We start from the raw sequence: 137169 nt of genomic DNA, 5'->3' as shown, positions 1-137169 counted from the left end.
TGCCAGTCCTGTATAATATATCTACTAGTTCAGGGGTCTTCAACGTTTTCAGCCCAAGGACCCCCTACTGTCAGCTGGCTTCGTCCACACGTACACGGGTATTTTCATAAACGTAGCTTTTTATATGCGTTTTGGGGGGTTCGTCCACACGCAAACGCGTTTTTGCTCCATGTAAACGCATCTTTTGGAAAACTCCTGCCACAGTGTAGATTTTTAAAAACTCCGGCTATGTGTTCCCGTGTGGACACGGTAAACGGAGTTTTTGCATGGGTCGTGTAACGTTTAGCCGTTGTCGTGTGGACAGAGAGATTTTTTTAAACAGGGCCGTGTAGACGCGGAGGTTTTCAAAAACGAAAACGAAATATCTGCGTTTATGAAAATACCCGTGTACGTGTGGACGAAGAGTCAGATGAAGCAGGGACCCCCTCTATATTGTATAAAATTGTGTTTCAGATTAAACTTTTTTTGTTTACTTGGTCTGCTCTTTTTTCCCCTCCACACCTGCAAGGCGTTGTGAGCTTGTAGATCTGCTATTTTAGGCTAAAGTCCTCCTCAGAAAAGGGATGTTAGGGTTCAAGTGGTTAAGGTAAAAAAAAAAATCATATCACACAAAAATGTGGCGGACCCCCTGTAGTAACTCTGAGGACCCCCTAGGGGTCCCGGGCCCCCTGTTGAAGACCCCTGTACTAGTTCTTTCTTACCCGGTGAAGTGCGCAGGCAAAATAATTACTGGTCCACCTTAAGTCAGTCCACCTTAAGGCTAGGAGCTGATTTCATTAGCTAGTTTACTCCGTGACATCATATCTAATGGTGGCGAGATTCATTGGCGTTATTACTTGCGCCTGTGAAGCAGCGCAAGTACTGTATTCAGGGTCGTCATGTCGAAAGGAGTACACAACATATACACAACGTATATTAGTTATATAGTATTATATTAGTTATATAGTAGTATATTAGTTATATAGTAGTATATTAGTTATATAGTATTATATTAGTTATATAGTAGTATATTAGTTATATAGTAGTGTATTAGTTATATACTAGTGTATTAGTTATATACTAGTATATTAGTTATATAGTAGTATATTAGTTATATAGTAGTATATTAGTTATATAGTAGTGTATTAGTTATATAGTAGTGTATTAGTTATATAGTAAGTATATTAGTTATATAGTAGTATATTAGTTATATACTAGTATATTAGTTATATAGTAGTATAGTAGTTATATAGTAGTATATTAGTTATATAGTAGTATATTAGTTATATAGTAGTGTATTAGTTATATAGTAGTGTATTAGTTATATAGTAGTATAGTAGTTATATACTAGTATATTAGTTATATAGTAGTATATTAGTTATATAGTAGTATATTAGTTATAGTATATTAGTTATATAGTAGTATATTAGTTATATAGTAGTGTATTAGTTATATAGTAGTGTATTAGTTATATACTAGTATATTAGTTATATAGTAGTGTATTAGTTATATAGTAGTGTATTAGTTATATAGTAGTGTATTAGTTATATACTAGTGTATTAGTTATATAGTAGTATATTAGTTATATAGTAGTATATTAGTTATATACTAGTATATTAGTTATATAGTAGTATATTAGTTATATAGTAGTATAGTAGTTATATAGTAGTATATTAGTTATATAGTAGTTATAGTAGTTATATAGTAGTATAGTAGTTATATAGTAGTATATTAGTTATATAGTAGTATAGTAGTTATATAGTAGTATATTAGTTATATAGTAGTATAGTAGTTATATAGTAGTATATTAGTTATATAGTAGTATAGTAGTTATATAGTAGTATAGTAGTTATATAGTAGTATATTAGTTATATAGTAGTATATTAGTTATATAGTAGTATAGTAGTTATATAGTAGTATAGTAGTTATATAGTAGTATATTAGTTATATGTATATATATATATACACAAAGATATAATTATTATATATATATAGTCTCATCCGCCGTCGTCCTAGTATTTTATAGGCACTATGCACATATGTCACGTGAAGTCCAACCAATCAAATTAAGCTTCGGCACTGGCATGAACAAATAGGCATAGGATTGATGACATCACTATTATGTCATGAATACAAAGAAAGATGATATATATACATTGTAAAATATATTAATTCACATTGATGACCAACGTTTAATGCAGATAAGGTCAGATGCTTATACATCTGAGGGACAAAGAAGGGCATTTAAAATGCTGAATTATTTTGATGATCACTGCTTTTATGATGCTAATTAATCTGAAGTAACTGGTCAAGGACCTCTTCAAATCACCTTTCGCCTCATAATGAGTGTGTAGTGACAACAACTTCTTTTCAGGGGCAAAACAGTGCCTTTTTAAGGGCAGAACAGGGAGGAAAAATGCCTTTTCAGGGCACTTTCAGGGAAACAACAGTTCAGTAACTACTACAGTTCAGTAACTACTACAGATGGTCACACTGGACATCTGGGCACACGAGTTTCTAGACATCAGAGCACACCGGATAAGTGGGCATACGAACATGTGGGCACACGAGATGAATCGACACAAGGACATATGTCACACAAGATGAATGGGCACACGGCCAAGAGTTCACAAGAGTTCACAATACCACAGGGCAGGAGACCACCAGACTCGATGTAGTCCTCCGATGAGTAAAGGTATTTACTTGCGCCTGTGTGTCTATTTGTGTCAGACCACCGTCCACATCCCACAGTAGAATCATACCCAAGTAGGCTGCAGCACTCAACATGCCATGGTCCTTGGCATGTCCATGTCCTTGGCATGTCCATTTCAAATTCACATGTCCTGCCATCGCCAAGACAGTACATTTTCAGGGGATTCCCAGGCAATAAGAGGGACAAAGAAGGGCATTTAAAATGCTGAATTATTTTGATGATCACTGCTTTTATGATGCTAATTAATCTGAGTAACTGGTCAAGGACCTCTTCAAATCACCTTTCGCCTTATAATGAGTGTGTAGTGACAACAACTTCTTTTCAGGGGCAAAACAGTGCCTTTTTAAGGGCAGAACAGGGAGGAAAAAATGCCTTTTCAGGGCACTTTAAGGGAAAGAACAGTTCAGTAACTACTACAGATGGTCACACTGGACATCTGGGCACACGAGTTTCTAGACATCAGACTGTATAACAGAAATAGAACGACCAATGGAACAACAAGACTTGGATGACAATGCACAACTTCTAATGAGAAGGCCTACACAAACAACAAACAACCTTTACACTGCTGAGATAAAGAAATTTCACATGCTTCACCATGATTATTGTAAAATGATGAGATCTCTAAACATTGAACAAAGGGAAATGATAGACTATCATCGTAAGTGGTGTAAGAAGACAATATTAGATTTAAAGGGAGGAAAGGTACCTACTCCCTATCAAGTCTTTTAGATCATGTGTACTACAACAATGATCAAGAAAATAATATAACTATTGAAGTCAAAGACACATATTATTCAGATCATGACTTAATTACAATAAATGTATCTACAAACCAAGAAAATGTTGTACTTGATATTAACTGAACTATTTTTTTTTGATAATTACTACATTACCATACTATACTTGAAACACTGTTTTTTCTTTTTTTTTTATATATATTTTTTTTGTACTAGCACTGCATTTTTTTTATTTAAGTTTTGACTATATTTTAAAAATAACATTTGTTTGTTTACTATCTTTATTTACGTTTTTTTCTCAAGGCGCAAGTTAGCAATTGACAGATTGCAGTCTTGTTGTTATTATTATGACCGCCCCCCCCCCACCACGTAGGTCGAAGCACGTTCTGTGTGTGCAACAGTGTACTTCGTCCTAGCTGTAGTATACAACGTAAATACGTCTACGACAGACGCGTCGCTAGGTCTTTACTAGGTCGGGGGCTTAGCCCCGCAGGCAACGGGCACATGCACGCGCGCGCAGCGCGCGTGCATGTGCCCCTGCGGATTTCGGATTTCGCGGATTAGGGTGCTTTTTTCCCCGTTTTTTGTTACTTTATTTCGGTTTTAGGGTTAGGGGTAGGGTTAGGTTAGGGTGATAGATATATAATTCAAAAAAAAAAAAAAAACTTTTAATTTTTTAATTTTTAATTTTTTTTTATTGGTGGCTTTGGACAAAACATTGGTGGCTATAGCCACCGAAGCCCACCCCTAACGACGCCACTGGTCTACGAGGGTTGTATACTACAGATAACTTCGTCCCATAGCTCGGGGGGCATCCCAGTGCTGGCCTGGGCAGCCATAACCATGGCGACATTGTTTGACACAAAAACGCTAATAAACAGCTGAGATTTGGCTTCGCAGTTGCGTTCAGATGGTAATGGTCAATGGCTGTGTGCAAATTCAGATCAATAGCTCCAGCCACTCAGGAGAACCGGTCACACAGTTTTGCTCTCACCACCGTCGACCAACCCTCGACCCACCACAGAGGTTTGTCAAATTATAGGAGGATTCAATATGTGCTTTTTAAACATGACTCCTTTAACTCTAATACAGTGGTGTTTTGCCTTAGTCCTCACTAACTGAACATACAGATTTCTCTCAAAACATGTTTAAGCTATCTCATTAGAAACAACATTTGGATACTGTTGGGTAACACTTGACGTTTTGCTTTGTACATGAAGTCCACTAGCCCCTACGGAACCTCTCCCTCCGCTGTACGCTGTATAGCTCCGAGATGAGGTCCCTCGTTAGTTACTGCCGTCTGTTTTCGAAATGGTCGCACGTCGTCCACTTTACATGTTTCTTACCCCTTTCTGCACATCGTATCCAAAAAGTAAAGCATTTCCGCCACTCTCTCAGATGTTTGAAGTTTTAACGCGCCATAAAAGCTATCCAACGGGTTGAAGAAAGTATTTAATTTGCCTCGGTTTTCATCCGGTTCCATAATATTTTGCATTAGAAGATGCAATTCAACATTTGACCAGTAGGGTAATCAGTAATGTTATCTCTACGGGCGCAACTCTTGCGCAATGTCTTAAAAACCATGTAACCGGATGAAAACCGAGGCAAATTAAATACTTACTCAACCCGTTGGATGGCTTTTATGGCGCGTTAAAACTTCAAACATCTGAGAGATTGGCGGAAATGCTTTACTTTTTGGATACGATGTGCAGAAAGGGGTAAGAAACATGTAAAGTGGACGACGTGCGACCATTTCGAAAACAGACGGCAGTAACTAACGAGGAACCTCATCTCGGAGCTATACAGCGGAGGGAGAGGTTCCGTCGGAGCTAGAAGTCCACCAATCTTTGAATTTTAGTGCTTTTAATTTGATAAAGAGTGTTGGTGCTCTGCAAGTACTTTGTTTACAATTCGTATGGTACTTTTTTGAAGGACGAATAATAAGTAAGTAATATATCGAAAGGACTTCAGTTCTTACCACACACAACATACAGTAATGTGTAATCATTCTATATTTCCCAACACCAACACACATATCCTCCAGAGGGCGCAGTAATACAACTCAATTTTATTGGTGCTTAGCCCAGAAATGTCTTCTATCTCCTATGGAAGAGGTTAATAAACCAACAGAGAGACACAATACTGATATGTGTAATTGTGGATCCCTCTGGGAACAGAAAGGTTGTAGGAGAGCATGGACTTTATTTCCATGACTTAAGTGTCTAGACCTTCAATGTTCCAAAATAAAAATGATGAATGTCTATTTATGTCTAGCCACACAGATTAATCAGTGTTATAATTTGATGTTGAAATCATCTTTGTCTCATTCAAATGTTAGTCTTGAATTGAATTAACCCACTATCATATCTGGCCATTCCACTTGGCTATGTTCCTCAACCCAAAAGTGGATTGAATGTGAGGTGTATTGTACTACATAGGGTCACACTCACAGACAGAAGAATACCTTTAATAATAGTAGACTTATGACTTTATGTTATTTCATGTATTGATTCCTGGATATTTTGTCAATGCAAAATTAGGTTGAAACCAACCTATGAAACCAGTTGAGAGCATAGACTGTATAAATGAGAGGTTGAGAGCCACTCCAAATGCTTGGTGCACATTGAAATTGTACTGTTTTTGCCATTATGCTGCCCCAGACACAATAGGAATCCTGAAAGAATGTTTTTATGTATACACTCGAACCCTAGCGTTGCCATGTTCTGGGAGGAAATGGGAATTTGTATCGGGCAACATCAAGTATAAGATTTTAGTTGTACATTTTCTAACATACTCTGACATATATTATGGCAGTGGTGATTATATTCATTGTAACTTTATTTTATTTTATGTGACCTTTACTAAACCAGGCAGACAAGATTAAGAACAAATTATGGTAACACTGTATGTTAAAGTCGGGTCTATAATGCATTATAGGTACATTTATAATGCATTATAATGTGCTTATAAGGCAAGTGCTCGTCATAATGCATTATAAGCTCTGTGGAACAGTATGCAAACATTTATAATGAGTGTTCTGAAGCCTTATAAGTGCATAATAAGGCATTATAATTGTGATTATAAATAATGCTACCTGGTAGTTATAATAAAATAATTATTAATCATTGACAATTTTGTATGCAGTACCGGTATTGTGCATAATGTTTTATCCAGTATGAAATACAAGTTATGGAATGTTGAATGTTCGACACATTTCCTATGGGACGATACAGTTGATCTTATCTTATCCTATTGTATCGTGCTGCCTGCCACAGCATTTTGGCAGAGATCTTTTTGGGATCACATCATACAATAACTTAAATTAAAACAGCTGATGTTGCACATGGCGCATCGCACTTAAGGCCTCGTGCCTCGTCCACTAAGCCCTGGAAGGCCCAGTTTGAGGCGTCATTTCAGAAAAAAATGGTGGTGGCAAAAATGAGTTACCACTTAAGCCCCATTTCCAAACTAGTGAAAATAGAGGGTCTACAGTTTAAAAGTGCATGATAAATGTATGGTTGCGAACGAGAAAATGCAGATCTATAACATGTCCCATGTCACAAGAAGATGGACGGGCAGGGCTAGAGATGCACCCAGCGTTGATCTGAAATCAGATTAATATGCAAAAAATAAATTCTGATTTGGGGAAAATATGCATAAAACAATTGAATTTGAGGTTGAATATGAACACTAGAGCGTGGCAATTGCCATCCCCTGAGATCCCAAATGACGCCCCTGGGGACACTGCTCTGTGATCAAAAGATCACAGGTTCATCGTAATATTTCTGTTCATATCATGGTCCTGTCCTACATTTCTCTGTGCATCAGTGAACCAGCTGTGGTGGTATTATGGCAGTTAGTAACCACTTAACTTAGTTGACCGGATTCCTAAGGGCCCTACAGTATAATATATGCTTGAAAAATAGGAGATATGATTGTAAAAATCGAATGATTATAAAAATTCACCTACTGTTTCCAGATCTTGGCCAAATATCTACTAATCACACATAATGTTTGTTTTACAACAGTGAGGAGTACCAGATGAGTGGGATTTCATGCATCAGGACAATCCAATTAGCCGCAGGTAAGCTGGAAATCACTTTAATTAACTTTCAAAATCCTTTCCTGTGGTTTTCTGCAGTTACTGGCAGTCATTGTATTGTTCGGCAAAATCCGCCCACCTGGGACTCCAAGCAGAAAAAAAAAATCATATATTTTTTAAGTACTACTACTATTTTATTGCATTATATTTGGTCTTTGTAATTCATCTGTGGTAGGATTGGGAACTTTGTTTTTGTATTCGTCTTTCAAAGCATGTCTTGTGTGCCTCTGACAAACACTATGAAGAATGAATGACGGTCAAAATAGGAACAGTTTTTTTGTGACTTGTGTTATGCACAACAGACCACCTTGTAAAGTCCTCACATCAAGATGGCCCCTCCTCCTCCCCCCAGCAGATCCCCAACTAAAGCTAATTCACTCCATCCTTTCCGTATCATGCTAGAGTTGCTCATTTGCAAGAGGCTGAACAAAAAAAAAAAAGAAGTGCAACGGACAGGCCAATCTTTACTTTATGCACACACACACACACACACACACACACACACACACACACACACACACACACACACACACACACACACACACACACGCGCGCACACAACGATAAGGTCCCAAATCTGTGGTCCAGATGCGCTCAGTACATACCACAGCTGTACTAACACCACTTTATGCAACACGACGGCCTGTCATTAACAGCAAAAAAAGTGCTGCGCCGGATGCGCTCTGTCAAGCCGCACAACCCCTATACCCCCTTACCCCCCCCCCCCCCATTTGTCCTCCAGCCCCCGTACCGCCACCACCCCTGCTACCCCCCCCCTCTCTCCCTCCCTCCCTCACGCCATATAACCCCCAGCAGCGTCTGCATCCCATCATCTCCCTTCTCTTTTTTAAACATCCTCGCACTCATCAGCCCGAGGTTATGAGGCTTGTGGCACGCGCACCGCATTCCTGGGAGGTGATGCGAAACAGAAATGCATTAAATTCCCGAGATCTGCAATCCATCGCAGGGGGGCGGGAGGCAGGGGGTGGGGGTTTGTTAGGAAAGAAGAAGGGAGGAGGGGAGGGGAAGGGAAGGAGGTGGGGGGGGGGGTCTTGGTGTAGAGGCCAGCCGGGGTCGGTGTCTCGCAGACACACACACACACACACACACACACACACACTCGCTTAAAATCCTTTCCTCCTTCCACTCTATATCGTGGTATCGAGTGCTTCAGAGATACCAAAATGTGTGTAAGGCACCTCTAAGGAATCCAAAATATATAGGGTTCAAAACTTGGGAGGAATTTGTGGTATTTATAGAAGAGGATGGTGAAGTTGGGGGGGGGGCTTTTCGTGAGCCCTGAGGTCCACAGGGACCACAGAGGTTTGTAGAGCATGCATGCAGAGGAGTGTGTGTGTGTGTGTGTGTGTGTGTGTGTGTGTGTGTGTGTGTGTGTGTGTGTGTGTGTGTGTGTGTGTGCACGCGCGCAAATGCGTTTGTGTGTGCGTAAAATAAAACGTCTGCAGATCGTTTGCCTTCCTTTGCTGTATCGCACATGACAATTCATGGACCCCTTGGGGGGCCGTACTGGGGGCGCGTTACGAGTCGAATGACCACTCCATGAAGCATCTGGTATGGGGGCCAACCAAAAATAGCACACAACTGCATCTTCACATTATATATCTCTATGGAAGATTGAGGGGTCTCGGGAGGATCCTTCTGTAAGGGTCAACGATGCAAACAGATGTCCTCCTTCGCCTCATAAAAATGAAAAACACCGAGCACAGGCTCCGAGAGGACGTTGAATTAAGAACGGCATACTGTTTTGCAGGGGATATTGGTATTAAGTGAGAGGCCCTCACCTGTCAGAGGAATTTCACCTTTGACCTCATTTCACCTGTGTATCAACCTTAATTTGCATTAGTTTTCGGAGCATTTCACAACACATTAGAGTTGGTAGAGTAGAACTTAATGGAAAAGCAATGGCAACTGGTGGTGCTAACAGTATCATCCACAATTGCTCTTTCATGTTTAAAAGATATTTTTTCGGGCGCATGTGGTTTACTTTACGAGGAAGAGGAGAGTCGAGGGGGGTTCATACGGGTCATAAGGACCTGGGCCAGATTTGAACCCAGGACCTCACAATTATGTGGACAGTGCAACAAGTTGACTCACCAGACTGTCCCAGACAGTATCTATCAACAATCCTTCTGTAATGTGTAATTAATGTCCTTGCAGGATATTTCACAACATCATATTACAAGCAGTGATAAAGCATACCTAACGTAACAGGCTATTTATATTAGAGTCTGTGGAATAGAATTCCAAGTACATAATGTTGTGTAAGTCTAAATAAAATAAAATGCAGTGGTGTAAAGTAACTACGTACATTTACTTAAGTTACAATTTTGAGGTATTTGTACTTTACTGGAGTATTTCAAATTTTCAGTACTTTTACTTCTACTCCACTACATCTCAGAGGCAAATATTGTACTTTTACTCCACTACAATTATTTGAAAACTTTAGTTACTAGTTACTTTTTAGTTTTTGATTATTATTACAAAACATACATTAACCCTATATACATTTCGGGTACAGGGCTGTGAGCATTGTGAGCTTGTAGATCTGCTATTTTCTTTTTTTAAAAGATTTGTATACATTTTATACATTTGAAAACTTGTGAAACGGTACTTTAAGAATATTTTGATACTGATGTATTTTGTACTTTTACATTTTTTGAATTCCGGACTTTTAATTGTAGCAGAGTATTTCTACATTGCCGTATTGATACTTTTACTATACTTTTTCCACCACTGATAAAATGGATCAAATATTGGGTGACTAGTGGCACTTAATCAGCACTATTGCTTAGTGCTTACAACTCTTTCCAGCCAACACTGTACCAACACAGTATTATTAACTTCCTTGAATACATTTCTATTTCCATTTCCATTGGCGAACGGTTTTATTCTCTAACGTAACAGGCTATTTATATTAGAGTCTGTGGAATAGAATTCCAAGTACATAATGTTGTGTAAGTCTAAATAAAATAAAATGCAGTGGTGTAAAGTAACTACGTACATTTACTTAAGTTACAATTTTGAGGTATTTGTACTTTACTGGAGTATTTCAAATTTTCAGTACTTTTACTTCTACTCCACTACATCTCAGAGGCAAATATTGTACTTTTACTCCACTACAATTATTTGAAAACTTTAGTTACTAGTTACTTTTTAGTTTTTGATTATTATTACAAAACATACATTAACCCTATATACATTTCGGGTACAGGGCTGTGAGCATTGTGAGCTTGTAGATCTGCTATTTTCTTTTTTTAAAAGATTTGTATAAATTTTATACATTTGAAAACTTGTGAAACGGTACTTTAAGAATATTTTGATACTGACATATTTTGTACTTTTAAATTTTTTGAATTCCGGACTTTTACTTGTAGCAGAGTATTTCTACATTGCCGTATTGATACTTTTACTATACTTTTTCCACCACTGATAAAATGGATCAAATATTGGGTGACTAGTGGCACTTAATCAGCACTATTGCTTAGTGCTTACAACTCTTTCCAGCCAACACTGTACCAACACAGTATTATTAACTTCCTTGAATACATTTCTATTTCCATTTCCATTGGCGAACGGTTTTATTCTCTAGAGAGTAAGTCTATTGTGAAGTCATGTGTTACTGAGTCAACCTTTATGCAACGTGGGATTTGCCACTATGCTTGCAGGTTCCACTTTAGGGATTGTGTGAGGTTCAAGGGTGCAAGGAGAGGGAATTTGGGACAAAGGATCTGGCTCTAATCAGCTCCTCTGACTCGGGCTGACTCTGCATCCACAGGAAGGCCGAGCCCCAGGCCACGGTGGGGAAATCAAACCCATCTTTTTCAATTGTTCATTCCAGATATAAATACCTTCTGACAATGAGACCGACCAAGCTCAAGGTGAGCAGGGTGCTCACCCCCCCCCCCCCCCCGCCCCCCCCCCATGCCATTTGTGTATCGGCGCTGTCGGGCAGAAACCTCGTATCTTTTTTTGTTTTTTGTCACTTAATGCCCTACTTCGACGTACAAGAGCGTACAAAAACAGTAGTGAAAATAGCCGATCTACAAGCTCACAACACATGCATCGCATTGCGTTGTGATCTTGTTGATAGGCTATTTTCACTGTTTCTGGTGATTGCTGCTCCCCAGGTCGGAGGTTACCTAGCTCTGGTCCATAGCGTTAAAGAGTTCTCCTTCTAACGCTATGGACCAGAACTAGAGGTTACCAATGGACATAAGAAAGCACACACACTAACCTCCTATGTGCCCACCATACATAGACAGTAAAATATGGTGCACACTTAACTAAAGGCACACTCACACCGTGGCATAGACACAAGGACAAACGTATCACACCTGATAGTCTACACATACACATCCTCTATATGCAGACACATTTTTGCATGTCAAATCACATAAATATCAACACACACACACACACACACACACACACACACACACACACACACACATCAACTTTATTATCACATCACAGGTTCACAGGTGTAAAACAGTGGGTGAAATTTGTTTTGTGCAAGCTCCATCGTTTTCTGTTATTTCCATAAGAGAAAGGGGGAGAAGAAGAAGAAGGGGAGAGAGAGAGAGATCAACAAATGATCTACATATTTACACATGGTCTAGCCGTAGCGTGGCCCGGGTGAGGAGCGTGCGGAGAGGTGGCAGAAGGGGGGGTTTGATCTGAGTCTGTGTGGAATGCTGTACGTGACAAGACACAAGGACTTCAGAAGTCAGAGTGCTCCTCGTCCTCCTCTCCCCCACGAACACTGAAAGAATGTGTGGCGAGGCGCAAATATAAAACACAAGTGTTTTGTCGGAAAAAAGGAAAAAGAAAAAAAACCTTTACAACCCCCATGGACTGCACTGTGTGCTCCTGCCAGCGCATGAAGTGTACTCCTTTTCCCCTTGAAGAACATCTGACTTAATGTGATCAAGCCAAGTTCAGAGCTGGCCTCCTCCCAACACATTGTTTACCCGCATCCTTCTTAATTGCGAGGAATATATGAACTCATGCTAAAAATACTTCTGCCTCAGCGTGAGTCAAGGAAGAGACAGACTGAGAAGAAGTCGTGTCGTGTGTGACAGTTTAGCGGGGTTTTCCGCAAGCGGGATTGTTTTCCGCAACCGGGGTGAAAGGCCACAGCACTTGATGAGATGGGGGGGCCTTAAGAATTACCTGTACTTACGCTACTGTATCATCAGCAGCACACTCCATTACAAACGTCTCAAAAAAACATGCAGACGCTCACGTACAGCTGCAGTTTATTACATCTCAGATAAAAGTGGAGTTTCTTTGTTCTATTGTCAAAAGAGGGGGATGACTCGGAGATGGGGAATATCACACCTAATTTAAGCCATTTTGATTGAATGCTCAGTGTACATTGGATTGGCTAGTGTGTGGATTTCAAGGGTCTATGGCTGACCTCAGTACAGACATTTTAGCAATTTTATTGTTTAATACTATACAAATATTGCCATGGGGCCCAGAATTCCAACCGGCTACCCGGTTGGTACTGTGATAAGATAAGATAAGATAAGATCAACCTTTATTGATCCCCAAAGGAAAATGCTGGTGTCATAGCAGCAACAGCAGCCATGTTGAAACAAAAAGGCACAGGTACCCGGTAGTATAAGTTAAAAACAAGACAAAATAAACAAGAGCAACATCGGACACTGTGTTCTCCTTTAAAAACAAAACAAAAGAAAGATATGACTCATACAGGAGGAATCACATCTCATATTAAGTGCCAGCTTCATCCTGTGACTTGGACAAGAGGACAGCCCCTGGCCCCTGTACCCCTCCCCAACCCCCAATGCAAAGTCAAATCACCTTGATTTATCACGCACTGTTCTTCGATTCAACACGATAACGATATTCACGTTCACGTGGAAGACATGAGGTCTTCAGTGATAACTCACACGCAAACTGACTGAGTGCCAAAAGGATCCCAGAGAGCTTGTAAAAATAGCAAAAAGGTGGACATTTTTTCAAAGAGCAACAACAAAGTAGACTAAATAAACTAGGCCTTATTATTTTTATCTGTTGCAACTTTGTAGTGATAAAACGGTCTTTTTTTCTTAACTTATAAACCCCTTAATGAGGACAATGTGACAGTAATCCTCTGGCTCCAGCCATTCTCATTCTAATGAAGTGTTTTACACAAGCATTTTGCTCACAGAGTGCCAGGGTCGCATTTCACGGGGTCTAAATCACTGGTCTCTGCAGGGAGGCCGTGGTGAGTGATGGCCAGTCACCAAAGGAGGGAATATTTTCTCGCCAGATTTATTTTTTTATGTGCCCCAACCGCTATCCACAGTGCACGGCCGAAGAATGCAGACCACGTGGCATGCAAATCGTCTGGTGTGACCACAGACAGCTCGCAGCTGATGATTGCAATTAGAGAGCTAACTATAGCAGCGTTAGATGTTTGAAATTAAAACAGAAAAAGTGATAGCTAGCATGCTATTTTCAAAACAGTTTTTATGGCCCACCGGGGGGACATCCATCATGTAGAATTGGAGGAGGGAACGTGGAATAAAACCCCAAAATATCTTGGATAAGTGATCTAAATTTGCGCCGCTCGTTGCCTTAGTACAAAAATACAAAAGATAAACAATTTAAGATGGTGAAAAAGATTTCATCCCACTCATGTTTGGGGTATGTTCCTCCCCACTGTTATGAATGCAAAATTGTGAATGATATAAAAAGTGACTCCCTAGAGATGACCCTATCCGCTGTGTCAGGGTATCTTAACCCAAGAGATAATTTTTGTGCAATTAAACTATGACGGTTATCATGGCATGTGCATGTGGTAGTGGTCAAGCAGTTGGTTTATTTGTCAGCATGACTCACACTATTGTAGTAGGAAACTGTGGAAAACATTACACACTCAAATGATTTGCTTCGGTATTTAACACAGCATTCATTGAGTATTTCATATCTATTTTTGCAGTCTTCATCATGTGGAGCAGTATGTCTCAACTGGCTTCACCCTGGGGTACACATTTTTGCATTGACCATGAATCTATTATCTAATATGTTAAGTAACATTACACAAAGTAGTAGCAATAAACCTCCTTTAATTTAAAGTTTCTGACCCTGCCACAAGTCACTTTTTGACCCGCACCCACTGAATGAGAAACTCTGGTGTGCCTTTGTTGTACAATTAAGAAGTGTGAAACCATATTTATTCACAAGAGGAAATACACAGCAAGCATGTAGCAAAATCAGTGTAGCCTAATGAGGACACTGCCCTGGATTTGGAATATCTGAAATTGTGACTATGCCATTTGCATTAGAAAGGTGAGAGATCTTACTAGACCGTCTGGGTTAGAAACGTAGGCTATAAGACAAAGATGTATTTTGGTATCATCGATTTATCATTGGAGAGACTGACAGAGACAGAGAGCCTATACTATTTTGGCACATAGTCAGTTACTCCACAGGCACAAATCAAGCCGTAAGTAAATGAAACAAAACTGAATCATGCAAACAAAAATGTGAAAAGGGAAAACTGTGTTCAAAGTAATAGGAAGCAATGCTTTATTGCCCATGCTTAATGCCCAGGAATTAGGTAGGAAGCCCCATATCAAGGGGTTTCCTGTTTACCAGTCTTGCCATGTCTACTTAATAAGCGACTTCGGGCTTGATTCTTAAGTGTGGTTGCTTATTTTGTCTTGCTTCCTAATGTCTTGTAAACCAGTGGTTCCTAAAAAAAAATCATGTCAAGGACCCCCAGATTTATATTTATTTGTCCGCGGACCCTCATCTGAAATACAAGAATCCCCCATTCAAGAATTTTGTTAAAATTTAGCCTAGTCGCTATTTTGGGGACTTGTTTTCATAGACCTGGACGCACGTTTCTCTTGCAAAATCTGGCAACACACAGATTACCTGCATTACACCTCTAGCCCAGAGTGTAGAAGAGAGAGTAACGTCACGCTTTGATCTCACCGCAAAGTGGGCTGCTATGGGCTATAGTTCCAAACATTGGCACTATCTCATTGAGATTGACAGAGCACTTCCGCATTCCATTCTTACAATTGGAGTCAACGCTAGTGTCATAACTCTCTTATACGGCTCTGCTCTAGCCTACTAGGCCAGCACCTATGCACAAAATGACCACTTGATTAGTCAATCACAGAACAGACTTGCTGAACAGAGGAGATTATGGTGTTAGCAGTCTATGTTAGCAGGTGGCTTGATTATGTCATTTCCTTTGTGTCATGTGACACACATTTCTTTTAAATACATCCATGGCATCGATTCAACCCAATGTAAACAACAGGTAGGAAGTTCCTTTATCAGTGACAATTGTCAAATCCCATATACTGTATAGCTGACACTAAACTGTTCAGTGATTAGGCAATGTGCGGTATAGGCTATAGAACAGGTCCATAGGAATGTGCACTGTCCTTGGTACTGGAGAGATGTATTGCAATCACAACCTTTTTGCATAGCCTACTGACATTTTGACAATGTGTTCATTGAATTTCAATACAGGCCATGGGACTGAATAGTGTGATAATATTACAGCTACATCTGTTTAGATTTGATGTATTTGTCGAGTGACATGAATTAAGCCATGGTTTCATATTTGTTAACAAAACTCGAGTGTTGCCAGAAGAAGAGCAGCTGCGTCTGTTCTCTCTTTGGGGTATTTTGCCACGCTTCAGCTAGGTTTTAAATCATGACCGTTTATGAGCCTGACAGTTTGTGTTAGACAGTATAATGCAAAACATGACCCACTTTCCACTATATTATGGCCCCCCCTCTACATTGTACACAGTGCTATGGGTCCAGAGTTCAAAATGAATTAATGAACACTGAGGACTTCACTGTGTATGGCATAATGTGCCCCATTTTCACTATCTGCCGTGTTAACAGACAGTCTGACCGAATTCAACGTAACCATGTCATGACACATATTTGCGAAGACATCATTTAGGGTATCGTTTTTTTTGGGGGGGGGGGTGACATGAATGCTCAGGTGTGACCATGAAGCCTTGAAGCATGACATGTCTCTGTCTGTCTGTGTCCCTTTTGTGCCCATATGTATCCCTCATGTCCTCAATCATATGGTATACTAGTCTATACCATCTATAGTACTAAGTACTAATGATACTTACTTACTTACTAAGTGCTCTGACAACGTGTACAACGGGTACTCTGACAAGTAGGTACAGTGGATACATTACCGGAGGTGCATGCGATCCCAATGGGCTTCACCCTATGACTATGATTTTGACTTTACACAGCAGTCAATGTGGAAATGCCGGCAAGGAACTTAAGAAAATACATTAACAATGGCATTGCATGAAAAATGACTGTATTATTTACACCCAGAGTCAGCAACCTGGGGTGCACGAACCATCAGTGGTGCTTGGGGCTATTGTAGAGGGATCCTGCAAAAGCAAACTAGAGATCTACTTCTCCTTCAGGGATCCTGGGGTCAAAATATGTTGAAGACCCCTGAATCACAAATATGTTGTCACTAATCAGCACTTCCCCAACAAAACATCACACACAGGGTTGTTTATATGGGTTATGGATGGAATGAGGAAGACCTTCCCAATTTGTTTGTCCAGAGAGGGTGTGAGTTCTAACTCCACTGACTGAGGTTTGGGCTCTTTGCATTTCTACAAGATTTACTTAATATCCTGAAAAACTCTTTCCTTTCTTTGCTTCTCGGCGCCTCAGCTTTGGGAGTTGCACTGGCCTCCCATGGGTCTGATATTGTTTACGTTCCTCAAACATCAGGTTCAGTGTTTATGCCCCAGAACCCCCATGGCAGACTTCTCAGGCCTTTTGCAAGTCCCTTTTGGTGTAAATCAGAAACTTTTGAGTTTATGAGCCACGGAGTCAGTCAATTTCAGCAGCAGAAATAGTAAGCAGCGTTTTGGTTGAAAAAGGCTCACGAATATCATAGGATTGACTGTGATCTCTGAACCAGAGTACTGATTAGGTCCCTTCGTTATGTTGACCCGGCTAACTGCTTGCGTACATAAAATATGCCAAGGGTTCCCAAACTTTTCAGGCCCCCCAAAATAATCATATTTGAACTGGGAACCCCCCACCCTGACAAGCACTTGGAATTGTAGGCATTACATATATAGTTTGACACGGTTCCACAGAAAATGGAAATGAAAATAGCTCACGTTGTGAGCTTGTACATCAGCTATTTTGCCTGTTTGCCTTTTTCTTACGTAATATTTGACAATTTGGCCGATTGCGTATACCCTGTATACACTTATTGGTTTGTTTACTGTTGAGTAAGAAAACAATGTTGCACATTAAGCTAATCATCTGGGGATCCCCCAAAATTATTTGGGGAGCCCCAGTTTGGGAACCATTGATCTATGCCACAACCTGTGGGAGGGAATCCATTCTGAAAATGTACAACAAAAACAAATATCGAGAGTTGTTAAAACTATTTATCTGCTTGGTTAATGCTTGGGAATGTGTCAAGTGTAGTCAAGTTGGGTGCTGTGTCCAGGAGAATGAATGAAAGAGTGGTTCTGTGGAGCCTGCACAATGTTTCGCATACCTATATGAAATGTATTCTACAGTAGTGTGTGTCGTCAGTTCTGAACCAGAAAATGTAACCCCTCATTCACAGAAGATCCCCCTGCCTGCACTGCCAAGCGTTGACATTTTCCCAATTCATTCTGTGACTTGAGACTGCCTGATGACATCACAGCTTTCAGCTTTGAGTCTTACAGAAGTTCTCTGGGCTCTTGCTGTGGGAGAAATTAGCTTTAAATGTTCCCAAATAGTGATTGCTTTCTCCTAGATCATGGTGGGAATAACACAGAGGAATTCCTAAACAGATATGAACACAAACATAGTGTACTGTATATGAAATTGTGCACACATGCTAACAACATAACTATCTTCCCCCTCTATGTTCTTGCATAAACTACAAACACACTGCTGGTATAGTGAAACGACAATGACTTGATTAAAAAAGCCCATTGTTTAAATAGTTCCTTGTCATTGCTTCACCAGCCAAACAGTCAACTGTAAACAGGATTACAATGACCGCCTCTTCTTCCCTTTGGGCTGATTGATATGCTCCACCTGGAAATGGAACAGCAAATTATCCAAAGCCGTGTTTTTCCAGCAAAGAAACAACACACTCTGTGATTTTCCATTGTTTGGAGTAGAGCAGAGAGGGAAGCTTGGGGGGCCTTCTGTGTCATGATGACAAGTGCATATCACTCGACACAGCCCTGGAGAATGGTGTCTTTCAAGACTGTGCAAAAGACAATTTTCTACTCCAATGTCACATACTACTAGCCAAACAAACTTAATGAATTCTCCTGATGTTCCTGCATATCAGCCTCAGCAGCAAAAAGTCTTCTAAGCCTCTCTGTAATAAATTCCCAATCCTGGGTTTCGAACACTATTCTGCCTGGCTGTCTGCATTTGGGTCCCCCGACCAGACTGGACCCAGCGGACAGCACCACACACCTTGGCCTTCCTCTGACCTGGAGACCAGCATGTGCCCTCTGCCCCGCGTTGAGCGTCCGAATGATGACCTGCGCCAGACCCCTTGCTGGTGCTCTCTGCTCCACTGTCCCAGAGCCCTGCTGCTCATCCACCCTGATGTCCTGATTGTCCTCCCTAACTGACCAGCATGTGCCCTCTGCTCCACGTTGAGCGTTGTCATGATGACCCGTGCCACAGCCCTTTGCTGGCCACTTTTCCCCTGTCCTTCGGATCCCGTTTCCCAGTGGCAGGGGAGGAAAGCTCCAGGGGGTTTTAGCCCCTTTCCCCTGCCGTTTGGACTCCGTTTCTATGTCCCATGGCCGGCGTTCCTGTTCGGCAGTGGAAGAACGCTCCGGGGGGTTTCAGCCCCTTTCCCTGCCTCGTCTCCTGTGTCAACCTGATGTTCCTGCACATCAGCCTCAGCAGCAACTGCAGAATGTCTTCCTCTATTCCTCTCTCTCTCTCTCACACACACACACACACACACACACACACACACACACACACACACACACACACACACACACACACACACAGACACACACACACACACACACACACACACACACACACACACACACACACACACACACACACACACACACACACACACACACACACACACACACACACACACACGCTTCAACATGGTCAACGTTCACTTTTTTATGGATGCATGCTAAATTGCCAATGTTTAACCTCCTATTTCCTCACTTCCACCTGCCAATTAATTAGTTGAACCCTATGGCAAAATGTGCATAATGACTATGCATTGTGAAACTATAAATAAATAGTGTTTTTTTCACACCGAATTTGCATAAGAACAACATCCCACAGTGTACATGAGCAAAACATTCAGTCAAAATCACATGAAGTGCAGAGTAAAAATTCATGTGAGCCCTCAAACAGCATGTGGTCTGATAGCAGAGCAATTGGATCGGACGCCAAGTCTAAACAGATCTTGGCTCTCCCACTGTATTTAGCCTGATTTAACATAGTTTACAATGTTTTTAACCACTTTCAAGCTATATAGCATCTCTATTTTGGCCATGTCAACGGTGAAAACTTTCAGAAATGTACAAATATATGCGAATAGCGAATTCGCGGCTGCGAATAGCGAATATGAAAGTAACAAATTATTGGAGATTTGCAATCAGAGCCACAGCGGATTACGGTCATGAATCTTAATCGGAGGTCTGCCAAACGTGAAGCAGGCGAAACTTCACACACATAACCAGAACAACTGGAAAGGTTGTTGAATCACTTTTACACAGAACACTGAATCACTTTTTGGCCAGCAAAAGGTTCGCCGTTGCTACAGTGTGTTTGCGTGCGTGCGTGCGTGCATGTTTGCGTGCGTGCGTGCCTGCGTGCGTCTGTCTGTCTGTCTGTTCTCAGTTGTGAATCCAAGGACCTGACTCATTGGCATCTATAGAACCAGCAAACCTTTACCTATTACCTTTACCCATTACCTTTGTAAGGCGATGTGTAGGTGATGTAAATTGTACTGGTAAAATGATGATAATTAGTGAGGATGATGGCAGAGTTTATATGGGCTGAACGGTTCACCCAGCGATCTTCTCAGTTTTGTGCAAGTTAATACAAGCTGAATGCAAAAGAAGATAGTTGAGGGAATAAGAGGGTCCACTGTTGTATTTTTTGATAGAATGCTCTATGTCAGCACAACACAACACACTATTCAGACGGTTTAGCCACATGAATGTAGACCACCACAAGTGCTTCCCTGCAATTTAAGCCAAAGAACAGTGTCTACATGAATTTAACAACTTTAAGGTTTATCTCCTTGTAAATGGATTTTACAGTATAATATATGGATTGGATAATAAGGCCTTTTTTTGCTGATTGGAAACGCAAACACTAATCACGAAGCTGACCTTGTGAACTCACAAAAAGTATAGTTAATACTGTATCTTAGTTTTTTTTTTAAACAATTCCTTTTGTATATCTCATTCTTTACACTAATCTGCCATCGACCCAATGCATTTCTCTCTATAGTTGCAAACATATTGTAGTGAATGTCACACAACATACAGTGTTTGCAGCTTGGACACAGACTGCTGTAGAATGCTGAATGTAAATACTGTACATAGGGTGATATGTACAGTCTGTTGTTTATACTACTACATCTTACAACGCTGTTTTGCACCATGCTATGCTTTATTTCTATGCAGCTTGAGGGCAACATTCAACGTTAAATTCCTTGTATGTGCAAGATAAGATAATGTATTGATTGATAAGTGTGATATGTATGTGTTACTAATAGAAATGAAACGATGTTTACAACACTTACGGTAGTTGGAAATGGTAATTGATTTGCTTCTATTCGACAGAAGAATCTACTACGATGACTAATACAAAACCATCAGCTTCAAACTTGCTTGATCTTCAGACTCCTCTGTCCTTCTTTAGATTAGAGTATTTTATTGGCATCAATTTAAAAGCAAACAGTGCACGTAACCACTTAAACCCCAGCATCCTTAAACCCCACTTAAACCCCAGCATCCTTAAACCCCACTTAAACCCCAGCAAGGCTTTCACTGAAATTAACAGATCGTCGATCTGCAATTTTCAGTGAAAACTTTCCCCACAATAACTGAAAACAGAAAATACACTAGTATAGAGCCCTGAGGGACTCCGGTTAACCATATGGGGTTTAAGTGGTTAAAAGCACCAACATGGATCAAGTCACAGAAAGGCTGAAGCTTGTTTCCATTATTGTGGTCCATTAAAACAATGAACAACACCCAACCAACAGACATAACAACAAAGCAAACAAAAGAAAAAACTAAACCTATAAACAGTTAACGCAAAATGCCCTTTTTGAAACAATTCTTGTCAACTTTAATCATAGACACTAACTACGTAGATACTATATACGTGTTGGTTACTTGTTCACATGTTTTTGCTATTTAGAAGTGTGTTGCTTGACCACAAATGTTAAGAATGTTATTTAGACGGCACTTGTTTTTGTCAGTTTAGACGTGTTGCGTGAAGGTGAAAAAAAAAAGAAAAGAACATTCAATCGTTGTGGTTAGTAATCAGGGAGGGGATAAGCTACTAAAAAGGGGGATAATTAATCTAAGAGACACAAATGTCCATTCTCTCAGTACAGACAGCTATACCAGAGCATAGCATAGGGCACCAGAGCAGTACAGAGCAGAGCATAGTATGGTTTAGTGTAGTTGTTTAATTCATCTTCCTCAGATGCCCTCTCCACTGAACAGCCGGACACAATCACCTGAGTGCTGTCACAGACACTGCCAATTGTGCTCATCGTGTTCATGTTCATTCACTCATGCCCAGATTTTCACAACCATTGGGAAAGTTCAAATTGACCATATCACAAGCAACCAGTAGCAATTGGGAGTTCAAAAGTCAAAGCCACTGGGCCAGACAATAGACAAGACAATCATTTGTGTGTCCACCAGCGAAGGAAATGCAACAGAAGTAAAACATAATATTAGAAAGCAGTAACAGCTTGCACCGAACTTGCTTCTGAGAGGGGATTTAGCTCTCGACTTCTCTGGCTCCATGATCAATTTTCAGACATCATAATAAAAGTATTGAGCGGTGACTCAACATTAAACTATTAGCGCAGAACCACTGTCAAATTTTCCTGAATAATTTTCATCATTCAACTTGGAAAACTGAAGTCTAAATTTACACCTGCAGTGTGCTCTCTCTTCAGCTGTTTGGAATGGCTCCACTACATAACTACTGGTGGTTGTATGTAGGAATAACAGCACTCTGAATTGATTAAACAAGTTGTCGTGTTTGGATGTGCACCAGTTTGGAACACGTGTTCCCTTCATTCAAGTAGTTAAGAACGTGCAGTTTCCATAACAACAGAGCACTGTTTTGGAGCAATTAAACCAGCCAATGACTAACTTTGACGTTAGCTGGACTATCCAGTAACACGTATCCTTAAGAATATTAGCATATTAGCATCATTTACACCCAAGCCACTGATTAATTATGCCCACTGCATGTTAAAACCCTCTTAAAAGTAAAAGAATGTATTAAAAATAATACATTGTCAAAATGTAAGGATTGTAAATAAACTATTATATTCAAATGAAAGCATATCCTTAGAGCAGAATCAGATTGCTTTGCATTAGTAAACAAAGTTGATTTGATTGAGCAGCATACAGTACAATGCTTTATGTGTTGTCAACATACAATTTTGGATCTATTATTATCTATTAGTATCCTTTTTCAGATGTGTAAATGTGGGCTAACATGAATTACTCACCACAACCATTTTGGATGTCTACGTTATAATTATTGCTGGTTATAATGATGTATATAACCGATTACATTCCATGCTGAAATTTAACCGATTACATTCCATGCTGATTATAGCTTCCATCAGTGTGGTTTTTGACTGAAATGGCTAGATATGCACTAATTTTTAAAGCAGCACTATAACTTTCATCTTGTACCCCGGATTTGAACCCGTTTTTCTTGCGTAAGTGCTGAAACCTTTACCATTGAGCTAATAGAGCATGCCTGCTTGCTCGGGGGATAAATTGAATCTTGACCATCAGGTCAAAATTCGTGTCAGATCCTGTGTCTAGGTGAGACATGACCTTTGACACGATCTTAATGTAGAAGAGCAGGGAGACAAAATATTATATATAAGTTATTATATATAAGTTATATTGTATTAACATACTCTACCATACAGATTGGACAACATTAAATGTTATTTGTTAAAACAAAGTTACATAGTGAGGCTTCAAATATGTAAATGATTATTATTATTAGAATATCATTTAGCTATAACCCTGATTGCATCCCTCAGTGATTATGGATTCTATCCGCTGTGTGGCTCAGGGTTTACTGGACCCCATGTGGAGGGGATGGGGTTAGACATGAACTGTCCCATAGTCCCTCCCACAGCGTGTGGCATTCAGGTGCAGTTCCCTCCCTCTGTGTATAAAAACCTCACATTAGCTGTGTAAACTTCACATCACATCTCATGGTAAAAAAAAACCTCCAGGGGCTTGAACAAGGCAACTTTAACAACACCAACAGCTACAGAACACGCTTGGATGCACACTATAACAAATTGATAGCTCGTGTATAAGGTGAGTAATGATTTTTTTTGTAATTGGACTTTTGTATCTGGTAGTTAGAGTACATTGGATTTGTAAGATGTTGTTTTTGTTTTTATGGTAACAATTGGCATGCTCATTCATAAACCTACTTGATAATGAACCTTATTTTACAATGACTATGAAAATGTATCTTAGTTTAAGTACTTATTCATTATAACCTTACTTTTATCAAATGTACCTTACATTAGTGAGTGCATACATTTTCTTTATTATTATTATTATTATTATTATGGGGTGGCCCTTTTATACATCACCACAGTTTATTTAAGGAAATAACTAGCCCTAATAAAGAAATATTGGCAGCTATCTAGTCAGATCTCACATAATGTGCCTTGGGATATAACCTGATAAGATACAGTATGTGCTGTGTGTGGTGATTGAATATGGTTTTTCATAAACATTTGTACTTTTATTTATTTTTTACGATTTCATTGTTTTAGTTTCTGTCCATAAAAACAAGTGTGCAAAACCAAATTTGCCTTATGGGGACAATAAAGGTTTGAACTGTGTTGTAATTGAAAAAACGCATGTGCTGAATGATTCCACTTGGCAGCTCCCAGCCACTATGAGGCTAGCCCAGCAGACAGTCATCTGTTGGTGTGTTTTCACCACTGTGCTGCCGCTAGTGAGAGGTGCAACAGTGGACCTCAACTCCAGCTTGAAAAAGAGGTGAGCTGGCTGAGAGCTGACAGTCTAACATGTCAAATGTCATGTCTGGTATTTGGTGTTAAAAGTTAATTAAAACAACAACAGATGACAATAGAATTTGAATTTGAACCACAATACTCTTGAATTAAGAGACCTTATTTTTAAATGATGCACAGACGTTACACTGTAAACAATAAGAATTTCATGAGTGTAGAAGGACATCCTTTACACTACACCATATTATCCGAATACAGCATCTTCTCCATGTGTCAGGTTTATTGTGTGGCTGCAGAACCGCATGAGAAGGGACCTCCGCAGTAATGGCATGGGGACAGCCAGCGATGGGGGACCTGAGATCCCTACTGGAACTCAGCAAGAAGGGAATACAGAAGCTTTTGATTTTCAGTCCAGGTAAGGTCCTTACCTGGTTTTCCTCCTTACCGTAAGGAGGAAAATGCTGTTTTAATTCAACATCAGAAATCTCAACATCGGGTCTGGGGACCACCGTGGGGTCCAAGTTGGACCCTTATGAGTCTGTAACTCTCAGACTTAAATTAACACTGAGGATTTTACTGTGTAGATTGGGGTTCCACAGATAAAAATGGCATCAAATGTGGTTCCGTGGCCTAATGCATTGCAGGGGTCCTTGAAATAAATATAAAGTTGAGAATCACCGCACTAGATGACTGAAAGTGTCAAAGATGATGTCATTAATCCCTCATGCTTTTCATCTCAACTGCATTTTATGAGCTGAGTTCCAGGATGAGATACCTGCCAAATGATTATAAAATAATTACATCTTTTTCTAAGGACACTGTGTAATTCATGTTGTTAGTTGACGTAACAATGATTGCTTACAGGCTCCAATTTAGAAATGTTACATGATTAACTTACACTGATCTTTTGCAAATACATGAATCACATTCTTCATTTGTGCCAAGTAAGCTCATTAATTTGTCTAAGCCCCCCCCCCCCCCCCCCCCCCCCATCACCTCAGCATGCTATAAATATCTTTCTCTCTCCCCCCCCCAGCTTTGGGCTGAACAGATCCAAAAGGTCTGGCTGCATCCTGGCTACGTGTGCTGTCCATGATCTCTATCATCGACTGCACCAGATCAGTGACAAGCTCAAACAGCCCAACGCTCCCGAACAGAAAATCAAACCCAATGGCTATGGCCGGCGTCGGCGCAGCTCCGTTACCCCCATACCAGAGCTGCATGCCAGGTCTGCCCTCCAGGTTGAGAGACAAGAGCCCTGCTGTAGCCATGGAGATGAGCACGGAGAACACACCGCTCTACCTTCCCTGGCCTGAGGCAATGCATGGAGAGGCACATTTTTTTGTTGTTGCAGCTGATGGAGTTAAGTCCCCTCAGAGTTTCTATTCTAGAACATTGCTTTAAGGCATGCATAGAGAAATGGCAGCTACACATAACGTATATCAGGGGGAAAAACCTGTGTTAAGGTCACTTTGGATGAATGCATGGAGATCATGATGGAGATCTGTATACTGGAATATGTGTGCACGCATGTGTGTGTGAATGCACGTGTGTTTTTGTGGTCTGGTTCCGTTCCAAGTTCCAGTGAGTGTGTGATATGTGGATGATTTCACTTCAGACCTCTGGGACTTGACAAGAATTTCTGTCTCTTCTTCAGCTTTAAACGGAGCAGCAAGACCTCATATACTTGGCAGTGTGGAAAAGAAGATAATCCCTGAAGATTTTTCTCCCAAATCACTCATACCCATGGACTGAGGACTGAGCGAGGGCCAAGCTAAGGGAAATTGTGAGAGCAATCGGGGGGAAATGACACCACATGCCATTTTATTGACTATTTTTTGAACGTTGAAAAAGTTGTCTGGACCTCTGATGTTCCCATTGCAGGCTCCCCGCAAACTTGAGCTGACTGCGGTGGACAGTGGCTGAAGTGCAATTTATACCATTTGTATCACAAGTACTCAAAAACAATCTAATTACAAGTTTGTACTGTATATATGGGAATGTATGAAGTTAGTATTGCTTAGTAGTGCCTATTTAAGCACATAACTCATGTAAACTATATTTTTATACCGCCAAAATACAAATGAAATGCAGTGATCTTTTTCTGAATTTAAACCTCAATGAAGTAAGTATTTAATGCAGGTTAAATGTGTGTTATTTGTTTTTCCAGTATACTCTGAGAATTATGCATCATGATGTGATCAACAGGAAGTGTTATCAGAACCAAACCTTTGTTTTTGAGTTATTTGTCATAGTAATTGCCTTGTCATCATTATAATTAGTTAATTATACCCAGTGGAGAATGTGTAACACATGTAATGCAATGGCAAAGATTGCTGCTCTGATACAATGCAGGTGACACTTTTGAAGTCATGTTTTTTTAATCTGGACATCTGCTTGGCTGATGAAAGTCATACACAGCAACTGAAAAGTCAGCTGTAGTGAAGAAGGGGTCACTTATTGTTTGGCTGCTGGCGGAGGAATTTTGGTTGAATGCCATGGAATGGAAGGACTGCTTCGTTTAGCTATGCAGCAGCAGCTTGCCAAGGTCTCGAGAGCCAATACAAGTGTTGTGCTGCCACCTACCTTCTGAGTAGGCTAAATCACATGTATGGAATACAGCAACCAATGCAATGTGTGAAGTTCTATGACCGAAAGCTTGCTATCTATATAGAGTATTAAAAAAAATAGATTTTGCACAGTTTTGAGTGTGCAGAGGCTCCCTTTATTTGGCTTTATTTTGACTCCAGCACCTCACCCAAGTCTACTGGCAGATGAGCGGTGTTTTTTTCCTACAATATTTTAGCAAACAATTCAATAAAACTGCTTGACAAAAACTTTTTTTCATTGATTGAATACTTTATTAGTCAGAAATGTAAACAATACAAGGTACAGTCAGACCTTAAGGCTAAACACAAAAAAGTCCTGGGGAATTGTTTCCATTGTGGTCTTATATATTATAATTCAATTCATCAACATGTTCATTGTTGCTGAGTGAACTAATTTTGGTGTGTGAAAGCTTAGTAGTCCTAGTTTTAACATCTTCTTTACATTATTCATTTCACTGTGCTCAGCAAATCACACCAACTGACGACACACCAACACCACATACAAGGTTTTCTCAACTTCCATCCCACAGAGCTCAGGATGTGTGTGCTTAATTTCCAACAGTTTTTGAGTTTGATGCTCTTAAAATTACCTAATTATAAACATTATCATAATGTCTGTGTTTATGTGATTGCGCACATAATAGTATTAAGGAGTTAATTAAACACAAAATGCAGGATCTCATCACTTTTTCATGACATATAGTGGACAGGCAGGATACAGTATTGGATATATATATATATATATATATATATATATATATATATATATATATATATATATATATATATATATATATATATATATATATATATATATATATATATATACACACACATACATACACACACACACACACACACACACACACACACACACACACACACACACACACACACACACACACACACACACACACACACACACACACACACACACACACAATTTGGTGTTTTACAATTTTTTTGTGTAAATGCCAAAGAGGATGGGATAATGTTTAGTTTTATGTGATGTTTTAAAAGCAACATGATAGTGAGTCAATAATGAGTCCTCTGTGGAGAATGCAAATAGGTCAAATGTTTATCATTATAATAATTAATCGGTTGCATTGTGTTGCAAACTGATTCTTATTTGGCAAGGATGAACGCACTGGGATGAAAGGAAAGGAACGGAACATGCTCTGCTTAAGGTCATGGCCAAGAACATTCTGGTGAAGATAATAATAGCCGTCATTTTACTTCCATTAACACGGTGCACAATGTCTATTTCATTGCACATCATGAGATTGTGGCTCTGACTATTTCACAGGAATTTGTTTCATATAACTCTCTGAGGCAAACACACAGAAACACGTGTGCCGCTCATCCATGAGGTCAGTGTGCAGGACCTCTCACGAACACACGCACGCGCACACACACACACACACACACACACACACACACACACACACACACACACACACACACACACACGCATGCTACAGATCCAGTGTTTTGCTCAAGGACACTTGAACACAGAACACACAAGTTTGGTCTGCCACAATCCAACCTGTAAGTCTCCAGTTGAAAGATGATCTGTTTTACCACTTAATTACCATGCTGACTTCTCAAATAAGATTATTTTGAAGTTTGACCTTTGGGTGTGCTTAGTATCTCAAATCAAAGACGTTGGCGTAAATGAAGAAACAAATTTTTTTTTACGACTTTTTTTTTTCTTCCATAATGTGCATCGTGCAACACATGTGAGTCAGCAACAACATGACATAGTGTCACACAGATAATCTATTTTTAACATCCACAGAGCGCAGTGACCCACAGCTGGCTATCAAATGAGGATGCATTTTCAAAACACCATCCTTTTAAAATCACAGACAGATCTTAATGCATGGATAATTTGGATAATTCCTTTTAACAGGCCGTTCATGAAAGTCCTTGCGGTCACAATAGATAGAGATGATTGACAGTATTTGGACATGTATCATGCCCAAGATCTACCAACATTGCTTTAAATTCAAGCTGCAGCTCCAGTTATCTGGGTAACAAAAACCCCAGCATAGCAACAGAATGTAGTGAATCAGTTTCATATTAGCTTATTCCAGTTGTCTGGGTGCCCCTACCACATAGCCAAGGACATTATGGTGAAGATAATAATACCTGTAATTTTACTTCCATTAACACAGTGCACGATGTCTATTTCATCTCCCTATCTGTTTTGACAGATAGAGAGATCATCTGTCAAGTTTGTAACAATCCTGGGCATAATGAAGTCTCAGTAGTATGAACTTGATTGAAGAAAGGAAGTTGAATAACCTGTTGCAGGAACAGGTTAAGTGGGTCCGGACGGCTGAGTGTGCAATGGCTTTGGACCAATCGCAGGCCATTTTGACATCTGAACATGTGTGAACATGTGTGCATTTTCTGCTAGGAGTGAAGAGTCCAGTGGAATCTGGTCAGGTTGTCCCAGTTAAACAAAAGTCATGCTGAGTGGTGCCTAAGAGAGAGAAAATATATAGAGCTGTTCAGAGACGCTGTATGAAGAAGGTAAGGCTTAATCAAATCCTTATTTCCTTGTTCAATGTCAGCGTTAGCCTATCATGGTTATCATTTCCTAATGCATGTGCTCAATCTGTAATTGGAAACTAGAATCAATATTATCTGCCTGGAAATATAGTGGAGATCAAGTGTGTGTGTGTGTGTGTGTGTGTGTGTGTGTGTGTGTGTGTGTTTGTGGTACTGTATATGTAACTTGCAAAAGGATTCACACAACAAACAACACCATGAAACTCAATGGAAAAGTTTGTCACGGGGAAAGGAAGAAGTGATTATTTTTTGGCACAGTTGGACAATGGGTGTGATGGTGGCATGAATTGTCATAAAATCATGTAACTTCTAAATGGATTCATGTATGTTACAACCCCAATAGACATGATTATTATGATGAAATCTAGGCTGGATGAACCAGAGAGAGAGAGGACAGAAATCCGACAACATGTGAAAGAAAATGTAGTGACAAAGTGGGGCATTTTAATCTCCAAATTGTTTCCACAAAGTTTAGCCACTATACTGTATGTGTGCAAGTGTACATTTTGGCCTGAGGGTGGAGCTAGAGCTAAGGCCACGAGAACACGTTTAAATGGTTAGAGTTCAAATAACCATGGTATGGGGTCAACAACAAACAAAAGCAGATTAAATGCAATCCTAAATTTAGCATGTCAGTTGTCCAAAGGAAATTGTGCTTGTGGTGGCGATTATTGCTTCTCACAAAAACACATTCAAACTTTCAACAGATTCATGAAACACCATTTACACATTTTCTGCTATCAGCAGCCAGAGCTATCAGGCAACACCCGATCAAACCTGACGTTATTGGAGAATGCTGATGAGCTAATTTCTGGCCACTGACCCAACATGTGGAAATGGCATGACAATTGCATAGCATTGGTCGAGGGTATACACTCTACTGGTGCAATGCAATCTTTATAGTTAGAGATGTTAACAATTAGGCTTGTGTTTTTCCTGGTCTGACTGTACTGATGAAAAAGGATGACAAAATTGAAGTGGTCGCTCTCTCTTTCATTAAAATAACTTCACAGATTTGTCAAGCAATATCTCTTCATTCATTTATTCTACAGTACGATGTGCACACAGATAACACCAGCTACACTTGTCCAACCTATCTGTAGCCCTCTGTATTTCTGCTAGTACTTTCCTGGCCCAAACAATGAACCCTTTACCAAGAATGTGTCACTCTAGATTCACAACATTGTCTGAATTTGAATAACTCTCTCTCTCTCTATGGGTCTGTCTGCCTACAGTGATCCAGATAATATGGACAATTGCTTGTATGCACTTCATACTTCATACAACAAATGGAGATAAAGTAAAACATACATTTAAAAAGACTAATTTAGGCGTTGCAATGTGATGTGTTGTGACTCCTGGGTCGTGAGTGAGCTTGTAGATCTGCTATCTTTGCTATTTTGTGTATTTTGTTTGCCAAAACATACCAAAATAGGGAGCTAGGTCGGTTTAAGTCTGTCTGTGCGTTTTACACAGAACACTGCTCTTTTTTCTATTTCCTGAGAAGTGACAGTGCTGTGGGTGGGGCGTGGCCTCCCCAGTTCCCAGTCCAAGGGGGCGTCGCCAAGTTCTCAGATGAGTTGAAGAGGGCTCGGTACGGTAGTCGGTAGTGTTTTGCATAGATACGAACGCAAGGTTTCTGCTGGACAGCAACGATATGTACAATCTTATATAGTTGATTCAGCTTAACTGAAATTGCTCACAGCTTTATGTAAAACTTACCCCATATGTGACTGTACAAAAGGTCAGTATAAATGGCCCTCATATTTGATCTTTTCAGACAGGCAAATGTGTTCTATTTAATGATTGTATAAGCAGTGGTGGAAAAAGTACCAACATTTTGTAATAATTATTTAAGTAAAAGTATCAATACTGCAGTGTAGAAACACTGTTACAGTTACAGAATTTTAGATTTACTTGAGTAAAAGTACCAGAGTATTGGCATAATTTACAGTACTTGAGTACACGTACTTTCCACCACTGGGTATAAGCAGCATTTTGAGTCAGGTAACTTCATATGCTACCCCTTTGGGTCCTTATGCAAATTGTTGCATAACTTAGCTAACTTATGCAATAATTTGCATAAACGTTAGGACATGACCTAAAGACTGTGGACTGTCTTATTGTCAGAAGAGTTTGTTCTTTTTTCTTAGACTGTTTTTGTTAGTGTACATGCAACTAAATGTAAGTACCTTGGTTTGTGATGCAATATCAAAATGTCTGTTTCTACTTATTTGTTGTACTGTTCAAAGAGCATTGCTGCTGGGTATCAGTGGTGGAAAGTAACTAAGTACATTTACTCAAGTACTGTACTTAAGTACAACTTTGAGGTATATTTTACTTTACTGGAGTATTCCCAATTTTCAATACTTTCACTTCTACTCCAATACATCTCAGAGGCAAATATTGCACTTTACTCCACTACAATTATTTGACAACTTTAGTTATCAGTTAATTTGCACATTTGGATTATTATTAGAAAACACACATTAACCACTTCAGCCCTATACTGTATATACTCTTGAACTCTTGATTAGACTGTCTCCAGGTTAACAACGATTACTGTTAAATATAATCTAATTTAAGTCTAGAAGCTTCTTTATCAATAGCTCCAGGACCCAGGGAGTCCTTTTAGACAATGGGGTCAAAGATTTAGGATAAGGTAAAGGAATGCACATAGTTGATTAGGTCGGCTCTGTGTCCAAACAGATATTCAACCTTAGTGAAGTGATCTTAATATTCTAATATTTGCTTTAGGTACAGCAAATACATTTGCTGTGCATCATTTGGGATTCTGCTGTGTGTTATGTTTTCTGTTATACAACAATCCCATGTTATTTGAATTGTGTTTTACACACCTTATACGTTTAGGCTAAGTAATGAATACAGCATTACCTTCATGCGCCCACACCGAATGTGCTTTAGATATAGAACAGAGAGACCAGGTTGTTTCAAATTGCCCAGGAGTGTTAGATGTGTGTGTATATTAGGTAGTTCAGATATTGTTGAGCAAGTTGGTTAAGAAAAGAATGATATTTGTCTACAGCATTGGTTCTCAAAGTGGGGTCTGGGGACCCCAAGGGGTCTTTGAGGGAGTTCCAGGGGGACCCCAGCCAAATTCATAGTTAGGAATTGACCCTTATGTGTCTGTAATTCTGAGAGTGTACAAATGGAACCAAATGGACCCGTTATTCCATTTGTACAGACTCAGAGTTAAATTAATGTTGATTTTACAATAAAAATTGGGATTCCAGAGATAGAAATGACATTAAAGGGGGGTCCGTCGCCTAATGCATGTCAAACTGGGGGTCCTTCAAATTTAAATGGTTGAGAATCACTGCTAGAGACGTAAAAATCTTCTCTTATGGGGGTCCCTGGCATAACTTTTCAAATGGGGGTCCGCGGGCTAATAAGTGTCAATTCGGGGGTCCTTGACATGAAGAAGTTTGAGAACCACTGGTTCTAAAGTAAACTAACAGACACTTATTAAATTTCATTATGTAACTAACTCTTCTGATGTTTGGGCCTGGTCTGTACAGCCCACTTATGCAATAGGATTACATATACTGTATTGACTCTGGGTGGCATGCATGAGCGCTATGACTAAATAAGGAAGTATGTAGTGTAAAAATAGTTCCCCTTAGAAGTTAGAACCGGGTTGAAAGGGAAGAAAAAACAGCAGTAAAATGGCATATTGTCCCATGCTTATTCAAGCAGCAGCAAACCAAAGCAACCAATGACAAGAAGACAGTTTTCAAGCAATTTCATTGGCTACTGTACATTCTTTACATGATAGGCATGCCTTTCTTTAGCTGGTGGTGAAAGAGTTAACCAGCTGTGTGTGTGTGTGTGTGTGTGTGTGTGTGTGTGTGTGTGTGTGTGTGTGTGTGTGTGTGTGTGTGTGTGTGTGTGTGTGTGTGTGTGTGTGTGTGTGTGTGTGTGTGTGTGTGTGTGTGTGTGTGTGTGTGTGTGTGTGTCTGTCTCTGCATACTAGCAGTAGCAGCCTCTTCCAGCGCTGCCCCTATAGACTTATCTCTTGTCAACTCAAGTGCCAACTGACAAGACTCTGCAATCCAGGAGGTGTTACTTTCCACTGGGCCAGGCCATACAGTAAGTACAATTCCCATGATCAGGCTTATTATGTACAACTTACCTTAAGGTACAACTTAAGGTCTTTTCTGCACTGTTAACATCGCTGTACAGACCTAATGTACCAGTTACCTGGCTTTCACGTCTTTCTTTCTCCCTTTGACGCCCACAGATCCATTAACCTTCTGATAGGAATGCATTAGTTGTGCTTACTGTATATGTTTTCTCTTTCCCCCGTTAGAATGTACAGTATATTGCCTCATCTAGTGAGGAAGAAGTCTAGTCTATTTGTTACTCAGTATGATGATCTGCTCTAACTCTTGTTTCCTCTGAAATGGAACTGGAATTTCTCTGTCAAAACAATGAAATGTAAACAGAAAAACAGCCTGGGAACAGTTGCCAACAAAACAAAATTGTGTGTGTGTGTGTGTGTGTGCGTGTGCGCGTGCGTGCGTGTGTGTGTATGTCTGTACAGTATGAGTAAAAGTAAAAAACCTGCACTTGCAGTGACATTGATGTTTGGTCATATATAACGGCACATTTCCGGGGGTACAATACAGTACATAGCCAACCGACACGTGATACGACGCATGATACAAGGAAAATAGAACTGTAAGGATAATGATGGTTAATAATACTTTACAAACAAAAGGCATGGACTGGATGGAGATTGTACAGAACATTATAAGACAGGATATATAGAAGAAAAGCTCTGCATATAATACATTTGTAGAATTGTCTGCTTAGTTTTCAGTATACACAATCCTCATTTGAACTTGTCTTGCATAAAGTCTAAACTGTGTTGTGAATACAGAATGCTGACACATTTCCACAGGGTGAGTGGTGCTATTTCACCAGGAAATGCAGGAAATAAAAAAACGGTTACTTATCAAACAGTTGCAACTTAGGGTTCTCTTTCCTGTACAAAACAAACACTGTGCCATTCAAAATGTGTAAAATACTCTTTGATTTTGCAATCTCTAGTCCTCATCTTATGGCTAGGGTGCACTGGTACAGTAACTGTTAAATTAATAACACAGCATTCTCAGTAAAATTTTGTCTGGAGAACTATGTTGCATGTTTTTTCCACTGTCTACCCCTAGCTTCCTGTCTCTCTACAGTTTACCACAGATTCTAAATAAAGCCATGTTAACCACTTGTCTTAAGCTGTAACAGATATGCATGGAGTGCCAGTTAGGACAATGCCTAACATGATTTTTGTATATATTGTAGTTTGTATAATTCTTACGCCTGGGTTAATGTGGTTAAAATGAACTAAAGAATATTGAAATGATGCAGAATATTTTGTCTCTTGCTGACTAATGTTAAGCATGGTATGTTTTACAGGCACAAAGAAAATATGAGAAGAAGAGATGTGCCCCTCCATAAGCAGCAGTCTACCCCTTGCTTGGGGAAAGGTGAGTTTCACCTACACACATGAGCACACATGAATACACAAATGAAACAAAACACAACAAGAATAGTGTGAGAAATATCACTAGGGTGCAGCAACAATGCCAATGACCCGCTTCAAGTAAAGCTGTACAACATGATGTAAGTGTAAATTAGACAAACTGTAACACTGTGCACTTGCTTTACCCTGCTGTCCCCAAAGCAATGTTAATGCCTCTGCATGCTTTGCATTCTGACCTGACACCCTGACATAAAGCACTCCTTTGGATGTGTTTCTGAAATAGATACAGGAGCACAATGACAGTACACCAACTCAAACTTTATTGTCCCATCACAGGTTTATAGATAAATCAAAGGTGTGCACTAGCATAATTCATAGATGGTCTGTAGACATTTTTACCACTTATGCCCTATTTTCAAGCTGTATAATCTAAAAAATGAGATAGTTTTATCTTCATTTTGTATTCACTCAATAAGATTCACCATAATAACATGCAACAAAATAGGGACTCCATGGGTTTAACACTTATGTGCTTGTAACACAGTACAACTACATTTTAATGAATTGCTTCCTGGCTACCCGGGATTCTTTGGTAACATAAACATCAGTGGTTACATAAAAACACCCCTTATTGATGAATTCCGATCCCCTATTTAATCTGTTAGAACAAGCTTGGGTGCTGATAGGGGACCAGTTGAGCTCCTAAGTCAAAGTGAAAATGAAGTTATAAACTGTGCTACACCCAAAAGGGGTGTACTGTAAAATGATACAAAACATACATAATGAGGTGGGATCAGATTATGATCTGTTTATTCTTGTTCAGAAGCACATAGAACACGCCTACATCCTTAAAAGGCACATTCCACTAAAACATTCTGCACATGATCACGCATACTATACTACATTGTATTGTACTATACTTTACTCTGCACTGTTCTGTAATTTAGCCTATACTTATACTACTGTAATATTCAAGCCAAGTGTTGTTATATTCAACTCAAAGTGCTTTACATAAACACATTAAACTTTAAGACAGAGCATTAAGACACTATATTCTACTGTACTGTACTATACTGTACAGTACTATACAACAATATTGTACTATTCTCTTCTCTTTTCGACTGTATTCCTCCATACTATACTAATGTATTGTACTGTTGAAGCTTGCTAACTCTCATACTTTGCTTAGATGATTTCACGCTCTGTTTCACGATAAAACCCTGTTTCCACGATAAAACCCACATCTAGACTAAACAAAACCCCACCCTGATAAATACCATTATCTGCTTTATCTCCCATAGCAACAGCAATGCATAAAAAACAATTTGCACATAATAGACTAACTTTATTCATCATTATGACAAATATTGCACTGCCCATGTGTGCTTGGTGTGTATCAGGTGTATGCTATCTGTGCATGTAGGGTCATAATCAATGGGATCTCAAAGAAGGGCCAGAAATAACCTTATCCCAATGCACATCTGTAGTACTGTACATTTGGGAGCTGCAGACATAATGATTAGTATAAATTAAATTTGATCGTGTAAGTTATTTAAGAACGTCTGTGATCTTATGGCCTGTTGCCCACCACTGATCGCTATATTCTATATATATATTATTTTACACATTATTTATTCAATAATTAGAGCTAAGGAGGGGTAGTGCACCAGTTACACAGTTGCAACAGCCCTTGCTCAATTCCAACTGCAGACCTGTGGTGCATGTCTTAACCCATCTCGGCCTTCACCTTCCTGTCTCCGCACTCTCTGTCTAAATTAAGCAATGAAGCACTCGCAGGCAGTGATGGAAAGTAACTAAGTACATTTACTCAAGTACAGTACTTAAGTACGCTTTTGAGGAATTTTTACTTTACTGGAGTATTTCCAATTTTCAATACTTTTACTTCTACTCCACTACATCTCAGAGGCAAATATGGTACTTTTACTCCACTACAATTATCTGAAAACTGTAGTTAATAGTTACTTTGCATATAAATGATTATATTATAAAACATACATTAACCACTGTCGCCCTATTTTATACATAGGCTATTTGAAAATAGCCGATCTACAAGCTCACAACGCGCCGCGCTTGCAGATCTGCTATTTTCAAACATTTTAGTACTTTTACTTTTGGTACATTAAGTACATTTTGATACCAATACTTTTGTACTTTTACTCAAGTAAATGTTGAATTCCGGACTTTTACTTGTAACAGAGTACTTCTACATTGCAGTATTGATACTTTTACTTAAGTAAAAGATGCGAGTACTTTTTCCACCACTGAGCCCTAGCAGGTGCTTGTGCAAAACATGCAGTCCATGTCATGAAAATGTCACTCTAGTGGATCAAAATGACCAACCCTGTATACTATACTAATACTATAGGATATAGTGTGGTGCATTCACTGCAGCACAGTGTAGTGGTCACTCTGATGCATTGTGAGCTTGTAGATCTGCTATTTTGGGTGTGCGACACCGGTGCGCAACCAAGTATATACATCAGGGGTAAGTGTGCTTACCACATAAACCTTCATTGGTTCATGTCCGGTGTATAATATGCCATTCCCTAGCTATCTCTAACGGCTCTTTTCCTGTATCTCCGTTAAAAGCCTCAACGAAGCACAAAACGACTCTCAATGGCTGTTGCTTTTGTTTGTTTTTCCCCACTCGTATGTCTGTAAGGTCGATACTGTTTTGGTCTCATGTTATTGTCACCAAAATGAAAACCCTGACAGCGTTTGATAACATTTGCAAGTATGATTTGGTTTTGAAGGGAGTTTATTAACTGGCTTCCAGTTGGAGTAACACAGCAGGGTAGAGCTGCTGTTAGCCTGTGCCTCCTTGTAACTGGAAGGTGTGCCAGGTTCAAACGCTTGCACTCAATGCACTGGCTGGGAGTGTGCAAAGTCAACAAGAAACATCCTGCCCTCCCTCCCCACAAGCCCCTGCGATAAGCCTCGTGGCTGAATAAAAATCAAAACATGCCCAGGCGATAAAGATGATGAAATGAAACTGGAGAAGGGTAGGTCTGTGAAGGGAAGGGGTGTTGGCCAGGGCAGCAAGCAGGACTAGTGGAGGGGCAGTGCCTTGGAATAGGCAGGTATTGTAAAGCCAGGAAACCAGTTTGTCACTGTAGCCGTAGCGTCAGGTTTCTGCCAGTGTGCGAACACGAAGGGAAAGCGGGCTACAAGACAGCTATTTACCGAACAGGTAAAATGGAACACGACTTCCAAGAAGCTTTTGTTTTACATTTATAGCGGTATCGCTTGTGAATTGCATGACAAAATTATGCTGTTTCACTCACTGAGCACTGTGGCAGATGCCCTCATTTAGAGTGACTTGAGCTTGTGTGCTTACATTACATAAAGTTGTGGTGCTGCAAGAGCTATTGATTTGCCAGTGTTTATTCATGTCCCTCCCTCTGTACACAGTAACATTCACAACCGGTTCTTTACCATTCGGTTCACTGTATTCTTTAACACCAGCAAGGAATGTTTTGCTGACAGGGCTTGTGATTGCATTGGCAATCTCTATACAGAAACATAGCACTTGACAAGACCAGTCATCGGGTCTGTTGCTCTGTGAAGTGCAGAGAAGTAATCCATTTTAATTGCAGTTGGTACAAATTAGTCCTTGGTTCTTTTGTTCTTGAAGGGCAGCCCTCTGGACCCTCTGCTAGGACAGACACTGCATGCCTCTCAAAGATTTCACTTAGTTGTACCCAAGTACGTCATTATGTGCTTGTAGGTGTGCAACAACCAAATTAATCAATTTAATTGATTATAAAAAATAATCAATGTTAATACAATATATTTTCTTAAATTATTATAATTTTTAATACAGTTACAAAATAAGCAGATCTACAAGCTCACAACGCAGGCACAACACCTCGCAATGCTTGTGAGCTTGCAGAGCACATGTTGTCCCTGTTGGCCAAGGATCAAATCCTGATCATGAGCTTCCTTCCTGCCCCACTTACAGACTCCCTTTCCTCCTGACTCCCTTCTATGGCACGTAGCTATCAACAAAGGAAAGTTTAATTGATCTAACTGTCTGCTGCACTCAAACCCTTCATTAATCTAAGAAGTGCAGCTGACCTTTGTATTGTCTTCTTCAGAACAACTCACAAATACTGCAAGAATAGACTAAGCAGTTCCTAGTCTTCCTCCAGTATTCCAAACAACTGGCACTGAGGAGTGCAGTTACGAGAGGCATGTCTCTAGAGAGCGAGGGTGTCTCATTCCCTCCTTGTTGCCCAAACTGAGCTCGCGAACAACCGCTGCCTTGTCCATGTGCTGGGAACCAGTTGTGACATACTTGCTTGTATTAGCAGGTGACCCTGACGCCCACAACACCCCAAAATAGAGGAGTAGAGGGACACCCAAGACAGCAACAGCCAGCAGCTGAATCATACACAGAGATTCACAGCGACACCGAACAGATAAAAAGCCCTGCTAAGTCAGAGCGAGGCAGACATAGTGCTACAACTCATAGAGAGACATCATAGACACAAAGATACAGTCAAGGCTGATAGACAGACTTGAGAAGAATATTTAGGAGAGGTGCCAGCAGACACACAGCTAAAAGCTTGAATCACAACCAGAAGGTGTTGGAGGCACAACAAAGAGCCAGGCAGTCACCAAGGTTCTGTGCATCAGAGCTGTTGTTCAGAGAGCCCAAAAACAAGGTATGCAACAACAGACTGAGAAGTTCACCTCCACTTGGGAGATAGAACTCAAGACACACATGGCCCGAGTCGCAGTAGAAGGTAAGAGACAGATTGTACTGTTCAGACCTATGCCTTGTGGTAACAATGGGGCTTGTTTACCTATTAGTTCCAGAGTGGTCGTTATTTTTGTGCCATGTCATAATTTTCTGGGTTGTTGAAGTTGAGGTTCTCTCGAGACAGACTGTTGGCTCACTCAAATGCGTCCGCCTAACGGTCATAAAGCGGATGTCCAGCCTGCCCTCCACTTCCGGGTTCACCTTTATAGTCACGTAAATACGTCATACTGAATATGATTTAGTCAAAGGCAGCATATCTACCTTGCTGCTTAGCAGAAATGGAAATAAAAAAATATCTTTTAAAGATAATTTTAAAATATATTTTCATTAACGGAAATGACAAACAGATGACAGCTTCCTGTCGCGAATATTGTGAGGCGCAGTTACAGACTCTCTGTAGCATTTGAAGATTGTGGAAGAGTTGTGTGGCTTCAGCCTGACAAACACTTATACAAACATCACAACGATCTAGTAAAACGCTTCCTAATATACCCTGACTAAGAGGCTGTCTGTAGGCTGTCTGTAGGTCAGGTTTCTATTAATGGGATATGGTGGGTTGAAGGGTATCGCCTATGAGACAGCACAGTTGCTCCTGCAGGGACGTGCAAAAAAAGGCTTGTCAGGAATGTGGGCTTGTCAAAGGCAAGTGAGTTGACTGCCAAAGGCAAGTGAGTTGACTGGCAGGCATAGAAAAAGAAGTACCCCTGTGGGGTCAGGGGTTCAAGGCATCAACTGCAAAGGCGCCTGGGATTGTTGAAAGCTCTGGGATGGATAGAGTTGCATGTAAATATTTGGTGGGAGAGTGAAAGTCAACAACAGGACAGTTTGTGACATGATACGGTGCTGCTGAATGTCCCAACGCTGTGTTGATTCACATTGTGACATTAACGTGAAATATGCCACTGGCCAAGTGACCAACATTCAGATGCAACACTGACGATATTGTTATTATATTATAATATTATTATCCATGGTCATATAACCACATATCTCTGATCATGGTATGTTGGAACAGATGTGGTAACATCCCAACGGCTTAGACAGAAAGTTAAATATAGTGTCAGCGTAGTGAACAAGCTATGACGAGTACTCAATATTAATACTACACTGTAGTGCAGAGGCTATGTATATTATACTTAACAGTGTAAATATAACAACAGATTATGAGAATTTAGTGTACAGGCTTTAAGCGTGTACACTAAACTTAGTATAATATAGTATTCAACCTATAATGGTAGTGCAAATATAGTACACACACAGTACAGTATAGTAAATATAGTTGTAAAGCTACAGTATACGTTTATTGTATAAGGAAGCAATGCAGCCTATAAATATATTTAAATTATATTTACTTAAGTTAATATAACTATAGTGAAATTCTAGTATATAAAATGTAAGCTGTAAACTTATACTATACTATATTACTAAACTATGATATAGAATATGAGTCATAAATGTAGAGCTTATATACTGTATAATCCATAAACTATAACAATGTAAGCTGGACTGTGGACAGTTTAAAAATTGTGTTTCAAATATTAAAAGACCTCTTTTGTCAGACAGGACATGAAAATATTGGTGAGTAGAATATGTGCTATAAATAGGACCTCAGTAATGGGCACAGTATGAGTACAGCCCAAAATTCTTAAACTTTAAATAAACACACGTAACCTCTTTCCCACTGCAGGGTTCTGGGAAACAAAATGTACAGTATGTTATGAAAGTGGCAGACAACACATTCTTTTACAGTAAAAGGAAAATCGTTTTTCCTTTGCTTTCATGTAATAATTAAACACCACCCAGGATTTTCATGTATACTAGTCCTAATTCATTTAATTGATTTTATAGCTTACTGTATCATGCTCCAATGCTGACCTAAAATATATGAATACTCATATTATAATATATCTCATGTTTATATATCTCAAGCCTTTGGTTTCTCTAGCCACGGTTGGCTTTACAGGGCTGAATTGTTCTTGTGATACTTGATTCATGCATCATTTATATGCAACTTTCATTTTAATTCAGTATGATTGATACCATAATCATCACATCACATCGCTCTTCATCAGTCTGATTTCATTTTGTACAGGTCATCACTTCAGTCACGAGATGACCTAACATTTACCCCACTTTTATTTATCAAACAGAACATGGGTTCTGTTTTACTCATTGTAATCCTTGATTTATATACAACGGAATATAAGCTTATGAAGAGCCTGAATTAAGCCTCAAGGAGGTCAACATAAATATTACATTTATTTACGTTGAATATTGAAATAAATAAACAGACAAATGATAGAGGTCGACAATCTGAGATTTCGTATTACAATTTCTTGATGTGTACCGGTAGTACACCTTGTCCCCTTCCTTGAGTACTGTGTGGTCCTTAGAAACATGCCCGTTTGACAAATCAGAGTTCCCACTTCCCACTGATATTATTGGGTCAGTCAGTAGTTGTGTTTACTGGAAGCTACTGTAACTAAGAAGCTGGCAGCACACGCAGCCAGAAAGACGAGAAGGCCATGTTTACTGCAATTGAAGCTGAGCCTGAGGTGATGTTCACCCCGACCCAGACTGTTACCCAATATTCTTGGCTGTCATGTTTACTGTTGGCACTTGTGTTGACTGACCACTAAGATAATGTTTGGCCTCAATTACGGCAATATGTTATAGCTTGTTTGGCACCACTTTCAGGCCTGCTAATGACAGTATAATATAGGGTTGCTTATAAGGTTTTCCATATGATATACCAGTATATACTATTAAATAGTACATAATAGTAAATAGTCAAGCGGATTGTTGAGTTGAGTGTTATTGTGGTCAAGTGGTCTATAGTGCTCAGTCTCTGAACACAGAGGTTCCTTGATCCAGGCTGTAAATAAATGCTAGGCTAGGATCAACTTATGAGAGACCCAGTTCCAATGCACCTCCAGTATCTTGGTGCCATTGGACTCGAACCTGCCAGCTATCTGAGCAGCGGTGCACCTTGGTGAGGTCGGTGCACCAATCTAGTGCACTTCACCATTGCACAGAGGCCCCTTTTAGACCTAAACAGCTGTCCTGTCCCCTTGTGTTTTTGAGTTTTTTTTTTTTTTACATGTTAGCCTTTAACACTTACGTACTCCAGCCATTAACTACAGTAGGCCTGAGACTCAAACTAGGAATCTCTTTGGTCAGAGACGGAGTAGTAGACCACTGAGCCACGACACCATCACAATCAACAGGTGTCTCCTAAAATCATTGTCATTTGGGATTACTTTGTATTTTCTACTATGAATGGACATGCCTGCTATATACTTTTCTATTTCTATGATGTGAAGTATAAATATAAAAACAACTTTTTGGCTAATAAAGCAAAAGGATTGCTGCCAACAGTCAGCATAAAGTCATTAAGTTTTGTTGATGTATGTGTTGAAAAGGTCCTGTAGATCAAGTACACTTTGACTTCAGTCTCTGTGACTCAGTGTGTTTAGCATATGGAACTGGAGATGTGGAGATTGTGAGTTCAAGACCCCTGTCAAGGATTGCCCTCAAAAGCCAAGATGATGAATTTATGGGATGGTGCATTTTGTTTTGTATGCATGTTATTTGTGTCACATTCCAATCTGCTGAACTGAAATACATATGTTCTAATGTAAGCATTGAAATCCATAAATGTATCACATCCATAAATGTATCACATCATAAATTATCTCTTTTCAACAATTCATTTAATTGAAAATATTAAAATAGAAATGTCTAGATTGCCAATAGTGAGCACTGGGGATGAACGATTTTAGGGAAATTGTCTTGATAAGGTGCTGGTGGTCCAGTGGTGGAAAATCATGTCTACGGTTATTGAGAAATGTCCACTGGAAGCTTTTTAGCATGTTGTAGCAATGCTAATGAACACCTTGTGAAGTTATTGGGGTCGAGTGGTCTAGTGCTAGCTAGGCCTCTGAATGAGGAGGATCCTAGGTCAAGTCCCAAGCCTCCTGTAGATAAACGCTAGGCTGGGATCAAGTTGTTTTGTAGTCATCTGATCCGGTCGAGAATCAGCAGATATGGATATAGCCTGTGCTCCCAAAAATAATTCCCTCAGAAACCAGGGGTGTCAGTGGTAGGGTAGGCCCTATAGCGAATGGTATCCACAAGTGAATACGGTATCCTCTCTTCCCGCCGGGGACGCTGTGGGCGCTGGGGGCATGTCTTCTCCTCCGTGTCATCAGCGCCCATACTCTAGGTGGGGTTGGCGAAAGGGCCTACTCTGTGTGGAGTTTGCATGTTCTCCCCGTGTCTCCTAGCCTAGGGTAGTTAATACCCTCACAAAATCATGTAGTAATCCTGGTCACTATACTGCCTCCCCCTGGTCAGCCGGGGCGCCTGATGGAGGGGAAGGGAACTGATTGGAATAACGTGTTCCTTCCACGCGCCAACCAGGGAAATTCCCCCCTGTCAGGTGACAAGAAGGTCAGTTGGCTCTCATGCATTGAAGGAGGCATGAGCTCGGCCCTGGCCTCCCTAGGCTGGTGGGGGGAGTGTAGTGCCCAGGATCACTTAGCAAATTGGCACCGGGTGAAAAAAGGGTTGCAAAATCGACGTATAAAAATTAAGGAATACGGTATCCTCTAGCCAGTATCTGTTGTCCCCTACTTCTGTCGCCCTTGTTCAGACCATACTCTTTGACTGCATCTGGCAAGGTTGTGATGACACTATTATAGAGGTGACAAAATCTGGCATATAAACACCACACACATTCTGACGAGGTGAAAAGGAAATCAATACCAGCCACATTGTCACAGCTGGTAAAAAAAGACCACTGTTGCTGACCACTTTGTGATTTAAATGCACACTAGGAAAAACAAGGCATGGTCTAACAACGTGCAGGCCATCTGGGACACTTCACTAAAGTGACATTTGAAAGAAATAATGTTCACAATAATATACTGTATCCAAAATACTCAGGGATTTATTTCCTTGCCCCATGGCAACGTGCACAAGAAATTTGCCACTGATTATTTAAATGGTTTGAGAGATTAGTCTCTGACACATAGACAGACAGACAGTCACACCCCTGTCTCTGGTGAGGGTAGTGTGTAACCCTTAGTACTTTTTAGTACAACCATAAGGTTGTACTAACTATCATAAGGATGGCAAGGTACACAGATAGGCAGGTTTTAACACAGTTTTATTTGCCCCAACTGTCAGTACAAATGGCAAAAACAAAAGGAGACCTCAGACCAGACGTCTGTGAATTAGAAAATATTCAAAAACAAATAACTTCAAATTTTTGATCAAATGTAAATTAAAGCATTATTATAATAAAATAAAGTACAACAAATGACAATAAAGGAATTATATAATAACAAATAAACAATAAACACATGGATTTAAACAGCTCACCTCTATATAGCCCATGGCCCCTCCCACCAGTCGGACCAAATAATCAGGGGGTATTCATAATACTGTCACTTCTGTTCACTATCCATAAACAGACACAAAATACATTATGTACATTTCATTTATACTTGTAGATCTTTACTTTCAATGTCCAGTGTCCCTCTGTGAGAAAATACAAAACCCTCTTAGACAGATACAAAATCTTGTCCACAGACAAGATGGTTTGGCCCAAATTGGCCCAATCAGTGGTTGCAGTTGTGTTTCCTGACAAACCTATAAACTGGCCTCAACTCTACACCCTCACCTTGACTCTTTTAGGATCTAGTGCAGAGCCACGGTGAGAGATATGAATGATTTGTTTGTTAGTGTTTGAATAAAGAACCTTAAAGTTTGTCTTTTGTCCACACACACGCAACCTAACAAGTGTGCACCATTGATAGGCATGTGTCAGAAAAATGACAGTGACAGTGTGTGGTCACACAGACAGTAAACACGACACTGACACACACATAGCTGTACATTATCTTATGTAGAGCATTCGGTGATAATCGTTCTCTCTCTATCCACCTCAGAGATGCCGCGGTTGTTCCCCAAGATCTCGCTGAGCGAGGTGGATGAGAATGTGCGCCTGCTGGCGGAGAAGGTGTACGCCTCGGCCCTCAAGGAGGAGGACAGCAAGGACGTCATGGCCATGTTCAACGTGCCAGAGGACTGCCCTATCGGCCTCCACCAGGACCGAGAGCATGAGCTTCTGAGAGAGGAGTCGGAGGAGTCGGTCAAGAAGTAAGAGTGGAGACATCAAAATGCTATAATCTTGCAGCAGCTAGAAATATTTGAAATTGGAATGACTGAACCCTATAGCGTCCCTATTATGGAATGAACATTCTGTTAAAATAGCAGATCTACAAGCTGTAGAACCTAGAACGGCTATTTTCGTCAAAGAGATTTGGTGTAGAGGGATAAACGGGACCAAGTATACAAACCTCTGTCAACTAACTACATACGGTCTAAGTGGTAACAATGTAGCAGGAACAATAGGAATACATTTTATATGCAAGCTACGTTTCATACAAAGATTATGGATTTATTTTATTTTATACAGTTTAACACAAAGCAAACTTGCATTCTAGCTGCTTCTGCTTACAGTATCTGCTACCATTGTCTCTCTCTTCAGCTTCCTAAGGAAGTAGACACTGGTAGACCCAGCACTGCTGAGCCTTTTTAAACTGTGAGGTACTGTTAGACCAAGAGAGGTTTTCTATGTTGTGGACGCTGAGAGATGGGATTAAGGAATGTGAGTAGAGTAGTAAAATACTAGATTACAAATGTAATTATATTTAATTGACGGTTTTAGGATTAGAGGCACCACTTCCGGTATATAAGTCAGATAAGACTTATATAAGTGGCGACTTATGTAAGATAACCACTTCATCCACCATGGTTGACTCACTTGTTGACTTGCTTTGCGCAGGCACTCGCTTGGCTAGCGGCTTGTCGTGAGCCTTAAGGCATCAAGTGAAGTTATGCATTTGTGCACATACTGTTCCCAAAATGAGCACTCCACGCCTCCACCCCAACAGCATTTTTGGGAATACTAAAATTGTTCTACATATCGTCACTGTGGGGCAAAAACATCTCCATCTCCACAAAAGTAGTGAAAATAGCCTATCTACAAGTGTTGTAAGCTTGTAGATCAGCTATTGTCAAAAAAAGAATTTGCTTTAAAAATGTTTTAAAATAATGAAAAAGGAACGTTTTGGACATACAAGGTTTCCACCAGACAGGAACGATATATAACATGCATACTTTAAAAATTGACTGAAACATACACGTTATGCAAAACATAACGTGTGTGTGTGTGTGTGTGTGTGTGTGATGCCTCTTTAATCTCTTAATAAACGTACAGCAATCAGCGATGTGTTTTATGTGCCTCCAGGAAGAACAGTTTCAGGCAGAAGCGTTCTCAGTCGATGTTCCTCCACATCCCAGTGTCTCCAGACTGGACTGGACTGCCTGGCGTCTCTCCTCTGCTCACCCCTGCATCTCCAGAGCCCTCTGTCCCAGTCAACGTTCCCGAGTTCCAGAGAGTTACCATCAGTGGCGATTACTGCGCTGGGGTACGTCAAGTTTACTTGTATAAACTCATTCCATTCAAAGTGATTGATTGATAAAATGTCTCAGAGCGCAGAGAATGTGAGAATCGGTACAGTAAGAATTATAAATAATAATTGCCACCAACACATTATAGGAGTACCATAAGGAATATTTTCATAAAAGTCCATTTAAAACCATATACAATATTCTTGAGAAGAATCTTTTTCATTTCAATTCTAAGCTCCTAAATGCCCCATCTAGTGGTTTTGTGTTTATCTGCTGTTTAATGTTTTCTGGTTCCAACCCATAGTGCTACTATCTGTATACATTGATTGCATGGATAATTTCCAACAAAGTGCATTTTATTGAAAAGTTAAACATTTCAAGCTCCTCTTGAAGCGGTATTTGGCTAAAAGGTTCATACAGTATGATCATCCATTCCCATTGTCCAGAGGGACAAGTCACACTGTAGCTGGGTACAGGTGGTTACTTTGGATTTGATGGGAACTGACCAAGACCACTCCTTCGCTGACATCTGATTTCCATTGGTTGAAGGGGGCTTTAATCAGACTGGCTTTAAGTGTTGAAACTGGTCAAGGGCCCTTTTGTTACTCTTCCGCCCCCAAATACATGGTGCTAATTTACACCTCTGCAGACCACAGTGGAGGCCTACGAGCAGGCGGCCCAGAGTCTGCAGAAAGCGCTGTTCATCCGAGAGAAGTATTCCAGACTGGCCTACCACCGCTTCCCCAGGACCACCGCCAAGTTCCTCCGCAATTGCTTGGATGAGAAGTGGAAGGAAGAGGATGAGATCTTGCCAGGTGAGGCGGGGGTTCTGGAGGGTGGGGTTGGGGTATTTAGTTGATGATGCATCTGTCATGGCCTAGTGTCAAAAACTGGGGTACTCCTCCTCTATAGCCCAGTGGTTCTCAAACCTTTTCATGTAAAGGACCCCCAAAATGATACATATTTGGCTGCGGACCCCCATCTCATATTTTGTGACAGTGACCCCCCCAGAAGCAAAGATTTGAGTTAAACATGTTTGCTTTATAAAATATATATAAATTCAAAGATTTGCAGATTTTGCACACATTTTCACGATTTTTCCAAAATAGCAGATATACAAGCTCATAGCTCATATGAGCTTGTATATCTGCTATTTTTGAATGGTTAAAGTGGTTAAAATTATTATGACGCTATATTAACACATTTTGCTGACCCCACTTTGAGAACCAATGCTCCTAGCCTAAAGGTCACTGTCTTTTTGTCTGCAGACAACTGGCCTTGCCCTCAGAAAGGGGAGGACCCTTACACCACGGAGGGCATGCTAGAGGACCTGGACTATGAGCTGAAGATGAAAGATGGCATCGTGTATGTCTACGACAATGCAGAGGCCCTGGCGGAGCAGGTTCCCCACAGCCTCCCTTACCCCGACCTGGAGACCTTCGCCATCGACATGAGCCACATTCTCGCCATGATCGCGGATGGCCCAACGTGAGAACACATCTTCTTTTAGACTGTCATCAGATATACGACAGTCATATATACGGAAGTATAGGGAACCTCTTGGGAACCCCTTTCAGCGTGCTAACGTGATGATTTTTACTAAACAAACGTGATAACGTTTCTAACAGCGCCGGCCAGAGCCTTCCAATGAGGTGCCAGAACGTCATCACGTTATCACGTTTGTTTAGAAACATCATCACGTTACTAGTCCAAAAAAGGATATTTGCGTCACGGAGGATTTCCATATATATACATATTTTTTTACAGTAGCTATATTGATATGGCTCTCCTACAAAATGCATCTTGTCTTACAGGAAAACCTACTGTCATAGACGACTGAAGTTCTTGGGTTCCAAGTTCTACCTGCATGAGATGATGAATGAAACGGCAGAACTAAAAGAGCTGAAAAGAGTTCCACACAGAGACTTCTACAATGTCAGAAAGGTTGGTACTGCACGTGGTCAAGTCAATATTGGCATTTTATGTGCAGTTTTACAGTGAGTTAAATTATTCGGACATGCTTCTTCTGGAAATAGTTTGAAGAGATTAATCCAAGTACAAAGGTCTTCGTTTGGACATGAAGACTTCTATGAGGGGGGGGGGGGGTGGCACGGTAATGTCGGGGTACCGCCGGTCACCCGAAGACCACTGATCTGTTCAATCCATTTCAGTCATAATGGGGCCATGCAGCTGGAGGGGTGGAGATAAAGATAATGTTTTATGTCTCTTGGTAATTGGCAAAGATTATATAGATATACATTATACACATTTTTTTTATCACTTTAGTACAGTACCGTATAAGTGAAATACATCATCTTTGTGACATTGGTGCAAAGATATGAAAAGCTAACACAGTAACAGTAAATACTGCTGGATGTACGTGTAGTTAAACAGCTTAGTACTGACATATAGACATGGCTGAAATAGCTGTACAGGACTACAGGACAGCACCTGTGTCTCCCATTATACCCAGGTGGACACTCACATCCACGCAGCAGCCTGCATGAACCAGAAACACTTGCTGAGCTTCATTCAGACCACGTATCAGACGGAGGCGGACCGTGTCGTTCTGGAGAAGGGAGATCAGAAGCTCACGCTCAAGCAGGTGTTTGACAACCTCACGATGGACCCCTACGACCTCACAGTGGACTCGCTGGACGTACACGCCGTAAGTGACAGCCGCACAACATTAACCTGACATTCCCCCAACATCTAATGTAATGCCAATCCATTAACACCTCTCTACCATGTCTGCATGTTCTGTATGAAGAGGTTAGCTCCTAAATGGAATACTCGCATACTGAAACAATGTGACATCCATTCTGACTAAAGAAAGTAAATATTATTATTGAATTTGTCAGCTACTGTATCTTGAGGTCTCTACACGCAAAATAGCATTTTAGGAGATGTAATTGTCTGTTATTATATATTGAACTTCATGTAAGAGATTTTCACCAAAACATTAGAGATCATATAACATTATATTCTATAAATTGATATATAAACCTTTCATAAGCTCTTTCAGATAAAGACTTAATAATGTTTCGAGAAATAGCCCTTCCTGATGCCAACATCTGTTGACTATATCGAACAGTAACTTCATGCCTATAACATTCTGTATTCCATATATGGATTTATGCTCAGGTTTATGTTGCATAACATTTCTTAGAAGCCACAGAATGTACAACATATTTGGAAGCTGGAAATCGTTACATCAAAACTCCAAAGAATAGTCCTACTTCAACCAGTCTCTTCTCAGTTTTATATGTCATCCCTCCTGATTCAAGTTGATTTAATGGATGATATCAATCAGAGATGATAGCTTTCAGCTGGTTTCACTGTGTATTTGAGGCAGAACAGGTGTTCCCAATATTTTGTACTCCCAACGTGACCTGCTTTTAATGCCAAGAGCTGTCATCTGTAGTATTTTTCATACATATTGAATATTCATTTGTGTGTGTATATTCATTTAATAATTGCCTAATGAGTGTGTTTTATGTTCATGCCAGCAGTAGAATTGTAGCGCTCAAAACCCTAAAGCACATGTTGCACCAAAATGTGGTTGTTGACGAAAGGATGCAATTATGTGTGTTCGTGCATTTCAGAAGATGTTATGCAACTTGTTTGGACTGAACGTGAAATCCCCTGGCTGTGTCATGGGGATGTAATGAATACAAACATATCGAAATGGTAATGTGACTGTGAGCAAAAAATGACATCCGACCTCTCTCACGAATTACTCTCATGCAGGGAAGACAAACATTTCATCGCTTCGACAAGTTTAACTCCAAATACAATCCTGTGGGAGCCAGTGAACTCAGAGAGATCTACTTGAAAACAGATAACTACATCGATGGGGAATACTTTGCACGCATCATTAAGGTAGGGAAAAAACATCACTTAAAATGTTAAAAAAAGAACTTGATTTGCTTTGCTGTCGTGCAAATATGTAGTGTGTGTGTGTGTCTGTATACACACACACACACACACACACACACACACACACACACACACACACACACACACACACACACACACACACACACACACACACACACACACACACACACACACACACACACACAGACACACACAGACACACACACACACACACACGACTAGCAGGAGAGAAAAGGAATATCTCTTTTGGCTCTCTTTTTGCTTTGTCATGGCATATCAACAACTGACTTCCTGTGGTGGGTGTCCAACAGGAAGTGTCTCAGGAGCTGGAGGGAAGCAAGTACCAGCACACTGAGCCCCGCCTGTCCATCTACGGACGCTCAACAGACGAGTGGCAAAACCTGTCCAGCTGGTTCATCAAGCATAAAATGCACTCACCCAACATGCGCTGGATGATCCAAGTACCCAGGATCTAGTAAGTGCTACAAGATGGAGAAAGAAACATTATGCTATAGTACTCTAACTACATGAACCCTATTCTGGGGCGAACATTCAGCAAAAATTGTCAATCTACAGCTTGTATATTGGCTATTTGTGGTGAAGAGATTTGGTGTAGAGGGGAAGGGTTTGAAATGGTATGTTTTCTATATGAGGTGACATACATATTTTGGATTCTGAAATCCTCATAATCACTTTCATCTGCCAAGAGCAATAAAGGAAATCTTGAGGTGTATAACAATGTCTATATAGATCATACCCTCTCTGACATACTGTATAATCAAATGACTCGGATATTTTACAACAAACGAACCCCGTGAATCTTGAGTCTTTCGAAGCAGTTCTTCTTTGCTCATATCAATGAACACCCAGCTCATGACACTCACAGCTAAGGCAGAAACGGTAACTGTTACAATTCACAAGGGTGATTGATTGCACATACTGTATTCGTCATCATTATAAAATAGGTCTCAATGAGAAAGAAAATAACTTTAGTTGAATAGTGTTTCATACATTTATCTCATAAGTACATTGCAATACTGAAAATACAGTATGCATCATATTAAACAATATGAACATTTCAACAATATGAAAAGAAAAGTCAAGTTGTCTGGTAAGAGATGAGCTAATTGAAATTCTCTGTCTTGCAGTGACATTTTCAAGTCAAGGAAACTGGTACCGAACTTTGCCAAGATGCTGGAAAACATTTTCCTCCCTCTGTTTGAGGCCACAGTCAATCCACAGAAGAACAAGGAGATTTATATATTCTTGAAATATGTGAGTAAATAAAATATAACATATTACAATTATGTCATATATTTTGCAATGTACTTAATTCAGTAGGTTAAATTAATAACTAAGTTAAATTAATACTTTCTTAAACCCATATGTAACACTAACATTTATCAGTTCCACTTGAAATTATCTCTGAATAAGTTTTCTTTTTACACAAGCAAGCTTTGAAGTTTTTGTTTTTATTTACAAAACATGCATACATACCGACCCTATGAAACAAAACACTAAAACTAAATTAAAGTGACAATGTCACAGTTGCATAGATCCCAAATCGAATTCCTATGTCTTCAATATAATGCCCATTTTATGGGTATATGCAGTTAAATTGTGAGCCAACAGTACACCTTATCGTCATACAATGGTTGTATACTACAGGTCACAGGCTTTGACAGCGTGGACGATGAGTCCAAACACAGCGACCACATGTTCTCTTACAAGAGCCCCAAGCCTGAGCAGTGGACCACAGATGACAACCCGCCCTACAGCTACTACATCTACCACATGTACGCCAACATCATGGTCCTCAACAACCTGCGCAAGTACGTATCTGCATCAGTCCAACAACCTTTTAAAGCTCAGAATCAGTATTTAAGTGTATCAAATGTAGAGGCTATACACCATTGGTTCTCACCCCCAGGGGTCCTTGGGGGGGTTCCAGGGGGTCCCCAGCAAAATGTATTAATATAGCATCACAATAATTTGAACCTTTTTATACTTTTATACTTCAAAAATAGCAGATATACAAGCTCATAGCGCGGCACCGAGTGCTGCGCTATGACCTTGTAGATCTGCTATTTTTGAAAAATTGTGAAAACTTCTGCAAATCTTTGAATATATATATTTTTTTTTAAAGCGAACATTTGTAACTCAAATCTTTGCTTCTCGGGGTCCCTGGAACTACATATTTTGAGATGGGGGTCCAAATGAGTCATAGAGTTATTGTATAACTCTATGACTCATTTAGTTCTTTATTGTCTGTGGTTCGTCTCTTTGTACAAATAAACTTTTAGGAATCAAACCGCTCAAATTATTTCTAAAGATGTGTGTTATCCCTTTCCCTCTCACACAGGGAACGAGGGCTCAATACGTTCCAGTTCCGGCCTCACTGCGGCGAGGCAGGTTCCATCACTCATCTGGTGTCTGCCTTCCTCACTGCAGACAACATCTCCCACGGCCTTAACCTCAAGAAGGTAAGTATCTGAGAAAAATACATCTGCTTGCTTGTTGTTATTATACCCCACCCTTTGGAACCCACTCCCACCTCACATCAAAGCCCACTCTTGCCGTGTTCAAAGCCTCCCTCAAAACCCACCTTTTCAGACTCGCTTTCCCTGCCTAACCCAAACCAAATCTCTCTTTCTTCTTCTTAGTCTTAGCTTATTGTTTTTAGCCTTTAACGTTTTTCTTTTTTTGCTCCTAATAAAATTGTTTTTTAAGCTGTTTTGTAAAGCGACTTTGGGTACTAAGAAAAGCGCACTATAAGTCTGATGTAGTATTATTATTATTAACTTTATGATTAGTAGTCTTACTTACATGACATTTGCTGTAATTTAACTGAACTCCACATCAAGAGAGTTGATTGGGATATTCCACAAAGCAGATCAAATAAAGAATTGTCCACTATTTCATCTACTATAACAACATATTCAGACTTCCACAAATAGAATAAAGTTCAGTGCAACTCCAAACTCCAAATATATAACTTTACATTTAGCTATGAAGTATTTCTTTATTGCTAGTGTTCACATCACTGTTGTCTACACTTCTTACACTCCTCAGAGTCCAGTGTTGCAGTATTTGTACTACCTGGCCCAGGTCCCCATTGCCATGTCTCCACTGAGTAACAACAGTCTGTTTCTGGAGTATTCCAAGAACCCACTGAGAGAGTTCCTCCACAAAGGCCTGTGCGTGTCCCTGTCTACAGATGACCCCATGCAGTTCCACTACACCAAGGTCAGAATATTTCCTCCTTTTATTTTCCTTCAATCAATGGACCTTGATTGAAGGAAAGATTTAAACACTTTACTTGTTTTATACCATAAGCCCATGCATGGACATTGATCATGTGACTGTTGTGATGTACAATACATACATTGGAAACGAGCTTTGGCTTTTTTGTGATTCATCCATTTTGGCACTTTTAATTGGTGAAACTATGCTTTTAACTGTTGCCAATAAAGTATTCTATATCTACACAGTATATTTATTTTAAAGGTAGGGTAAGTGATGTTTTTCTTTGTAAAAATAAAAATAAAAAAAAGTGTTAAATAGCTCTATATTCTGTTCGGTAACAGCAGTCTCCCTGTCTCTCCAGCTCTTTAGTAAACAGGCGCTGCATTTTCAGCTGGGGATACCAATGTTAACCAATCAGGAGGGAGAACTTGCACAGGATACTGACATGATATTGATGATGTCAGTATCATGGTCAGCATCATGTCAGTATCATGGTTAGTCATGGTCAGTATCATGACTGAGATGGCGTCCATATAGATTGACAGATTAAAATGACATTGTATTAAGTTGTCTCTCCACATGTAGACAAATCTCTCAATGATTCCTGCTCTAGATAGCACTCACATATTATATGTTGGTTTCAACTCTTGTAGGAGGCTCTGATGGAGGAGTATGCCATCGCTGCCCAGCTGTGGAAGCTGAGCACCTGCGATGTGTGTGAGATCGCAAGGAACAGCGTTCTACAAAGTGGCCTTTCACATCAGGTACAGTACTTCTATAGATTTATACACAAATATTCTAGAGCAGGGGTTTCCAACAGATGGTCCGTGGACCACCGGTGGTCCGTGAAGGTATTGAATGTGGTCCCTGACCATGCATTTAGTAATGTAGGAAAGTGAAGATTTTGTATTTATTTTCTTCCACAGAACAGTGCACTAAAAGTTTGTGCACTGTTCTGTGGAAGTGAATGTAGTGACTAAATGACCTGGTGACTTATGATTATCCGTCAATGTTGTCAGTCACTGGGAAGTCGGAGGTCAAGAAATTCCACAGAATTCAATCAGTATGGGATCATTATTGACATCTCATGTAGACACACCTTCTGGTGATGTCCTGGTCACGTTATCTTGATTATCTATTTTTCTGTGCAACTTTAACTGGAGCACAGTTCATATACGTTGGTCCTCAATTCACAGCCTGCACAAATCCAAGCCCCTACAATAGCAAGAACAACTGATCTATAGTATAATGTCTCTCTTCTCTTCTCCATCTAGGAAAAGAAACATTTCCTTGGCCCCAACTACCTTCAAGATGGGCCAGAGGGCAATGATATCCGTCGGACCAACGTGGCTCAGATCCGCCTGGCGTATCGCCATGAGACGCTGTGCCACGAGCTCGCTTTCCTGGTGGACGCTGTGAAGGTGGAGTCTGGCCCAGAGCCAGCACAGTGACAGGGAGGGAGCCGTCTTAATATGTTCTTGGCATTGGTGTGTCTCACATGAGTTATGCATAAGCCACAGCTTAGAGATATTTTTTGTTTTTTTTTACACCAGCAGATGTCCTTTCCTGATGAGGTGTATAGTGCAAGCATATATCCTTCTTTTATATGATATGGAAGACCTTATCAAATGGCCTCAGACATTGTGAGTCTTGGTGATAAGGATACATTTTCATGAAATGGGCCCAAAGTATATATTGGTCGAAATGCTTTGGTTGAAAAACCTCCCAAAACAAACTAATTCGACTGCTTCTCAGCCTGGGGCCCATGACCCACATTTTGCCAACCCATTTTGCTAGCGTAGGATGGCTCAGGGTAGAAGACAGGGTTAAGCAATTGAAAATGGGATTGGCATTCAAAATAGTCAATGCGACTTTGCCCTCAATGCCCTCAATACCGGCATATCTGACTAATTACCTTTAAAAAAAGTGAGCGACACCCACAATACCAGAGGGAGCGATGACTACGATCTGGTAACACCCACCTTTAAAACAAACATGGGTAATTTCTCCTTCTACAACGCTGCCGTCCAAGTGTGGAATGCCCTGACCCCCCCCCCCCTTATTTTCTACTCTGTACATATAGTGTTTTATATTTGTGATGATATTGAATTTTGGTGTTATTTTTTATGTTCTGTTGATGAATTGGATACATAGGACCCCAATGGAAACAACTAATGTGAAACTGTTGACCTGTAGCTTGGGCCAGATAGTTGGGCCTACTGTCAATGGACCCAAAGATTAGTTTTCTTATCAAGTAGTGGAAAACATGCTCCTTTTTTCATTGTCAGTTACATGTTTGCATGTTAAAAAAACGAATTTGACAATGAGTATCATTGTGGCTTTCTGACTCAAGAAGGCTTATCTGCATTGTTTGCAAAATATATGCAAACAATGAAAGGGAATACCTGCCTTTCTACCATTCTGAAATGCTATACTTCTCATCTAAAATGAGAAGTATAGCAGTTCTGAATACTTTTTTCTTCCATTTTTTGTTTTCCATGATATCCACAACTAGCCCAGATACATTTTGTTTTGTTTATTTTGTTAATGTAAGCACAAACTTTTATTTACTCTAGATTGACTGTCGATTGACAGGCACTGTTGTTGTTGTGCAACGGACGTTACTGCACACTCAATGGTGTACACACACACACACACACACACACACACCTACACCTGAGAGCTGACCATTTCGCTGTTGACCATTGTGCCAGGGGTAAATGTTTCACTCCCAACTGGAAATGTACTTGAATTGTAAGTTTGTTGCTGTTAAAGCTGCAGTCCGGACCTTATTTTAATGAATCGGAATCAGAATAAAACACAATGTCAACACATCTGTATAGTACTACAGAGTTAATACAATATAACCAGAACATCTGCAGTGGTAGGAGGGGGTGGCTCCCTGGTGACAAGTGGAACACCTGCTGGTTTAAATGCAGTGCTGCCAGAAGCTCTTCGTGCAAATATCATCCTCATGGAGTGATGCCATCTCAATAACAGTGGTAGAAATTGTGTCTCCCATGGGAAACCTGGGTTCAAATTTTTGGGTAACAGTACTCTAAAACTATAAAATACTACAGTTTGTAGTCCTTAAACCCGGAAATGAGTTTGCAAGGGGTTCTTCGCCAGATTTCCAACCCTTTTTTTTTACCAAAGGATTTTCCATTAACGTAGAAAATTACATCTCTGGTTAACACAAACCTACAGTATGTAATACGATTTTGATATGTTCAAATGACTGTACATCTGTTAATATCTCAACCTTGAATTTTGTACAGCATGTGCCTTTTTAAAGTTATATTACTGTCCTGTGTGGTCTAGAAATCTGTGAAAATGATCCTGTTGAACAAACTGTGTTAATATCAATCAGTTTGCTAAAGAGCTTATTTTCTTCATTAATCCAAAATCCGATGCAAAAATTCCATTGGAAATCTGTGGTGGGAACGCATGGTGACAGTGGAGGATTTTACTGTGTAACGTCTGGGTTGGCCTCTACAGAGACATCATGCCTCTAGCACTCTATTGGATATAGATATCTACACTACCTGCTGATCCCAAAGCCAGATTCAGTTTCACATCATGTTGAGTGATCGCAGTGTCACAGCCAGTGGCTGTGAGTTACAGTGAAGTGGGAGTTGGCCAACTAGTGGCACAGTAGGAAACTTGTTTTTGTCACTTATCCTTTGCATGCTCACGTTGAAATGGGGAAATGTATTATTTTTTACGTATATTAAAGGGATTTGAAATATGCTTGTGCAATTATTTTTCTTTTTAAATCCAGGTAGGGCATTATGGTTTTAATTGATATGGATTTAGACAGAACACCAAACATTTAATGTACGGTAGGTATATGTGAAAATAAACATTGCTTGTTATATTTAATGTGGTGTGAGGCGCTTTCTAACTACACAATTGTTGAGAATCAACAACGGTGGTACAGTGGTAAGATAAATGCCTTCCCTCGCTCCTGAATGGATCAAATTGGTGGTATCCTGACCCGAAAATGTATTTTCTGTTTACTTAAGAGCTGGAGAAACAGGGAGACTCCTGTTATTGAACTAACACGCACTATTTAACACTTATTTTAACAAAACAATATCCCTACCTTTAAGTTTACTCACTGTCTTATTCGCCACAACTTACTAAGGATAAGGGTGTCACATTAAGGTAGGAATGTCAACAAAAGTTACCATGTTTTATTTCACTTCAACAAAACCGCAGCTGTAAAGTGCAAAAGGAGAAGATTGTTTATTAGGAGTAACACAATATGAATGGCAGCTTTCAGGATTTCTAATCCAGGCATCCTATGTGCAAAAAAATAATACATTTACAGTAGCGATCATTTCACCATTTAATTGGACAGCGAGAGTAGAGGCCGCCACTGGACCCGGCAGGGTCCATTTGGTGTTCTAACTATCCATCATTTAGCTGGGGACCCCCTGGTACTCCCTCAAGGACCCCTTTCTCAATACGTTGTCTGAACAACACTGCCCTCCTCTGGTGGAACTGAATTTCACTGTGGTCAAATGTGCGCACGTGACGTTGCTCTTTCTTCAGCTGATGATGGATTCATGCATATTTAACTTTAAGCTCCCAATGCATTGTCGATGTGGCAATGGACATTTAAAGGGAAACGAGTACAGGCTACTAATCCTACATACTTACTGCTAGTAACCCCATTCATACTTTAAAATGTTCATCTTACTGTGGACATGTTTGCCTGAAAATGAATCTTTGAAATGTTTAATAGTTTTAGAATTGTACTCCTTTAAAAGTTCAGAGATTTAGAATGGAGGCGGATGGAAGGTTAGGGTTAGGGTATAGGGACCTCAAAAAAACACGTTCACCTAGAAACTCCATTCACAGTTCAGAAATTCCACCTTACTGTGGACATGCATGCTTGAGATTTCTTTTTTTTTAAATCATTTGTAGTTTTGGAGATATTTAACTTTAAGCGCCCCATGCATTGTCGATGCGGCAATGGACATTTAAAGGCAGGCTTACAACTACATACTTACGCCTAGTAACCTCATTCATACTTTAAAATGTTCATCTTACTGAGGACATGTTTGCCTGAAAAGGAATCTTTGAAATGTTGCATAGTTTTAGAATTTTACTCCTTTAAAAGTTCAGAGATTTATAATGGAGGCGGATGGAAGGTTTTGGGACCTCAAAAAAACACTTTCACCTAGAAACTCCATTCACAGTTCAAAGATTCCCCCTTACTGTGGACATGCATCCTTGAGATGTTTTACTTTGAAATGATTTGTAGTTTTTGAAATATTTAACTTTAAGCGCCCGATGCATTGTCAATGGCAATGGATATTTAAAGGGAAAAGGGTACAAACTTTGCCAGGCTAAGTTAACAAAACAAGTCAGAACCTCTGTGGTGCAGTGGTTTAGATACAGGACTTGCAACCAGAAGGTTACCAGTTCAAATCCAACCAGGACAGGTTTCCAACCAATACCTGACTCTTGCACCTTTATCTGATCTTTCACTGAAGAGCGTGTAAGAGACCATAGAAAGTATGTACCATGGTGTAGCAGTGGTTAAGATTCAGGCCTTGCATACTGAAGGTCCTGAGTTCAAATCCCGCAAGGACATCTTTCTAACTTTTACCTGGGGCTTTTACCTTTATATAATCTTTCAGAAAATTCCACGCAAGTCAACAGAACAGGTAAGGACCTCTGTGGTGCAGTGGTTTAGATACAGGACTTGCAACCAGAAGGTTCCCGGTTCAAATCAAACTGGCGCACTTTTTTTTTCTTTCCCAAGACTCAAGACCCAAAAGAGTCTTGAGTCAAACCAATTACTCCCGCGGAGACATCAAATTTCTCTTTTGAGAAAAGAGAAATTTGATGTCGCCAATAGCCTAGCTCAACTGGTAGAGCGTCTGTCCAATAACATGACTTGACTTGAGTGGGTTCGATTCTCACTCGAGTCAAGTGTCCCCGGTAACTTGGGGCAATGGATAAATGATATCCTTAGTGATGCTTCCCTTTGCAGACTAACTTCTAGAAAAAAAGAGTTAAAACCACCAGAAAACCTGTAACTCTCAGCCAACAGCATGGCTCAACTGGTAGAGCGTCTGTCCAATAACATGACTTGACCTGACTTGAGTGGGTTCGATTCCCACTCGAGTCAAGTGTCCCCGGTAACTTGGGGCAACGGATACATTGACTGATATCCTTAGTGATGCTTCCCTTTGCAGACTAACTTCTAGAAAAAAAAAGTTAAAACCACCAGGAAACCTGTAACTCTCAGCCAACAGCATAGCTCAACTGGTAGAGCGTCTGTCCAATAACATGACTTGACTTGAGTGGGTTCGATTCCCACTCGAGTCAAGTGTCCCCGGTAACTTGGTGCAACGGATAAATTGACTGATATCCTTAGTGATGCTTCCCTTTGCAGATTAACTTCTAGAAAAAAACAAGTTAAAGCCACCAGGAAACCTGTAACTCTCAGCCAACAGCTTAGCTCAACTGGTAGAGCGTCTGTCCAATAACATGACTTGACTTGACTTGAGTGGGTTCGATTCCCACTCGAGTCAAGTGTCCCCGGAACTTGGGGCAACGGATAAATTGACTGATATCCTTAGTGATGCTTCCCTTTGCAGACTAACTTCTAGAAAAACAAGTTCAAACCACCAGGAAACCTGTAACTCTCAGCCAACAGCTTAGCTCAACTGGTAGAGCGTCTGTCCAATAACATGACTTGACTTGACTTGACTTGAGTGGGTTCGATTCCAACTCGAGTCAAGTGTCCCCGGTCCCACCAGGAAATCTGTAAGTTAAAACCACCAGGAAACCTGTAACTCTCAGCCAAGTTGAGCTATTCTGTTGGCTGAGAGTTACAGGTTTCCTGGTGGTTTTAACTTGTTTTTCTAGAAGTTAGTCTGCAAAGGGAAGCATCACTAAGGATATCAGTCAATTTATCCGTTGCCCCAAGTTACCAGGGACACTTGACTCGAGTGGGAATCGAACCCACTCAAGTGAAGTCAAGTCATGTTATTGGACAGACGCTCTACCAGTTGAGCTATGCTGTTGGCTGAGAGTTACAGGTTTCTTGGTGGTTTTAACTTGTTTTTCTAGAAGTTAGTCTGCAAAGGGAAGCATCACTAAGGATATCAGTCAATTTATCCGTTGCCCCAAGTTACCGGGGACACTTGACTCGAGTGGGAATCGAACCCACTCAAGTGAAGTCAAGTCATGTTATTGGACAGACGCTCTACCAGTTGAGCTATGCTGTTGGCTGAGAGTTACAGGTTTCCTGGTACTTTTAACTTGTTTTTCTAGAAGTTAGTCTGCAAAGGGAAGCATCACTAAGGATATCAGTCAATTTATCCGTTGCCCGAAGTTACCGGGGACACTTGACTCGAGTAGGAATCGAACCCACTCAAGTGAAGTCAAGTCATGTTATTGGACAGACGCCCTACCAGTTGAGCTAAGCTGTTGGCTGAGAGTTACAGGTTTCCTGGTGGTTTTAACTTGTTTTTCTAGAAGTTAGTCTGCAAAGGGAAGCATCACAGTAAAGTTACCAGTGTGATTTGAACTCATGGCCTCTGGATCATGAATACTGCGTCTCAACCCATTGAGCTAACTGTTGGAAAAGAAATACAGCCTTCCTGGTGCTTTGATTTGAACAACAAACAAGACAAATACATTTATTTTTTCACCATTGTGTCACTACCGAAACGAAAGTTTGTCACTACCGAAACGAAAGTTAAATCCGAAAAAAATCAAAAACGTCCCCCCAAAAACCTGTTAGGAGTACGTTTCAAGCAATTTAGAGTTGATTGGTAATTTTCGGAAACTTTGGCCTCCACACTTATTGATTTTTTCGGATTTAACTTTCGTTTCGGTAGTGACAAACTTTCGTTTCGGTAGTGACACAATGGTGAAAAAATAAATGTACTAAGTCCAGAGCTCGATGACTGTTAGGGACCAAAAAAAGTCACTACAAAGTACTACCAATCAACTCTAAATTGCCTAAAACGTACTCCTAACAGGTTTTTGGGGGGACAATTTTGGCCTCCATACTTAGTGATTTTTCGGAATTAACTTTCGTTTCGGTAAAATAAATTTACCAATCAACTCTAAATTGCCTGAAACGTACTCCTAACAGGTTTTTGGGGGGACGATTTTGGCCTCCACAATTAGTGATTTTTTCGGATTTAACTTTTGTTTCGGTAGTGACAAACTTTCGTTTCGGTAGTGACACAATGGTGAAAAAATAAATTTACTAAGTCCAGAGCTCGATGAATGTTAGGGACAAAAAAAGTCACTACAAAGTACTACCAATCAACTCTAAATTGCCTGAAACGTACTCCTAACAGGTTTTTGGGGGGACGATTTTGGCCTCCACACTTAGTGATTTTTTCGGATTTAACTTTCGTTTCGGTAAAATAAATTTTACCGAAACGGAAATTACCAATCAACTCTAAATTGCCTGAAACGTACTCCTAATAGGTTTTTGGGGGGACGATTTTGGCCTCCACACTTAGTGATTTTTTCGGATTTAACTTTCGTTTCGGTAAAATAAATTTACCAATCAACTCTAAATTGCCTGAAACGTACTCCTAACAGGTTTTTGGGGGGACGATTTTGGCCTCCATACTTAGTGATTTTTTCGGATTTAACTTTCGTTTCGGTAAAATAAATTTTACCGAAACGAAAATTACCAATCAACTCTAAATTGCCTGAAACGTACTCCTAACAGGTTTTTGGGGGGACGATTTTGGCCTCCACAATTAGTGATTTTTTCGGATTTAACTTTTGTTTCGGTATTGACAAACTTTCGTTTCGGTAGTGACACAATGGTGAAAAAATAAATTTACTAAGTCCAGAGCTCGATGAATGTTAGGGACAAAAAAAAGTCACTACAAAGTACTACCAATCAACTCTAAATTGCCTGAAACGTACTCCTAACAGGTTTTTGGGGGGACGATTTTGGCCTCCACACTTAGTGATTTTTTTGGATTTAACTTTCGTTTCGGTAAAATGAATTTTACCGAAACGAAAATTACCAATCAACTCTAAATTGCCTGAAAAGTACTCCTAACAGGTTTTTGGGGGGACGATTTTGGCCTCCACACTTAGTGATTTTTTCGGATTTAACTTTCGTTTCGGTAAAATAAATTTACCAATCAACTCTAAATTGCCTGAAACGTACTCCTAACAGGTTTTTGGGGGGACGATTTTGGCCTCCACACTTAGTGATTTTTTCGGATTTAACTTTCGTTTCGGTAAAATAAATTTTACCGAAACGAAAATTACCAATCAACTCTAAATTGCCTGAAACGTACTCCTAACAGGTTTTTGGGGGGACGATTTTGGCCTCCACACTTAGTGATTTTTTCGGATTTAACTTTCGTTTCGGTAAAATACATTTTACCGAAACGAAAATTACCAATCAACTCTAAATTGCCTGAAACGTACTCCTAACAGGTTTTTGGGGGGACGATTTTGGCCTCCACAATTAGTGATTTTTTCGGATTTAACTTTTGTTTCGGTATTGACAAACTTTCGTTTCGGTAGTGGCACAATGGTGAAAAGATAAATTTACTAAGTCCAGAGCTCGATGAATGTTAGGGACAAAAAAAAGTCACTACAAAGTACTACCAATCAACTCTAAATTGCCTGAAACGTACTCCTAACAGGTTTTTGGGGGGACGATTTTGGCCTCCACACTTAGTGATTTTTTCGGATTTAACTTTCGTTTCGGTAAAATAAATTTTACCGAAACGAAAATTACCAATCAACTCTAAATTGCCTGAAACGTACTCCTAACAGGTTTTTGGGGGGACGATTTTGGCCTCCACACTTAGTGATTTTTTCGGATTTAACTTTCGTTTCGGTAAAATAAATTTTACCGAAACGAAAATTACCAATCAACTCTAAATTGCCTGAAACGTACTCCTAACAGGTTTTTGGGGGGACGATTTTGGCCTCCACACTTAGTGATTTTTTCGGATTTAACTTTCGTTTCGGTAAAATAAATTTTACCGAAACGAAACATTTTCCTGATTTTTTTGGGTAGGCTAGAAAATTGGAAAAATGGCAAAGACATTCTTTGATTTTTATTCTGGGATGAAAGATTTGGAGAAAAAAAACTATTTTGAGCTTTTCTCAGTGTCAGTCCCAAATCAAAAGAAGCCAAAATACAAAGCAGAATATCAGAAAAATTGAGCATTTTCCTGATTTTTTCGTGGGATAGAAAATTGAAAAAATGAAGCAATACGATACGATACGATAGGATACAACTTTATTGTCAGCTTTCCCCCAAATTTTAATTTGTGTCCATGACGTCACCGTTCAAGATACAGGCAGGACATACACAATACATTACACAAAGTACATTACAGGACATACATCACAGAAGCAGACAGAAACAAGCAATGTTTTATTTAGGTTCTGAAACGAAAATCAGTAAGATAGACTTGAGAAGTGAATTCGAATTGAATCTCAGATTATACTAAGATACCTTCACAGGCCCGGGGGATCTTAGTATAATCTGAGCTTCAAATTGGAAGTGAATATTTGAAAAATTGAGCAATATCTAATTTGGGGTCTGAAAGGAAAATCAGTAAAATAATTGTTTAAAAAGTGAATTGGAATAGATAGTGAGATTATTCTAAGATCCCCTGACCGACATGTTTGCCTGAAAAGGAATCTTTGAAATGTTTAATGGTTTTAGAATTGTACTCCTTTAAAAGTTCAGAGACTTAGAATGGAGGCGGATGGAAGGTTAGGGTTAGGGTATAGGGACCTCAAAAAAACACGTTCACCTAGAAACTCCATTCACAGTTCAAAAATTCCACCTTACTGTGGACCAGGGCTGTCAACACTCCTGGATCCCGCATGAGTCTCCTGGTTTTTGACCATGTCTCCTGACACTCTTCTGGATCGTCATTTCTTCTGGTTTTCTACTGGATTTGGTATTAAACTGACAAACTCCCAAAATTCACCTGGGGGAGGACCCCCAGACCCCCCGGTTTGGGGGTGTGGTCAGTGCATGCCATCATACAGAGATATTAACTTTTAAGTAATGAATGGTTATTATTAAAGATGGGTCTTACACTTTGTAGTGACCAAAAAAGTCACTACAAAGTACTACCAATCAACTCTAAATTGCCTGAAACGTACTCATAACAGGTTTTTGGGGGGACGATTTTGGCCTCCACACTTAGTGATTTTTTCGTATTTAACTTTCGTTTCGGTAGTGACCAACTTTCGTTTCGGTAGTGACACAATGGTGGAAAAAAAAATGTCACTGCAAAGTACTACCAATCAACTCTAAATTGCCTGAAACGTACTCCTAACCCTGGGTCTTGACTCAAGACTCTTTTGGGTCTTGAATCTTGGGACTCAAGACCCAAAAGAGAAATTTGATTTCTCCCCGGGAGCCAAGCCTCAAGACTCTTGAGCTAAAAAGTTTGTGAACCACTGCCATTTAGAACAGTGGTTTTCAATCATCTGTACTCACCTGGCATAACGTTGTGAGCTTGTAGATCGGCTAGTTTCAAATAACCTTGGTATAAAATAAGGCTAAAGTGGTTAATGTATGTTTTATAATGTAATCATTTATATCTGCAAAGTAACTAGAAAGGGCACGGCCACACCGCACTTTTATTTTACCTCTGGGGCGGAATCTGCCAATGCTTTGTCAATGCAAATGCGTGGATTCATGGTCTTGCGCATTAATTCCAAGAATCCACGCATTTGCATTGACAAAGCATTGGCAGATTCCGACCCAGAGGTAAAATAAAAGTGCGGTGTGGCCGTGGCTAAAGTTTTCAAATAATTGTAGTTGAGTAAAAAGTATTTTTTTTGCCACTGAGATGTAGTGAAGTAGAAGTAAAAGTATAGACAATTGGAAATACTCTAGTAAAGTAAAAATACCTCAAATTGTACTTAAGTACAGTACTTGTACGTGTACTTAGTTATTTTACGTACACCACTGGCCACATCTTCCCATGGTTCCACTAAAGTTTAGTGGAAGTTTAAACTGTCTAAACTGATTCCTTTCCACGTAACGTTAGCCGTCTCAGTATAAAAAAATAAATAAATACAAAACGTCATAAAACTTAAATATTATTGGTCAATGCAACCTGCCCCTTTATAAAGCCACTTGGACAACAAAAAACATTTTATTTTCAGACTTTATTCTTTCACATCTTTATGGATTATTATATAAAATAGATTTTTGTTGATAAACAGATATTTAGTCAAATAGAACATTTTAGCTACTCAAACTTTAGTACTAATACAGTGTAATATTTGTCACCACAAGTCAGTTATTCATACAAATGTATCCAGCAGAAACTTAGAACTACATATCTTGAGCAAAACTTGTTGAACTTACTGCATGATAGCTGAGAAGAAACATCATTTAAATATTATATTACGTTTTCATTTAAAAATAAAATTGTATTTGCTAATACAATTAACTTGATGTCAATACCCTTAGGACTTATATTAAGTTTTCATTTAAAAAGTAAATTGTATTTGCTAATGCTAACACAATTAACTTTGTCAATACCCTTAGGACTTTCACATTTGGATATAATTGCAACGTATTAAATTGTTATTTAATTATATGATTTCAAAGCCTACATAGCCTATGTCCTTTGAAATTGTGAAGCTGCCCATTGCTAAATGTCAAGAATAGTCAGGCAAAACCAAGCAGTGTGAAAAACCAAAGTAGTCACATTATAGGTGGAGTAGACACTAAAGTACTTATTACAGTAATCAGATAATCAGCTTCGATAATATACACATAAAAGTAAAAAAAAGAGAAGATTTTTGTTTTGTTGGGAAACCAAAAGAGAAACTAAACATGGCTGACAACCACAGCATGTGTACCCCTTCAAAGCAACCACCAATGCCCAACATTTACTTTAATACGTTTTATAAAAACGTATTGCATGACTCAAACCTATCCTAGTCCTTTCAAAAGCATCTTGGTAGTGTCTCTGTAATGTTCTGTGCCTTCCTTATACTGTCTCCCTCTCACACAGTCACAATAAAGAAAATATATACAAAAGGGAGAATTGCCCAATCACCTTTGTGGATAAATGAATGACTATGACTGCTGACCCTGGTTCATTTCTATACTATATATACTTTCTATATACTCCTTATCTGTGTATTATCAACGCAAGAGTCAACACTGAACCTGCATAAATACTCTACTTAATGTTTGATCCACTTCACCCCAGCTCTGCTTGTCCCATTGTGGTTAAAGGCTAAATCAACCCCAAGTTAATGCAAGTATAGTATTATTACTATAGAATTAAGTTACTCTATATATTATTAAGTATTATTAGGTTCTTAGGGAGTCGTAGAACACTTTTATGATAAAACAGTGGTTTTCCCCTTTGGTGACATCTACGTAAAGTATGTATGGTATGTGCTCCTGATCATTCTGATGTTAAATGGGAATATAATATATATCAATGATATCAAATAATACGTATCATTTTCACCTAACTGGGTTAAGTAGTCCAAAAATAACCCATAGCCGTGTATTGGCCCTCTGGTCATGCAAACCATTCCCATCAAGAACAGCACTTACACTCTATAACTTCTGATGGGAGGGTGGGCAAAGTGCATTTTGGGATTCAACGGCTTAGTGTCCCTATTCTGTGTATAACATTTGGCAAAAATAGCAGATTGACAAACTCACAACACATCCAGGTGCATTGTAGATCAGCTATTTTCGGCGAAGATATTTAAGTTTGAGCGAAAACAGGAGGGGGTCGAGTACAGAGCCCTTGGGCATCTGGTGAACTAAGTATAGGGTGTAAGTAAGTGGTAAAAGGCCTTGAATGAAACTGCTATGACTGACCAACAAAAAGCACAACAATGTAAGGATCAGAAACCAGTCTAGGTTCTTAAGCTTTGCTAGACTTTTGTTGGATGATATTTACTGATTCTGAAAGAAATGTAATCGCCCGTTTAGTTATTGATTTCTCGTTGCTCGCTTTCAGGGTTGGGGTCGGTTCGCTTTAAAATCAGGAAGTGGATTTCCTTTTAAATACACATATTGACAAACATGCACTTGGAGTATAGTCATTTCAAACTCAAGAAATGATTGAACCAAGAGAATGCATATTTGCTTAAGCACTTTGGTATAGGGGACCTAATGTTTCAGGTGCTGCTTTCTTAGTCAGCACAAAGGACCATACCAGTTAGCTAATTGAGTAAACTCATGGTATACTTAACATTACGGCCAACCATTTCCCAAAGCATACATTAGTTTGACTTCATTCATTCATTTAAGTAAGGTATGAAAATCAACTTGCAGAGACTTGAAGCTTGTTTGAGAGGTACAGTACTGTACGAAATCCAACACAGTGAAAAGTCTGTGTTATTTTATTCAAATTCTTACTGCGTTTTAATGCATTTGAAAGAGCTGGTTGGTTTTACAAGTCTAGCTGTATAAAGTCCATGGAGAAGAGTGATTTACAAATGAAATCCAAGTATCCATGTCTTAATAAGCTGGAATATTTTAATATGGCCCATTAAAAAAAAAAAACTTTTATTTTTAGCAACGCCCAGCTAAATCTGTTATCAAATATACTGTGAGTTGTAGTCAATAGGTTAACATGCCATACCATCGGTATGATCCTTTAAATGCCACGTGCCTACTTGGTTAGTTAAACTCCTAATTTGGTGGACGGGACCTAACATAGTTATTTGTTGTCAATAAAATAAAATAAAAAGCTTTTATTAACAGCTTTTAGCATGTCCTCCCTCCCATCCGTTTCTACTGCTTTACTTGAAAAAACTAAAATCAAACCTATTTCTAATAAACAGAACTGAAAGGCAGGTGACCCCAGCCCTGCTGAAAGTGTCTTTGTGTGTGCAGTTGGCGTGTTTAAAGTCAATATGTTAAGGCCTGTGTGGGTGCCCAGCCTCGTCGGCCAGGTTCAGGATGTAGCCAGCCATGTCGTCGTCTGTCGGAGCGTCGGACATCACCCACGACTCGTTGGCAGCTGTCACCTGCAAGCGGCATATGGGACAGTTTCGGCTCTGGCCGCTCCTATGTGAACAAGAGAGATCAGTAGATTCTAGTAAGTTAAATGTGCAACTTTGGAGTTGTGATGAAAACACTTGGGGCCCCTTTGGAATGACAGATATTCCTGCAATTTAGTGTTCTTGAAAAGTAGTGTCATATCAATTTAAAAAGGTAGGGTAAGTGATATGTTAAGCTTAAAACTAAAAGTTTTATTAAAATGTTTTTTTTGTTTTCTTTTGTCTTTATATTCTGATAGTAATCATTGCTATGACAGTCCAGCTCTTTAATAAACAGAAAATAAATGTCCAGGTAGTTGACAACATTTCAGCCAATCAGGAGAGAGTACCCATTTATCAGCTAATTTTTTTTATAGTGTTCCAGTTCCAATTCTGTCTGCTCATTTATTTGTGTCATCACTTCTAATTTCACTTGTTTAATCTATATCTTGACTGAGTTATCTATCCTAATTGGATAAAATTGGTATCCCGACCTGAAAATGCATTTTCTGTTTTATTAAGAGCTGGAGAGACATGGAGACTCCTGTTCCTGAACAAACACTCTATAGCAATGAGTACTATCAGAATATGGATGTATTTAACACTTATTTTAACGAAAGAAAATCACTTACCCTACCTTTAAATCAGTGGTGTACAAATCGTGGGTCGGGGTCTAAACTTGAAGAGATACTGTATATATGGGGATGTGTATTTGTGTACAGTAACGTTAGAATTGATCTATTGTCAGCCTTCTGATTGGTCCCTGTGACTCCCTGACTGACCAACCAGCAAGCTCCTTCCACATACTGTAGCAGCGGTTGTTTATGCTGAGTTTGTGAAACACATTATGCCCAGTCACTATGCTGCACCCGAGAAGTTCCTTTTTTTTGCTGAGACCAAGTTTGAAATCAGAATTGAATACATTAAATATCAATATGAGGAAACAGATTTTTTGTTTTTTCAATGGTAGAGGGTGGAGAGAGAATTTTTGTCCAATTTAGAACAGCAACCAATGAGGAAGAGGGGCGGGGTTAACATAAAAGCTAATTAAAGACAACTCACAAACACATTGTTTCTGGCAATTCTAAAGGAGCGTATCATGGTAGCTGACTGTCTGATCTGAAATGTAGTAAAAGATGGGTCCTGCATCATGGTGACCCTAAACACAAATGAACAGAATGGCTGTAACGGCGTAAATGGCCAAGTCAGAGTCCTGCCATAATCTTTGTTTTGGTTGTTTTATGATCTGAAGTGAGATGTTCATAAAGACACCCCCCAAAATGTTCTAAATGAAGTAAAACACTTACATACTTACTAATTTTAAATGATCCATTACATGTACGTAACTGTGTTTAGTGGCTGTATTCTCGATTGTTGAGATTTAACAAGGATAAACACGATTCATAAAATGTGAACACAGTGTAAGATATTTAGCAAGAATTGTCCTAAAGGTGACATTGTGAGTGTGTCTCTGGAAATGTTTGTAAGCAGATGTTCCTCATTCATATGTCTTACAGATTGTAACACACACACACACACACACACACACACACACACACACACACACACACACACACACACACACACACACATATATGTGTATATATACTGTATACACACGTATACAGTATATGTGTATATATATATATATATATATATATATACACACGCACGCACGCACACACACACACACACACACACACACACACACACACACACACACACACACACACACACACACACACACACACACACACACACACACACACACACACACACACACACACACACACACACACACCATGTTCAGCCACTGCAATAATAGAATCTTGCACAAATGACATTTAATAAGAAGTGTTTGTTAATCATACCACTTGTCAATGCACTTCTGACAGAAGCTGTGTGCACAGGGCAGGATGAGGTCAGACTTGCCATCCATACAGATACAACACTCCTCTTCATCAGTCAACTGCTTCACCCTGCAGGGACAAAACACAATCACCATGGAGCAATGGAGCATGGGTTTCCGCTGCCAAGCACTACAGAAGGGTGTCTGTGTGGTAAATAAATTAAAATCCAAGTATGAGGGCAAGTTTTGGACGCATTACACAGCAACCGAAACAGTTCAAGTTCAAGTTGTGGCAGTGTCTGTGGCGGGCACACAGATATGACCAATATGGACTGGACATGCCTGGCGTCAGTGCAATGGGCCTGTCCAGTGGACTGAACAGGCCCATTGTGTATAGGACATTCTAACCTGCCCATCCACATGCTGGCCTGACAGGAGTCTGCAGATGGAAGCTGTCCTGAGGGTCCCTCTGTGAAGTGTTCTGCTGACAGCACCTCAGCAGCTTGACTGGTGATGTCATGATATAGCTGAATGAACTGGTACAGATTCATGATGCGAGATGCCTCCACATTCCCATTCTCCTTGTTGATCTGACATGACACACACACACACACACACACACACACACACACACACACACACACACACACACACACACACACACACACACACACACACACACACACACATATAAATACAACAAGAAACACAATCTCTAGTTCTCTTTCCCCGCCTCTCATTCACAGACACAGATCCAAGCATGTACATTTGCAATTTTTTTCTCTCATAATTTTTTATCTCTCATGCACTTACACACATATACTTAACCCCCCCCCCCCGACACACAAACTTATTTAGATAGGACAGTACACAGTCAAAACTTCAGTATTCAACTTAAAACTGGACCCATTATGCATTTGCAGCATATTTGCATATATTGAAAATGTTGCCTTGCGTTTCTGCACTTGTGACTCTTCACAATAAATATAAAGTGAGTAGTATTTAAACTTGTGCTTCACTATGCTTTCACATGTGGCACGGCATGAATGTTGTCTGGCTTCTTTATGCCCATGAAACCTCCAGCCATTGTTATTCTATAAATTATGTTCACTTGCTGACAAAAGTACACACACACGAAGACAACAATACATTCTTTCATTCACACAAACAAACAAACAGACCACGGACGTGCTGGGCCCCTAATTCAGGCCGGGAATCCCAGATCGGTCTTTTTTGCCTTCGGCTGCGCGGCGAGGTCCCAAATACTAACCGATGAGCAGTATATTTTTATCTATAATAAAAATAAACAATTTTATTATTCATAATAAAAACATACAATGAAAAATGTACAATAATGATAAAATACTGCAGGTAATGTGGGCCGGTGCTACTCAAGGATTGGCCATTTCAGATCAGAGACAAGCCAGTGGGCCAATTACATGAGTTATATCGTCGGTGTCCAGGACGAACCAGCTAACTCCATTTTCATCTTTTTTTTTTCATAAATCAACGCTATTGAACACCCTTTAGGTCTGTGTAAAAAATCAAAACATTTGGAAATGTTTTGAAGTATTAAAAAGCGCCTCTGACGAAAACTCCCAACTCCATTGGATCCTCAAACAACTCCCCCCTCTCCTCTACAGCGCTGCCTTTTCACAGCATGAGTAGAGCGCGCTGCACAGTGAACGAGGAGGAGGATCACGTAAACAAACTCCCCGTAGTCTGTTAAAACTATGCAGTGTACCTGTTTAGCACTGACGCTAATGTTATGAAAACAAGTAATTATATTTCTAAAATCTATGAAGTGTTTAATGAGAGCAATGTGACAAGAAGAAAGGCGTTCATGGCATTTCTGTTGCGCTAGTTCTACTACCTCTTTGCAGAAGTTATTGTAATATTTAAAGTCCTGTTTATTATTATTGTAGGCCTATATAATAAGTGTCATGAAGCATCAGGGCATTAATTCACACATTGTTGTTATGCATTGTGAGCTTGGAGATCCATTGTTAGCTTTGGGGAATTTGTACCCTTTTGAAACCTCTCCCTCAGCAGCGAGTGGAGCTATTGTTGTTTGGACACCTAACTCCACTTCAGCTTGATTTCTGCTCGTCTGAAACTACTAACTCCACTTGCGCTGGGTAAAGTGTTGATTTACCCGCGATTTGGGTAAAGTGTTGATAATATAATGACACATGCAAGTATCTGACAATATATAAAGTCCCTATACCAACTTTGATGAGGCAGTATTGCTTTGTTTTAAAAATATAAGGTTTTCTTCATTTCCTGAAAAACGTATATTTTGTTTTTTCGTTTGCTGAACAATGAGCGTTTTGGAGTTAGCTGGACAGCTCGTGCTGGACAGCAGAGATATTTACTTTGTGGGCCGCCCAGACCCAAAAAGTTTTTTTTTTTTTTTTTTTTTTTAACGGCCGGCCTGGTTGGCCTGGGATGGCACGGCTGTTCTGGAATTGTCCCAAATTTCGCAGTGGCCAGCACGTCCCTGAAACAGACACACAACACACAAAGACATACACATGATCTCTCCCTCTCTGACACACACACACACACACAGACGCACACGCACACGCCACAGGAGCGAGGCCTATAGCCAATCCACCATCTCACCTTGGTGCAGACGACCCTTACAGCCACCTTCCACAGGGCAGAGGCATCGGAGCCTGGCTGCACCTCAAACAGCAGGTGCTTGGGCTGTCCAGCAGCCAACTTGGCCGTACTGAGGGAAACACAGCAGAGGAGAAATCATCTTCAAAATATTGTAACCAGTAACCACATGACTGAGATGGGTAGATATGACTTAACCCTTTTAGAGCTGGAAGGCCTATACGTTGTTTATACCTTTCAATCCGGGAAAGCATCTGTGTCATTTTAGATATCGTTGCTGTCGGGCAGAGACCTCTTACGGTATCTCCATATTCTAACTTTTTGTGTTTATTTGTAAATTAACGCCCTACTTGATCGTACTACAGCCACACAAAAGCATCAAAAGTAGCAGATCCGCAAGCTCGAAACGCAACGCGACACGTTTTGAGCTTGAGCTTTATTTCCTGAATTCAGACTGAATAGCACACGGTAAGGGTTAGCAATAGAGCGATAGTAAGAGATGGGAGAGGACATAACACTAGTGAATTAATTCCACAATACTCTGTTAATGATATGATAACAAGAACCTTTCTGAAATAACTCAATATCATCGTGTCATGATGATGCATTTTTAAATGGATGACATCCGTTGAAATATATGTAAGTGAGAACATTTTATTATTCCACAGGCCTGATCACAGAGTCCATCAATTGCTCAAGCTGTCAAAGCTAAGGCAAATGTACATACTGTATGACTGAGTTTCCACAGAGGTTAAAGGACCCCAACAGTCTAATATTGACTTCTTGCCATTAGCAAAGATTGCCCCTGTCTTCGAAAATGTTGTGTCCATAAGTGTATGCAGTTTAGTAGATCTCTGCCTACTGTGCATGGTTAAACATCATTCATTGCCTTTCATGCTCACTTTGATTTTGGGGTCTTTTATACATTTTGGGGACAATTAAATGTTATGATGAAATTCACATCACAACTCAATAGGATGAGACATCTTTGAGACCATAAGGCTTATGACAGGCCTCCTCACCCACAGAGGTACATGTCCTGCAACAGACATTATGTCCCATTAGGTTATAAATAGCCATGTCCTTTTGAACAGATACCGTATATGCCCTACTACTGGCTGGGTCTTTTTTACCTCACTGTAAATATACATACCCTTAAATGATCCCTTAAACGATGTCCTTCAATGCCCTATAGCCTACTGCTTTCATAGTTGCCCTATTTGTTACATGACGGAGTTGAACTTAACTTACACGTCATTAAGTTCAGACACTCTGGCCAGGAACTCTTCATAGGTGAGGTAACCGCTGTCACGCACCAGCCCGGCATGTTTCACCAGCTTCTCAGGCAGACGGCCCGCCTGACCTGAGATCTGCTGGCCCATCCCAGCAGCAGCAGCACTTCTTGCACAACGGAACTGGAGAGTAACTGAACTTCATTCAGTGTCGGGGAGTCTAATGGGGGATACATACTGTAAATATTAGTTAAAGTACTAAGTTGAATTCCTCTCACAGCAAGTGTTAAGAGACTGCACCAGAGTTGGGGAGCCTGAAAGCCCGAAATAAAACGCATTGGCTTGTTTCAAATGGGGTCCTCACGAACTCAATTCATGGAGACATTAAATGACAGACAGATATACACTACTATGCAGAACATCATATAAACATTTTAAAAGAAAGAGGGGGGGGGGGCTAGGTTATGACTTTGACAGGGGCCAGTTTGGAATTGCAGCCTCCTGAAGGTATTCTTTTAGCAGTTTTGAAAGTGAGTAGGGTTTTACACTCCTTCACTACTTTTGGTTAGGTTTAGGGTTAGGGCATTCCACATTTTTGTTGCATAGCAGGAGAACAAATTCAACCCCCTTGTTTGTGCCAAATCTGGGCTGGACGTGATCAGTGGAGCTACCTCTGGTGTCATTTACGTTTTTGAAGTATTTTGACAGGTACATGACTGTCTTAATGTTGTGGTGTATCTTGTAGAGAATGTAGACCAGGCCCATTGCAAGTTGCTGTACTCTGTCCTCAACCCTGAGGGGCGAAACGCGACGCAACTTGCAATGGGCCTGGTCTACAAGATATGATATGGAGATACAGGCTAGATTACTACCACTAATCAACTAATAACTAATCAATTATACGTTTCCAATTGCTGTGACTGTATCTTACAGCTTTACTTCAAATATAGCACCGACAGTTACTTAAATCAGATAGGTAATACAGACAGTTTTCCAATCAACACTGGGACTTTATAGTTTCCCTATGGACTAGCCATGGTTCACATGACGCTGTCATGGAATGACAGTCATGTTTCAGGGCTACCTATGGACAAACTAAAGTGCCATACTAAATAGTTTCGGTTGTAATTGAAGCAAACATTACTGTCGTCACTCTTCAACACATTTTGAACAACTTCTTCAAAAGTAAACGTTATTTTCAAATAAAACATCGTATATAATATGATCAACTTAAAGCCCAACCATCAATCTAACATTTACAGTTAGCTAGCCGTTTCGTTATTGACGAAAAGCAACATTTTAAACCAAAATAGCGTCCGAAAAGAGGGTACCATCACAGTAACAGAGCAACACACTATTATTATATTAGTATTGTCTTACCTTGAACTACAGTCAGTCATCATTAAGGTTTATTGTGTAATATAGACACTTTATAGCTCATAGAGTTACAGTTAGCTCATAGAGTTGTTAGCTACAGTAACCGTGTTGTTTGTTTTGACAGTTGGACGCGGTTTGATGACGTCACGAATAGTTCAAGCTTGTGGTGTAAAGCTCATCCAGGGTTACCTTTGGTCTCTGTGCTGCCTCTCTGATTAATACCCTCCTTGCCCGGTCCGTGAGTTTTGGTGGGGGGCCCTCTCTTGGCAGGTTTGTTGTGGTGCCATGTTCTTTTCATTTGATTATGATGGATTTGATGGTGCTCCTGGGGATCATCAAATATTTGGATATTTTTTTTATAACCCAACCCTGACTCATTTCACTAATTATGTGACTTCTGAAGGTAATTGGTTGCACCAGAACTTTTTAGGGGCTTCATAACAAAGGGGGTGAATTCATATGCACATGCCAATTATCAGTTCTTTATTTTTAAAAATCCTATTTTTATATATATATTTCTCATTTCATTTCAAAACTAAGACTATTTCGTGCAGATTCATCAAATACAATTCTGATTAAAAAAGCATTTAAATTACAGGTTGTAATGTAACAAAATAGGTAAACAGCCAAGGGGGGTGAATACTTTTGCAAGGCACTGTACAGTCATTAAACTGCAAAGACACTATGAACATGCTGTACATAGCAAAAGAACTTCACAACATTTGTACATCATTGTAAATTATAGACCTTTTTCAATCAATCAATCAAACTTTAATTATTATTGCATTATTGTATTGTATTATGTAAATACATGTACCCTGTATAAACTTTATTTAAGTTGTGTCTTTGATTTTTATAAAACTATTTAATCTACCTTAGTAGAGGCTGACAAATTGTTTAATTCTCATTTCCTCAAGTTCACTGTCCTCATTGTTTCACAGAATAATGTAAAACTTCTAATTGCAGCTCAGGTGTTCAGTTTGAATTTTTAACAAAGAAATGTCCTTCAGGTCCTCCAACAACATGGGCAAAGATTCCATGTCCTGCAGTCTGCATTTTGTAATCACATACATTGTGTAGCAAACATACCAAGGTTATTAAGAGTTTATTGATTTATCAGTGACAATTATTTTGAGTCGCCAAGTGTTGCTTTGGTTTTGCTGTGTCAGTCTGATGGTGTGAACTTTTACAAACAATAAGTTAACATGTCACTTTATGAATATAATGAATAGTGAGGCCATTGATGTACTCTGCATTTGCAGTGAAAGTTGTACCAGGGTGCCCTTTTATCATTCAGTCCAGTAAAATATTTTGACCACTGGGTGGAGCAGTGGTTCTCACCCTCAGGGGGGTCCCCACACGATTTTGGGGGGTCCCCAGATGACAGTGAAGTGACAATTCAAGGACTTTTAAGATCTTTTTAATACCTAAAAAAAGACAGACAAGAAAAAGACTGCATCAAAAGTAATCAATAAACTATACTATACTATAAAACATTATGAAAATAGCCGATCTACAAGCTCACATCGCCTCGTTTGACTCGGAACCGAGTCAAACAAAATGTAATGCCTCAACTCCTATATTCCAAGTGCTTGTCAGAGTGGGGGGTCCCCACTTCAAATATGATTATTTAGGGGGTCACGTCCTGAAACGGTTGAGAACCACTGGGGTAGAGAGTATGACAGTCAGTTCAGTGACAGTGATGGTACAGCACCTATGATATTGATAAAGTTGGATAAATTCATTCTTTGAGATCACCAGAAGAGGGCAGAGTAGTCACAAATGTAAAGCTTGATCAGTCAGATGCAGCTTCAGGCAAGAGGAAGGTGCTAAAAATGCTCTGTGCTTCATTGTGAACCAGCTCCCATTCTCTTGATTTGATTTGCTCTCTTTCTTCATTTTAGTTTAAAGCAAGCTTGAATGGTAAGGTGGAACACCAACATATATTTGAATTCAGTATTGTACACAGTGACATTATAATAATGTAATGTTTGGGGCTTTTTGCTCACTCCATTTACAGTTCCCCAGTGACAGGCATTATGTTCTCCACATGATGTTTTGACTACTAAAAGCAAAACATATCACATTTAATTTGGCTACAGTATGACAATGGGCCATTAGAAGAAATGAAATAATTGACACCAACACCAGCTATGTAAAAACAAATTTATATACACATTTTTGTTTGCTTAGGAAAGGGGATATAGAGGTAAAAAGGCTTCATACTGATCACAGTCATTTTAATCCATAGGGAAAAATCACAATTCACAGAAGATTTCTGAACAATCTAAGAAAATATGGACTGTTTCAAATTCCACAAATACGTAGATACCTCCAGAGGTTGTCCAAAATGAACTTGAAAGCTTTCACAGTAATAAATACATATAAACAGCAAATTATTTAAAACAATGTGTCTTATTACATTTTACATATTTTTGGGCTGGGTAGTCCACAAACTGATAGTTCTTACAATAAGCCATTCTTCCTGACTGGCGGTAACAACAATTCGCACACACTCAATGTCAAAACTAATCTTGTGGTCCACATCATGAACTTCTATATTGCCACCATGAAACTCCCCTAATGTGATGTAGGAAGTACACTGCCTTCCTTGCTTGGTTTCCACTGACTTCTGCCCTACTTCCAGAGCGCCGTGATGAAGAATATCATTTTGCCTGTCGTCTGTACCTGTGGTGATTTTAATCTTACTGATTTTGGCTGATTTGTTAAAGACTACGACAAAGAAGTCGCCTGTGCACGGGGGCTTCCCCCAGAAGTATTCATCAACTACACTGCTATAGGCTTTCATTGTTTCATAGTTTTCAAATACATTGATGTTGGTGTAAAAAGTAGCAGGAGGGTTGTCGGGAATGTCTATGGAGTCTTCTTCAAAGTCATCGTCCTTCAGCTTGTTCTCTGCTCCTTTGTAAGAGGAGTAGTAACCCATGTGTTGGAACAGCGAGGGCTTAAAGCGGATCACATCCTTCTGGGCCAGCAGACCCCTGAAGTGAATGAGGAGCCAGTCACATGGCATCTCCTGGTAGAACATGAGCAGGAAATGGGCCAGACGTGGCAGGTCTCTGGAGTGGTACAGCTTCCCTATGTAGCCAAGCTTGGAGAACTCTAACGTCACCCAGTAAGAACCTTCTCTGGAAGTGATGACCTTCTTCAGTGCTGTCAGGAAGTTCCTGGAGCAGCGCACATCATCCTCTAACATCATGTAGAAGTGAGAGAGGTTTGTACAGAAGTTGAGGAGGAAAGCGTAGTCTACATTCTGCTTGGAACGGAAACGGACCCTATCCTCTGGGTCATTGTAGTTCCTTTTCAGCCCATCCAGAGATGGGTAGTACTCTTCCGGAGCGTGGATTACCAGGAGACGTCCAGCTATGATGTGGTGGGCAAACTTCCTGGTGATTTCCTGCACCAGGTTCTCACACCAGACCATGTCAAAGTCTGCCAGATGGACCACAACCACAATCTCTTTCAGTTCCTCATAACTGGACTGGTCGAAGATGGATTTGATGGTCTCCAGGAGGTAGTTCCCACGTTTCCTTTTGACCGATGACAGGCCAATGGTGAGATACTCTGTAAAACAGATTAGCTTAACTGTGAAATTGTCTGTTATTTCCTATATCTACTGACTGTCATTGACGCTTGCATTTAGCAATACTCAATATTTATTTCACAGTTATATCCAATTAGCATTGTTCTGAAGCATCAACTAAGTGCCTAAAATGTTCACAAATTCATGTTAAATTCTGGACAAATCTTTATTTTCTTAATCAACTTTTTGAAGATATAGGTACTTATGTACAGATTTCATCCAAGTAATACAATTCTACAACTGTAGTGGGAAAACATACTCTTGCGTGGCAAGGGGGTTCCAGCAAGGTAACGATATGTCACATTTATGGTCCCAGAGAAGTTGGAGAGGTCTTTGAAAGTGTGGACATATCTTTCAGAGTTGGTAGAGTGCATGAGCGTGTCCTCCAGTTGTCTTTTGTTCGCCTCCTATAAGACAAACATAATTTGTAACACTGTGCAATCTGTAAATACCTACAGTATAGTCCACACAATAAAATCCTCAGTGTTGATTCAGGCCGTACAAATGGATACACTGGGGATTTTACATGCATGATGCGACCTGGATCAGGAAGGTAGTTAGAGATAGACTCATTCAAATTTATTATAAAAAACAAGCAAGTGATGAAAAAAGGAGAGCAAGAAGAAATTTTAAATTTAAAGCCAATGCACATTTCTTTCATGTATTGCAAGGGTTTTCAACTGAACCAGGGACCACCACCCTGACTATGAATCAACCTGGGGACCACTGTTGTGTTGGGTGGGGATATGGGCTAAGATTGCTTTGGTAACACTTGCTACTGTATATGGATCCCATGTCTATGCATCCCACTGTTTCTCAATCAATAGTCAACGAGACTACTAGTGGTCCATGGCATAATTAGGTCTGCAGGTGGTCCATGGGAAAATGCTAATACATATATAAATACACTTGTAAAATGTGTTAAAATATGTTTAAATAATATTTCACAAGTCCATCAAATGTAAGAAAATATTTGAATTAATAGGTGTGGTGTGGGAGAAAAAGCTTGAAATTAAATAATGATAAGGGCTTGATTTAATTTGTTGCACAATACCGTGCAACAAATTAAATCAAGTCAAGGCATTATTTAACAGAAATATGCTAGTGGTCCAGACAGAGCTCTAAAAAAGGTTCCATTCTCTCACTTTATCCATCCTTCCATTAAACTCATGTTAATTAATATACTGAATTGTATCTTATGTATGAGTGAGCAGGCACGTGCGATTGTATAGGCACATTTCAACTCTATTTATAAAGCACATTTAAAATGATAAAAGCCAACCAAAGTACTATAGCCTACAAGGCAACATAATACAAATTAAAAAAATAAAAAAACAACACAATAAAGTACACTCCGACTTCCCAGTAACTAACATTGACGACGTGTCATCATACTGTAGGTCACGTGGTCATTTAGTGCACTGTTCCGTGGAAGAAAATCTAAAATAAATAAACAATCTACATTATACCTACATTACTAAATGCATGGTCAGGGACCACATGCAATACCTTCACGGACCACCAGTGGTCCACGGACCACCTGTTGAAAATCCCTGATGTATTGTCTTAGATCAATTGTTGCTATCCTGAATGTACTTTCCTATCTGCCTTCAAGATGGTGACTTGTTTTGTATTTTGTTGTGACAATTCTTGAACAATAATTATTACAATTTTGTCTCAGTGGGAAGAGCCAGTAAAAACCTAATAATTTGACACACAAGGAAGAATTATTCCCAGGGAATTTCTAGAAACTTACCAGCACATACCCATTGTCCATGTATAGGTTAAGAAAGAGGAAAAAGGTGATGAGGAACCCAAGGAAGGGGAACATGGAACGTTTTCGCAAACACCTCATCTTATCCACAGACCTCCACATCAGCCTCATGGTACCATCGTTCACTGTGGGAAAAGCATACATAGAACACAGACTTACAGTTAGTAAGATATAGTTACTAACTATGATAGTTACAAATAGTTCTTACTGTTTTAATATAGCTTGGATTAAGGTATGGTATGGTAGACGTTTATTGTCCCCAAGGGGTAAAATTAACTCAGGCAAAAAAATCTTCATGGTTAAAAACAATGGTAGCCTATAATACATACAATATCGTATGCTACACATTACACACAGACACAGAGGTTACAAAGGTCTGCGCTCAAACAGCCACAGTGAGATATAATAACAAGAAGTAAAAAGGGCAGATAGTAAGTGATAAATCTTCCAGACAAGTGATTAATCTGGAATAACTTGACCAACAGCAGTAGGCCAGCACAATCAATGTATTCTGCAAAGGATAAGGATGTTATCTAACCCTATATTCACACAGTGCACCTCAATGCAGCTGCTGCATCATAACACAATGCAACACATACACAAGTTTCGACTTTGTTCATAGTAGAAACTGATGGAAAGAGTTTGCTGCAGACGTGTAGAAAATAATGATTGGATAAAGCAAAGCCAGTACTGATAACAGATCATTAGATTATTTCTCTAACCACAGACAAACAATAGTTATTGTCAATCATTCTTTCTTTAAACTTCAGTGTGCGCAGTCCAGCCATCTCTGGTAACTTTATTGAGACAGAAGCTGATAAAGAAGACATAATATAATTTGGGGGGCAGGGTATACCTGGGTCCAAAGAGAGGCTGTCTTAACCATGATACAGCTTATAAACACTTGCTTCTATTTCGCTTAATTTGACAGTACAGAGATATATAATATGAAATATAGGGTAAGACATTGTATGACATGACATGATGCGACACATGTCATGAGCTGGACCCATTCCCTCTGATGTTGTGATTGTGTCAATGTAGCATTCCCACTACTGGGATTGACTGGCTGAGCTACAAGCATGGCACTGTCCAGTGGTGGAAAAAGTACTCAAATGTTTTACTTAAGTAAAAGTATCAATACTGCAATGTAGATGTAATGTAAAAGTACAAAAGTATTGGTATCAATATGTACTGAAAGTACCAAAAGTAAAAGTACAAAAATGTTTGAAAATAGCAGATCAACAAGCTCACAACGCGCCGCGATGCCACGCGTTGTGAGCTTCTAAATTGGCTATTTTCAAATAGCCTAGGTATAAAATAGGGCTAAAGTGGTTAATGTATGTTTTATAATGTAATAATCTGCAAAGTAACTAGTAACTAAAGTTTTCAAATAATTTCAGTGGAGTAAAAGTACAATATTTGCCTCTGAGATGTAGTGGAGTAGAAGTAAAAGTGCTGAAAATGGGAAATACTCCAGTAAAGTAAAGATTCCTCAAAAGTGTACTTAAGTACAGTACTTGAGTAAATGTACTTAGTTACTTTACACCACTGGCACTGTCTAAATACTCTTGAAGGATACTGTTGCTTCTGCTGTGTGCTCGCTATTGTGAAACTTATATGCAATAGCGAATACGTATTATGCTAGTCTGACAACATGGAAGAATAATGCAGTGCGTGAATGATGGATTATGTTTAGCCCAATGTAAACAACAACAACAACACAGAAACACAGATGGTATATTTTAAAGCTAAAACATTATTCCTTTTTTGTATACTCTGGCCTACTTTGACAGCTTATGTAAAATGTCTCATGACAGGCACCAGTGTGAGTCCCAGGATACCATCTTGTACCTTTGATGTTAAAAGGAAAGCAGCCTTTGCAGTGTCTACCTATGTATCCCTAGGACGGAGCAACTCGATAAACAATGTACTGTACATTGATGAGGTCAAGTCATTTCTGCCGTGTTGTGCATCGCTTGAGTGCCATCTCAGAAAAGAAAACAAAAGAAAATAACTGTCCTCTGCACAAGTACTGTAGGCCCTGGTAGTGTGTTTTTCTATTTCAGCTCTATTGTAAGTCCTGAGAGAGAAACGGCAGCGAGACACAAGGGTGGAGGCTGGAGCATGGAATGATAACTGTGAGAAAATATAATAATGATGGAAACACAAATGCTCACAAGTGCACATACACATACACAAGCACATGCAGGAATGCATACACCCACCAGCATGCATGCCCGCATGCACGCCTGCCCGCCTATATACATTTCGCAATAACGCAAATTTGCCCCTTTTCATTACATTCATGTTTATTTGTGCCGAAGCAACAAAGCACAAATGTTAATGTTGCTATGAAATGTTATTGGATTCAGACTCTTACACTGAGTGTAAGAACAGCCAAAAATACGTAAGTTATAATAGTTACAGCACAATCTCTCCTCAGCTACTGTATGTGTCACCAAAACCACAATTGGAATCTGCGTACACCACAGACTTTCTCACTCAGTTTCCTTTTCATATACCAATCTTTGTGTAGATCTTTGCTCAGAATCTGTTTTGCACACGCCCAGACTTCATACATATAGATTCACGTTTTAACAGCCCCTCCCCCTGCCTCTTTCTCACTCTCACTCACGCACACTCTCTCTCGCACACGCACACGCACACACACACACACACACACACACACACACACACACACACACACACACACACACACACACACACACACACACACACACACACACACACACACACACACGCACACACACACACGCTCACACACACGCACACACACACACGCTCACACACACACGCACACACACACACACACACACACACAATCTGATTTGAAATAGCGGTCTGACAAAGCAAATATTACAGTTGCGGAAATGAACAAAGGCCTATACAATTCATGAACATCATTTCCTTGACAAGAGAAAAGATTGCTGAGAATTCATGAGCTTTGTGTTTACTTTCGCCGAGAGCAAATCTCGACTTTACACAAACCGCACGTTGGTCACACCATTTATATGGAAATTAAGGTAGGTCTGTGAATAACACATCACAATTGGGTCTGTTTAGTTATTGTATTATTTTTCTATTATGCACCCATTTTGGAATTGAGTCAGTTGAAAAATGGCACTTGAAGGGCTAATGCTAATGAATTGAATTACAGTATTAAAATATGTTAACGCTAAGGTTTTTTTAAACTGAATTAATTCTTGCATGAATTCATGCAAAAAAATGCATTACTTCATTCATTAATACCCCATGAATAATCAGGAATTTGCATTGAGTACAGAGTGCTTCATTCATTCCTTAAACAACGCGATAATTAAAGCATTATCGGTAAGTACATCATCAAGTACAATCATGATTATGATTTCTTCTTAGTAGTTCTAACTAAATGAAATACTGAAACAAAGCCAACCCACCACAGCACAGAGCACAAACATTGAGCGTCATAAACAGCATTGATTAAGAATTAGCTACTCATAATTTCAGTTTGTTGCCCTTCAAATAAAGTGGTGAATCGAAGATAATAATACATGAGCTTGTAACTGATCTAAACCTGATAACATTGATAGTAAAGGTCAAACAGTTTGCCAGTTATTGAACTCTTGCACTCGATCCCCCAACGGAACCTGAATGAGTCTGTAACCTGCATATATGGAAGTATCCAATCTGATATATGATGAACCCTTGGTGTGTGCCTGCTTATCACCTCACTGACATGTACAATTGCTTTCAATGACCTGTGCCTAACTCGATGTAGCGTTTATAGATCATGGACTGTTTTCTATATACATACATGTTTTTGGAGATTTTACGTTGTGTATTTGTTTTGTTGTCTGTTATTATTTTCTTTGTGAGTGTTGTCTGTTTTTTGTTTTGTTTTGTTTGGATGTTGTTTATATCTTACTCTCACTGTTTGGAGATACTCTGTTTATTTGCTTATTTGCTTCAGTAATTGTCTGTACTACCTATGAGTATGTAAAATAACAAAAACGAATAAACAAAACGTTTAAAAAAAACAAAAACAAAAAAACAGTTTGCCAGTTCTCTGAAGGGAGCGGCACACATGATGAGCTATTGACCAGCAAATTCTTAGTTAAAGGGATATTTCACTTGTTTGGGGTCATTTTAACGTCTATTTGTGCTTTTGTGAGCACCCCAGACAGTTTTTAAGTTGCTTGATTCAGTACTTAGATATTTGATATTAATATCAAATATCTAAATAAATACTGAATCAAATTAAATGAATTCATTTTATCAGACACGCCCCCTTACTGTAACTTCAAACTCCATATTAACCATGATAGATTAATCGAAAACCTTGGTTCTGGTGGCTGATATTGTCCTTCTGATGTGTGAGGAGACCATGTTTTTTTCAATTACTTTTTTCATTCATTTTATTTCTTTCTTTATTTTGTTTTAATTTCCCCCCCAAAATTATACAAAATTAACTTCTGCCCATAGGGGCCGCCACCTGTTGCAACGTCTGTCGTACAAACTCTGTCCCCCGCAGCTTTCTCGTGGTCTGATGGCTGCACAACCATGACTGACACAGCCCTGCATGGGGAGGCAAGCCTGCCTGAAATTTCTCCCCAATCTGGGATCCCAGGTCAAAAATAAGGAAAAACAGCGCCCCCAGCGTTTTTCACTTTTGCATTTGAGTAGTAGCGCAGCTCTGAATCTGTTCTTGAGAGATTAGTTTCTCCCCTACCAAACAGCACCTGCCAGCCACCTTTTTTATTTTCTTTCACTAACTAGATTACTGTGGAGCCAGGCCGCACTCCTCTCTCCGCTCCTGTAGTCTTAAACCATGGTATGCTTTAGAAAGTACTGTTAAGTATAGTGTGAGTCGTAGTCAATGAGCTAAACATACCAGACCAAAACCTGTATGGTCTTTAGAGAGGCTGCATAGGTCATTGGTTCCTGAGTATAATTACATCTAACGATGCTTCTCCTCCATTCACGTTTGGTGAATGTAGCCTTGGCCAGGAAAATTTGATGTCTTCAGGCGGGGACCATCGATCATCAGGTGTTTCGACCCTTGAACCGCTACACCCTCCTGATGGCAGGGTCGACAGTGGTGGCCAAGTCACTGCCCATCTCCTCCTCCTGGCCAAGGCTAAACTCCTCCCTCCGGCTCCGTAAACTATTGTTTTTTAAACCAACAAGAGGCTGGAGGTATTGGGTGGGTCCCTCCTGAGGTCTTGAGGTGACACAGGTGCGTAGAAATCTCCAGTACTGTGGGGTTTTTCCTGCCTGGATGTTTCCTTCGTCTCACCAGCCGCTGAGGCTGTGCGCTGCACATGTGACCCCTCTTCTCCTCACTTGGTCCTGGCTAGATGTATTTTGCCTATTGTGTTCCTACAGATCTTCTCGCAGTGACACTTTACTTCCAGTTCCTCCCCAGTTGATGTTTAGGTGCGCCGTCTCGCTAGTTGTGGTTAATTACTGGCTATAAACCATTAAGTTTGTATTGTTGAGTCTCTCATACTCCCCCCCTCACAGGAGACTCTGGGGGTATCTGTATTAATGTCTATAGCTTGAGTTGGTGCCCTCTCGCGAGTGCTGTGCATGAGGTTGCTATCCTCATACACCCACGCCAGGCTCTTCCTGGTGGTCATCTGTCTCTCCAGCGTCACCGACCTTCCTCGGTATCCATCCAGACTTTCCTGGAAGTCACTGGTTGCCCAGAGTTCTATGAGTATAATTACATCTAACGATGCTTCTCCTCCATTCACGTTTGGTGAATGTAGCCTTGGCCAGGAAAATTTGATGTCTTCAGGCGGGGACCATCGATCATCAGGTGTTTCGACCCTTGAACCGCTACACCCTCCTGATGGCAGGGTCGACAGTGGTGGCCAAGTCACTGCCCATCTCCTCCTCCTGGCCAAGGCTAAACTCCTCCCTCCGGCTCCGTAAACTATTGTTTTTTAAACCAACAAGAGGCTGGAGGTATTGGGTGGGTCCCTCCTGAGGTCTTGAGGTGACACAGGTGCGTAGAAATCTCCAGTACTGTGGGGTTTTTCCTGCCTGGATGTTTCCTTCGTCTCACCAGCCGCTGAGGCTGTGCGCTGCACATGTGACCCCTCTTCTCCTCACTTGGTCCTGGCTAGATGTATTTTGCCTATTGTGTTCCTACAGATCTTCTCGCAGTGACACTTTACTTCCAGTTCCTCCCCAGTTGATGTTTAGGTGCGCCGTCTCATTAATGTATCAAGCTGCTGCTAAGAAGAGGGCTCAGTATAGGCCATGGACAAGTGTAATTGCTTGGGAAATGTAATTTAATTGTGGAACTATGTGGACTATTGTGTACTATAGAGCTGGTTCAATAAGGAAGGTCCAGTGCAACAGGTGAATCCAACTGAAGTGTTTCAATGATGTATAACTGTGTGCCAGCATAGACAGCTCCTGTACACTTAAGTATGTACAGCTGTACACTTAATTTCATGCCGGCACACAGTAGCACCTACATGAAACACGTGCTATTAACATTATAACCTTCAATATAACCTGTATTTATCTGTCAAAATGTCTGTGAAAAGGGTCCATTAGGGTGAAATGTACTACAAATATCTTTGTCTGTCTCCTCTAATGTGAAATGGAGTCTGGCACCAAAACATCTTTTTATGAGTCAATGGTCAATGCCACTCTTGTTGTAGCAATACTAATAGAAACGAATTGTAGCTATCTGTTTATTACCACCTTCCGTTTCCCTTGCTTGGATCACTCCCATCTTTAAACTCTGCCTTCACTATGATCTCAACTACACACCAGAGTCCAGAGATATTCAAGTTGTTCAGTTTGTTGTTTGATTTCAGTTTTGTTTTAGTTAGCTTAATTACGAGTGCTTAAGTAGTTTTAGTCTTAGTTTATGTTTAACTATTATGAGGAAAGCCTTGATAAAGGTAGGATAAAGATAATACGATAGTGGGAAAACTAAAATGAAGATGATTTCACATTTATTCTTTTTAGTTATAGTAGTAAGATTTGCATTGTTCATTTTAGTTTTCGCTTTTGTCAAACCTTATATTTTAATTAACTATGACAACATCAGAATGTTTGTAAACCAACGTGTAAGGCACTATTTCCAGGTAGAATGCCTATGGATATTTGCTATATTCTCCTGGCACTGTGGTTTGGGAACTGGAATTATTGTACTGTACCATGTTCTACAGAATTTATGCTTATGTGGCCCACATTCTACTCATTCTGGGTCAGCTGCCTACAATGCACGTAATTGCACTCAAATTAAGTCACTTGGTAACAGGTCACATCCTTGAATTTTAATCCAATAATTTGCTTACCCGTTTGAATGATTCTGAAAACTGTATTCAGGTGCCACTTGAAAAGGACAAAGACATCCTAGGGACAACAGAACTAGGGACAAGTCATTTAATTACTTTCCATGGCCATCCACTAGTCTGTTTTCAACCCCAGTCTGAAGTGTAGGATTCAGCTTTCACCTGACCAACAGGCAGCCCATCTCTGCCCTTATTTCCTGACCATTTCTAAGCTTCCTTTAAAATGATGAATACACTGCATGATGCAGGCATATGACTGTTGCACAAAATTCATATTCATATTCGCGGGGTGATAATGAGGGGGAAACTCTTTCATAAAATGCAATTAATCTCTCAGACATACATCTGTTCACTGCCTTTAATGAGATGCCATTTTTAATAAGCTGGTGTGTGTTGTACAACAGAGCCATTTGGTAAACAGTATTGTTCATTTGCCTGATGAAGTCCAGGAAGTAAACATGAGCCCATATGGCATTGTTATGTTTTGTGTGTGTGTGTGTGTGTGTGTGTGTGTGTGTGTGTGTGTGTGTGTGTGTGTGTGTGTGTGTGTGTGTGTGTGTGTGTGTGTGTGTGTGCGGGTGCGGTGTATAGGGCTGTAAGGTAATGGATGTTTACGTATGCTTATGAATAAACTGAATATAACAATGCTGACTTGAAAAGGAAATAATAATAATAATAATAATAATAAAGTTTCTTTGTATAGCACCTTTTACACAAAACATGCAGTTTGAAAGTGCTTTACATTAAAGAAATAAGACAAACAGAAACACTTGAGCCTTGAAACTATTCATGGATGAGTGTGGGTTATACTTTATACATGCATGCATTCAGATTCAGCAGGAAAGAGATCAGAGAGAGAAGTCAGGGCGAAGAGCGGAGTGCGTAAGAAACCACCACCAGCCAAAGAGAGTAAACAGCACTCCATCCCAGAAGAAAGGCAGCTTGCTGTTACCAGCAGGGGGATTCTCTGACCAGTATGTTTACTTATTCATCAAGCTGGAGAGGGGCTGGCTTGTTGCTCACACTCCGAGCCCCATGCAGTTATCCTCTTCCTGCTGACGGACAAGAGGGAGAGGCCCTATTAAAGATGCATGTTTGTGGACCACTGAGACTTCTGCCGAATATTCATGCACCTGCGCTGCTAAAACTTGTCGGCACCATAAACTGTATAAAAGATGGACAAAGCCACACCTCTGGTTTCTACAGACCGAAAATGAAGCCGATTGTTCAGGAATTTAAAATCCGCCATCTTTAATATATGCCAAAGAAGCGTTCGGGAACAGGAACCGGAAATCAATCCCTAAAGAATGCTATTGGTTGGGTAGCTTGTCAATCAAGAGCGGGGGTGGGGAATGAATGCTATTGGTTGTGTAGCTTGTCAATCAAATCATCCCGCCCCTCCTAGTGCATAGCCTACTTTATCGTCAATTTTAAATTAAATGGGACCATAATTTAGCAAAACGCATATCATGATGATTGAAAGGAGACTTTAAACTAGCGACTGGAAGCATTATAGTATTTATGACAATGTTTATTAAGGTAAGAAAATTAAGTCTAAAGTTCGTCAAAAACCCATCGGCTTACATTGAGAGAATATTCTTTCTGACACCAGCAGGGGTAAAACAGCGAAACTACAGGCCATTCATATGAACTGTCTCTTCCGTATTGGAGTCAATGTAAAAATCTGCCGCCCCTTGGTCGGCACGCCGCGTTAATGCCACCTCCTACGCTGTGACAGGATTTGCTGTCAGAATGGTGAGTTTCACTGCTGCCAGATAAAAACCTTGTCTCAAGGACAACCCTCAAGTCTGAGACACTGCCATGTATTTTTCATCTGATGACATGGTTTCAGGGACAGTGGTTACAGGTTTGATCCCCACACTAGTCGATGTGTTCATCAAGAGCCTTGTCCTGTCCATCCACAACTAAAATGCCCTTACGCAAGTGACACAAACCTATATTTATCATTGTAAATCGCTCAGCAACATGCCTACAGTTACAGTACAAGTGCTTTCTGGACGACAGCTTGAAGGCAGGGAAAGTGATGAAATCACAGCAGGGAAGCATTGAAACACATTGAGCTGCACCGCTGGCTATCAGTGAACAGTCCTTGGCTCTCCTTATTACCTTATTTCTCCACCTAGTACCTCTCTGTCCTACTTGATCATTCCTGTGACACAAGAGTATCTATTGTCTGGGCACAGAGATGTTGGCCCTAGCGCTGCTTACTAATGACTGTGATGTTGGCAGCCAAGAATCTGAGCTTGCTTTACAGCTACGCTTATTGTAAGACACAAAAGATATGCCAGGGACTCTACAAGATCTGAAATTGAGGGAAACAGAGGGAATGTATGTACTCTGTCCAAATCTGAATGAGAACACAATCTTCTGTGTTACAATGAATCAATAGGAAAAATATACTGTATATAGAGGCAACACTATTTGCTGCATTTCTTTTACGTGCTACGATTTGAAAATACAAGACAAAAGTGTCAAATCTGGTGAAAATCCTGGAGTGAGACAGTATGCATGCCCTGTAGGCATTTTCCCACTCCATGTATTTTCCCCCCTTTTGCATCCACTCTCACACACCCAATTTCCATGAACTATTGACAGCTGTCCCATTGAATTTTTAAGGCACAAATCTTAGGGGTATAATCACTCCAACCATTCAGCGCAACCACCCTAAACCAGCACGACGGACTCAGTATTTCCTTGATAATCATGTTATGATGGCCAAATCATTGCTTTATCAGGCTTGAAAGTTATGTAATTTGTCCTCAGCTTGAGGCACTAAATGCAAAAAATATGAATGTATTTCAAACTAGAAAAAGTGCTCCTCGGAGCACAGGTCTCCGTCAGGTCAGATAGGTTATTGTGGCCTCCTGGTGGTGCTATAATAGGCAAATGTGAAAAGGGTGCCATTTTTTCTCAGGCCTTGCACAGCAATAGGACACTGCATTCATGATTTGAGGCATTTTGTTCAAAAAATGTGTTTGGCTAAATTAGACCTGCTGGTGGCGCTATAACAGGCCAATGTTAAAAGGGTGGCATTTGCTCCTCAACATAGTGTGATTGTGCGTGCAAAGTTTGACCGCAATCGGATGCTGCGTTCATGATTTGCGGCATTTTGTTCAAAACAAGCCTCTACTGCAAACTTTAGATGTCAATCTTAGGCAATCAGGATGGAATATGAAAAATCAAACACATTCGTCTTGATCACATGACTATAGAGATCATGTGTACCGATTTGCGTGAAATTTGCATAAAATATTTAGGCATAATAGCAAAAATGAGTTTTACATAAGTCGGCTGGTGGCGCTATAAAAGGCAGATGTGAAAAATGCAGGGCAAAGGTTTTTCCTTGACCTCTAGGGAGTGCCCTTACAAAGTTTTACACAGATCGGTGCAGTTATAGGTAGAAACACAAATCGGCCTGTTATAGCGCCACCATGAGGCTGATTTGAACATTTTCAAGTGCCGTTTCTTCCCCGGCATAGTGGAAATATGCGTGCAAAATTTCAAGGAAATTGCATGTGCTGTGTTCATGATTTGAGGCATTTTGTTCAAAACGGAGCACTCCTGCAAACTTTGGAAGCCATTTTTAGCCAATCAGGATGGAATATGAGAAATCTGAAAGACCCGTTTGGTTTAATCTGTGTACCGATTTGCATGTTTTTTGGACAAAATCTGTAGGAGTACTGTCAAAAAATATGTTTTGCACAAATCGGCCTCCTGGTGGCGCTATAACGATGGCCCATGTGAAACATTTGAGGCAGAGGTTCTGAATTGGCATCCAGGGAGTGTGTGTGCACAGTTTCGCTGCGATCAAGCCAACAATGCCGGAGATTAGCTGTTCACAGACGGACAAACACACACACACACACACACACACACACACACACACACACACACACACACGGACGGACAGGGGGCAAAACATACTCTCTCGTCATGCCTTTTGGCCTGGCGGAGACAATTAAGGCTTACTGACTCACATAAAATACAATCCTGGATCTGGCACATCACATTCATACATTCACACCTCTGAGCAGGGATTTAAATGATTTGATGAGGGTGGTTGAACAGATTTCCCCAGTTTCAAACAGTCTCTGCTCTTCCTGAGAAAGCTCAGGTCCTTCAAAGTGTGCAACAGGCTGCTGCAGATATTCCACCAGTCTGCAGTCTTTTGGAATACTAACTCAGTCTTCGACTCTGGCACACTTGCACATGGATTACTAGGATGTACACTACAGAACATTGACAGATGCCTGTTATAAGGATGATGACTTACTTACATTCACTCACTCACTCACTCACTCATATAGTCATTGTTGATAGACTGTACATTCATATTCACAGTTTAACGCATTAAGACCGGGAACGCATCTGTGTAACCACTTTAACCATTATTTTATACTTTGGGCTATTCAAAAATAGCAGATATACAAGCTCATAGCACGGCAACGAGTGAGCTTGTAGATCTGCAAAAGATCTGAAAAATCGTGAAAATGTGTGCAAATCTTTGAATATATGTATTTTTTAAAGCAAGCATTTTTTACTCAAATCTTTGCTTCTGGGGGTGTCCCTGGAACAACCTATTTTGAGATGGGGGTCCGCGGCCAAATACATGTAATTTTGGGGGTCCTTGACATGAAACAGTTTGAGAACTACACTGATTATAGCAACATAAGTTTTTCCAAAAAACTGTTAGGATTTAGAAGACATTTGTAGAATCCCCAGAAGCAAAGATTTGAGTTACAAATGTTCGCTTTGAAAAATATATATTCAAATATTTGCACAAATTGTCATGATTTTTCAAAAATAGCATATCTACAGTACAAGCTACATCTATCACTTGGTGCCGCGCTATGAGCTTGTATATCTGCTATTTTTTAATGGCCAAAGTATAAGATAATGGTTAAAAATGGCAAAAATGACAGACGCTTTCCCGGTCTTAATGGGTTAACTGTATGTATATTCATGCATATACTCTTGAAGGCCTGTTAACACTGCACATACTGTAATATTCATTCTTATATTCACTGTTAACAGACTGTACACTTAAACTTATATTTATTGATAGACTGTACTATACATCTTAACTCATTCATTCAGAGAACCAGTGCATTTGTCTAGTGTCAGAATATATTAACAATTTATTATTGTCTCCGCCAGGCTGGCCCGCTCCTATCTGTCCGTCCGTGTGTATGTCCGATCGTGCCACTTCACATTTTGGCCTATAACTCTTGAACTGTAGGTTGTACAGTCAAAACAAAATGTTGCTCTGGATTATTTGCATCATGACGCAACTCCCCATATAGGTCATTTTTCTTCAAAACACACTTCCTGCTTCTACCCCTATAAATGTTGTCAAAAAACATGGAATGACTGACTTTCAAAGTTTGCATGCCTTGGGTAGGCAACCTAGCCCTGGTCCAGAGCATTAGTGAGTTCTCTCTAACGCAATCAATAGCAATTTATATTGACCAGATCTGTAGAGGGCGCAGTGGAGTAAATAAAATAATTTCCATCTCGAGGACATATTTTATTTTCTGCCCAAAAAGGGTATTTCACAGAGAAGGTGGGGTGCTGAGAGGCTTCCCACCTCCGAGAATAGACTTTCAACAACACAAAACAGCCTTTGTTTCGGTGAGTAGCGAAGTGGTTTTGTTTGTTTTTGGAACAGTTGGAGCCCTGGCAGGGCAGTGGAATTCCTTGTCTATGAGCAGAGCCGTTAGAGAGAACTCACTAACGCTCTGGACCAGGGCTAGAGGCAACCCAGCCTGGCGGAGAACTACGCTTCGAGAAGTCTAGTTATTATTTATTTATTATATTCTTATTTATCTTGGTTTAGCTCTTCTCTCTTACTCTTTCCTGTGCCCTCCAGTGTATTTGTTTCACTGCTGCTATGACACCTGGATTTCCCCAAAGGGATCAATAATGTTTTTATCTTAACGTCTTTCATCTGACGTCCTAACAGTTTTACAAGATGTCTGGCTATAAAGAAGGATGTGAATATAATCGCTCAAAGAAACAGTTTTCGGCTCCGTTGACTTGCTCTGGCATTGGTAATAAATCCTAACAGCATCCTATTAAAACCTGCATCCATTATCCCAACCACCAAACGACTGAGACAAGTGTCTTTTTAGATGGCAGAGAAAAGGTACTCGCTTCATGATAAATCAGTCAGACTATAGAGCCCGAAGAATACCAGATGTTTGGAGAGTCCTAGACGTCCAATTGCCGATGTTTTTACGAATTTAAATAGCTATATTATTTTATTGAACAACTTTTATAGCCCTATTCAAAAATTGGCAACATTTTGTTTTTATTTTAGAAAACTTCCCCTATAATGATATGGTCAGAACAGACATGGCAGGTATAAAGTGTTTAAAAATGGGGACACATGGGATGCATGCCGAAAACAAATGAGTCAAAAAACGTTAAATAAAGGCCGAAATATCGGTCAAACCCATATATCGGTCGGGTTCTAAATCAGCCTTCTTCTAAACCTCAACTAACCCTTTGATGCCTGGTGGTTAAGCAAATTAGTGCATTGACCATGCAGTCCTTGTGAGTCCCCGAGTTTCAGTCTGAATCCCGTATCTGCCCTTGGTTTCCTGTCTCTCTACACTGATCTAACTGAAATGAAGAAAAACACATCTAAAACATGAAACAAAATAAGTTGTATTATTACTTACCTTAACTGTCAGTTATAATGGTGTTCTATGATCCAATTCCACTATGTCTTTACTTACTTAATTATCGTTTTTTCTTTTCAGGTGAGATTTTTTTTCCCAATACAATGTTTTATTAATATCACCCACACAGACATCATTGGAATTTCTTTCTCATTGTGGGATTTTTTTTTCTCGTAATAAGTATATAGCTATAAAAGTTAATAAATAAAGATTTGTGGTATAACTGCATATACTGATAGAGATGCGTCCTGCAATACAATATTACAGGCGCAGATATTTTAATGTTTGTGTAATCATTTTGTACAGGTTACCTTTAATGTGACATTTAGAGGACATAGTTCTTTATCATTGTCTCCGCCAGGCCGTAAGGCATGGCGAGAGAGTATGTTTTACCCTCCGTCCGTGTGTCCGTCCGTGTGTTACCACCAAATCTCCGGCACCGTTGGCCCGGTCGCTGCGAAACTGTGCACACACACTCCCTGGATGCCAATGCACACACACTCCCTGGATGCCAATTCAGAACCTCTGCCTCAAATTTTTCACATGGGCCTGTTATAGCGCCACCAGGAGGCCGATTTGTGCAAAACCCATTTTTTTCACATTATTCCTACAGTTTTTAACCAAACGTCATGCAAATCGGTACACAGTATCTCTATAGTCATGTGATCAACCCTGATCTGTCCGATTTCCCATATTCCATCCTTATTGGTTAAGGTTGCCATCCAAAGTTTGCAGGATTGGTCCGTTTTGAACAAACTGCCTCAAACCATGAACACAGCGTGCGATTTCCGTGAAATTTCACACGCACATTCCCACTAGGCCGAGGAAGAAATGCCACCCTTTTCACATTGGCCTGTTATAGCGCCACCAGCAGGTCTAATTTAGCAAAACACATTTTTGGAACAAAATGCTTCAAATCATGAATGCAGTGTCCGATTGCCGTGAACGACCTAAGAATAAATGGCACCCTTTTCACATTGGCCTATTATAGCGCCACCAGGAGGCCACAATAACGTATCTGACCTGGCGGAGACCTGTGCTCCGAGGAGCACTTTATCTAGTTAACAATGATTCTATCGTAAGACATCTTTACCTGGAGCCAGTTGTACTCCTTTTTCAACGGGAGCTCTTTCAGAGAATAGGAGCCCTTTCATGGTTCAAGGTCTCCTCTTATAGTAGGTGCAGAGTGCTATACGAAACAGTCACGGCACGTGAAAAACATTTTCAATGACTGTTGACTGTGTGTAAAACACTACTGAACAAGAGTTTATTCCAAAAACTATATTATGGGTGCTGGTGGTAAAGTGCCTGCGGGGGAGGATGATATTATCACTGCACGTATACTCCTACGGGCTGGGGCGGTGCCCCGCCAGCAGGGGGTGTTGGGCGGGAGGGGAGGAGTAGGACGAAAGCTCTACCAAAGATGGTGGATATTTAGGAAGATCCTGCATCCCAATTTTAGTTGGTTCTCCAACATACAACACTAAAAGCTAAGCTTCAGACCTCCCAAAGCAAAACGATTTGACTACTTCTCGGCCTAAAGCCCACCTACTTCCAACACATTTTACAAGTATGGGATGGCTCAGGGTAGAAGACAGGGTTAAGCAATTAAGAATGTTTTTTGTTTTTTTTACGATAAAAGGGGCAATGCCCTCAGTAACGTATGAAAAAAGTAGTGCATGCACATCCGTTGGCCCAGGTGCTTGGACAAACAAAGTATAATGAAAAAGAATAAAGTCTGCACACTGGTAGTTGCAAAAAGCTCGGGATGTATTACTCGTCAACGTTTCGGCCTGTTCAGGCCTTCATCAGGACATATATGGCAATGCCCTCAGTACCCTCATACCTGACTAACTACTTCTCCAAAGTGAGCAACACCGACAGCTACAACACTAGAGGGAGTGACAACGATCTGGTACCACCCAAATATAGAACAAACATGGGAAAATGTCTCATTCTACTACTCTGCCACCAAAACATGGAATGCCCTGACTACATCCCTTAAAAATGTGTTATCACTTTATTAGAAAAGTGTGCTGCTCGGAGCACAGGTCTCCACCAGGCCGGGTTGCCTACCCAGGGCCATTCATTCATCTATCTATACTATAATTCACGAAATCTCTGTCTGTGTTTCAGGTCATACATCATTCAGGTCTGAAATCTACACTTTGACGCCCAAAAATTTGTCTTTCTGTTTTTTTTGGTTTGTTTTTGTTTTTATTAAACTAAACTTAACTACTGTATAAGCTGAATTGTGACTTTGAGATACCTTAACATGGATGTTTCCCCAAACACTTTTCAGCTAGTTAATTTTAATCCTCCAACATTCAACATGACATTAAGACTTGACGTGATTTAGAACAGTGGTGTAGAAGTAATGCCTGATTTATAAACTCTGCAAGCTCACAACTCATCACCTGTGACGCGTTTTGGGCTTGCTACAGGTAGATCAGCTATTTTCAGCGTCTGGAATGCAAATAGGCCTGAAATAAATCAGGCTTAAGAGATTGGAACGTGTTCACCCACTGCACAACCTAAGGCTGTCACTGTTTTACACCGGCTTAGCGACGCCTGGCTGAACATTGTGTCTGTACATGTACTGGTGCTGGAAGATGCTGATGAGAAAACCAGACATCCATGTTCCTGTTCGGTGTGACCCGCATAACACAGGGTGTAAAATGAATGAACATACTGAACCAAGCACAAATGAAATCGTGAGAACGTTCCTGTTCGAAACTAAATACAATTATTTCCCGACTGTATAATTGTGTCTGTATCATCTATGTGCTCTCTGTACTGACTGAACTCTCACACCCGGACTAATGATTAGTGTGCACTGCCAACACGACCTTGAGAACAGAGTTAAGAGTCAGAGCCTCAGGACTTTGATAACACTCCTGTTCACAGGAAGAGGTAAGGACTCTTGAACATTGCAAGTGTTCTTCACAACAATAGGCCAAGGGATGTGTAAACAGCACAGACTATGCACCTTTTTACATGTAATCAGTGGTGTAAAGTAATTAAGTACATGTATTCAAATACTGTACTTAAGTACAATGTTGAGGTATTTTTTACTTTACTGGAGTATTTACAGTTTGCTGTACTTTCACTTCTACTCCACTACATCTCAGAGGCAAATATGGTACTTTTACTCCACTACAATTATTTGAAAACTTTAGTTACCAGTTACTTTGTAGATTTTACAAAACAGACATTACCCACTTCAGCCATTTTAAAATAGCCGATCTACAAGCTCACAATGCGTCGCAATGCGACGCATTGTGAGCTTGTAGATCTGCTATTTACAAAAGATTTGTATCCAATTTATACATTTGAAAACTTGGGACTTTCTGCATAATGAGTACTTTCTACTGTTGGTACTTAAAGTACATTTTGATACCAATACTTTTGTACTAAAGTGCATTTTGAATTCCGGACATTTACTTGTAACGGAGTATTCCTACATTGCAGTGTTGATACTTTTACTTAAGTAAAGAATCAGAGTACTTTTTCCACCACTGCACGTAATTTATGTAAATATGTAACATAACACGATGTGATAGTAATCCTCTTGTTTGGACGCTTAGGTGCGCACTGGTCTACTTTTCTGTCGTGCTTGAGGGCCTGGGAGCCTTCGCATTACATAATTATGGCTTTTACACATTAGTCTTACTTACGACTGGAACATCATGTCTCAGTGAGCATTTGTTGACCCATCCAGACACCCACAAGGAGTGGGTGGACTGATCGTAACCAAGACAGAACGGAGCAGTGTAGTGTTTTGTAGATCCAGTTGTGAATGCACTCCGTCTCATTAATCATTCATTGGGCATAAGAGTGTCCGCAGAGAGACGTTTTTTGGCTTTTAGTAAAGAGGAGGCGGCGGGGGGGTGGAGGGGGGTCTCCACAAACACATATCGTCAACACTCGCTCAACACCGGTCCAGAGACAATCAATTCCCCTATTATTGCATTCCGGTGGCTGTAGGGCAGAGCGGAGCAGAGGGATATCATATCACTGGAGACTTGCCAATAATACATTTCTGTCAAGAGAAGGAAAGGACCAGCGGGGATATTGGTATCTGTCAAGCCAGTTTGAGTCACATTTTCAATAACAAATGGCCCTCCTGTGACAAGTCAACAATGGCCCCAAGGTGAGACACTGGCTATTTGTCATTCCAGACGTGAGACAAAGTGTGTGCGTGTGGGTTAATGATGTAAAATGTATGCTATAAGCCCTCAGGACGGGCCAATATCACACGGCCCAAATGAAATTGGCTGTGATGCGAAAATGCATAAGTGATTAGGCATGCATCTCCGTCCATTGGGTTCAGCAGCAACAGAAGAAACACTTGGATAAGGACACGCTCGTAAAGTCGATGGTTTTGGGAGACATGGGGAATAGAAAGATTTAGCTAAGCAATACAACGGATGGAGAACTCTGTGGCACTGTGGCACTGAGATGCCCCAGACGTTACCGAGTCTGAGACAATACTGCTTGGGAAGAAACCAAAAGAATGATGACAAATCTTTATTCGTATGAAATCTTTCACACCTGAGCCCTGGCTCAAAGGGCTTGTATGAGCTTGAGTGCCACTGAAAACAATATACAGATTGTGTGGAATCTGGATTATTTGTGCAAATTATATCAAATTAATTTAAAAGGAAATACACCAGTAAAATCAAATCACTGCAGTATATACACATTACACACATTTAAAATAATAACATTCAGAGTCAGAAAAAGAGGGTTCACTTGTTTATTTATTTGTTTATATGGATTGGATTCCCATTAGCTGCCGCCTGAAAGTCAGCTAGTCTTCCTGGGGTCCAAGACAACAATATACATTAACACTTATATACAAAAACTAACATGTACGATGTGACCCAATGTAACATTGTGCTTTTTTTTCAAATGAGGGCAGGTTTCTCCAGGTTTCTCTACCATCCAGTCAGGCATCATTTGATTGTGAGCCAGCAGATAAAGAAGATCTAAAATGATGTATTTTTTTTTTTATCTTACTCTGATAATTTGCTTTCTTATTTAAAGTTAGGTTGAAATAAAATCCTGACGGATGAATGAATGAATGATTGAGTGCAAGGTTTTGCTAAAGAGCCAGGAGTCAGCAAGTTAGAGCTGTAAACCTGTCGACACAAAGCATCATTTTTCAGCTGTCTACCAAATGTGTTTGGTGGTGAAAACGAGCAGAACATATTAGGACAGGGGTCTTCAGTGGGGGTCCGGGACCCCTAGGGGATCCTCAGAGTTACAACAGGGGGGGCTGCCAAATCTTTGTGTGATTTGGATTTTCTTTTAATCACTTCAACCCCAGCATCCCTATTCTGAGGGGAACATTAGCCGAAAATAGCAGATCTACAAACTCACAACGCCTTGCGCTGCGAGGCGTTGTGTGCTTGTAGATCGGCTATTTTCGGCAAAGAGGTTTGGTGTAGAGGGAAAAAAGAGCAGATCAAGTACAGAGCCAACGGTCAGGTTTACTAAGTATTGAGGGTTTCAGTGGTTAAATGTCTGAAATGAACAAAAAACATTCATTCATACAGCACTTATAGTATATGAAGCTATGTATGAAATCTATGAATAAGTTTAATCTGCAACATAATTTTATACAGCATGTAGTGGGGGGTCCCCGCTTCATCTGTCTCTCAGCTAAGGTGTCCTTGGTCTGAAAAACATTGAAGACCCCCGTAATAGTAATAGGGAGATAATAAATCCTCCTGAAATCACTGTTGGTTCAAAATTATGTTCCCCAGCATGCTCATCAATCAGTCAAACAGGGAGTGGGGATGGAAGGTGTCCTATTTCAGCATGGCCTCATCACAATAATGATAATGCATTTAACCACTTTTACCCTGGCATCCTTATTTTGGGAATAGTTATCATAGGCGAGAAAAGCTGATCTACAAGCTCAAAACACATCACATTGTGATGCGTTGTGACCTTTTAGATCCGCTATCTTAGATGTATTTTCTTTTTTTATAAAAACAAATAAATAATAGGGCTGAAGTAGCCTGGGATCGATACGATTTTTGGGTTTCTGATCCGGTCGGAGCGCAAATAACTTTATCATTACGTCATCAGATGGCCGGAACCAGTGTCTCCAAAATGATTCCCCGAGTTTAAAACTTGTTTAGTTTGGTATAATCATTTAGTTTCTTTTGGTATAATAATCGTTTGGTATGTCCATCTTTTATTCTAACTCGTAGAGCGACTAGCGAGACAAAACAAATTGATTCGCATTATGTGGGGAACAAAAACAATGCGACGCCAACCAAAACCCACCACCAGAACCACGATTCTTTATTTTCTTTTTTCTAAACCGGATCACACGGCTAGTTTTAGAACGAATACCAGGCTTAAAGCCTGAGGCTTTCCTCCGATGTGGAAAGTCTGAAGGTAATCATTTTGGATCTTCATACTAGCTTGGACAATTCCTGTACAGTTAACTTAATGTTTGCACACAGAAACGCCTAAATGAAACACACCCTCATGTTCAACTGCCGTTTATCATGTGCGAATAATATCCATGACAAGCGTGGTCTCCTCACTTTCAATCACAAGTGGAGTCTTCAATGATGAAATGGTTGCTACGAGGTTGCAACCCAAGTGCTTCTCATTTGCATAAAGTTGACATTATCTCAACATGTTGGTGCTCTCCTCATCTGCTCTGCTCAGCCGTCAATCCCACAGTCTTTTGCGTGGGATCGCTGCCTGCTTCCATAAAAAATGTATGAGAAGTGTAAATGAAAAATAAAATAATAATAACCTCACTCCGCCTACATGTACCGGACTTTTTTTGCCCTGAGGCAGCACTTGAGGCTGGTTAAAAGAAGAAGTAGAAGATCCTTTGTTAGGATTGGCAGACCCGCCGTAACCACTTAAATCCTATATACTTTGTTGACCTGAGTCCCTCAGGGTTCTATATTCCTTTATCCCTCTACACTAATTCTCTATGTCGAAAATAGCAGAGCTATTTTGCCAACGCAATGCGACGTGCGTTGTGATCGGCAATTTCCACCAAATGTTCGCCTATTTTGCCAATAATGACCTGCCCAGAATAGGGATGTTAGGGTTCATGTGGTTAACCATCTCTATTAACCTAAACATAAGAGCTTGTTAGGTTGTACACAGGCTGGGAGTAGCTGCTACCTGAAAGGGTAAATTCAGGACAAGAACGTCCTTCAACCGACAAGTCCAGTTGCACCAGAGCATTTGTGGGATTAGCTTTGAGGAAGTACTGTAGGATGCTGAAGAGGATTTGCAGCTCGTCTGAAAGCAATCTATATTTCAGCAATATACTGTATGTAGTACAGTAAAACATTTTTTAGGTGAGAACTAGACCAAGCAGTTTGCTAACAGTGTTTGTGAGGTTTCATGTAGCCCAGCTACTGTACCAATAGAAATAAACTGCAGGTTGCTTTATCGCTTATTGTGTGCTGGTGTGAGCGCACTGATATACTGGTAGCAACAACAGAAACTGATATAATTTAAACTGATATTGGTTTGAATGATACAGGTAAGACAAATATCTCACTGCATTGAAAAATACATTTCTGTTTTGTCAGACTAGTATTGCACTCGCTAATGCACTCCTGTGATTTCACTGACAAGTTTCACAGTAGCAAGCAAGTGATATTGTAGTCTGACTGACAAGACAGTGTCTATTTTAATGCAATGTGATTTTTGTCTTTTAATTGGCTCTTATAATAAATGATTGGTTTGTATTATTTTATTTGTCCAAGTTTTTAAAATGATGGATCACATCACACCAATGGAACCAACTGTTACATGGAATTGCATTTGTTTCAGTGGAGAATTGTTGCGTAAATCATAGCCTGAATACTGTTTCAACAGGCAATTTCAAAGGGTAATTTGGGTGAGTTATAAAAATATGAAAACATTTCTAATTGGCACCTACTGTAATATAACCACTATTGGCAGATTTCAAAATCATTAACAACAATATTGGTTGAATATCACTCAGTAAATAGATATCTGGGGGGAGCCTTTTTTTACAGGAGATGAGTAGGCTAAATCAGTACTGAGTACTAAGAGATATTAACCATTAATTGTTACAAAGAGGGAAACAGTTCCAAGCGCAAGGACCTTGTCCTTATTCTGCTAGAGAGGCAAAACGTGTTTTGGGATGAAAGACATGCCCTTTTTTGGCATGTCTTTGATCTCCAAAGATGAAATGGAGAATCTCTCTAGAGTGCCATTAATCCTGCTCCTATTCAGGTAAAACACAGTGTCAACATGAACTTGTGTAATATCTTGTTTTGCTTCTGAACTGAATAATTCCATGGAAACATGAATGCAGGTGCGTGTGCTGCCACACACACACACACACACACACACACACACACACACACACACACACACACACACACACACACACACACACACACACACACACACACACACACACACACACACACACACACACACACACACACACACACACACACACACACACACACACAGGACGACTTCCACACCATCATAGGGATCTTGAATTTGAATTTTATGTAAGTACAGTCATTTTGTGGAATTTAATGAGTTCTTCAACAACACTTCTTATTTTCAATATACCTCTAAACATAAAGTAAAATGATTTTCTAAAATAATTTCATCACGTTAAAATAATATTCGATTTCAACCTTATGGTTGTAAATATCGTGACATCACTTTGAAGTCATGTGGGCCAGTGTTTCAGTCTGTGGGCCAGTGTCTCAGTCTGTGGGCCAGGGTTTCAGTCTGTGGGCCAGGGTTTCATTTATAATCTATTATAACCACAGACATGTCTGGAAGAGTAATGAGAGGCTGGCTTTACCCGCAAGGTTCCAAAGACAGTCATCCAAAGTATCCAGTGCATGAAGTGTAAACTATCTCCCTTCTTCTAGCCAAATCAATTCTCATTTTGTTCCTTTGGTCGATATTAGTCTCATAGCCATGTTTTTTTTACATTTCCCTTTTATTTAACCGTCTTATTTTTCACTGCCTCTCATCCATCCAGAAATCATTGTAATGAGATTGCACTCACAAAAACTTTAGACAACTGGCTGAATGTGAGACAAGTTAAGTTTCATCCGCCTATCACCTATCACACACCAAGTACAAGCATAGTCATTAGCACCTCTGTTCGGCTGTACTGAAAAGTCTTAGGTCACAGGTAGATAGCTTACTGGACAGCAGTTTTCTTTCTACCACATGGTAGATCCACAAGGAAAAGTCAAGTCCAAGGCCAGCCTACAGGCGGTGGTCAGGCCTTGTTCAACTGTCAAATATTGTGGTTCTCTTGCTCACCACTGCAAGTGATACATGCAATGTAACATGGGCCCCATAGCAGCGTCCAATCTGTCACAGAAGGGACAGCCCATTCATAACACTAGAAAGCATTCGCAAGTAATAAAGCATGCTGTCAAAATGACTCTAATCTGCCGTCACACCACACCACATGTGCAAGGCAACATTTACTCATGGAAATAAATGGGACTGAATGGCTGTACTAACGTGAGCAAAGAACAATGGTAATAGAGGAATATTGTTATTTGATATATTATATTATGTCTTGACTTCAGTGATCGGGTGGACAGATACACTGCAGTTTGTGCAATGCAGTATGAAATTGGTGAAGGAGCATTTGTCTAAAACATGGAGACAGAGGATTTTTGATGAGATGAGTGTGTTGAATTAAATGTTGAATAACAAGCACAGATTCTGTACTGGCCCACATGGTGTTGTGTGCTGATTACGATCATGAATTAAGTTATGTGGTAGTTTTATCGACATAGTCATGTTTTCCCCCAAGTTATATGATTGATTAAGCTTGATTTAATACATGGGGTGCATGGAGCAGCAGGAGAGGCAAAATCTCCCTGTACAAAATAACTTGTGTTCATGGTTTTACTTATGCATGGCGGTTGGGGTGTCTGTCTGATAGATGTCTCACCAAAAGGAACGTGTTTATGATATGCCTTTATTGTTGCCTATGGCTGTAACTATTGACTATTCTATCGATTCATTTTTTTATTAATCGAGAAATTTGTGCTCTGACTCTGAAGTGTCATGAAGACCGGTTGGACATTACGATGGTAGATTTAGATTATCACTTGTACAATGAGGCATACCTGTTAGTTCAAGCTCCTAGACTAGCACAATAATCCACCTCTCCCCCAACAGCCATGCGCACTTTTGTGCACAGTGGTGCTTCAAAACCTAAACAGTGTCCCTTTAAGGCACATTTGCCTTCCAACAATGCTAGAATACGACTTCAAACCTAAGCTTCATGGAAGCTTCATGGACTACGTTTAGCCCCCTGTCCATCTGTCTGTGTGTCCGTTCGTCTATGTACAGCTCATCTCCAGCACCGTTGGAAAGATCGGCATGAAAATGTGCACACACTCTCCCTAGAGGCCAATTTTTCACATTAGCCTGTTAAAGCGCCACCAGGAGGCCGATTTGTGCAAAACATTTTTTTAAATATTACTCCTACATATTTTGTCCAAACATCACGCAAAACGGTACACATTATCTCTATAGTCATGTGATCAAGACGGATTTGTCTGATTTTTCATATTCCATCCTGATTGGCTAAGATTGGCAGGAGTGGCCCGTTTTGAACAAAATGCCTCAAATCATGAACGCAGCGTCCGACTGCCATGAAACTTCAGATTGGCCTGTTATAGAGCCACCAGGAGGCCGATTTTTGAAAAACACATTTTGTGCTATTACTCCTACATATTTTGTCCAAACATCACGCAAATCGGTACTTATTATCTCAATAGTCATGTGATCAAGAGGGATCTGTCTGGCATGGCCAGACTAACATCCTTGCCCACTGAGCCCAGGGCTATGGTTTCCAGGCTGAAGACTGACCTGTCCGAATTTACATATTTCATCCTGATTGGCTAAGATTGACTTCTACTACTTGCCCTGGCGGAGACCTGTGCTCAGAGGAGCACATTTTTCTAGTTCTAAGTTCTGAATTCAATACATCAACTATATGACTACTCATCTCAACAGTGCCTGAGGGGCACTTTGGCATCACAAGCTGCAGTGAAATTAATTGAAGACCAAATAAACAGAAATTGGAATTCAAATGATTCAAAACAAAAACAAACACGACTTATCAATGCTCGAAGAAAAACACAGCAGCCTCGAGAAGCAGTTTGGGATGATTAGTTAGAAACTCTGTGCCTCCTTCCAGAAAGTGCTACCGTAGTTGTTACTGCATTAAAAACGATGTTAAAAAACAAAACAAAAAAAATCCATTACATACATACGTCCTATTTGATTAAATAAAAAACAAACACATATGACTAGGCTACATCTCAAGGCTTTTAGCACAAAAGAAAATGTCCAAGGCCCAATTTGTGGTGACATTGTAGAAATCCTGTGCCTCCTCTTACCAGGAAGATAATGTATAATTACCTCCTAATTCTCACTTAATTAAGTATTAAAAACCTTGAGTGGGCAATTCAAACAATTTTCAATTAATTCATAACATGTCTGTGCCTTTCCCACACAATGCCTTCTCTTTCCAGGAAGAGACAATTGTTCCCTCCTAATTCTCACAAAATGAAATATGAAGCAATACAACTGCACTGCTGAAGGCTTTTAGTGAGCACTTTGGTATAAGGCATGTGTCAGTGCATGTGTCCTCACACAATGGCATCACTTTTTATGGAAAGAAGATAATTGTCTCCTGCTTTATCATATAAATGGACGTACTGTGACTGAAGTACTGTCTCTCATACTCTCTCCTTCTCTCCCTCCCCCTGTTTCTTTGTGTACTCTCTGTCACAGTCTCTATCTCTCATATGCACCCTGCGACTTTGTCATAATTACTTGAGGTAAAGGTGGAAGCGGTTGTTAGAATCATTAGACACGGCCGCTCGGTCCATCCAGCCAGCCACTGTACACTTGATATCTTCATATATCATTATTGCGTATCATCTGCAAAGGTTAACCTTGAGTGTGGGAGGGGGAAAAGATTGCTTTGAACGAAAGGTCCGCTTCCACTAATGCAACAGTGGCATTTAATCATAAGTGACTACTTATCAAAATACCAGATTTAAGATGCTATTAAAGAGTATTGGGATAATATGCAAGTAAGTTACCGCTTAAAGGTGATTGTTTAGTAAGATTATATACAGTTTGCGGCCCATTTAAGCAGTGCAGAATTTCAAAGGAAATTCCTTTAATGTACTTTTCTGCCTGTCAGTAAACAGTAAAATAAATGAATAAATAAATAATACTTAGTTGTGCACATATGTTGATCATCAAAAGTAGCAGATCTACTGTCGAAGATTACAAAATGTTGCCGCACAATGCGTTGTGAGCTTGTAGATCAGCTATTTTCAGAGCGCGACACGATGTGCGACCAAGTCTAATTCAGGCAGATGTCAAGGAGCAAATTACTGTAGTAGCTTGTGTGACAAAGACTCCGTGTGTGTCTAATAAGCTAAATTCTCGAGAGTGAGAAATTTGGAAAGGACTTTTCTAACATGCGTCCCAAAAGGGGATGAGTTTGTCATTTACCAGGGAGGCCATCTGGCAGAATTTGCTTATTATTTCAATTCTCTGTCAAGGGAGATTGACTTATATAACCAACCATATCATTGAATTCACCATGAAATAAGCCTTTGATACATATCCGACATGTCATATACTGCAGTGGTTCCCAACCTGTGGGTCGTGGACCCCCAGGGGGATCCCCATATGGTTTTGGAGGGATCCCCCAGATGACTTTTAAGACCCTTTTAATACCAAAAAAAATGAAAAGAAAAAAGACCATTACTGTATCAAAAGTAACCAACAAACTATAACAACTGGTCAAACATTGGCCAAATAATATAAGAAAGAGACAAAATGTTTGAAAATAGCAGATCTACAAGCCCACAATGCCTCACGTTGCGAGGTGTTGTGAGCTTGTAGATCGGCTATTTCCACAATATTTACCTGCGGAACCGAGTCAAAATTGAATGCCTCAACTCCTACATTCCCGGGTGGGGGTCCCCAGTTCAAATATTTTGGAGGGTCACGACCTCAAAAGGATCAGAACCACTGCTGTAGATGATACCAAAACATGTTTATATTCAAATGGTCAAACATACCCTGACATAAAATTAGCTAAATGTATTGTCACATGTGACTTCAATGATACCGGTAAACATAACATACATAAAATGAATAAAAGCTTATTAGAACATACATTTATTCCACATTCTGGAGATAAAAGGAGAGACCCTCGCCAGGTCATAAATCTCAGACATGCAGACTGTCTTTGAGAGAGGTAGAGAGAAAGGAAACAAGCTTTGTGTATGCTTGTGAGTGTGTGAAGAATACTACATTTCTTTCTCCTTTTTTGCCACCCACCTTGGTTTCTACAATTGCTTCTCTTCGTCTCTCTCACTCTCTTCAGACCATGATGTTTGTACCTTTCTCTCTCCCTATAATCTTCGTTTCTGTCTTTCTCTCCAGCGTGTCTCTCCCTCTTTCACTTCCACTCAATGGTCTCTTACCAGCATGGTTGATAATTACATCTCAAGGGATGCCTGTGAGCCTTTCTTTCGTTCCCTTTCTCTCTAGTGCTCTCTTTAACCCATTCAGACCGGGAACGCATCTCTGTCATTTTAAGATTTCTTTGGCTATTCAAAAATAGCAGATATACAAGCTCATAGCGTGGCACCGAGTGCCGCACTATGAGCTTGTACATCTGCTATTTTCGGGGGGAAAAATATTTTTTTGCAAATCTTTGAATATGTATATTGTTTTAAAGCGAACAAAATATTTTGAGATGGGGGTCCGCGGCCAAATACATATCATTTTGGTGGTCCTTTGACATGAGAAAAGTTTGAGAACCACTGATATTATAGCAGCATAAGTTTTTTTCAAAAAACTGTTCGGAATTAGAAGACATTTGTAGAATCTCCAGAAGCAAAGATTTGAGTTAAAAAATATATATATTCAAACTAAAGATTTGCTAAAAAAAATAACGATTCTTCAAAAGAAATTATGATCTACTGCTCATAGCGTGGCACTCGGTGTCGCGCAATAAGCTTGTAGATCTGCTATTTTTTAATAGCCAAAGAAATCTAAAAATTCTTTCCCTGTCTAAATGGGTTAAGTCATCAAAAGTTTTTTGAAGCAGATCAAACACCAATGAACTTTAAAAAAGAAATGTTCATCAATGCGGAGATGCCGGAGACAGTAGGTCAGAGGTACAGTAGTTAACTTTTTCTTGTACTATTATCAAGTGATTGGTTCTATGTTGGAGTGCATGGAGAAGGTTCTTGCATACATCTTCAACCCTCTTACTCAATTTCAATATCTCCATCTCCCCCTTCTTGTCTCAAATCTCAAAATAATCGCCTCCTCTTCCGCTTTCCACCTCAGTCCAGTGGGGGATGTTTAACCTGAACCTTGTTCCATGACTGCTATCAACCTCCCTTGACCACATCACTTCCAGACAAGTAAAGACAATCATTCTAAGGCTCGGAAACCAAGCCAAGGGTACTTCATAAACTCAAAAAAAAAATCATGTGTGAATATTTCACATCAAAATATTAATTTGGTGATGCCTTATTGATACTGGCTGATGCTTTTATTCGCGGGGAAAAATCAACCTAATTTTGAAAAAAAATGATGTTCCTTTATCACTGCAATTATTTTTTGCATTTAAACAGTTGTTTAAATTAATGCGAATTAATCCATAAAAAAAGGATCCATATGTGTTAGGACTTTTACTGTCACCTAATTACTTACTTGATGTATTCAGTAGGGATACAAACCTGGATGTCATCTCTTGGGCTTTGGAAATATAATAACTTCTACTTGAACACAAATGTCTCAGGGGATGAACCGGGTTAAATGGGAAATTGTCCTTGAGAGTTTTAGGGTGGTTTCAACCTAGTGTCTTTTGTATTTTGCGCATGTCATTACAGACTAAATGTTTTAATTAATTTGTAATAAATAAAAAAAATCACAAATAAAAATGAAAATAGCTGATCTACAAGATCACAACGTGACACTTTGTGAGCTTGTAGATTGGCTATTTTAGTTATTTCTGAAAATTTGTAAAAGTATGAAATAGGACTTAAGCGGTTACACGTTAATAGAGTGGTAAGAGTGATAACACGTCTTATAAAGGCTGGATACGAATACCTTGAGATTTTGACTTGATCTTTTTTGTGCCTTGAGATTTGTAATTGCCCTCTTTGGTGTGCCTTGCTGCACAAAAAGTTTGAAACCCACTGTCAAACAAACGTGGCTTATAGAGTCCTTAGAATCTCAGGTTGGTGAAAGAAATGTTGCCGTTCTTCCCCAGTCGTAGACCACAGCATCATCACATCGTCAATATAGTGGCGCCAACCCTTGATGTGCCCAGTATCCCAGTAATCATTTTGAGAAAGTGTCACCGTGTGTCTGGACTTCAGAAAAAATCTTCATGTGAGACTGACTAATTAACGGGGACTGACTGGCTATGATGGGGCCCCCTCTCAGTCAAAAAAACCCAACAAGACAAAGGCAGCTGTTATTATTTCTGACAGGGGCCATCAGCTAATTACAGTCGTCCCCAGCTGAAACAACTCAGCATGATGCACAAAGTATTGGGTGGAAAGAAGGAGCTCAAACGAGGCATAACATTTTAGTTTTTCATGTTTCTTATTATTATTAATTATTTTATTTATTTGTATGTATTGTTTTCAGGAGAGATGGTTTTATAACTACTATGGAGGTTTATTTCCATTCTAATTACTGCTATTATCTTTCTTTCTTATGTTTATTGCTGTATTTTGATTACTTTACTACTGTGTTAAAATCTTCTGTGCAAACAAAGAAGAAGCAAAAAGCTGTCTGCAGTTGTTTTCTGTGTGGATGAGGTGCGAATAATGTGAAAATATTGTTTTCACATTCGATACTTCAACAAAAGAAGCTGGCTAGAAAAATACTTTCTTTTCATTTGGAGGTGAGCTGTTGTTGTCTCTACCTACACGTTCTCCTACTCACTGCTACACAGATAACACTTAACTTTCTTTCTCCTTCCCTCCCTCGGACACACAGTTGAATAGTGCATCGCTGCATGCCTGGCTGACATCTCAAGAGTGGGAGGTGTTGGGAATACATCCCAACACCCCAAGCTCAACATTGACAAAACAGACCTTTCTCTTCTTTTCTGTGAAATCTCACCCCATGCGGGGTCTTCCATTTGCATTGACAACAACAACCCGTGACTCCTGCTCAAACCTATAAAGTCAGCGGTCCTTCACGGCACACATTGTATCGATCACACAGTCCTCCCGCACATTACAACATCCATGAGGATTAGACCCTTCCTCACCAAGTAAGCTCAGCCCAGCTCCTTATCAAAGCCCTGGTTATCTCCAGTCTTGGACGACTGCAATTCCATCCTTGTTGGTCTGCTTGCTTGCACTCTCAAACCCAGAATGCCGCAGCATACCATGGCCTTCAATCCCACTATATTTTTTACATCTCCCCACTTCCGTGCTCCCTTCACTGGCTTGCAGTTTTTGCCCCCAATTCAAAACAATGGTGATGACCTATAAAGCGGACAAGGGCATGGCAAGGCCGAACTGCAGGATCCAGCCCTACACCCCTTCCCACATAATCACAGGACGTCTGTCTGTCCCTTCTGTCATGTCCCATATGACACCCTAGCCACTAGCCAGTGCTCCAAGTGAGCTAGCATGTTAGTCCTCCTGGCTCCCCAGCTGTGGAATGACCTGCCCCCCTGTAGACACACACACACACACACACACACACACACACACACACACACACACACACACACACACACACACACACACACACACACACACACACACACACACACACACACACACACACACACACACACACACACACACACACAATAGCACTCCTTACCACGCTATGTTGCCTATTCAGAGAGAGGCTAATTATGCTATCCAGATGTACCAGGTTGGTTACTTAAATTCTGGGTATCACTTAATTTAATGACACACTATGATGGTCTCATCATAATATTGATAATAGTGTGAGGATTAATCAATAATTAAGATGAAGAATTTCAAAAGGTATGCCACCAGATGTCATTAAACAAGTCTTAAATGCTTTAGTTCCGTCACAGCTCCATTATTGTTTTGTAATTTGGTCCAGTGAAGGATATGATGAAATAACAAGTTGTTCACATTAAAGCAGCACGTTGTGCTTTACATTGCTCTTACAGAACTAATGTAAAAGACATGCATGACTGCCTGAGATGGTTGACTGTTAGACAGAGTTCCCATTATGTTTTGATAGATTTTGTTAGAAATATAGTGATAACAGTCTCAAAAGATATTGTACTGTATGTAAGGTTATTCTCTCATTTTGCTCAACATGACTTTAAAGACGACATGCAACAGAAGGAAGGTTTATATTACCCAAAGTGAAAACAAGTATGATACAGAGCCACTATAAGGTGGAATTCATTGCCACTCCATATTGTTCAAGCTTATTCTAAAAAGAAAAAAGAAATGTCCATCTACGTTAGCCCATACCTATTATCCCCCACCCCTTCTGTATAACATGACACATTGTATCGTTTTCTTGGCTTTTAAAAGTAATCTCTGTGATTCTATAGCAGTATACAGTAACTAGTTTAGTTTAGTAAGTGGGCAGTGGCAATGATTGGCGACAGGGAATGGATGGGCAGGAGGAAGTTCTATTGAAAAAGGATAAGTCAGATCAGCTAAAAAATTAATAAACAAACACTAGTTCATTTTAATATGTGTGAACTAAACTTTGAGCAGGCACCTGAGCTGAGGTGTGAGCTTGCACATCACTGAAGCTGTTTGCTTGTCCACATATGCTACAGTATTGTAATTATGTTATTTCAATGGATGCAATAGGTTGATGTTCATGTGCTAGCCTAGTTACTTATAACACTAATTGTTTTCTTGCCCCTCCATTTGTATGAGTGCTTACACCGTTTTTATTTATCATCTTGTCAGTGTTTTATCATTGGTAAATAAAATGAACAAAACTGCTCTAAAATGTTAAGAGAAAAATTATTCAAGAAAGTACAGTTATGTGAGTTTTCCAGGCTGAGTAGAACATGAGTTGGACTGTGATATGCACTGGCATGTTAAGGCTTAACAGCTGTTAAGATGAATCTTTAATTGTTACCCATATCTCCGTCTCCCTCCAGCAGACAGACTGACTGACTTCTATAAATGTTTAAGAGTCCAAAGTCGCTGTCATTTAGAAAGCTTTAGTTCTCCTGAATGATACATTTCACAAGCTTAAGTGAAACTTGATTTCACACAAAAAAAGAGTACCTTTGTGTTACTGCTGTCTTGATAGCGCTACTGTTCTGGGAAGACTGGTGTTTTTTTCTATTAAATGCAAACACTTAATACACTCACAGATAAGGGAAGCTTTTTCGCCATTGTAGATCTTTGACATAATCAATTTACAACTGTTGCTGCTACAGTACATAAATACGAAAGCCTCTTTGAGTAGCTATCAGTTAGAGGCACATTGAGAATACAACACTTTTCAGACACAGATAACAGCAACATCTGCAAATGTATGTAAAAGCCACTGGCAAAACCCTGGTGCAATATTACATTGAGCTGGTTTCTTTTGGTATATTTCATCAATTCCCCTCTATTCTGTTATACAACAGCAGCCTATAGCAGAAATAGTGCGTTTTAACAGCGGGCGATCAGGATAGTATTTTCCGGAAGTGCATTATATGTCTATGAGAGCCGGCAACTACTGGCGATAGGGCGAAGTGGGCGGGGGGGCGATGAAAGATGGATTTTCTTTATCTTTTGGACGATGTCGCCCGGCGATCGCCCGAGAGTGGCCAGCTGTTAAAACATTCTGTAAGAGTTATCTCCTTATCCACGCATTGGAAAGGACAGCACAAAGTTGATTATTGGGGCTGATTGTTGCTCTATATATGTTGCATTTTGATGATGAGTCACAGCTAAATTAAGCATAGCATACTAAAGATGCTACAGGTCGCAATCAATTAAAAGTCAGCCTTTAACATAGCTCTAAGCCAGTGATGATCTAATTTAACTGTGGAACCTGAGGCTTTCTTGGCTATTATGTCAGCACACAATGTTAAATGATAATGTTTCTCAATTATAGAATTTGTGTTTTGGGTGTAGCAATTCATAGTTTCCACTCCAAGCTAAATACAGGCAAGGGTCGCCGGTCCTCTCGCCGCCTTTCTTTCAGGGTGTGATCCTCAGCCTTTGTCTTCCCAGACTTACCCACAAGGCAGTGGGGCAGTGGTTGGTCAGATCGATGCCAGGTCGTATCCACTGAACATGGGCCTTCGCATCAGACCTCTGGGGACCACTGCAGCTCCGAGGTCCGAGGGTCGCCGGTCCTAAATTAAGGAGCTCAAGACCCTGAGGCTAGACAGGTGGCAGTGGAGGGCAGCAATCCAGGAGTTCCAAGTTGGTGATGACTAGTCCGCACTCTTGCATCACATCGTTTCTCAATTAACCCATTAAGACTTGAAGTCAAAAATGTCTTCTAAATCAGTTTCCGGAAAAACGTATGTTTCTATATCAGTGGTTCTCAATCTTTTTCATGTCAAGGACCCCCAGAATTTGTATGTATTTGTCCGCGGACCCCCATCTCAAAATATGTTACATGAACCCCCCAGAAGCAAAGCTTTGAGTTAAAAATGTTCGCTTTAAAAAATATATATATTCCAAGATTTGCACACATTTTCAAGATTTTTCAAAAATAGCAGATCTACAAGCTCATAGCGTGGCACTCGGTGCCGCGCTATGAGCTTGTATATCTGCTATTTTTGAATAGCCAAAGTATAAAATGGTTAAAGTGGTTACACAGATGCGTTCCCGGTTTGAGTGGGTTAAAGGTCAAATGTGTGATATTTTTGATAGTCACAACAAGGCATGAAACTATACACTGTACTGTATGAAGCATTCTTTGAGACATACATTGGTGCTTTGAGACATACAGTATTACACCGACCAACATCTGCACGGGCCAACCAGCCATGTTGTTTTTTTCCACTTCCTTTCTAAAACATGTCAAAATCCTCAGACTTTGAGCTCCCTTCCCCAACCTCCTTAGATTATCGTACTTTAAAATCTGCACACCCCTCCCATTTCATCTGAATTGTCGTTACAACGAGCTGTATTCATGCAAAAAGTAGCAATCAATTATACAACTATTTACTGTAGCTCTTCACATGGCATAATAAACAAAGACAGTCATGCTAGTTAGTTTGTGTCATTTTGGCTGCAATCATCTGTTGGGTGCTTGTGAAGTGTTTTGATAGACAAGGGGAAAACAAGGATTTATGATTGCCCTTGTTTATCAGTAGCTGAATATCGCAATGCTGTCAGAACATTTCACAACCAACTTTTGGATCCCGAAGCACGCTTAAAATAAAACATAATTTCACATTCTTGCAATCTTACCAGTCTGACGTTGTCTTTCTTGTTTATAGAATGCTCTATTATCCTGGCTCTGAAGGCTGGCATGAATTCACGGTCAACAGTGACAGCCTTAAGAAAAGGAAACAACAGAAACCATATTTTAAAAGGTGTTATTTTCAAATAGGTAAATTTTGATTGCATATAGGCTACAAGTATCACTCACAATCTGAGTAGATCTTTACAGTGCAGGGGTGAGACATTTGATACTGTAAAGGTAAAACTTGTCAATTTCCTTTTTGGATTACTCCCAAGTCCCTCACAGTCATGCCAGACAACTTCAGTTTTTCATTCTGTCTGAACACGAAGTGATTTAGCAATTAACTAGTAGAATAGAGAATTTGAAGTAGTCTGGCTTTCCAGGACCAGAGTTGGGGACCAATCTACAGCTAGCAGTCATTACATCCTCGGGGTGGAGTGAATAATCACTTCTAGTAATAGCAGCTGAATTTGTACATCATTCGTAATAATAAAATAACTAAGAGGAAATTCAGTTAACAGAAAAATTCCATGTGAAACTCTTTAGGGTCAAAATATAGCCTTTTTTATTTTCTGTATGGAACCATTTGTTTAGATAAAGAAATTATCCCTGTGGTTTATTATTTATACAGCATCTGTTAGACATGTTGTATTCATTGTCATACTTCAAACAGTTTGGCAGTGATAGGTGATAACTAGCATGTTCTGCTGTGTTCCTGCTCTCTCAAGATGCCAAATTGTGAGTGTGGGAGAGGGAGAGAGAGTGAGAGAGACCAGTCTCTCTGAGCCAAGAGTCTTGATAAAAAAATACAGTTATACAAGCAGATGGCCATGTTGCAAACGCTCCATTGCTTTCTCCTTTTAAAAGTAGGCTGTCCACCCACCTTCCATGATTTCCACACTTTTTTTTGTTTTTATCAAGGAGAGGCAATCTGCTGTTGAAGTTGACAAACAAACAAACCATTCTACTTGCAGGTAGATGTTTGATTTCTCTCCCCGTCTGTTTTAAATGGACTGATAAGCCTGCTCATACACAAATGGTCATATTTTCAATTGCATATTTCTGTTTTGATTAGCCCTTCAACTGTTGTTGTTCTCAGTTCGATTACAAATGTGTTTCCTTGACCATATCCGTTTTACTGTCTTGCTGAGAGGGATTCTGATCCCATATGTAATTATTGGATATTACATTAAATGCATTTGAAATATATAGGACCATAAAATATATCTTCACAATCATATTTTCTTTCTTCAGTTTTTTTCATTATGGGGATTGGGGATAGCCTCGTACACCTTAATCCCATGTACAACGCACTGACTTTTGTCTTTCTTTCTGATTCTGATTCTGACTAAGGAGGGACAGGTTGAAGGACACAACCCAGAGGAGAGGGTGACGACCTGGTTCAACCACTTCCGGAGGCTGCTGGGCACAACAGCAGATGGAGCTGAGGAAGATACTCCAGCATTCCTCCAGAACCACAACATTGATGATAGTCCCTTTACAGCCAGTGAGTTTGCCAGGGCGAAAGCCACACTGCGAGAGGGCAAAAGTGCCCAGAGGTCTTAATAACTGAGTTTGACATCCTGGCTGGGGTAATGCAAGGGGACACTCTTGCCCCCTTCCTCTTCATCATGGTCCTTGACTATGTGCTCTGGACGAGAACAGGATCTTGGCTTCACTATAACACGAAGGAGGTTGAGACTAACACCCCACAGTAGTCCTGACAGACCTGGACTACGCAGACGACATCAGCCTCCTCTCCGACCACGTGGAACAGAGTGGAATCAGAGTGTGCCACGGTTGGCCTTCGGCTAAATGCCAAGAAAACCGAGGTAATCACCTAGACATACTATTGGAACATCCACCTATAACAACAACAGGAGGTACTGCTCTGAAGGAAGTCAAGGACTTCAAATACCAGGGCTCATGGGTCAACTCAACTGAGCAAGATCTGAAAGTGAGGAAGGCACTTGCATTTAGGGCCCTGAACCGCATAGCCAGTGTATGGAACTCCAACCTCCCCCGACAAATCAAACTCAGCTACTTTTATCTAGAGTCTGTTCTCCTATATGGCAGCGCATGCTGGACCCTGAAACCAACCCAGCAGAAGTCTCTAGACGGGTGCTACATCAGAATGTTGCCAGCCGTTCTTAACATCAGCAAGACTGACCATGTTTCCAACAAGAATCTGTATGAGGGAATACCAAGGGTGAGCGAGAAAATAGCAGCCAGGAGAATGAGACTAGCAGGAAACTGCCAAAGACATCAAGAACTGCCAGCCAGCAAATTGGTGATGTGAGAACCAACACACGGGCACCCGTCACGAGGATGTCCCACATTAACATAAGTGGACATACTCAAGAAAGATGCAGGAGCACAAAGTTGCTGGCCAGATGTATGGAGAACGGGATGACTGGAGGCGACGATGGAGGGCTCGTCTGAGCACGACCTAGAGAGAGTGGGTGAGAGAGAGAAAAGAGAAAGGCAAGCACACTGAATGAAGGGGCTTGCACCGCACAGCTGTCTTGTATGAGTGGGCGTTTAAAAAAAAGAGAGAAATGTTGACATTTCAAGATATGTCATTATGACATTTTAGGCTAGAAACAAAAAAAACACAAAAAAAGAAAACCGTTTGCTAATATCCTCGAACCCGTTCACTTCTTGAAACTGCTATGTTCACGATTTCGTTCATGCATTTGTGGAAATAATTTCGAATAATAAAAATAACTTTACATTATATATTGTAGTTATTTATTACTTCTACACATTATTATATTACAAAAAAGATGGTGCAATTAGATCGTGAATGACAGTGCTGTGTTTCTGTGCAGTCATGTCAGTGGGATCAGATGCACACATTGCATGCATACAGTAGCCTATGCGCTCCGCCGGGACCAGAAGCACTACTGAATGAGAACGTGAACGAATCATTTGAACGGATCATTGCCATGAACGTGAACAAAATCGCTTGTTCACTGAAATTAACGTTTTTTCCCACCACTAGTCTTGTGACAACAATACAAGATTCTTGTCTTGTCACTTAATGCTAAGACGCTGGCTTTGAATTTGTGATTCGGTGACTCTTCGAGCATTCTCCAAAGTCCGAACGACCAAGAAAGATCATCCCGTGGCCCGGGTGCATTCCAGCGCTCTTGGAGCAGATTGTGAATGTTCAAAGTGATGTAATGGGGAGGCACCTGGGCTGGTACCTCAACGGGCACCTCAGGGGTGACCTGTGCCACCCGAGGCCACCCCCTAGAACCGCCTCTGAACTGCACTAAACCACCACCAACCAACTCCTCTAACATCCCAGCAAATGTTGTACATTGAGGCCCAGCTTAATTAACATAAGGGAAATATTGTGATATCCTGTGGATAGTAACAGTAACAGTGTCTTGATGAACAAATTGCAACAGATGCGTTGATAAACCAGTAACTATATTCCCACTGATATAGCTTCCAGCCACACACGTGCGTGTGCACACCATAGACTGTAAAAAAAAAATGGACAAAGCCACTCCCCTGCTTTCTACAGAACGAAAATGAAGCCGATAGTTCAGGAACATGCATTCCTCCATCGTTAATGTACAGTTGGCCACGTCCGGAACTCAAACGCTATTGGTTGAGACCAGACACGTGACCAGCGAACCGGAAAACACCCCCAAAAATGCTATTGGTTGGGTAGCTTGTCAATCAAGAGCGGGGGCGGGGAATGAATGCTATTGGTTGTGTAGGTTGTCAATCAAATTATCCCGCCCCTCCTGGAGCATAGCCTACTTTATCGTCAATTTTAGAATAAATGGGACCATAATTTAGCAAAACGCATATCATGATGATTGATGAAGGAGACTTTAAACTAGCGACTGGAAGCATATAGAATTTATGACAATTTTTATTACGGTAAGAAAATCTAGTCTAAAGTTTGTCAAAAACCCATTCACTTGCGCTAAAATAAATTCTTTCTGACACTTCAGGTCGGCGCAGGGTAAAACAGCGCCACTCTGGCCATTCATAAGCTTCCGTGTTGGCCTCATCGTAAATATCCAAGCCTTGCCCCTTGGTGCACGCACGCACGCACGCACGCACGCACGCACGCACGCACGCACACACACACACACACACACACACACACACACACACACACACACACACACACACACACACACACACACACACACACACACACACACACACACACACACACACACACACACACAGGGGGGGGGGCAATAAAAAAGACTGTATATTCAAGGCCAATGTTGATGAACCTTGGGGCCGGCCAAAAAATAAAATAAAACAGTTTCTCTCAGGTTGTCCTAGACTAGGCCTATACACAGAAAAAAAGAGGGAGCGTTCGTCATCACTGACTGTAAATCGAGCATGCAATGAAAGTACTTTTTAATTTTAACAGGTCCATTAATTCTCAGCCGGTGGATGGTTGTGATGGGGGGGTCACACCAGGAGCTAACATTAATAACAAGCAGGGACATTACAAGCAGACAGGCCCGGTGAGCGCATCTCAAATCTGTACCCGTTTGACAGCATCCCTGTGGCCTGTTAACATATGATGCCATTAGGTCCCATTATAGGTCAAACCCCACACAAACACACCCAGGCTGACGGGACGAGCGATGGTAAATCACTCTCAATCCAGCGGAGATGAAAAGTGCGCCGTGCCGTGCGTGCTGCCTGGGACAATACTTCGTCGTGGGACGGTGTCAAGCGCTGAAAATCGCAGATCTACAAGCTCGTAGATCGGCACGTGTAGGGGCTTGTTGATCGCCAATTTTTGGCGCCGTCCCACGACGGAGCATGCAGGCTTTAAGAGAGAGGAAGGGGGGAAGATGCAGAGAGACAAGATAGACGGGGAGAGAGAGGGACTGTCTGGAGGAGAAAGACAGATGAGGGAAAGGCGAAATGAAAGACAGTGAGGGAGAGAGAGGAGAAAGAGGATGGGGACGGGAGTGCAGGACAGGTTAGCTGAGCTGCAGCAGTTTTTAGACCCCCTGATGAAAGCTATGATGAGCTGTCACCCAGCTAAACCAGGACACAGATCTGATAAAATGTGACTTTCTGAACTTTAATGCTAAAAAAGTCTAACTAGAAAAAGTGCTCCTCGGAGGAGGGGTCTCCGCCAGGTCAGGTCCCCTGGTGGCACTATAATAGGCCAATGTGAAAAGGGTGTAATTTCTTCCTAGGCCTTTCATTGAGGCATTTTGTTCCAAAAATGTGTTTTGCAAAAATCGACCTGCTGGTGGTGCTATAACAGGCCAATATGAAAAGGGTAGCATTTCTTCCTCGGCCTAGTGGGAATGTGCATGCAAAATGTCACGTATATTGCACGCTGCGTTCATGATTTGAGGCATTTTGTTCAAAACGGACCGATCCTCCAAACTTTGGAAGCCAATGTTAGCCAATCAGGTTCCGTCTTGATCATACGACTAGACATAGTGTGTACCGATGTGTGTGATTTTCTGACAAAATCTGAAGGAGTAATATAAAGAAAGATGTTTTACCAAAATCGTCCTCCTGGTGGCGCTATAAAAGGCAGATGTGAAAGGCAGAGTGTGTGTACACAGTTTAGCTGCCATCGGGCCAACGGTGCCGGAGATTAGCTGTTCACAGACAGACACAAAGACGGACTGACAGGGTGCAAAACAAAGTCTCTGCCACGCCTTCGGCCTGGCGGAGATAATATCTGCACAGCGCCAGCATGTAGCAGCAGCCAACGTGTTTTCAACAAACCAAATGGCACGGATGGATGGTGAGTGATCAAGTGGTTTGTCAGACATGCACACACAACATAAGTGCTCACTTTTATGCAGCTTTAGGGAAAGATAGCCTGCGTATGATCTATTATCTTGACTGTTTTAAAATGCTGATGAGTGAAGAAATTAGGTGTATTGAAAACAGCCGTTTCCGTTTGTAAAGTGGATTTTCTCTCACTTATTGACAGGTAGCTGTAAATCAATTGAGTTCTTATTAACTCACTCACCACTCTCACGTTCCATTCCTCGCATTAGGTAGCACACTAGAGATGATGCGCCGAGAGAGAGAGAGAGAGAGAGAGAGAGAGAGAGAGAGAGAGAGAGAGAGAGAGAGAGAGAGAGAGAGAGAGAGAGAGAGATGACCAAACTACACAAACTCGGGAGCAAGTAGTTAGTGATCGAAATCAATTAACAGGCAACGAGAGAATGACAATCAACGAGAGAAGTGCCGTGAAATAACGCCTACATACCTGTGCAAATCGTGCATTAACAGAAGGACCTCTGGTCGTCTTTTGCCGCATTTATTTCACCTGCTCATCATGACGGAATCTGAGTCGGATCAGAGTAGAATGAGCCTAAAACAAGAGCTCGAGCTCACCTTGCATCCTCCTGTCTTCTCTATCCTTTCCTCTATCTGCCTGTCTATCCAGTAGCTATAGTCCGATCCTCCTCCCACTCTCTCTCTCTCTCTCTCTCTCTCTCTCTCTCTCTCTCTCTCTCTCTCTCTCTCTCTCTCTCTCTCTCTCACCCTCTCTCGCCCTCTTTCTCTTCCATCTCTGCCACCCTCTCTCTCTCTCTCTCTCTCTCTCTCTCTCTCTCTCTCTCTCTCTCTCTCTCTCTCTCTCTCTCTCCCCCCCCTCTCTCTCTCTCTCTCACCCTCTCTCGCCCTCTTTCTCTTCCATCTCTGCCACCCTCTCTCTCTCTCTGTCTCTTTCTCCACGCCTGTGTGCCCGCCACCTCTTCTGGGATCATCTCTCCCCCCTATACTCTTGAAGGGTTTTGTGACTCCCAAAACACACTATTTAAATGCTATGGTAGCCTAATACCATTGGTTCTCAAAGTGGAGTCCGGGGACCCCCAGAGGTCCTTGGGGGGCTTCCTGGGGGTCCCCAGCATAATTTGTTACCGTGGCTATTTAAAAAATAGCAGATGTACAAGCTCAATCTTGAAAGTATTTAGGCCTAAAAGGTAATTACATTATCTGTTTATATGTCTAAATTGGACAACACAGGCTAATATTAATCTTCCAACAGCAGTATAGTAGGGACTAGGCAACTAGAGTAGCCTAATTGAAGACCGAAAGCTCATCCTTAATGTTTGAAAAATGGTCCGTTTTGACTATAGGCCACCTATCCCATTTCTTGAAGGGCCAAGAGTCAGCTCATCTTATTTTCAATTTTCATCAGACGATATATATCGTCTAATGAATCTGTGATTCATATATGAATGAATATATTAATAGCCATGTAACACCAACACTTGTAGTGGAGCTTTTCATGGTGTGCCAGAGTGCTCTCTCAGAGTGTTGTCATGTTTATTGGCGTTCTCATATGAGCAGCTAAACAACGGAACTCTTTAAATCATTCAGAGACATGCCCTGGCTCACAACATGGTGTACAGTAACTCGGTTGTGTTCAGTGGTGGAAAGTAACTAAGTACATTTACTCAAGTACAATTTTTGGGTATTTTTACTACTGGAGTAATTCAGATTTTCAGTACCTCAGTACTACAAATATTTGAACACTTTAGTTACTAGTTTCTGTAGATTTTGATTAATATTACAAAACATACATTAACCACTTCAGCCCTATATACATTTTGGCAATTTGAAAATAGCAGATCTACAAGCTCAATGCGTCGATGCGAAGCATTGTGAGCTTGTAGATCTGCTATTTTCATAAGATTTTTATACATTTGAGAACTTGAAATGGGACATAATGAGTACTTTTACTTTTCGTACTTTAAGTACATTTTGATGACAATACTTTTGTACTTTTACTCAAGCACATTTTGAATTCCGGACTTTTACTTGTAACATAGTATTTCTATATTGCAGAATTGATACTTTTACTGCAGTAAAAAATGTGAGTACGTTTTCCACCACTGGTTGTGTTGCAATGACTTAACCTTGCTCACAAACAAATGCTGGTGCACAGGTGTTACATTAAAACTGATGATCAAACTTCAACATTGCTGTATAATGCAAGACCGAGCTATATATGCTAGCTCACCTTCGGCGCCATGCTGCTCCTTACACCCAACTGTACCAAAGCGGTTTGAACCGAATGACACTGACACTCTTAGTGCCCTGAGCTCTCACTATAGTGTGGCTAAAAATGTCAAAAATAAATAAATTTTGGTCAGAGTGTGGCACTAAAGAAAACGTCATGGAGTACAAAAGGACCCCAATTGAAACATGCCATTGGCTTTCTTGTTTTTTTAAAAATCCAATTTAAATTTGACCTTGTATTTGAACTGTACTTTTATGTGCTTTCTTCTGCAAACTTCTATATAAAGTATTCAATCAATCAAACTCAAATGGTTTGGGTTCATCCTCTTGGGAGCACGATGAACGCACTCAGCAAAAGGCACTCATGGAAATCTGCCCGTTACATTTTGAGATATCTTGTGTGCAAGTGGAAATATTGGCCTGAGAGTGGTACTAGAGGAGAGGTCATGGGGTCACCAAAATCAACAAGGGTTCATCCTCCTGGGAGCATGAAGGTGCACAGCTGCACCGCTTAAAACATGTGGAAAATACGATTTTGGGATTTCATCATACCATCCTATCACTACTTCAAGTAGTTATTTCATTGTCAACACATGTCACATACTGTAAGGCAGAAAGGGCATGTTTAGCCTTTTGAATCCGGCCTACATGGGTAACATACATGACACCATTTAATCGATGCTACAATCAAAATAACCGATGTGACCTGACCAACTACCAAGACTGTTCCTGACGAAACTGTGTGTGCCAGCAGCTTGCAAATCATGTGAATGAACTCAAAGTCAGAAGTGTAAATGCAAAGAAAGAACGTATCAAATGTGACTCACTATGCCGTTACCGTGTCCTTGTATTGGGTGCATACTGCGTATAGTCACACAAATCTAAAGTGACTCACCATGCCTTTACTTTTTCGTGTAGTGGTTGCTTCACAAATCCAATGGCCTTAAAAATGCCTGACACCAGACTCCAACAAACTATTCAAAACCCCTCGCAAGATCATATTCTTCTTACATTATTGTGCAAAGTGTTAAGATAGGCCTGGTTGCACTGAGGATCAAGTCAACTTGACTGAAACATTTGCACCTTTAAGCTACACAGGGAAGTGAATGTGTGAAGGATTTCACACATTAAAATTAGTCAAATGTTTTATAGAATACAATATAAAAAGCATTAAACTTTAACGTATCGATTCATTTCAACGTCTGACTATTCAATCAGATTCCTGTCTTAAAAAAGGAGATGCCTCATGGTTTCTGAAGGCCTAAACAGTTCTGTGTTCAAACTATAGACCGTATTGAGACTGTAGATTGGTTTCTACAGACAGTAAATGAAGGCTGTTTTGCAGCGATTTCAAATCCGCCATCTTTCTATATCCGGTTGATATCCGGTCCGAAATGCTAACGGAAATTAATGCTATTGGCTGAAACCGCAGCGAGGGTGGGTCTTCACTCGGTAGAACCAGCAGAAACACTACAAACATACCCTACTTTATCATTAATTTTAAAATAAATGGGACCATAATTTACCAAAAAACATATCATGCGTGACTGAAAGAAGACTTTAAACTAGCGACTGAAAGCATATAGTATTTATGACAATGTTTATTCAAGTAATAAAATCAAGTCTAAAGTTCGGCCAAAAACCCATCCGCTTGAATAGTGCCTAATTGCTTCTGCATCCAGTAGGGGTGTAACAGCGGTGAAACAGCGATGAAACAGCGGTGAAACAGCGGTGAAACAGCGAGACTACAGGCCATTCGTATGAACTGTCACACTTACAAAAGACTAGACAGAAGGAAGAAGATGCACCACAGGTCTCCAGCCATATTCGAACCAGGGACACTGCAACCCATGTGGTTGACACACCATCCATCAAACCATCCACCATTAAACTACTCAACGGCACAATTATAAATCAAAATCTATTAAAGACTGGGTGGAATAATTTCAAACTCCAATGTGACAGCTTTGATTTTATGCAAGATATACGTACAGCCCTGATATGCATGCTTGCTACACTGGAGTGGATACTTTGTTCTTTGGTTGCACAATTAAGGAATGATGTAAGACAAGCTTCAACTACACTTTAAGTTTTGCCCTAAGCGATGCAGAGAGTATGGTTACAGCACTGGATCAATTCAGCCTATAGATCTCAATTCTCTGAGACAGCTTGGACTCAGTGATTCAATCGACCCATCAACACCTCAGTATGCTCCATACCGTATGCCTGATTAAAGTCATTATGTATTTTGCCTCAAGGATCTTGACTATTGATGCTAATTTGAAAGTGTTATTCCCAACAGGAGCAACTTCATTAAGGGGCAAAAGTACTGCACAAAGCAATACATTTCTTCCAGCTATCCTATACACTGCAGATAATCCAAAAGCATTAGGAGGCTGTGATGATGAGTAACAGGCAAGCTGACTATTGATTCAACAAGGGAGGCAATTATACATCAGGGGATTTGTGTGTACTTTAGATATTCATGTGTACTTTGGAGACAAGCTAAGCTATATTCATGAATAGATGAATAAATCAATCAAAAATTGATGAGGCGGTGCCACGTTGTATTCAAAAGGCATACATGGGTGACTGACTGGGCCCTTGTCACTTTATGGGATTTCTTTCTTTTTCTGAAACACATTCCCTGTATGCAAAACAAGCACAAAATGTGCAGGAAATGTGTCCTTATTTATTTGTACTTTTAAGTAGTTGCCATGACAATATTCTCAAATTTGACAGATGATGGATAGTGTGGGCCCGTCACATTTGCAATGGAAGAGGAAGAAGAAAGAAGAAAAGAAATAGGGGTGAGAGAGAGCGAGTGACAGAGAGAAATATGGAGTGAGAAAGGCTTTGGTCGGGCGGAAACCTTGCATGTCCAAAACCATTCTTTTTCGTTAGATATAAAAAGTAATTTGTATTCCAATGGATCCAATGTAGTCACAAGCTCTTGTTACTTAACTATTTATAAAACCCACTGACAGACTTAACCACTTTCAACCTGGCATCCCTATATTTTGGGCGTGCTATTTTCTTGGCCCAGGCAAAATAGTTATTGGGTAATACGTTTTGCGTGTACTGTAGATCGTGAGCTTGTAGATGCAATACCTCTACTTTTGCATGACACTGTCTTAAAATAAAAAATAAAATAAGACGATAAAAAAAACAGAGACAGCAAGACAAAAGAGAGGGACATACAGTGATTGAGAGAGGATAAGACAAAGACGATTGAGAGAGAAAGAATGATACAGCAGAGAGGTAGACAAAGAGAAGTAAACAGGAAAGCAATAGGCAGAGGAGGCTGGCAAGTCTGATGGGGCTGTTGGTTACCCCTCTATTCCACAAAGATTCAATTTGCTACCACGACATCCAATCTCGACAAGCTTTTAAATCGATGAAGATTTTCATTTCCTCTACCTTTTCTCCACCAAACCATACAGAGCACACAGAAATCTTATCTATTTATTTGCCAAACAAAGCTAGAAATATGAACACAAATGAATAGTACTGGACCTTGAGGTTGGTTACTGAATGTGAGCAAATGATAGCTGGCGGTGAAAAACGTCAATACTTGAACTGATCTTCTTTACACTTTATAAGAATTCCAATGCTGGGGTCATGCTGCAAGTATTGAGCTCTCCCCCTCCCCCTCGTGTTGGGCCCCCCAACAAAGAAAGAAAGAAAGAAAGAAAGAAAGAAAGAAAGAAAGAAAGAAAGAAAGAAAGAAAGAAAGAAAGAAAGAAACACACACACGCACGCACGCACGCACGCACGCACGCACGCACGCACGCACGCACGCACGCACGCACGCACGCACGCACGCACGCACGCACGCACGCACGCACGCACGCACGCACACACACACACACACACACACACACACACACACACACACACACACACTCCTTGCATCCATTAGCTTGTCGGAAACGTGCAAATTGAAATGAACTTACTGTAGCTCATACCGTGGCTATACCCTGCGCCTCTACAGCGCATCTAAAACACTTTCATGAGAATTTGTTTTTCATTTGCCTTGGTAATTTCTTTTCACTGTGAAAGAGACACTCTTCCAAATGTGTTGAGTGATTTACTTTAATTGCGGGGGAAATTAAGCTACCCCTTATGTTATGGGTTGAGATTTCCTATGTACTTTATCTCGTGTGATCCATTTACTAGGAAGCACAAAGCAGGTGACTATGATGTGCCAGAACAGCAAAAATGATCTGTACAGACAAATGTGGACAGTCTGGACACTGTTAATATTCTTTCATGAACATGCACTTTTTGAACAATTAGAGTCAGTTGGAGCTGTACTGTATAGCTGAGCTACATTACTGTACGTACTAAATTAGTTCATATGAATGCTTTCACATATTTGTCTGTGCGTTGTGCAGCCAATTTGACTCTGGATGTGGTGCTGCTAGCAGAGGGACTCTAAGTAGGGTGGTCATTCAGTTGGTCTGTCCAACACTCCCAAACAATATATTTTTGAAAACTACTGTCATGTACACATTCATGCTCCACAGAGGATGAGCCTTTCTGATTTTGTTGATGGTGTTTCCTGGTAGTACCACACATTCACATACATACATACTGTACATCACATAGTGATGTGTGAGGGACTCAAGGACCAGATCCAAGTCATCACCCACCAATTTTTGAGCCATCTGCAGTAATAAGTCCATATCAATAAAACTATAAGACAGTTGGGAGTTATTCAACACATACACATTCAGTGTAAAACAATGCAAAGACCGCGTAAACCAAGATTTTATGAAAGCCTAGACAGCCTGCAACAAGCCGCATAAAATCAGTAAGTCAGGGGTTTGCAAAGCTACCAATAAGATTTCCTGTCCCCTAGGCCAGTCCACACCAATGCAACTCCTTGCAAACATTATCCCGAATGGCAGTTGAAAGGAGTTGCATTGGTGTGGACTGGCCTTAAAACGGCTTTATTGCAAGGAGTTGCGACTAGTTGCATTGGTGCGGTCTGGCCTTTAGAGCTTGCGTTGAAAGCATCCTATATGGTTCTGAAACATGGGGAACGAAGAGGGAATTTGAGAAGCATCTGGATGGTACCTACACTAGGCAGCCAATCTGAACATGTCTTGCAAAGATCATACAACTAAAAGATATATATGTATATATGTGTGTGTGTGTGTGTGTGTGTGTGTGTGTGTGTGTGTGTGTGTGTGTGTGTGTGTGTGTGTGTGTGTGTGTGTGTGTGTGTGTGTATATATGTATATATATATCTTCTTTTTAAATATAATATTTAATATAATATTTATTTTTATTTATTTTTAATCTATCTAGAGATGCTATATATATATGAGAGAGAGAGAGAGAGAGAGAGAGAGAGAGAGAGAGAGAGAGAGAGAGAGAGAGAGAGAGAGAGAGAGAGAGAGAGAGAGAGATGGTACAGTATTGTGGAAGATCTGGCCAAAGCAATGGGAGATAAATTAGAGTGAAAGGCCTTTTATCTTGACTATGGTGGACAGATGATGATCATGATGATGAATGACACCCTGACAAACTGTATTACAATTTGAGTTAGCATTTGTTTTGTCCTGCAAAATAAAATCTAAAACAAGTTCCCAAAATGTACAGTATAAGAATATTTTGTGATGTATTGTTTAAGCCAAATACTCCACCTGGACCATTTCCTCCATCACATTGTTGTTTGTTCTAACAAAATGGGGCAAAGTTTCGCCGGGGGCAATGCACGAGGCTTCAAAGTCAACGTTACAGTGTGTTTTCCCCTCATAAGGTATAAGTAACAGCAATTAATTTCCATCTGCCTGCTCCATAATTACATGCTTGACAAGCGTGAAGGGCATCCATCAGTGTCAACCTCGTTAGAGAAAGGTAAGCACGGCGGAACACTGCACGATATGAGCTAAAAGGGAAACTTTATCACCCCGATCATTCGCCCCAGCTCCCGCTGCGTCTCCTGGGCTACTCCCCCAGCAGAGCTGGAGCCTTGCATATTTCATATCCACTAATTTGAAGCGTGGTGAGAGATCCCACTATGACTAAATATTCAACGAAGCGCTTCCTCGGCTCCCAACCAAGTGGAACGGAAATAAAAAGGCATCATCACAGAGCAAGTACGTGACCGGCTTTTCTCCACACCTGCGAGGGGACAGGTTGGCACAGAAAATAAATAAATGATTCAATGTAGATTTATTTCTGTACACATCACCTCAGGCGTTTCATTAGATAACCGTTAGGCCACCGTGTCATATCATCTGCAGTATCAGCCAGGAGCCTGCCATTTTATATTCAGCATACGGCCTTTATCTATTATTATTATTTATATTTGTGGGGTCTATTTCTGTCTTTATTAATAGTGTACAATGAAGAGAGACAGGAAACAGGGAGAGATAGTCGGGGAGGGACATGCAGCAAAGGCCTGCTGGGCTCGGGAATCAAACCAGGCACTCACTGCCAAGCATCAAAGCCTATGTGGTACACACCTTAACAACTGTGCTATCGGCGCCCCAGGGGTTTTTATTTAAGATGATCATGCTATGGAATTCCAGCTTGCTCCAGATAAGGACTGAGGCTGCCGCTTGCAGATACAGTAAATAATCATTGCTTTCAAGGGCAACACTGTTATCCCTTTCCAAAGCACTTAAAAGTGCAATAAGTAACCAAACACAGGGAGACATAATGGTTAAAGCAGTCAGCCATTGGTTCAACTTCATCTTATTCAGGTGTTGCACTATACTGTGAAAAGGAACTTTACATTTATAATCCTACGGACTTGACTGCAGTCTGCAGTGGTGTAAAGTAACTAAGTACATTTACTCAAGTACTGTACTTGAGTACAATTTTGAGGTATTTTCAATTTTCAGTACTTTTACTTCTACTCCTCTACATCTCAGAGGCAAATGTTGTACTTTCTCTCCACAACAATTATTTGAAAACTTTAGTTACTATTTACTTTGAAGATCAGCCCTATACTGTAGTCTATTTGAAAAGAAGCTGATCTACAAGCTCACATGATGCGACGCGTTGTGAGCTTGTAGATCTGCTATTTTCAAACGTTTTAGTACTTTTACTTGTGATACTTTAAGTATATTTTGATGCCAATACTTTTGTACTTTTACTCAAGTAACATTTTGAACACAGGCCTTTTACTTATAACAGAGTATTTTTTATATTGTGGTATTGCTACTTTTACTTAAGTAAACTATGTGAGTACTTCTTCCACCACTGCTTGACTGACACAACGGTCAGTGCCGGTGCTAGGTAATTTGGCGCCCTAGGCAATATTTTTCCTGGCGCCCCCCCCCTCCCCCCCCCCCGCACCGCCACCGTTTTCTGCCACAGCGAAAAAGTTTTTTTTTTTTTTTTTTTTTTTTGCGCCCCCCCCCCCCCCCCTAGTGGCGCCCTAGGCAACTGCCTACTCTGCCTAATAGGGCGCGCCGGCTCTGACAACGGTCCAGTATATCCTGGATGCACGACCCCCTGCAGAGTTTTGCAACTGATGGCAGTGTAGTACCCATGCCAGGCAGTGACACATTAGGTGAGATGATGCAGTAATTAATGAAGAAATTATTGAAGCTAAAATAACTACATTCCTGGTTTTCCTAACGTGTTGCAGTAGATGTAAAAAAATAATTTAAAAAAAGTACTATCCTCAACCTTGTTATTAAAAATATAGACAGCTATCAATCATGCAACATGAATGCATGCAGTGACAGCTGTATTGTAACAGACCCAAACCGAAGGAGAAGAGTTTGGAGGATCTATCTCACATGAGGTGATTAGAAATAATAGTGTTACTGCTTTTTTCCTAAAGCTATTTTTGGTACAAGATGTGCACGCAATCTGCACGTTTTCACCTCAATCGGTTTGTTCGTCTTAGCAAAAAGTGCTTGAGGTTGATGGGCACATTTTCATAAAACTTGGTGGGGATGATCATTAGCCTGCCCGGAAGAGATGCAGGACCAACTCAGTGGGCTTGTGGTTAGAGCAGGGGTCTTCATAGTTTTTCAGCCTAAGGACCCCCTAGCTGAGAGAGAGATGAAGCAGGGACCCCCACCATTACATATTGTATAAAATTGTTGAGTCACATCAAAGACTGCCCAATGCCTGCTTGGCACTCAGCATCAATAGTTGGATTGGGGGTTAAGTCCCTATTACATACTAGCGTGAGGGGGGTGTACTGTATGTACACCAAGCTGCCTCACGCTTTGGTTCTTCTATTTGTTTTTCTTTTTAATATATTTTTCCTCATAAGATTTTGTGTGAATATAAAACTGTTATGAAGGGGTAGGATATTATAAGCATTCTTCCTGCTCCTATATATTGTTCATTGAGATAGTTGGATTTGTTTTTAAAATATTTTTACTTTAAGAAAGAACATGGCTCAGCTCCTGACCTACCTTCTGAGCCACATGGCTCGAAAAAACATGGTTATTAAGGTCTGTCTATCTAGCAATGCACTCAGCACAGCAGAAAATGTAATTGGGCACCTGTTGCTTGCAAAAGAGTGAGAGACCACCATAACAGTGCACCGTCCTCACATCTCCATCACGTTTCTCTTGGTGCAGTCCGCTGAAAGTTAATTTTTTCCCCATTGAGATCACCATTAAATGACAAGATCACAGAAGACATTATTTTATGAACAACATACAGTATGGACTGTAGTAGGCTGCCTCGTCTAGACCAGATGCTGTCTTTCAATCTTTGTGTATTTTAGTTTTTCATTGATGAAGCCAAAGTAATGTGCTACTAATCCTAGTCCTTCCTAATGCCACAAAACAATGCACTTTTTTTTTTACGCCGTGGCTCTGTAGAAGGCTAGCTGTTTGGTTGGTCTGAGCTAGTCTCACAAACTATCTCAAATCTCACATGTTATACTTTTTGTAATTTTATAATGTAAGTCAATAGGGCTCAGATCAGGCCCTTGCCCTAATTTGGATACATTATGTCATAGATATGTCACACTCACAGACGCCTGAGGTCTGAGATCCACATTGGAGACACGCCGTTCCCATGTGGATCCTGAGACACACAAATCTATTTTTCATTTGACAGAGAGCATGTTTCATCTGTTGTGCCAAATGCTGTAATTTCTGGCCTCATTTTAAGCCTTTTATTCCATCAAATTCACTGTTATGAGCCTCGCAAACAGTCGGGGCCAGGGGCTCTAAGGAAAGGTGTTGTTTGGTCTGTCGGTGCATCACTTTACTTCCAAACAAGACATCTCTAAAACTATTGGCTGGATTCCCATGGACTTTGCCGTGCGCCTTTATGATTTTGATCTAGCACCACCACTAGGTCAAATGTTCCCCATGCACACAGTATAGCTCAAAATCTAATGGGTGGATTGCCATGAAACTTGCTAAGCGCATTCATGCTCACTGGAGAATGAACCCTACTGATTTTGCATGTCCGCTCCTATTGTTCCACTATTAGGCCAAATTTGTATTAGTGTAGTAGTGAAAGTAGTAGTGAAAAATACATCCTATCCTAAATCATCGTCACAAAAAAGTCCGAAAACTATAAGAAAACAATGCCACAATGATGTCTGCACAATTGATGCATCTGATGTGCATCAAGCTCCTGAAGGCAAATGAAGGTCTTTAATATGTAATACTTCTCACTCCCTTAAGTGTTAACTGCCTCTCTCGATCTCTCCCTCTCTCACAATACACCCTAAAACACAGTAATTATACACAACAAATGTATCAGCACTGAACTTAGCCATGTTATATACATGGCTAAGTTCATGTTCAATCAGGAATTATTATACGTGACTGAACATTTTATTTTCCAAGACCCAGACACTGCCACATCCACTGTATGTGTTCAAAGCAGAATAAGTCACGTTTTCACTCATAATGACTCATTCAGTCATTGAAAGACCTCACCTGAGATCCTGTCTATCCCTCTCCTCTCTTCCTGCTCCTATAACAACATTATACATTGATGCACAATGAGGCAAAAGGCCCTGAACATCAATATAGCAATACATGGCATTCCGTATAAACACATTATTTATTGACTGTTATTTGTACAGCATTGTCCTGATAGAATTATGCATATTTACTGTTGTCTTTGAGTCATTGTGCTGTGTAAAAAGAAATGCTTTTTGCCATTGACACTATCGGTTGCCTGATTGCCCGGGCAAGGAAAACAAATATTTGGGGAAATGCTTTCTGTTTACCAAGCAAGTGGGATTTTTCAGAGTTTTCTTTCTTTTTTCTTTTAGGTGTGTTTAAGAGACTGGGAAACAACCTTATTGTTTCGTTATTCACACAAAACAACAGAGATATGTGTCCATAAACACTTGAACACCCTGCACAGAGCTGCTCCACTCAGGTGTCCTCACTCGACTTTCTCGCACCTGAAAATAGCTGTCACAGTCACAGTGTTATACTGTAGCTTACGGGTGTTCACTTGCTAAATATGACAAGTACGCAGAGCCTCTGCAAATGGATTTCAGTGACAAATAGGAGGCACTGGGTATAACATCTGTTCAGAACATTCACAATTTGAATGTTCCTTTAGGGAATTAATAAAGTATATCATCATAATACCTCAGCTACGACTATACAATACTGTTTTCAGTCGTGATATAGACTACATCAGACTATAGTTATGTGTATCCAACATGCTATTCCCTTAACTTACTTCGCGTTTTTACCCCTGGTATTGAATATCGAACATTTTCAAGGTATTATTTAAATGTTCTTTTGTAGATTATACAAGGCAGAGCACATGAAACGTGTAACTAATCTATGTGAATAAATGCAAACAGCCAATGATAAGGATATTCTCGTGAGCAGTGGCTGAACTCTATCTGCTTGGTTGGTCATTCAGAACAGTACATTCCTTTTAGCTAAAATAATCCCCACTGTCCCTTCACCATCCCTTTATTAAGCACACATAATGCACATATGTAAGCTGCAGAAGTCAAGTGACTTTGCGATCACTACTGGCCCATACACAGCTTATAAGAAACTAGTTGACAATGTTGTCACTTTTTGTCTACACTATCACTTTAAGTTGGCCTGCCAATATGATGATCATTTCCGCAGTTAAAGCATAGGCCATCCCAAACATTTTTGCCAAAATTAGATTAGAACTACTTCTCTGATCTCTGAGTGAAACTCTGAGCCTGGCGAGACATTAGTGAGAACAAAACATCTTCTGCTACATTTGATTACTATTATTGTTGCAAAACCAAACGGAAGCACAATTGTTCGTGTTTTAAAGTTAAAGTTATTATTTTTCATTCCTGTAACTTGAAATCAAACGTTCATCTTTTCCAACTGAAATTGGATGAGTAAGGAAATACCCTCAGCACAAAGCAGTTAAAATATACGTGTGAGTGACATTTTGAGCATGAAGTTCTTCCTCAGACAAAGAAGCTGACTCTACTGTTTTTCACGAGTGCTTCTGTCCAGCACCTGGTATCATTTATTGGATGTGTGTGCCAGGTAGAACATGACCTGTACTTGCATGATAGGCAAATGATTTCGGGACCTTAGTCTCAACCCCTGCATTCACACATTACCGTTAATAAATGTATTTGCTGGTTGACAAAAATAGAACATGCTAAGGCAATGGCAAATTGACCAAATTTATCTAGTGTCAGTTGGGTAAAACGCTAGCTCTTTAGTTAACATCCTTATTCATAATTCTACAATTACAGTTGTAGTAGAGAAAAATTATCTTATAAACTAAGATCACTTGTTCATACGACACAGAAATCCAATGTCTCTGTTTCCAGTGCAAGCCAAGGTGGATTCTATCTGCAATTGTTTTCTGGCTTTGGATGCTCATGCTGTACAGTATCTGTTGGGTGCGTGAGAGGTATTTGGAAATGGAATGCAGAGCCAGGGGAAGATGGTACTGGCGAGGTTGAGTCCTGGCTTGTTTTGTTATTCCCTTTGTTCAACAGGGCCTGTGTATTGCACATTGGAGCTTCTACTGTTACTGTATGTCGTATACAGTAAGTAACAACTTATGTATTCAGTAATTCACTACCAGCGGCTGCTTCTACTACTACTTCTAATTACTATACTTATACTTGAATACTCAAGTCTCATTATTAATACATCTCATAGTGCTATAGTACAAAGGGGAAAATACAGCAAAGAAAAAGTCTAAATCAATTTTTAAAAAATCTCTATTTTGGACAGTGGACACTAATGAAATACATTGTATAACAAGCATGTTCTTGGGTCTGCTTGTTATATGGGTGGATGTTTTGAGTACCAGGGAGAGCAGAAGTGAGCTCCC

General features: G+C 40.2%; 4 protein-coding genes across 10 annotated transcripts; 2 read left to right on the top strand and 2 right to left on the bottom strand.

Annotated features, from left to right (window-relative positions):
• Positions 1-24043: 24043 nt before the first annotated feature.
• Positions 24044-27632, top strand: admb (adrenomedullin b). Of its 2 annotated transcripts, XM_084060043.1 has the most exons (5): positions 24044-24153; positions 24737-24852; positions 25105-25242; positions 25864-26189; positions 26485-27632. In XM_084060043.1, the coding sequence occupies exons 2-4, from the start codon at positions 24749-24751 to the stop codon at positions 26141-26143; spliced, it is 522 nt and encodes a 173-aa protein (XP_083916169.1). In that variant the 5' UTR covers positions 24044-24153; positions 24737-24748; the 3' UTR covers positions 26144-26189; positions 26485-27632. The 2 variants fall into 2 exon arrangements, with proteins under 2 accessions (XP_083916169.1, XP_083916168.1); XM_084060042.1 differs by having other exon boundaries at positions 25864-27632.
• A 2212-nt stretch (positions 27633-29844) lies between these two features.
• Positions 29845-58680, top strand: ampd3b (adenosine monophosphate deaminase 3b). 6 transcript variants are annotated; one of them, XM_084058926.1, is made up of 17 exons: positions 29845-29974; positions 34011-34123; positions 35450-35520; positions 46257-46467; positions 47621-47801; positions 48434-48599; positions 49053-49272; positions 49599-49728; positions 50258-50452; positions 51535-51666; positions 51996-52159; positions 52833-52959; positions 53353-53516; positions 54047-54167; positions 54757-54930; positions 55584-55694; positions 56205-58680. In XM_084058926.1, exons 3-17 carry the CDS (start codon positions 35463-35465, stop codon positions 56379-56381), a joined length of 2331 nt encoding a protein of 776 aa, XP_083915052.1. In that variant the 5' UTR covers positions 29845-29974; positions 34011-34123; positions 35450-35462; the 3' UTR covers positions 56382-58680. The 6 variants fall into 6 exon arrangements, with proteins under 6 accessions (XP_083915052.1, XP_083915051.1, XP_083915054.1 ...); XM_084058925.1 differs by having other exon boundaries at positions 29850-29974; positions 34008-34123; XM_084058928.1 differs by having other exon boundaries at positions 29932-29974; positions 34014-34123.
• An 8411-nt stretch (positions 58681-67091) lies between these two features.
• Positions 67092-77150, bottom strand: rnf141 (ring finger protein 141). Its single transcript, XM_084059961.1, has 6 exons — positions 77032-77150; positions 75671-75871; positions 74423-74531; positions 72206-72387; positions 71820-71927; positions 67092-69976 (listed from the first exon to the last, which is right to left on the bottom strand). The coding sequence occupies exons 2-6, from the start codon at positions 75799-75801 to the stop codon at positions 69826-69828; spliced, it is 681 nt and encodes a 226-aa protein (XP_083916087.1). The 5' UTR covers positions 75802-75871; positions 77032-77150; the 3' UTR covers positions 67092-69825.
• A 2303-nt stretch (positions 77151-79453) lies between these two features.
• Positions 79454-122928, bottom strand: LOC311047025 (alpha-1,3-mannosyl-glycoprotein 4-beta-N-acetylglucosaminyltransferase C-like; the record flags this gene model as incomplete). The annotated part of the gene is made up of 5 exons (XM_084059607.1): positions 122903-122928; positions 116913-116999; positions 82389-82531; positions 80892-81039; positions 79454-80613 (listed from the first exon to the last, which is right to left on the bottom strand). The coding sequence occupies exons 3-5, from the start codon at positions 82515-82517 to the stop codon at positions 79454-79456; spliced, it is 1437 nt and encodes a 478-aa protein (XP_083915733.1). The 5' UTR covers positions 82518-82531; positions 116913-116999; positions 122903-122928.
• Between the last annotated feature and the right edge of the window lie 14241 nt (positions 122929-137169).

The sequence above is a fragment of the Gymnoscopelus microlampas genome (genome assembly GCF_963454915.1).
Source record: "Gymnoscopelus microlampas genome assembly, chromosome: 6".
In the NCBI taxonomy this organism is placed as follows: domain Eukaryota; kingdom Metazoa; phylum Chordata; class Actinopteri; order Myctophiformes; family Myctophidae; genus Gymnoscopelus; species Gymnoscopelus microlampas.
Note: the sequence above shows the minus strand (reverse complement) of the source record. Positions and strands in the feature narration are given on the sequence as shown.

Excerpts from the sequence above, each read along its gene's own strand:
- admb (XM_084060043.1), top strand. The coding sequence starts at position 24,749 with ATGAGGCTAGCCCAGCAGACAGTCATCTGTTGGTGTGTTTTCACCACT. Across the intron at positions 24,853-25,104 it reads AACTCCAGCTTGAAAAAGAG|GTTTATTGTGTGGCTGCAGA; the intron begins GTGAGCTGGCTG and ends TCCATGTGTCAG. Across the intron at positions 25,243-25,863 it reads GCTTTTGATTTTCAGTCCAG|CTTTGGGCTGAACAGATCCA; the intron begins GTAAGGTCCTTA and ends TCCCCCCCCCAG.
- ampd3b (XM_084058924.1), top strand. The coding sequence starts at position 40,207 with ATGCAACAACAGACTGAGAAGTTCACCTCCACTTGGGAGATAGAACTC. Across the intron at positions 46,468-47,620 it reads TCGGAGGAGTCGGTCAAGAA|GAAGAACAGTTTCAGGCAGA; the intron begins GTAAGAGTGGAG and ends ATGTGCCTCCAG. Across the intron at positions 53,517-54,046 it reads GTCCTCAACAACCTGCGCAA|GGAACGAGGGCTCAATACGT; the intron begins GTACGTATCTGC and ends CCTCTCACACAG.
- rnf141 (XM_084059961.1), bottom strand. The coding sequence starts at position 75,801 with ATGGGCCAGCAGATCTCAGGTCAGGCGGGCCGTCTGCCTGAGAAGCTG. Across the intron at positions 71,928-72,205 it reads GCCAGCATGTGGATGGGCAG|GGTGAAGCAGTTGACTGATG; the intron begins GTTAGAATGTCC and ends TTGTCCCTGCAG. Across the intron at positions 69,977-71,819 it reads CAGAAGTGCATTGACAAGTG|GAGCGGCCAGAGCCGAAACT; the intron begins GTATGATTAACA and ends TTGTTCACATAG.